The 144,179-nt window shown below is 44.5% G+C and overlaps 2 protein-coding genes and 1 pseudogene across 2 annotated transcripts in view; 1 reads left to right on the top strand and 2 right to left on the bottom strand.

Annotated features, from left to right (window-relative positions):
* PPT2 (palmitoyl-protein thioesterase 2) overlaps nucleotides 1-14,944 on the bottom strand; it is a 44,630-nt gene extending 29,686 nt beyond the window's left edge. Inside the window, exons 1-3 of the mRNA XM_073598419.1 lie at nucleotides 14,806-14,944; nucleotides 7,301-7,474; nucleotides 4,652-4,808 (exon numbers count right to left, since the gene is read on the bottom strand). Of these exons, the coding sequence (XP_073454520.1) occupies nucleotides 4,652-4,808; nucleotides 7,301-7,474; nucleotides 14,806-14,820 (346 nt within the window). The 5' untranslated portion in view covers nucleotides 14,821-14,944. The remainder of the gene's footprint in view (nucleotides 1-4,651; nucleotides 4,809-7,300; nucleotides 7,475-14,805) is intronic.
* Nucleotides 14,945-18,575: 3,631 nt separating this feature from the next.
* On the bottom strand, nucleotides 18,576-18,747 carry LOC141109082 (U2 spliceosomal RNA; annotated as a pseudogene).
* Nucleotides 18,748-66,547: 47,800 nt separating this feature from the next.
* LOC141107576 (carnitine O-acetyltransferase-like) lies at nucleotides 66,548-143,227 on the top strand. Its single transcript, XM_073598418.1, has 14 exons — nucleotides 66,548-66,724; nucleotides 77,517-77,747; nucleotides 84,944-85,062; nucleotides 87,730-87,783; nucleotides 96,337-96,502; nucleotides 97,821-97,995; nucleotides 100,887-101,065; nucleotides 106,380-106,480; nucleotides 109,018-109,146; nucleotides 113,391-113,513; nucleotides 113,602-113,737; nucleotides 117,897-117,959; nucleotides 140,689-140,826; nucleotides 142,911-143,227. The coding sequence occupies exons 1-14, from the start codon at nucleotides 66,680-66,682 to the stop codon at nucleotides 143,124-143,126; spliced, it is 1,875 nt and encodes a 624-aa protein (XP_073454519.1). The 5' UTR covers nucleotides 66,548-66,679; the 3' UTR covers nucleotides 143,127-143,227.
* The last annotated feature ends 952 nt before the right edge of the window (nucleotides 143,228-144,179 follow it).

Here is a 144,179-nt window from a genome sequence, read left to right as displayed (position 1 = left end):
AAAATCCCAATAAAATACATTTACGTTTTTGGTTGTAACATGACAAAATGTGGAAAATTTTAAGGGGTGTGAATACTTTTTCAAGGCTCTGTATAAGAACTGATGTGTTATAAAAGTGCAGCTGTCCTTCAAGAGCAGCTGTCATTGCTCAGCCCACACATCCTGTTCAAATATTATTTGGCAGAGATTTTACAGCCAGGCTAACGCTGACCCAGCATTAAAATTCAAAACTTATGAATAAATGATAGTGATTTCATGAACGGACGTGTATGACATCTGTATAAAGGAAGAAGAGATTGTAATGTGTCACTGTGTATGTCTACACGTGCTGAAGGCCAATCTATGTGCCGAGTCATGTGACTCATACCCAGGAATGAGAAGCATGCCGCGGGATTAGATGTCACGGATATCGTTGCCAAGATGGAAAATAGCTGGCATGTGACGGTCACAGAAGAAAAAGGCTGCCTCATTCATATATAGGAAGATGGGCATTAGGGCGGGTAGTAGGTTGCTTGTGAGCAGATGAGACAGAGACTACAGTATGCCTGGGGGTCAGTCTGTCACAGTGCCACACAGTCATTAGCAGCGCATCATGCGGAATTAATGCGCTGTGACTGCAATCATTCATTGAACAACAACACGGGACTCCAGCAGCTGCACTGCTGTCCTTTCTTGGAGCAGATTCTCTGAGCGTTAAAGGGAACCTGTCACCATCTCATGAGCACACAGCTTCTAATATCAGCTAAATGCAGCAAATCTGATCTCTAGTCTAGCCTCAGCATGCATATATTCAGCTCAATCAGAGAACTGTGATCCCCAATAAAGATCGGATGCAAAATTCACAAAGAAAGAGATATGCTATGGTCCTAATAACAGGCACTAGATGGTTTCTTCATATATCTGTATACAGTGCACCTGGAAAGTATTCACAGCGCTTCACCTTTTCCACATTTTGTTATGTTACAGCCTTCTTCCAAAATGGATTCATTATTTTCTCAAAACTCTACAAACAATACCCCATAATGACAACATGAAAGAAGTGTGTTTGGAATCTTTGCAAATTTATTAAAAATAAAACACAAAAAAAAAATCACATGTACATAAGTATTCACAGCCTTTGCCAAGACACTCATAATTAAGCTCAGGTGCATCTTGTTTCCACTGATCATCCTTGAGATGTTTCTACAACTTGATTGGAGTCCACCTGTGATAAATTCAGGCACACATCTGTCTATATAAGGTCCCACAGTTAACAGTGCATGTCAGAGCACAAACCAAGCCATGAAATCCAAGAATTGTCTGTAGACCTCCGAGACAGGATTGTATGGAGGCACAGATCTGGGGAAGGGTACAGAAACATTTCTGCAGCATTGAAGGTCCCAATGAGCACAGTGTCCTCCATCATCTGTAAATAGAAGTTTGGAACCACCAAGACTCTTCCTAGTGCGGGCCGCCCGGCCTAACTGAGCAATCGGGGGAGAAGGGCCTTAATCAGGGAGGTGACCAAGAACCCGATGGTCACTTTGACAGACTTCCAGCATTTCTCTTTGGAGAGAGGAAAACCTTCCAGAAGAACAACCATCTCTTCAGCACTCCACCAATCAGGCCTGTATGGTAGTGTGGCCAGACGGAAGCCACTCCTCAGTAAAAGGCACATGACAGCCCACCTGGAGTTTGCCAAAAGGCATCTGAAGGACTCTCAGACTATGAGAAACAAAATTCTCTGGTCTGGTGAAACAAAGATTGAACTCTTTGGCCAGAATAGCAAGCGTCATGTCTGGAGGAAACCAGGCACCGCTTATCACCTGGCCAATACCATCCCTACACTGAAGCATGGTGGTGGAAGCATCATGCTGTGGGGATGTTTTTCAGTGGCAGGAACTGGGAGACTAGTCAGGATCAAGGGAAATATGAATGCAACAATGTACAGAGACATCCTTGATGAAAACCTGCTCTAGAGTGCTCTGGACCTCAGACGGGGGCGAAGGTTCATCTTCCAAACAGGACAACGACCCTAAGTACACAGCCAAGATAACAAAGGAGTGGCTAAGGGACAACTCTGTGAATGTCTTTGAGTGGCCCAGCCAGAGCCCAGACTTGAACCTGATTGAACATCTCTGGAGAGATCTAAAAATGGCTGTGCACCAACGCTCCCCATCCAACCTGATGGAGCTTGAGAGGTCCTGCAAAGAAGAATGGGAGAAACTTCCCAAAAATAGGTGTGAAAGCTTGTAGCATCATACTCAAAAAGAGTTGAGGCTGTAATTGGTGCCAAAAGTGCTTCAACAAAGTATTGAGCAAAGGCTGTGAATACTTATGTACATGGGATTGTTTTAGTTTTTTATTTTTAATAAATTTGCAAAGATTTCAAAACAATCTTCTTTCATGTTGTAATTATGGAGTATTGTTTATAGAATTTTGAGTAAAAAAATAAATTTAATCCATTTTAGAATAAGGCTGTAGGATAATAAAATGTGGAAAAAGTGAATACTTTCCGGATGCACTGTACACGTCAATGCCATGTCTGGATACTCATACCCAGCTGCAAGCTATATCCTGAAGTCAGAGCTCTTTCAGCCCCCCCAACAATCCCACAATGCAGTGCTAACTCTATTCTAGTCATTGCAGAGGCACATGAGTTGCATTGGTTGTACAAGTATCAGGTGGTCCCAGGGCATGTGAGCCCTTGAAAAGTAATATGGCAATGTCCTGATCTCTTGTGCTACTTTCTATGAGTGCTCATTGCTTTCATTCTGTCATGGTCATAGATCCCAGACCTGGGACAAAACAAGGGCAAACTACTGCAGAAACTACTGCAGGTATGAGATGACTGCAACAGCTCACCCAACCAATTTGTATTAGCCAAATGCAGGGCAAACTTCAACACTTCTGACTGTCAGAGCTTTCTTGCCCCCACTAGGGTTGCCACCTTTTCTTCAAGCCAAACCCAAACACTTTAGTGGCACACAGCATTTTATTTTTCTGTAGTATAGACTATATGATTTTAAAAGACCCCAAGGAGAGTAGTAAAGCAGCGCACACAGAGTGCCGCGGAGAACAGTGGGAGTAGCCACCAGTTTTGTGCCCCCCCTCTACCTCAGAATGGTACATACCCAGCTCTGTACCTCTTTCTCCCCCAGAATAACACACACCCAATCTGTGCCCTCCTCCACCCATACTAGTACATACCCAGTTTTGCGCCTCCTCCTCCCCCAGAATGGTAACTACCCAGCTCTGCAAACCTAAATTTTTCAGCTTGTGTGCGCCTCCCCAAAAATTTTGAGTACCAGTCGCCACTGGATGGGATCATCATTGTGCCACTTCTCCTTGTTGAATGACAGGCTGAGGGCCCCACCCTCCATACTCCTCCATAGTGGTAAATACCTAACTCTGTGCCTCCATTTTCTCCATTTACATACCCAGTCCTGGTCCCCCTCCATAATGGTACATAGCCAGCACTGTGCCTCCCATCCCCTACATGGTATTATGTACCTAGCTGTGTGCTCCCTCCTTCCCTGGAATGGTACATGCATAGCTCTGTGCCCTCCTCCTCCATAATGGTATATATACCCAGCTTTGTGCCCGTCCTCCTCACCCAGAATGGTATAGATCAAATTCTGTACCCTGGTTCCTGCAGGACATGATCCAGATAGAAATAAGCACACAGACAGCTGCCCCTACTCCAGCCAATTAAAGACGCTAAGGCTCATGTTATCGACTGCTTCCAATCCTCTCCAAGCACTGGTGATTGCCAGAAACTGGGAGTGAGGGAGACCGGGAAAGGAAAAATCAACCTTCCATCCCATCACCATCGGCAATGAGCACCCCAACACTGCCCATCCCCCAACCATAGTCCAGTTTGAATAATGTGTCCAGATTTTAGGTGGACTGAAACCCGGACACATGATTCAAAACACTGACTGTTTGGGTGAATCATGGACAGGTGGCAACCCTAGCCCCCACACATTCTTATCAGCCCACCACTGCCATTAGGAATGTGCAGGAAGTAGAAAGGGACAACCAAGCAGTGCTGAAGTACAGCCACAAATACTAGCATGATGCAGTTTGTCTTCCTCACGCTCACTGACTGAATATCTTTAGAGCTGAACCCAAAGGCACATAGCTAAATACACATATAGAAACCTCAACACAGGTTTTGTAGAAACCTCAACACAGTGGTCATTCTTCCACCAATGATCAACAAAGATGGCCACACATTCTGATTTAGAATGACTTCACAGTAAGCTGGCTTGTCCAGGACCTCACTGCACTGGAAATGTCAGACCAATCAAACTGTACATACATGTTCAAGTTGAGATGTGTTGCATTCACTCGACTGAGGCTGTGTGCTCATCTGCTGGTGACAGGTTCCCTTTAAGGCTGTCACACACTCTGCTCCCAGAATGGACAGCAGTGCAGTAGCTGGGGCCCTTAGTAACAATGCTATGGGCCCCCACATTGCTTGCTATCAACACAGTAGGGTACAGGGTTTCTGATTGGCCTACAGCATTATTAAAGGCCTGGGATGTTCATCAAGCTGTGAGATCCAAGATGATCGCCTCAGCTTCATGTGAACAGGCAGAGCAGGAACCCTTCACAGCAAGTGGATACCAGATATTTCTAGGCTGTGATCAGCCTGGAAGTCACTCACCTTGAGAATAGCAGAGCAGATGCACTCCTTCACTGCCAGCATTCTGCATGATAGGATAGATGGCCTCCCGGAAGCCCATCACCTGCTTCCAGAGGGGCTGTAAACTGGCTTTGTGGTCAAACAGGTCTATAACTGAAATATTAGTACCGGGATGAGACTGCAGGAACAAAAAGATGAGAATTATATCACTAATACATTAAAGTATAGAAGTTTAGGTCAATTCATAATGTTTATTCAAACAGATCGGACACCATCTGACATCCTCACCAGTTCAATACAGTACACACGCGGTATAAACTTCATGCTGGCTTAGAAGACAAGACACAATCGGGCGATTTATTTGAGTGTGCAAAATCTTGGGGAAGCTCTGCACAGAAACCAATCAGCTTTCAGGTTTTGTCAAAGCTAAGCTGAACAAGCTGAAGTTAGAAGCCAATTGGCTACCATGCACAGCTGCACCTAAACCTGAGTGCTCCAGTTTTAGTAAATCTCCTCCTATGTGACCCATGGAGACTCACTCACTAATCTAGCAAAAGTGACACCACCCCTACACTAACAAACACTGCCCAGGCAACCTTAGCAGTAGCATTAACTATTGGTTACTGTTTGGTTGGTAGCTGCGCCAGTCCATAAACAGGCATACAAGGTTCTGCATACGCTATAGAGTATGGCCAAAAGGTATGTGACCACCTATCACATTATTGAGTACATGTGTATCCATGTGAAAGGTTCTTTTAATACTACAACATATAAAAACATTTTAGACAATTTTCCGCTTCAAACCTTGTGGTAACAGACAGGGGAAGGCCCTGTTCCATGCTTTTCCCCTCTGCACAAAGCCGGCTCCATAAAGACATGGTTTGATGAGTTTGGTGTAGAGGAACTCCAGTGGCCTGCACAGAGCTCTGACCTCAACCATACTAAACACCCTTGGGATGAATTATAAAGTCGACTGTGAGCCAGGTCTTCTCCAGTATCAGTACCTCACCTTGTAAATGGATGAATGGGAACAAATTCCCACAGACACACTCTAAAATCTTGTGGAAAGCCTTTCTAGAGAAGTGGAAGCTGTTATAGACACAAATGCATCTTAATGACCATGGTTTTGGAATGGGACATCCGAAAGCTCATATAGATGCAATAGTCAGGTGCTAACAAAACTTTGACAGTATAATGCAGCCTTTCTCAACCTTTAAACCCCAGGGGAACCCTTGAAATAATTTTCAGGTCCCAGGGAACATCTGGTAAGATTAGTCTATCAGGGGTCATTGGGAAAATACCTCTTACATTTGCAGTTGAAATTGTGAAGAATACCCCACATTACAGTGGTGGCCAGAATGACTCCCTCGCAGTCATGTCACTGGCTCTGCCAAGTGGCTTTGGACCTGGAACTATGCAGGCACCATCAGATGGGAGGTCAGTTAGCCACAGCTCAAGGAATCCCTAGCCAACCCTGAAGGAACCCTAGTTGACAATGGCTGGAATATTGTATTATGACACATTGGTTTTTGGCTCTTTAAAACGAATCTTGATGTTTAAAAGGCAGTTAACATTTTCAGCACAAACATATATTGTATGTGTAATAGATGCCCAAAAATGACTTTATCACATGAAAAAGTAATGATCACTTACTGACTTTTGAGCCTAACATTACTCTGACTCTTTACCCCTAGACATCCCTTAATCCCATCCCTTAACACCATTGAGGCCAAACACCTTTTATTTTCCCACAATTCTTCGATTAGTAGTAGGGAAGGCTTAGAACTTCTTATAGATGTGCATTGCCATATATATCCTCACTGGGGAGATCTAACCCCTCTATTTGCCATGGGTACTACTGTCCCCAGGAGAAAAGTGAAAGGGTGCTCAAAATTTCATGGTTGCCGAGTAGAGGAGACATGTCCCCATGTTGAGACAACTGCCTGTGGTGGAATTTCATCTTATTTTGGAACAATTTTCACTTACGTACAAAAGATATCCCTGTAGGGGACGCGGAATGAAACAAAAACAAAACACACAAAAAACAAAACAAAAAAAAAAAAAAAAAAACAACACTTTTGGCTGGACTTACACTTGACCCACAAAATGTGTTGCTTCAATAAATACTATATTGTTACCAGCAATCACTTAAAAGATTTCTTGTGATAAAATTGGTAGGATGTGTTTGCAATCTGTTATGGGTTATATAGTTTAAATATTCTGCTCTTACCAAGGTAGTGATGTAAACGTGATTATAACAACAAAAGAAATAGATGAAAAAAAAAAAAAATATATATATATATATATATATATATATATATATATATATATATATATATATATATATATATATATATATATATATATATATAAAAAAAATAATATATATTATATGAAAAAAATATGTGTAGGTGCTGCTACTCCCAAGAATTAAATACTCATATATTATGTATATATATATATATATATATATATATATATATATATATACATATACATACATACACACACACACACATACACTAATATATATATATATATTTTGCACAATTCCCTCCTATATATAAATCTGTTATTGGTACCACAGAAAGAAAAAGTCTGCCACTATCCAACCTTGTCCACATAAATGCTAAGGACTACTTTCACAACCTGTGTCCACATATCACCCACCTCGTTGATGAACTCCACCAGTTGCTTGAAGCTCGCAGAACTGTCAAAAAGTCCATGGACCATGATAACTGGTTTATACCCCAATGTAGGATCTACCAGCCACAGCAGAAGCGGCACAAAGAAGAGGAGCGTCGGCAGTGCCGAGGGGCACCCAACGGCCATGTTTGATGTCACCTACAGACAAACAAAAAGATGGTGTGATTGATCAGGTTCCATCCAACTTTGGAACAGTGCTATGTGAAGGCAGCTATACAAGTGTCAGTGACACAATCCTTACTAAACACAAACATCCAGGTGATCCAGATTCATAAAAACCTGACATGTGACCTTCCTGCCCCTCCCAACCTATAATCATCTCTCCATTCCTCTATCTTCCTCCTCTGTCCTCACTTACCTTCCCTATCCTGTCATAACCTCTGATGGAAATTCTCTGATCCCAGCCAGGGCACTGTTCCTGTACAGTCCGCTCTCTATTCCTCTTTCCATTCTTTTGCTCCACCACTTCCAGTTACTTCTCTGTAGCCTCCGGCAAAAGGCAGATCTAATTTTATCAGGACTGTTAACTCCACAGAAGCCACAGAGGGAGGTCACAGCCTCTGCCTGCAGATCTCACATGGACTGGTTCATTATAACAGGAAGGCAGAATCATTTTGGCTGGGTTGGAAAATGACAGTTGAAATCTGATTATTCGATTAGGGATCGCCCTCTGTATTATTCTTACTCATCTACTGACATTTATTAAACTTGCCTTGTGATCCATCAACCAATTGCGTGTCTGCGATAAAAGGTGCGTTCAGCTTCATTCTCTTCAAGTCCGGCCAACACTTTCTGTTCTTAGTTTTGGATTAAGTGGGGAAGGGTTAGAACCGCTATTAGATTTTTTTTTTTCCTCCAATTTCACAATATGTGTCCACTTGGGGTGATTTCCCCTTACTGCTTATTTTGAGATTTGAACAGGAAGTGCAAGAAGGTCATTTCTTTTAACCACTTGCTGACCAGCCAAAAGTCATTTTACTGCTGGCCGGTGGCTCCTCTGGCCACAACGACGTACACATATGTCGCGCCGAACTTCCTGGTCTACAGGCGCGCACGCCCCCTGCCTCTCGTACTGTGCTTGGACACAGCAAGAGTTCGTCAGCAGGCTTGCAGCCAATGATTTTGGCTGTGAACTTGCTGATTGCTGTTGCCAATCACAGCACAGATTTGTGTGTGTTAGTATCACATCTCCTGTATTAGAGCACCCCCAACTCTGGTTGAAGGAGCACGGCGGCACCTTTGGTCGGCAGCATTGTCAGTCTGAGGGAAATGGAGAGAATGATATATGTACTAGCAGATTTAGATACACTAATAAATTGAAGACAAACTCCAGCTCATGCTGCAGCAACAATTTTTTGGGGATAAAAGTTTTACGTGACTAAATAAAAGATGATCACTGTAAGCACCTGTCGATAGTAAATGGTTTGTCTCAACTGATACATCTGCAGGACAGCTTATGTTAAAAAATGACAGGCTTACTGACAAGATCGACATGTAAACATAAAAGAAAGAAAGCCTAAAAAAAATTAAAACAAATGCAGCCGTCACACCTAAGAATTGGTAAGCTGCAATATAATACATTCTTGCTTTAGGGTATAACTACTTAGCGACCGCCCCACGTACATATACTGCGGCAGGGCGGCCGCTCTGTGCCAGATCACGTACCTAGTACGTGATGTGACACTTCTGAGTCTGGGGGGCCGCCGGCAACCCGCTTCAGCTGTGATTATACACAGCGGGAGCAAGTACCATGGACTCGATGTCCGTTGGCGCCCGCCGATTAGACAGTACAGGGGCAGAATGACAAAACAAGGCAGGTTGTCATTATGTCAGAGGGGAAGGTACTGATCCAAGTGTTTCTGCTAAGCAGAAAAACAGATCTTTGCCTTCCCCCAGTCAAAGCACCTCCCCCACACTTAGACCCCTTTCACACTGGGGTGGTTTGCAGGCGCTATTGCGCTACAAACCGACCCGAAACAGCCACTGCTGTCTCTCCAGTGTGAAAGCCCGGAGGGCTTTCACACTGGAGCGGTGCGCTAGCAGGACGGGAAAAAAAGTCCCGCTAGCAGCATCTTCGGAGCGGTGAAGGAGCGGTGTATGCACCGCTCCTGCCCATTGAAATCAATGGGGCAGCGCGACTATACCGCCGGCAAAGCGTCTCTGTAGAGGCGCTTTGCGGTGGTTTTTAACCTCTTTCTCGGCCGCTAGTGGGGGATAAAACCGCCCCGCTAGTGGCCGAATACGACGGTAAAGCGCTGCTAATAATAGCGGCGCTTTACCGCCGACGCACCTCCCACCCCAGTGTGAAAGGGGCCTTAGTAAGCATAACTTAAGGACACATTTAACCCTGTGATCACCCCTGTTAACCGCTTCCCAGCCAGTGTCATTAGTACAGCCATATTTTTTAGCACTGATCACTGTATTAGTGTCACTGGTCCCCAAAAAGTGGCAAAAGCGCGTTAGTTCAGTGTCCGATTTGCCCGCTGCAGTATCGCAGTCCTGCAATAAGTCGCTGATCGCCGCCACTACTAGTAAAATAAACAAAAAAAAAATATCCCAGGATTTTTTTAGACACTATAACTTTTCTGCAAACCAATCAATAAACCCTAAGAGCCCTTGCACACTGGGGCGGTTTGCAGGCGCTATTGCGCTAATAATAGCGCCTGCAAACCGCCCCGAAAGTGCCGCTACTTTCATTCCAGTGTGCAAGCCCCGAGGGCTTGCACACTGGAGCGATGCGCTGGCAGGACTGTAAAAAAAGTCCTGCTAGCAGCATCTTCGGAGCGGTGAAGGAGCGGTGTGTATACTGCTCCTTTACCGCTCCTGCCCATTGAAATCAATGGGACGGCGCGGCTATACCGCCGGCAAAGCGCCTCTGCAGAGGCGCTTTGCGGTGGTATTTAACCCTTTCTCGGCCGCTAGCGGGGGGTAAAACCGCCCCGCTAGCGGCCGCATACCGATGGTAAAACGCCGCTAATAATAGCGGCGTTTTACCGCCGACGCCGCCCCCCGCCTCAGTGTGCAAGGGCTCTTATTGGGATTTTTTTCCTCAAAAAATATGTAGCAGAATACATATTGGCCTAAATTGATGAAAAAATTAGATTTACTACATTTTTTTTTTATTGGATATGTTTTATAGCAAAAAGTAAAAAAATATTGTTTTTTTTTAAATTGTCGGTCTTTTTTTGTTTATAGCGCAAAAAATAAAAACCGCAGAGATGATCAAATACCACCAAAAGAAAGCTCTATTTGGGGGGGGGGGGGACAAAAATTGTATTTGGGTACAAGTCGCCCAAAATTAAAAATAACGCAGTTCCATATCGCAAAAAATGGCCTGGCCAGGAGGGGGGGGTAAATCTTACGGAGCTGAAGTGGTTAATGCTGCTTTAAGTTTAAATAGGGTATGATGTCAACATTTCTGGACAATATAAGGCAGAAGGATAGGCTATGTGTTAACCTGCTAATTATATGTTGCAGCCCCCACTGCTCTGCATACAGTTTCTAATCATTATAAAAAGTAAATACCTTAAACTCGCCGGAGCTTTGAAAAAAGTTTAGGAAAACGGATTTATATTGAGATTTGTTAAAAATTGTGCTAGAAATATAAGAGCAGCGCGGAGGCAACATATAAAAAGGTGGGTTAATGTATAGCTAAAACAAGGGTGACCATAACCAGGCAAGTGGGTGGTGCCAGATATGCGATCCCTGGACAGGCCACAATCTTCTATTCCGATCTGTTTAGTCAATGGGTGTCAAGCACAATGAAAACACTGGAGAGGGGGAGGGGAATTCAATAGGGCTGCTTTCACACTGCTCTGCTGAAAAAATAAATAAATAAATAAAGCATATGCGTTTTCTATGCCTTTCTAATGTGTTTCTGGTGCACTTTCTGAGAGCCTATTACCCAGCATACACCTGTGAAATCTGGACATGTGACTCAAAAAATGCAAACAATGCAATGCAAATGTGTTTCTGGTTCATTTTTGGTGCATTTACTATTCGTTTCCTGTGTTTTTATAAACCGCACCAAAGATGCTGCATAACACCTTTCTGGCAACTTTAAAAAAAATAAAAGGAGTAAATCTAAATTTTTTTTTGTTTTCCTTTCTTTGAAACCTGTAAGGCCCAGTTATAATGTGCACACTATGTGAAACGTACCACTTTAAGACCAGGCCTTTTCTGGAACTTTTTGCTTACAAGTTTAATTAGTATTTTTTTGCTAGAAAATTACTTAGCGCCCCCAAATATTATATATTTTTTTTTTGCAGCAGAGACCCTAGAGAATAAAATGGCGATTGTTGCAATATTTTATGTCACACTATATTTGCGCAGTGGTCTTTTGGGAACAAATACACTTTTTTTAATAAACAAAAAAAAAAAAACAGTAAGGTTAGCCCAATTTTTTGTATAATGTGAAAGATGATGTTATGCAGCTTAAATAGATACGTAACATGTCACGCTTTAAAATTGCGCACAGTTGCGGAATGGAGACAATCTACAGTACCTAAAAATCTCTATAGGCGGCGCTTTAAACATTTTTGCAGGTTACCAGTTTAGTGTTACAGAAGAGGTCTAGTGCTAGAATTATTGCTCTCGCTCTAACAGTCGTGGTGATACCTCACGTGTGGTCTGAACACCGTTTATATATGTGGGCGCGACCTATCTATGCATTCGCTTCTGCGCACGAGCTCGGAGGGACACATCGCTTTAAAAAAAAAAAAAATGTCCTATTTATTTTAACACTGTCCCTTTAAGAATTTTTTTTTTTTTATCACTTTTATTCCTATTACAAGGAATGTAAACCTTGTAATAGAAATAAGCTCCTTATTGAGAGATCTGGGGTCAAAAAGACCTCAGATCTCACATTTATATTTACAAGTAATTTTGCCTTTAGGCCGGGTTCACACTAGTGCGAATTGGATGCGGGTTTCTTCGCATAGCAGGAGATTGTGGCCAACTCTCTATGGAGCCGGTTCACAAACCTCCGAAGCGGCTCCGATGCGATTAGCACAGGAGCCCTGTGCATCCTCTAGTCGGTTTCAGGTCCAAATACAGCCCAAGATTCCGGCTGAAACTGGATCTGAAACGATGCATGGAGACACACCGGTGTAGCGTCACATATGGCGACCCATCACATTTCACTACCCACTGGAGTGCGCATGTGCGCCGCCGCCATATGCGGTCCAACTCTTTTACGACAAAACTCCACACCCCTCACGGGCTCAATTCGCTCGCTAGGCTTCGGGCACGGCCTCGCTTCGCTCGCTAGGCTTCGGGCACGGCCTCGCTCGCTAGGCTTCGGGCACGGCCTCGCTCGCTAGGCTTCGGGCACGGCCTCGCTCGCTAGGCTTCGGGCACGGCCTCGCTCGCTAGGCTTCGGGGACGACCTCGCTTCGCTCTCTAGGCTTCGGGCACGGCCTCGCTTATAATCTAACTCTATGTCCACTTGGATGGTGGGGCTTGAACCTGGACTTAGGGGTGGAGTTTTGACGTAAAAGTGTTGGAACGCATATGGCGGCATCGCGCATGCGCACTCCAGCGGGTAGCGAAATGTGATGGGTCGCCATATGTGACGCTGCACCAGACTCATGTGAGCCACTGAAATCTCCAGTGTGAACCCAGCCTAAAGAGGAGAAAAAAAAAAATCATCCCTTTAAGGCCAGAAGGCAGAAGTGACGTTGGATGTCGCTCCGGTCCTCCAAGGGCATAGAGCTGAGTGGGGGCTATCTTGCCCTCACTCGGCTTCCTGCATCATCGGATTGGCTCCGGGCTAACCGTCAGGCCCGGTAAGCCCGGAGAAAGACCGGGAAGCGGAAGAGGCCTATAAAAGTGATCTCGTCGCGACTCCACCGCCGGGACCACTTTTATTAGATGCAGAATCGCCCGCAGTACAAAGAAATACCCTGGATATGGCAGCTAGCTGCTACTATAGCAATGATATTTAAGGTCAAAGTAAAGACGTAAATGTACTGTGGGCAGTCTTGAAGTGGTTACAACAAGCCTTCCTGGGGTGTGCTGTCACCGCTAACAGGGCTTCCATCTTCACCCGATCTTCCTTCCGGGTTAGCGGACTCCAGTCATTAGATTGGACGAGCTGTGATGACATCACTCTCACGCATAGGAACCGTTGTCCATGGCACAGGGCTCTGAAGGAATGGCACCGTATGCTGTTCCTTCAGAGAGCATGCGCTGGGGATGTCACCGGCGGCATCACAAGTAAATATCTCCTAAACAGTGCACCTATGGTAAAATTCGTCCATTCATCCATGGGAGTTTACTTTCACTTTAACATGGCCTGCACCTAATTCATGAAAGCTGTGTGCCAGTTTCGATACCAATACCAACACATGTGCCAGATTCAGGTAGATCTTACTGCTGCCACTTATGGAACCTGTCGTATAAATGTGAAAGATTCTAAAAGAATTACGCCCAGTTCACAGATAAACAACATGGCAATAATAAGATCAACTGTGAGTTGGCATAGAGAGATGCCAGTTCTCAGTTGCTAGGAAGCTGAGCAACCTACAAGCCTAGTCAGTTGCTAGGAAGCCGACAGCCACTTGCATCCTAGCTACTACGTATCCTAGCAACCTGGTATGGAAAGCTATCACGTTAATGATCGCTTCCCGACACACGTGTGAAACTCGGACATGTGTGTTGGGAAGCAGTCATTGTAAAAGCTTCCCATACCAGGCTTGTGGTTGCTAGGATGCAAGTGGCTGTCAGCTTCCTAGCAGCCGACTCAAACACAGCCCCATTCAGCTGTTGGCCTGGAGATTCCCCAACCCAAAGGTGAAAGTAAACAAAGAATGGGCATTCCTTAACTTATGCAACAGTGAGTAAGCACCTAAGCAAGGAAAACGCGGACTGCTGTCCAGTGGGGCCCCATAAGTACCAAAAGGCTGCATGCTGGGCAATGGGGATCTAAGCGCTCCTCATCACATGGCACTTTGGCCCAACTATGACAGGTGATGCTCAAAAAGATTGCTTGTTTTTATAAGGGCATCTATGCCAACACTGGGTATGATGTGCCATCTCAATCAGCCATGTGATACCAGCTATAAATAAAATAAAGTAAAAAATAAAGCATAACGGATACCGTATAATGCTTAGATTGGGTAACAAACTGGTGTGAATGCATGCATTGGGATTGGAAGTGCGGTAACCCACGGCAACTAGATCTATGCTTTAATAAATCTGTCATAGTGACAACAATCTAAAATAATCTTCGGTCTCCGTGGGTTATACTCTTTTGTGGAAAAAAAAAAAAAAAAAAGAGAGTGATGGGAACAGATGGCGGACAAATGGGATATAAACAGAACGAAGAAAGACGACAGAGGAGCAGAAGAGATCCGTCTACGTAAACAATATATCAAGGATTCAAATTGTTCTGAAAAGAAGAATATCTAGAAATAAAAAAAATACAAAATAAAGAAAACAAACAACACAACAGGCAGATCAGCTCTTACTCTGTGCGCTCTCATTCTTCTCCCGGGACACCAGAGCTCTCCTATTATATTCTTTCCAGTCCTCTCATCCTCCGACTTCGCTCTTCAATACCAGCAATTCATGGCTGCCCCCAGTCACATGCAACCCACTTCTAGGATCTCTTATCTAACTGCAACACGGGCTGACTGTCTCTACCACTCAACGACTCTCTGTGCGGTCACTCTACACAGAAGTTCAGTTCAGATCTTGGTTCAGATGGTGGCACCCTCTGACGTTTAGGAGGTGATATAATAGCAGGGAATTGCCCGGACTCTCTCCCTATTTTACTTTTTGTTTTGTTCTTAAATGAATGGTGTCTCTGTGCTTTTTCTTACTAACTGATGTCTCTGATCTCTTTCTCTGATGTCTCTGCGCTCTGTCTCTCTGCGCTCTCTCTATCTGATGTCTCTGAGCTCTCTCTGATGTCTCTGAGCTCTCTGTCCAACTTCTCTGCACTCTCTCCGATATCTCTGCGCTCTCTCTATCTGATGTCTCTGCGCTCTCTCTACCTGATGTCTCTGCGCTCTCTCTACCTGATGTCTCTGCGCTCTCTCTACCTGATGTCTCTGCGCTCTCTCTACCTGATGTCTCTGAGCTCTCTCTATCTGATGTCTCTGAGCTCTCTGTCCAACTTCTCTGCACTCTCTCCACCTGATGCCTCTGCGCTCTCTCTATCTGATGTCTCTGCGCTCTCTCTATCTGATGTCTCTGCACTCTCTCCGATATCTCTGTGCTCTCTCTCTCTGGCTGACTTCTCTGCGCTCTTGCTGAGGTCTCTGTGCTCTCTCTCTCTGAGGTCTCTGTGCTCTCTCTCTCTCTGAGGTCTCTGTGCTCTCTCTCTCTGAGGTCTCTGTGCTCTCTCTCTCTCTGAGGTCTCTGTGCTCTCTCTCTCTGAGGTCTCTGTGCTCTCTCTCTCTCTGAGGTCTCTGTGCTCTCTCTCTCTGAGGTCTCTGTGCTCTCTCTCTCTCTGAGGTCTCTGTGCTCTCTCTCTCTGAGGTCTCTGTGCTCTCTCTCTCTCTCTGAGGTCTCTGTGCTCTCTCTAAGGTCTCTGTGCTCTCTCTCTCTGACTGAGGTCTCTGTGCTCTCTCTCTCTGACTGAGGTCTCTGTGCTCTCTCTCTCTCTGACTGAGGTCTCTGTGCTCTCTCTCTCTCTCTGACTGAGGTCTCTGTGCTCTCTCTCTCTGACTGAGGTCTCTGTGCTCTCTCTCTCTGACTGAGGTCTCTGTGCTCTCTCTCTCTCTGACTGAGGTCTCTGTGCTCTCTCTCTCTCTCTGACTGAGGTCTCTGTGCTCTCTCTCTCTGACTGAGGTCTCTGTGCTCTCTCTCTCTCTGACTGAGGTCTCTGTGCTCTCTCTCTCTCTGACTGAGGTCTCTGTGCTCTCTCTCTCTCTCTGACTGAGGTCTCTGTGCTCTCTCTCTCTGACTGAGGTCTCTGTGCTCTCTCTCTCTCTGACTGAGGTCTCTGTGCTCTCTCTCTCTCTCTGACTGAGGTCTCTGTGCTCTCTCTCTCTGACTGAGGTCTCTGTGCTCTCTCTCTCTCTGACTGAGGTCTCTGTGCTCTCTCTCTCTCTCTGACTGAGGTCTCTGTGCTCTCTCTCTCTCTGACTGAGGTCTCTGTGCTCTCTCTCTCTCTGACTGAGGTCTCTGTGCTCTCTCTCTCTCTGACTGAGGTCTCTGTGCTCTCTCTCTCTCTGACTGAGGTCTCTGTGCTCTCTCTCTCTCTGACTGAGGTCTCTGTGCTCTCTCTCTCTCTGACTGAGGTCTCTGTGCTCTCTCTCTCTCTGACTGAGGTCTCTGTGCTCTCTCCCTCTCTGACTGAGGTCTCTGTGCTCTCTCTCTCTCTGACTGAGGTCTCTGTGCTCTCTCTCTCTCTGACTGAGGTCTCTGTGCTCTCTCTCTTTCTGACTGAGGTCTCTGTGCTCTCTCTCTCTCTGACTGAGGTCTCTGTGCTCTCTCTCTCTCTCTCTGACTGAGGTCTCTGTGCTCTCTCTCTCTCTCTCTGACTGAGGTCTCTGTGCTCTCTCTCTCTCTGACTGAGGTCTCTGTGCTCTCTTTCTTTCTGACTGAGGTCTCTGTGCTCTCTCTCTCTCTGACTGAGGTCTCTGTGCTCTCTCTCTTTCTGACTGAGGTCTCTGTGCTCTCTCTCTGACTGAGGTCTCTGTGCTCTCTCTCTCTGACTGAGGTCTCTGTGCTCTCTCTAAGGTCTCTGTGCTCTCTCTCTCTCTGACTGAGGTCTCTGTGCTCTCTCCCTAACTGATATCTCTGTTGTCTCTGCACACTCTCTCTGGCTGTCTTCCCTGCTCTCTCGCTGTGGTCTCTTTGTGCTCTCACTGACTGATGTCTCTTTCAGGTTCTGCTCAGCTGTATCTGTCACTGACTGCAGTCTGTCTCTCCTTGACTGAGGTCTCTGGTTATCTCTCACTTCCTCTGCTGTCTCTCAGCACTCTTCCTTTCATTGGTCTCTCTCTGCTGGCTCTCAGTAATCAGCCAGCTGGCATCCTATGAGCCCTCTGAAATCTCCCTGTAAATATGAGTGTATACCCTCCTGTGTGCTGCCAGCAGTGCAGTCTGTCTAGTGTGCTCTCTCTCCTCTGCCTCTGGATGTCTCTCCCCTCCCCTGAGTTGTTTCTTCCCCTTTCCTTGTTTACATTGCCTGCAGATGGCCCGCACAAGCCCCGCCCCTTGACTCGTCACTTCCGCCACCGGTTTCCCTGGCAACCGAGATAGGGGGAGTGATTGACAGGCCGCCTGTAGCCTGTAAACCTCCATTGTCATCAGTTAAAGAGAACCTGTCACCAATGCTTTATCTGTATAAGGCAATGGTGGATCCAATGATGTTGGCAATATAAATAAAAAGAATCACACACTGATTAGTGTATTGGATCAATCTTCTTGTTTCTTGTGGCTGAAGATTTGCATGAAGGCTTATAATATCCAGGGGCTCATCCACACCAGCAATGCATCCTAACACAGAATGAAAGCAAAGTGCCTGCTGTCCTATGCTGGGTTCAGTTCAGTTGGATAGTTCATGTTTGCGCATAGCATTTTTTTTGTTTTGTTTTGGTGCATCGGTCCTAGAGCTCTTCCTCCGTCTCCCTGTTCTAAAAATCTATTTATTATATATGATCCCCAGATAGGAGAAGTATCAGATATTAACCACTTGCCTACTGGGCACTTTTACCCACTTCCTGCCCAGAACCAATTTTCAGCTTTCAGCGCTGTTGCACTTTGAATGACAATTGCGCGGTCATGCAACACTGTACCCAAAGGACATTTTTATCATTTTTTTTCACAAAATAGAGCTTTCTTTTAGTGATATTTAATCACCACTGTTATTTTTTTTTTTTTGCTAAATAAACGAAAAACAGAGTAAAAACAGGTAATTTTTTTCCTTCACTGATGGGCACTGATGAGGCAGCACTGATGAGGTGGCACTGGTAGGCGACACTGATGGGCACTGATAGGTGGCACTGATGGGCACTGGTAGGCAGCACTGATAGGTGACACTTATGAGGAGTCACTGATGGGCACTGATTGGCAGCACTGATGGGCACTGTTGGGGCTGCACTGATAATTAGTCCCTTTCACACAAGCCGATTACCGGCTCTCCTCTCAGAAAGGAATGCTGATAACCGGCTGGTGTTTACATCGTGATCAGCTGTGATTGGACACATTACATGGTAAAGGGCTGCTGTGATTGGCCCTTTACCCCAATCTGTGATCAGGTGTGTCCTAAGGACACAGCGATCACAGAGCAAGATGCCCGCACACCCTGGTGCGATCACGGGGACATCATATAACACCCTCCCAGAACTGGCTGACCACGCTGTAGTCGTCATTCGGCTATAGCGAGGTTGGCTAGTGGTTAAACTGATAAGAACAGACACTACACTTGATCTTAGCCAAAAGGCAGAGACTGTGCATCGTGTTCTGATGTGCTGTGATGGAATGCCAATGCAATTATATACAAGTTTAAAATAAAGATGAAAAAATGAGGACTGAAATGTTTATTAACACCACAATGCCATGTGCATTCACACTGCACCTCTGCACACAATAACACATGCTGGACAGGTCCTTTAGACCCCATAAACACTATTAGATTTTCTGCAGATTTTTGTCTTCAGATTTACCAAAACCATATAATACGAGGTCAAACCTTAATGCCCTGTACACACGACCGGTTTTCCCGTCGAAATAAACTCTGAAGGTTTTTTCGACGGAATTCCGACGGAATTCCGCTCAAGCTGTCTTGCATAAACACGGTCACACAAAATTCCAACCGTCCAGAACGCGGTTACGTACAACACGTAGGACAGGACTAGAAAACGGAAGTTCAGTAGCCAGTAGCCAATAGCTTCCGTCTTGTACTTGCTTCAGAGCATGCGTTGTTTTTGGTACGTTGGAACAGCATACAGACGAGCGGTTTTCCCAATAGGAATTGGTTCCATCGGAAAAATTTAGAACATGTTCTCTTTCTAGGTCCGTCAGAATTTTCGACGTAAAGAGTCCGATGGGGCATACACATGATCGGAATATACGATGAAAAGCTCCCGCCGGACTTTTTCTGTCGGACATTACGCTCGTGTGTACACGGCTTAAGAGTTTCAATTTGTATGCAATCAGGCAGGATATTGCACTACGTGGTTTTGGTAAATCTGAAGACAAAAATGTGCAAAAAATTGAATAGTGTGTATGGGGTCTTAGGGATGGCAGCCCTTTCCACACATGTATACTTATTGAGATCCAATGCTCACAGCCTCCTCCATAGATGTATACTTATTGAGATCCAATGCTCACAGCCTCCTCCATAGATGTATACTTATTGAGATCCAATGCTCACAGCCTCCTCCATAGATGTATACTTAGGCCCCTTTCACATGGTAGGGGGCATCGGCGGTAAAACAGCGCTATTTTTAGCGCTGTTTTACCGTGGTATTCGGCCGCTAGCGGTGCGGTTTTAACCCCCCGCTGGCGGCTGAAAAAGGGTTAAATCCACTCGTATAGCGCGGCTATAGCCGCGGCATTGCCGCGGTATAGCCGCGCTGTCCCATTGATTTCAATGGGCAGGAGCGGTTTAGGAGCGGTGAATACACCGCTCCTTCACCGCTCCAAAGATGCGGCTGACAGGAGATTTTTTTCTTCTCCTGCCAGCGCACCGCTTCAGTGTGAAAGCCCTCGGGGTTTCACACTGAACAAGCAGCGGAGGCTGTTTTGGGGCGGTTTGCAGGCGGTATTTTTAGCGCAATAACGCCTGCAAACCGCCCCAGTGTGAAAGGGGCCTTACTGAGGACCAGATCCAGTGCCTTTGCAAAGGGCAACCACCATGGGAGAAGGTCTGCTGGAGGACCTGTCACCTTACCACATGCCCATTGACTGGTTGTATGTAGCTTGTTCCTTTACTTGGTTACCCGGAGCAACTATACTTCTCTTTCTTGTATTGCTGAGTTAACCTTTTGTAGTAGTGTTACTTTATACCCTGTATATGCTTCTTTACAGACTCTGGTTCTTTTGCATATGCCAGAACCAACATGCACCCCTTTAAATAACTTCAGACCAGGCTTAGAGCGGCCAACATAAATTTACTGTTGAAATGCAGCATGATAATACAACACAAACAATGTCCTTTCCCTAATCCTAACCAACATGATGTTGTGGCCCAGGCATACCTCTGTTAGGTGAGAGTCCATATACAGTACAGTAGGTGTAGCACTACCCCCCCCCCCCCCCCCCCCCCCCCGTGGGGGTTGCAGATGACAGGGTTCCCCAATGTTGCACAGCCAGGCACACAACAACCTCAGCTTTGTCCCAGAGAAACAGAGATAGTGAACATCCCTGAGTTTGTTTTTATATTTTATTAGTAGGTAATAACTTGGCTGGAGATAGGAATAATGGGATGTCCAACTTGATACTAGAAAAAACAGGGACAACTTTCTCCCTATTTACAAGAATAGTTGTGGACTTCCTTCTGGAGTACCTCCAGCTCTCCTTGTAGACACTGATCCCAGCTCCACCACAGCAGGAAATGCTAGCCCACCTGGGTGCCTCTTCACCAGCCCACCTGGCTGCTTCTCTTCACCAGTCTAAACCCGACTAATGCTGGCCATACACTAAATGAAAAAATGGTCCGAAATTCGGTCATTTAGACAGTTCATTCGTTTTTCGGCCAGTTAATGGGCACAAAATCGATAATCGGGACGTTTTTGAGCCGAAAAAAACGAAGGACAAGTTTGGAAATTTTCTGCCGAATGAACGATAAATTGAAAGGTTAATGTGTTTCCTGTCTGAACTGTTTGCACTAGGTATATGTAAAAAAATGCAATCATTTATGTCCACTGAACGATTTATCGGTCATTACATGATGGCACTATCGTTTGCGCTCACGGCCGAATGTTTGTTTTTCTAAAATGGGTTCAGCCGATTTTTCGTATAGTGTATGGCCAGCATAACTCTCTTCACCAATCTAATCCCGACTGACTCTCTTCTCCAGTCTGATCTCAACTGACTCTCTTCATCAGTCTAATCCCAACTGACTCTCTTCACCAGTCTAATCTCAACTGACTCTCTTCATCAGTCAAATCCCGACTGACTCTCTTCACCAATCTAATTCCAACTGACTCTCTTCACCAGTCTAATCCTGACTGACTCTCTTCATCAGTCTAATCCCAACTGACTCTCTGGAGATTTCCCAGTTCAAGGAGGGAAGATTTAGGACCGGTTCACACGGGGGCGACTTGTCAGGCGACCTAGCCGCCTGACAAGTCGCCTCCCGTTCTGTACAATGGAACCGTTCTAATCGGAGCGACGCAAGTTGCTCCGACTTAGAAAAAAGGTTCCTGTACTACTTTGGGGGCGACATGCATAGACTTCTATACAGAAGTCGTTTTGCAAGTCGCCGTGGCAGTCGTGTGCAGGTCGCCTCGGTGAGGCAACCTGCAAGTCGTGCCGCTTCTAGTGTGAACCGGCTCTTAAGCACACTGCTATCTTCCAGAGAGACCTGCTACCCCTGGCAGCCTCTCCCTGTGTAAGTCCCTTGTCCTGTGCTGCAGTACTCACACTGTCTCTCCTGGCTCCCACTGCCTCTCAGGAAAGCCTCCTCCAACTTCTCCCGGTCTCCCGGGGTAGGATCCGTCCAGGCCAGGCCAGGCCAGCCACCTGAGCCCTGGCTCAAGGTAGAGCCCCCCAGCAGGGGTCCCTCAAGGGCCACCAACAGCCTCCTCAGCACTCCATCTCCCACTGACTCCCCCGCCAGCATGACACATCTATATTTAAAGGTTGGCTTAGACCCCTGTCAGGTCCACCATCTGGGGATTGGCCAAGCTCCCTTAAACATGCACGACAGCCCTCCTACCCTTCACCCTCCAGCTTCCAGAATGTTCTCCAACTTTCTAGAATCAGGGGTAAGCACCAGAGAGCTGCCTGTATGAGTCACCCAGCCCTGAACTTTAGTAACCCTTACCCAGATTCCATGGCTCAGGCTTAGCCCTAAGCCAAACTATATTTTACCTACACTACCACTAGTAGCACGCTAGAGAGTGCTGTCCTGGTATCTTCACATCTTCTCACTGATGGAGCTCTACAGCAGTCCCTGATGGGCAATTACCACTGCAATTACCACTGCTACTGTTCTCCCGATCTTAGTGTTCCTCTTTATAAAACACAGGTGGGCCCGCCAAATTTAAAAAGCCCAGGAATTAGGCCTGGTTCAAACCTATGCATTTTTAGTGCAGGTATGCACTACAGTCCATTTAACATGGTTTCTTATGGAACACGTTCTGTAGTGCAAATCTGCAAAATGCAAAAAGCATTAAAAATGCATAGGTGTGAACCAGGCCTTGGACCAAAAGTGCTAAACCCTTTCCCCAGCCTGAGTTGGCTGCTGGAAACCAATAAAAAACATTTCAACTTGCCTACACATAGCGAGGCAGCAACGCATGTTTCGTGCAATATTGCCATAACACATCCACAACACGGAAGTTAAATTGTCAGTGTTGTATAGGTAAGGAGTATATTTTGGGCACATCAAAAGCTATCTCATGGGTCTTTTATTTTTTTTTATTTTTATAATTCATTATTTTATCTTCACCTATGCTCTCCTAAATAGATACCTGACAGAAAGTACCAATTATTGCTGATCAGAGGTCAGCTGTATTTTTAGGAGGAAGAAACCTCTGTGATAATATTTCCCTGAATTTTACATAAAATACTGCAAAATCAATAACATGATGTGCAAACTGTACATTCAGCTGATCTGTCAGATGGAATCTTTAAGGCAATGTTGATCTAAAAAAAAAAAAAAGGCACGATAATAAGAATACTGCATCATTGTGTTTTAATGAATTGTCCTTCAAGCCAGATGCATTTTATATCAAATTCTTGCCCGAAGTGAATAATCAAAGTAGTTGGAAACCCTCTATGAATAGAATTTAGTTTGCTCAATCTCCATGTCTCAACATTTCCTTTTTTTAGCCTTTGTTGCTGATCTAATGCAGCCTCTTTGCAGCCACGTTCTGTACTGCTATTCATAGAGTGTTTCCAGCCACGTCATCAATTAATGCATAACATTTCTTAGGACGGCTTTCTGATAGTGATAAAAGTGGACCGTGCCTATGTAATGTGTATGAAACAGCAGCATAACTGGGAGACAGAGGCAGAGTGTTGTCACCCTTTAAAGGAACAAGGACTTTCATGGCAGGCAAACTGCAGATTTAAACATATTTAAAATCACTTTAACATGTTAAAACTTGTTTGAATGACACTTTGAATGACAATTGCGCAGTCATGCAACACTGTACACAAACTAATTTTTTATCTTTGTTTTTAAAACAGATAGAGCTTTCTTTTGGTGGTATTTAATCACCACTGTGTTAGTTTTCACTAAACAAAAGACCGAAAGTTAAAAAAAAATGAATAAATAAATGTTTTTCTTAGTTTCTGTTATAAAATTATGTAAATAGGTAATTTTTCTTCTTCACTGATGTGGGCTGATGAGGTTGCACTAATAGGCTGCACTGATGAGGAGGCACTAATATGCAGCACTGATGATGCTCTGATGGGCAATGATAGGCCGCATTAATGGGCACTGATAGACTGCATTAATGGGCACTGATAGACGGCAATGGTGGGTACTGATAGGTGCCACTGATGGGCACTGATAGGCAGCACTGATGGGCACTAAAAGGCTGCACTGATGGGCACTGACAGGCATCACTGATAGGCACTGAAAGGCTGAACTGATGGGGCTGCACTGATAATCAGGGCACTGATTAACAGTGCAGGTCTCCCCACTGAGGAATGCCGCTTATCGGCTCTCCTCACGCGCTGTCAAAGTGAGGAGAGGAATGGCGATAACCAGCATTTCCTAATTACACTGTGAGCAGCTGTGATAGGACACAGCTGATCACAGCTTACATCATAGGCTCTTTACCATGATCAGTGATGCACTGTGTCCCAGGGATTGCCTCACTGCACGCCACCGGACACCCGTCCTGAAGGGCTTCATATGATGTCCAGTCAGAACGGTAAAGCCACCGCCTGGCCATCAATCCACTATAGGCCAGGCAGGAAGGTGTTGATATGGTACCATACCTCACAACTTTTTAGGAGGTACATGGACGAGCAAGAGTGAGGTGGAGAACCTTGACTGGCCTGCACAGAGTCCTGACCTCAACCCGATAGGACAACTTTGGGATCAATTAGAGTGGAGACTGTGAGGCAGGCCTTCCCTTCCAACATCAGTGCCTGGACTCACAAATGTGCTTCTGGAAGAATGGTCAAACATTCCCATAGATACACTCTTAAACCTTGTGGACAGTCTTCCCAGAAGAGATGAAGCTGTTATAGCTGCAAAGGGTGGGCCAACTCAATGTTGAACCCTGCGGACTAAGACTGGGATGCCATTAAAGTTCATGTGCGTGTAAAGGTAGGTGTCCCAATACTTTTGGTAATATAGCGTATGTTGTGATAGTTCGTTTATACACTGACCATATATTAAGGATGCTAGCAGTTTCTTTTTCTCTAAAGCTTAGATTCATCACATATTTTATGCACTTAAACGCATGAATCCCTACATGCTTTGTTATTGATATCTGAATCATTATTGTGTTGCGCGACACTTTTTCTATCTGACATTTAATATTTTTTAAAGAACCATAATTAAATTTACAAAGAACCATAATTACAATAACCCCTTGCAATTGTAGGGGCCCCTAAGTAAGTTCAGAAAACCTGCTTCTTGGGTACAGGTGTTTCAGCCTGCTATTTTTTTGCCTGTAAACTCCCCTCTATGTTAGCCCATGTGTTGTGTCCATGCTCACTATAACCGTCTTTTAGTAGTTTGGTGGTAGGAAAGTTTAGAGGCGAAAAAAAACGTAATTTGTGCATTCAGGAAAGGAGCTTTTGAGCATTAAAAAATGCTCAAAAGCTCCTTAACGTGCATTAGCGCTTTAACACTGGGCACAATTACGCGTTCATGCATTCTAATGGCCAGAATTCTGGCCAATAGAATGTATCAACACCAGACGTGGGAACATGCATTACCGCGCATTAATGCACATGCAAAACGTGGCGTTTTACTGCGTTTTTGCTGTTGATAAACTCCTGTAGGAGAAAAAGGCATCAATAGCCTACAGTGTGCATGAAGCCTGAGCTGGAGTGTCTCTATTGCAAATTTAGTGGGCAGCTAAGCTGTAGTCAGCCTGAGCTCTGATTGTTATTGTTTCTACATTTGTTGGGTTTCCCTAAAGCCTGGTACTCACTATTAGTTTTTTCCATTCAACCCGGCTCATCCGACAGAAGCCAGCCAAATGGCCGGCTTCTGTCAGACAGACCAACACACACATAGCATTTTTTTTAATTGAACCGGCAAATGTCTTCCGACATTTGGTCCATGTGTACCTGGCTTAAAACCAGGGTATTGTTTACTTCTGCCAGCTCCTGGGGAGTGTTCTCCACTAGATAAAGCAAGGAGATAGTTAATTAATATTTATTTCACTTTGGACAATTACCAGGAAGTTTATTGTCTTTGATGTTAGTTGGGGAAGGAGATAAATGTTCAGGAGCCCTTCTTGAAGGATCCTTCCCTTTCAGAATTTGTTTGTAGAGGATTCCAGTGTTAATGATGCAGCTACAGCCTTCAAGACCTCCTGCTGGTCTTGGCTTAAAGGCACAACACTGAAGATTGCTGATCTTGGATTAAAGGCATACCAATGAAGATTGCTGGTCTTGAATGAAAGGCACACCAAAGAAGATTGCCTGTCTCACTACACTGTACTACACTGTAGAGTGCTGGTCTTAGCATAAAGGCATGTAAGCAGGGTGGAAAGTACCAGTTGACTCTTTCCCTCCGTGCTGGGCAAAAGCTAACTAATTTCCCAGGATTTTACTTTGGCTGGTTTCTGTTGGGCTCTGCCCTCCTCCCTGTGCATATAAAACCAGGAGAGAGCTTTGCCCAGGTGAGTCCAGACACATGGGAGAAGACAGGCTGTCAGCTGCTATGTAACCTAATCCTTCAACAACCACCTGAGGGCTCTGTCCCTCTCTGCCTTCATACACCTTCTTCTGTTGACAGTGGGGATCCCCTGCAGAGAGGAACTGGCCAACATGCCACACAGCCTGCTGCATGAAAAAGAAAGTCACAGCCAGCCAGCAAGGTGTGGGAGAGAGCTTCTGTCCTGATTCCAGCAAAGCTGCTACAATCCTGTGTCCTGGAGCCTTCCACGTGTAGGGGACAGATGTGGACATAAGTTCAGCATATCCCTCCTAAATGGAAGCTACAGTAAGAGGTGTACATTGACATGGGGACCCGAGAGTTAACTGGAGAAACAAGTATAGTGCAAGTGTACACAGTGTAAGTCCATCGCTGAGAGTGGAGGCCCATCTTGAGGTTGAGTATTCCCTTACGAGGGCCTCAGCCTTGTCCTAGGGCATTAATGGAAATGGCACAGAGTAAATGTACAAGTGATCATGGTGATGCTTAATACATTGAGAGAGTTTAGTAGGGTTTGTTAATGTTTGTCATCTTCCGGGTTGTGAACGTGGCTCAAGTAAAGGCACCCCATGTGCAAGGAGAGTGATCCTGATACAGGTGCCTAGCATACCCCAAAAGAACCCACCCTTTGAGTAGTCCTCTTATGTGACCCAGAACTTGGTGTCCAATGAGTTAATATGGGCCATCGTCTGGCACATTACTGAAGATTGCTGGTCTTTACTTAAAGGGCAGTCTACTAAAGATTCTTAGTTTTGGTTTAAAGGCACACCATTAAAGATTGCTGGACTTGACCTAAAGACACTCCAATAAAGATAGCAGATCTGGGCTTAACTTAAATGCACACAAATAAAGATTGCCAGTCTTGGCTTAAAGGCCTACCACTAAAGACTGCTGGTCTTGGCTTAAAGACACACCAATGAAGATTGCTGGACTTGACTTAAAGGCACTCCACTAAAGATTGCTGGTCTTTGCTTGAAGGCATACCAGTGAAGATTGCTGGTCTTGGATTAAAGGCACTCCACTAAAGATTGGTTTGCTGGTCTTGGCTTAAACGCACACCAATGAAGATTGCTGGTTTTGGTTTAAAGGCACACAACTGAAGATTGCTGGACTTGGCTTAAAGGCTCAACAATGAAGATTGCCAGTCTCAGCTTAAAGGCACACCGCTGAAGATTGCTGGTTTTGGCTTAAAGGCACACCACTGAAGATTGCTGGACTTAGCTTAAAGGCACACCACTGAAGATTGCTGGGCTTGACTTGAAGGCACTCCACTAAAGATAACAGATCTGGGTGTAAATTCACACCAATAAAGATTGCCAGTCTTGGCTTAAAGACACACCACTGAAGATTGCTGAACTTGGCTTAAAGGCCCAGCAATGAAGATTGCCAGTCTCAACTTAAAGACACACCATTGAAGATTGCCAGTCTGAGTTTGAAGGCCCACCACGGAAGATTGCTGGACTTGACTGAAAGGCACTCCACTGAAGATTGTTGGTCTTGGTTTAAAGGCACAATGATGAAGATTACTGGTCTCGCCCCAAAGGTACACTACTAACCTGTGGGAAGGGCTCAAGTGATTACTTGAGTGGAAGTAATATTTTGTTGCTATTTTAGGTATGCTGTAATCCCTAACCCACTGAGCCTGTAAAAACTGCAAACAAAGATTAACAGAGGGGATGTTGGACTTTCGGTAACTACTGGTGGGTCACTGAGTGTTTTGGGGCAGCTGAAGGGCCAATACATTCACTTAGAGGGCCCATAAAACCCAGCAGCTCCTTCAGGAGGGTAAGTGCTACACAAGTAATTCCAGTTCAGCAGCTTCCAGTGCACATGCCAATAAAAGCTGATTGGCTGCCAGGGGCTACTACACAACATCGCTCTGTATTCTTATTAGCTAACCCCAGAAGTGTTAATGTCTGAGATAAGCTCCCTATGTTGTAATTGATTCAGGCACAGAAGTAAAGAATCATTCATTCATCTTGGTAGTCATGGCAACATTCTTCACTTTGCTTGAACTGCTTCAGGATCAGATGCGGCATCTCCCAGTTGTGCCCTTTGCAGCAGGAATTCATTGTATTTTCTGCAATCTAACAGCAGCAAAGTTCTTGGATCTCCAGATCTCTAAACACACAAAATAAGTGAGGCGGGCTATAAACAGACAGATAATTGCAAGCAATATTCTCGACCTTGAACTTCAAATGAGGCCATTTCTGATCTCCTCGGGGGGTGACAACAAGTGTCTCTGATGGCTGGAGTCACTTGTTATTACACAGATAGATTTTACAGATAATGTGACAATATCCCCGAGCATGTGTTAAACTCAGTGCAGCAGAGTAGAGTATTTAACATACAGCATAGTGTGGAGCATGTGATGTACAGCACAATGTATGTAGTACAGCTATCTGGAATATATATAACATACAGCATAGTGTATACAGTGCAGTAATGTGGAGTAAATGATGTTCAGCACACTGACATCAGTGCAGCAGGCTGGCGTATGTACCATACAGCAAAGTGCATTTAATGCAACAGTATAGAATATGTAATATACAGCTCAGTGTATATAGTAAAGCAGGGTAGATTATGTAGCATACAACATAGTGTATTCAGCATAGAGTATATAACATGCAGCATTTTGTATACAGTGCAGCAATGGGAAGCATATAAGGTAGGTTACAGTGTATAAAGTATATCAATGTGGAGTGTATAGTATACAACACAGTTTATACAGTGGAGCAGCGTGAAATGTATAATTTACAGCACAGTTTATACAGGGCAGTAGTGTGGACTATATAAAGTACATCACAGTGTATACACAGTAACAGTGAGAAAAATATAACACCCAGAAAAGTGTATATAAATGCAAAGAAGTATATATAAATACAGAGTGGAGTTTATTATGTACAGCACAGTGTACAATGTAGAGCAGTTTTAAGTGTATATTTGTACAGCACAGTGTGCACAGCTTGTCATTTTGGAGTATATATAATATATATATATAATTATAATATATCACACAGCACACTGTAGCGGTGTACACATAATATATAAGTGTACACAAGTGAAGCAGTGTAGAGTATATTCGATACAGCACAATGTAAATAGTGGAGTATATATTATACAGCACAATGTAAATAGTGGAGTATATGTTATACAGCACAGTATAAATAGTAGAGTATATGTTATACGGCACAAACAGCACAGTGTAAATATTGAAGTATATGTTATACAGCATAGTATGAATAGTAGAGTATATGTTATACAGCACAGTGTAAATAGTGGAGTATATATATTATACAGCACAGTGTGAAAAGTGGAGTATATGTTATACGGCACAGTGTAAATAGTGGAGTATATACTATATGGCACAGAGTAAATAGTGAAGAAGTGCAGAGTAATACAAAAAGTACAATTATACAGTAGATCAGTGTGGCGCACATAGCATACAACACAGGGCCCTACAAGATGCGTGTTCCCTAAGGCCCCATTTACACCTTTGTGTTTTAGGGCATATATGTTATTACTGAACCACCTTGATTCCGGACTCCCAGATCCCACAATAATCGATTGCTACACATGAAACTTTATAGGCGGTACATTTGTTTATTGTGATGGCAGGCGAGCTTGTCGACTTATGCCGCGTACACATGGCCGGACTTCCCGACAGAAAAAGTCCGATGGGACCTTTTGGTCAGACATTCTGACCGTGTGTATGCCCCATCTGACTTTTTCTGTCGGCATTTCCGACGGACTCAGATATAGAACATGTTCTAAATCTTCCCGTCGGAAATGCCGACGAAGTTTAACCTGTTGGCAAGTCCAGCCGTGTGTACGCAGAATAAGGATACATTCACCCCGGCGATTTGGACCGGTGCAAATTGTAGCAGCAGGAATCTTCTGATTCTAGTGCTGGGGTAAGAATTTTACCAAATAGTTTACTAGGGAACGTTTATTTTATCGTGCTCAGCATGTTCAGCTAAAAAAAAGTTGTGGGTTTAATACGACATTATCTAAGGATTAACTGTTGCGACAAGGAGTCTTGCATACAGGTGTTGGCAATAGGGTATGTTTCAATCTCCCTTGTTGACCCAGTGTAGGTCAGGTATGAGTGTTTATCGCAGTTCTCAGGACCTCTGTTGTGTCACACACTATCTGTATTACAAGAGTCCTTCACCTTGTTTACACATCCTTATCAGCCGCTCTGTCTCCACTCCATGTTGTAGTGTATGTATTTGTCTCAAGTTATTTATTAGCTGGAAGAGCTCACACGCTTGCTTGCGACACAGCAAGCAAAATGTACCTAAACATCATTAATATTATCTGCCATTTACAAAGCATGAACGTATTATGTAGAGTTGTTGTGAGTAGATGCCGGAAATTGAACCACCCAACAGCGCCCAGTATATAGCACCTTATTTTCCAGATCTATCTGCCAGCTGTAACCATTGTGAAGATGACCTACAGATCTACACCAACTTTTCTCAACCTTGTTTCCCTCGAGGAACCCTTGAAATCAGTTTCAGGTCTTGAAGAGCCCCTGCTAAAACCAATCCATTGGTGGTCAGAGGAACAAATGCCCTATACATTGATGGCCAGTGGAAAGAATATCCTCCGCACAGAATGCCACCCTTAAAAACAGATAAAAAGACTATTGGGTTCATGCAGCAGGCTCTGCCAGGTGGCGTTGACCTCAGAACTATGCAGGTACCATCAAATGAGAGGTCGATAAGCCACAACTCAAGGAACCCCTGGAAACCTCTGGAGGAACCCTACGATTCCACGGAATTCTGGTTGAAAATGGCTGATCTACAGTCTCTTATTATATGGATTGAGGAAAAGGGGCCCATTAACATTAAGCACTGAGTTAACTTACATGCCTTAATGAAACAGCTTTTTTGAATTAGGCCTCATGCACACTTGGCGTTTAGCCCCAGTGCAGCAGATGGGAGTTCGTCCCTGGACGCATACTGCCCTAAATGTAAGTAGCAATCCTTGCATCGTCCAGACACAGCAGCTTTCAGCCTCTCACAGAGCTTTATAGAGTGATGGCAGCGGAGCTGTAAGGTGCAGCTTTTCCTTTTGCCCACACCAGAATGTTGGGATCTCATGCACCGGGGCTAGATGTCCAGTATGCATGAGGCCTTAAAGTGGATGTAAACCCTCACATATACCCAGAAAAGTGAACAGCCTCAGATGATACACAGAGATTAAACAAATCCCCCTACATATGTTTTCTTGTATATCTGCTGTCTTCAGCTTTATATATTCTATAGAAAGTTCAGATCCTGTTAGAGATTTTCTCTTCCTGTTCAGCACTGGAAGTGAAGTCTGGGCATACAGCCAAGACAGCTGATTGGAGGAAAGGCACACACCCCCACTCCAGATAGGCAAAGACTCTCAGAGCTGTGCTGTGAATAGTTTAGCTGTCTGCTAATGAGCTAATCTATTGATAGCAACCCCCCCCAACACAAATTTCAGCCTGGTTTTATCTCCTGTGGCAGAGAGCTTGTCAGAAGCAGGAGAAAGCCATGGGACTTAGGGCTTTGAAGAGAGATAAGAAAACACTACAGATATATGTGCCCAGCTCAAGTTTCATGAATCGGGTTTACATCCACTTAAACCACTTGCCAACCAGCCACCGCAGTTATACTGCGTCAGGTTGGCACGGCTGCGTGAATTGTGGTAGCTGTACGTCGGTCGGTTTAAGAGCTCTAGGGGGCATGCATGTGTGCCTGCAGCGTGACACCTGAGCCGATGCGCTTGGCCGGCGGCCGCGATGTCCGCCGGTGACCCGCAATCGTTCCTCAGAGAGCCAGAATGGGGATCTATCAATGTAAACAGACAGATCCCCGTTCTGTCAGGGAAGTAGAGAGAGATCTGCTGTTTCTAGTGATCAGGAACAGTGATTTCTCTCTACTCCCTGTCAGTCCCCTCCCCCCACAGTTAGAAACACCTCCCTAGGGAACACTTAACACCTTGATCGCCCCCTATTGTTAACCGCTTCCCTGCCAGTGACATTTATACAGTAATCAGTGGATATTTTTAGCTCTGATCGCTGTATGAACGTCAATGATCCCATAAAAGTGTCAAAAGTGTCCGATCTGTCCGCCGCAATGTCGCAGTCCCGCTAAAAATCGCTGATAACCGCCATTACTAGTTAAAAGAAAATTATAATAAAAATGCCATAAATCTATCCCCTATTTTGTAGACGCTATAACTTTTGCGCAAACCAATCAATATACGCTTACTGCAAATTTTTTTTTTTTAGGAAGAAATTTGTTTTATTTTTTTGGGGGGATAATTATTATAGAAAAAAGTAATAAATATTGTTTTTTTTTCAAAATTGTCAGTCTTTTTTTGTTTATAGCACAAAAAATAAAAACCGCAGAGGTGATCAAATACTACCAAAAGAAAGCTCTATTTGTGGGAAAAAAAAGGACGTCAATTTTGTTTGGGTACAGCGCCGCACAACCGTGCAATTGTCAGTTAAAGCGACAGTGCCGTATCGCAAAAAATTGCCTGATCATTGAGGGGGCAAATCCTTCGGGTCCACAAGTGGTTAAAGTGGAACTTTACTCTCTCAGTCAACATTATTTTTAATCTTTATGATGCTAGCATTAGTAAACAGATAGAAAGGCACATTATATTTTACTTGTTTTAGCCCGGGTTCACACTTGTGCAAACACAGACATGGCATGTGATTCGCACCCAGACTGTGGGGCTGATCACATGCTATGTCTGTGCAATGCAAGTTCAGCCATACAGTTTGTATGGCTGAACTCGCATTGGATTCACAGGAAAATAGTGCAGGGACTTTTTTTTCCCTGCACTAGAATCGGATCGCATGGGTATTCTTACCCATGTGATCTGATTCCTGTGCGAGTTCTCAGTTCGCACTGCGATCTGTGAACCGATCTGGGGGTGTCATTAAAGCGGAGGTCCACCCTAAAATTAAAAATTACATTAACATACTACAAAAAAAATATTTAAAAAAATTTGAAAAAAAAATTTTTTTTTTTACTTACCAGAAATGCCTGTTGCTAGGCAGTCTTCCTAATCTGCCTCTGCCTATTCCACGGCGCTGCACCTTCACTTCCTCCTCTTTGGTGAGCTGCCCCGTTGTCTTCTGGGACATGTGTGTGTCCCAGAAAACCACAGGGCCATTCACAAAGCACCGCGCGACTAGCGCATGCGCAGTAGGAAACGGGCGGTGAAGCCGCAAGGCTCCACTGCCTGTTTTCCTTAGTTAGGATGGTGGCGCCGACACCCGATCCGATGAATGGATCGGCCTCGGGGGGGGCTCGGTGGACGGGTAAGTGCTCTTATTAAAAGTCAGCAGCTGCAGTGTTTGTAGTTGCTGACTTTTTTTTTAAAACGGCCGGACCTCCTCTTTAACATTGTATTGACACCTGCAGCGGTTCGCAGATGGCAGTGTCAACTGCCTGCGGGAAGAGATGCGATGTGGGAACTGAAGCTGTAATTGCATAATAGTGTAAACCTAACCTTAACGTTTTTTTTTTTTGTTTTTTTTTACATTTCAGTTGTTTCTTGGTTTCTGGCCTAGGACAAAATAATGTCATACATCCCAGGAGTCTTCATGGGCATTTTTTTTCTTTGATCTGGAAGAGGGGATTCTTTATACCACTCACCCTGTCCCCCAGGTTTTGTGTTGCCCAGTGCACCCCCAACACAGGGATAAAGCAATTGACCTTGTTTGCAGTGGGGTCAGTTTACCCCACTATATTGCAGTGGTGTGCGCCGAAAGTAAGAAGTGCTAATAAAAATAAAAATTAAAAAAAGGGAGGAAACAGTGCTGTGCCACAAGATCAGTGTATCTTATAAAGCTGACCTTGCATTTTAGCTGCCAGATCCATTTCGAGGCAACCTATTTATTTTGAGTAGGCTGGCAGTGCATCCTTAAAGGAGTTGTAAACCCTTCTGCTTTTTCACCTTAATGCATCCTATGCATTAAGGTGAAAAAACACTTGGCAGTGGCCGGCACCCCAGCCCCCCGTTTTACTTACCTGAGCCCTGGAGCTTCATCCGGCGGGGACACGCTCTTCCACTGCCCGGGGTTCTCGGCTCTTGATTGGATAGATTGATAGCAGCGCAGCCATTAGCTCCCGCTGCTGTCAATCAAATTCAATGATGCGGACGCTGGGGGGCGGGGCCGGGTCATACATTCGGTGGCTATGGACCCTGAATGATAGACTCGGGAGCGTGCCCGCAAGGTAACCCCCCGGGAGAGCGCTTCTCCTAGGGGGTTATCTGATGTGGGGAGGAGCCGCGAGAGCCGCCGAGGAACCTAGAAGAGGATGTTCGTGGGCACTCTATGCAAAATGAGCTGCACAGTGGAGGTAAGCACGACATGTTTGTTATTTAAAAAAAAAAATAAACGAAGCTTTACAATCACTTTAAGTGAAATAAAAGCCTGTCTATTCTTAAAGCAGTATTAAATCCGAAGGAAACATTCATTTTATTGCAGGTTACCAATTCCTAGATGTGATGATTGTATTAGTTGCCTAAATGTAGCACCCTCTTAGGTAGGTGCTAGAAGAGAGTATAGTTTTTGGTCTTTCTGCTTACCAGGAAGATGGTCAGATAAAACTTAGTATGCTCTCTGCCTACCAGGGAGCGGGATCTATTGGTTAGGTCTGCTCATTGTGCTCAGGTGCAGCTCAGCTTGTCAGACTTACCACACTGGTCCAATAGGGGGGCATATTGGACAGTGGGAGGGGACCTGGCAAGTGAGTGCATAGGCTTTGTTACAGTCCTGGCTATTGGCAGAGGAAAAGTGCTGCATTGCATGCTGGGATACTGTATATAAAGCCAGAGTACATGTGCTCAGAGTTAGTTGAGTTGGGGAGCAGAGTCCAGGAGGGAGAGGGGCTGCTGTCGTGCGGCCCTGGGTGGTACACCCAGGGGCCTAGAGAGAGAGAAAAGCTGAATCCAGAGGTCCTGACTGGAAGGGAGACACCAGCAAGGATCTGATTCTGCCTACTGTGAGTACAGATCTGTGTCTTTGGGGCCTGTCCAGTGAGGGCCACCCCCTTCAGCTAGAAGTGTCAGTGGACGGGTGGCAGCAAAGGGGATGCTAGAGAGTGTCCTGAAGATAATGTAGTGCATCAAGTCTGCTGCTAGTGAGAGCAAGAAGACTTAATTCCTCCATACATGTGGCTGTATGGTTAAAGCAGTGTGACTGCATCCACAAATTATCCGGTGAGGCCAAGTGAGAGTCTTTATCCAATGTGAATAGTTCCAGTTGGAGTATCCCACTAATCCTTTCTCCCATCCAAGTTCCAAATAAAAACACAAAAAACTCAAATATCCTGGACTGGTCATTGAGTAATGAGCAAGTGGGAGTAAGGGTGGGATAAGTGGAAACCCCTAGCAACCAAGTGGAAATCTTTAGCAAGCAGCTGCAGGTAACCAGGAAGAGGCCTATGAAGTCAACACGCGGCAAGCCCTACAGTGACAATGCTTCATATACAACCTCCCTGTCGTATTTTGCCTACTTGATCAGCGCTGGTTGAACGAAAAAAAAAGTCTCATCTATTGGTTGCCTTAGGGCCCTTTCACACGGGCTGTCCGATCAGGTCTGCCTGTTTTTTAGGCGGACCTGGAGCGGCGGATACACTGCCACCATCCAACCCTGCCTGCAAAATCCAGAAGGATAGTCCTATTTTCTATCAGTCTGGCAGATCAGATAGGAGCAGATGAAAACAGACAGGCGGTCCATTTCCACCTGATTTCCTCATAGAGAATGAGACTGGGTCCGTGTCTGCTCTGCACAGTGGAGCGAACAGGACCTGTCATCCGCCTGCTCAGTGGGGATTAGCGGAGCGATCGTCTGGTGAGCAAGTGAAGTCCCTTCCATGGAGGCATCCATGTGAAAGGGGCCTTATGCCGCGTACACATGAGCGGACTTTTCGACCGGACTGGTACGACGGACCAAATCCGGTGGACAATACGACCGTGTGTGGGCTCCATCCAACCTGCAGCGGACTTTTTCGTGTAAAAATCTGACGAACTTTAGATTTGGAACATGTTTCAAATTTGTCTGACGGACTCAAGTCCGGTCTAAAAATCTGCTTGTCTGTATGCTAGTCCGACGGACCAAAACCGACGCTAAGGCAGCTATTGGCTACTGGCTATGAACTTCCTTATTTCAGTCCGGTGTACGTCATCACGTACGAATCCGTCGGACTTTGGTGTGATCGTGTGTAGGCAAGTTCGTTCGTTCGAAAGTCCGTCGGAAGTCCGTCAAAAGTCCGTCAGAAAGACTGTCGGACCTTTGTTGCCGAAAAGTCCGCCCGTGTGTACAGGGCATTAGGCTTTTCTTCTCCTTTTAAGGTGACACTAAACTCTGGTTAAAAAAAAATTCTATTCAGATGAGTTTAGCAGCATTTGGCAGTTTATTTATTTCATTGGCCACAATTTCAATTTATTCTGGCCATTGAAATGATAAAAATCCAAAGTGCTAAACGCGCCTAGCATTAGGAGAGTTTGGCATATTTTATGCCCAAAATTTCTGCCTTTCTGCATCCAGGAGGGGAGGTTGCCTCTAAACTCTACTGCTTCAAACCGCTGGTAAAAGCCTATGTGTGCTTGGACACATGGACTTTTTGGGTTGAGTTCAGAGGCTTTGGCAAAAAAAATCCCAAAGGCCCCTTTCACACGGGCGGACCATTCAGATCCGCCTGTCAATTTTTTCAGGAGGATCTGAACGGTCGCTCCATAGAGCTCTATGGAGCGCCCAATGTCAGTGGTGACATGATCTGATCCGCTACGCAAAATCCAGACGGATGGAAACCCTATTTTCCATCCGTCTGGCGGATCGGATGAAAACGGACAGGTGGTCCGTAATCAACCGAATCCCCCCATAGAGGAGAGTGGTCACTCGGACAGGTCCGTCCCCGCATAGTGTGCAGAGACGGACTTGTCATCCGCCGGCTCAGCGGGGATCAACGGAGTGATCCCCGCTGAGCAAGCGGACGCCTAAATACGGATCCATGCGTCTGAAAGGGGCCTAAAGCTTCTAACTGTGAGTTTAGGAGCAGCAGTGTGCATAAGGCCTGAGGCTACATGTACACTAGCCAATCCTGATCGTGGCCGCGGGGAAAAACGCAAATTGCGATTTTGACGCGCTTTGCATTTTCCCGCAGCTGGCGGTCAAAACGCTTCTATCCTGAACGCAATTCTTCCACGTTCAGGAGAGGGAGGTTTAACCTCACCTAAACACGGCAGCTCATAAACTCTGCTAAAAGCCTACAATATACATGGATACATAGGCTTTTATGGAGTTGAGTTTAGGAGGGAGGCATATTGGACAGTGGGAGGGGACCTGCCAAGTGAGTGTACAGGCGAGTTTTGGCGAAAATAAATGCCAGGAGCTCTTAAACTTAAAGAGTAACTCCACTTTTGTTGAGAAAAACACATCCACCCCAGGGTGATCTATGTACGTTGCAAGGGTTTTGACAAAGATTCCTACCTTTTGTTATTCTGTAGAAATCCCTGTGTGTTTGTCTGTGCTCATGTGCCGAAGTGAGTCTAATGGGAGTGTTAATTGAATTATCAACCAGCTGCTGCACTTGCAGGGCTCTAATGAGGAAAATTGCAGGGTCTGCATCCCTTTAGACATGATTTCCTATTGGGAGTATCTCACCAAAATGACATTTTGGTTGCAGAGGATGCCTGAATTCTGATTTGTATCTGGGAAACTTCTGGGGAAATCAGTGAGCCAATCACACAAGCAGGAAATGATGTATCTGGGGAGCATTCTGTGTACAGAACAACGCCGGGTAGCCATATTGCATTTCACAGAAAATGACGGAGCCACAGATTGAAAAGGAAAGGTAATTTTTAATAACATTCAGTTACAATATGACTTGTGTCGCAATTGTATAAGCTATATTACTATTTTTTTACGTGGAGTTACCCTTTAAGTTTAGGAGCTGCCAGTGTACATAAAGCCTTAAATGGTTTGTCTCAACCCTGTAAACTGATACTGTACATCTGTGAGAGAGCTTGCTCTTTTGAAAAACAACAGACTTGTTAGTTGGATTACCAGATGAAAAGATAGGTTGGTAGAAAGGTCAGGTAAATTTTTCTTCTTTTTTTCGGGCTATTCTAGGTTTCTAGTGAATTCTACAATGTAGTGGGCTGGAAGAGGCAGAACCACAGCCTGCATCCTTGGGGGAGGATGCCCAGTAGGCGGCTGGGGAAGTGCATAAATAGTCTGAGGCCTGGAGCAGCGAAGTTGTCGTCCAGTAGGAGAGGTTCCCAGACTGAAGAGCTTGCTTAAAGTGGGATATTTCCTATGGTGTCTCTATGTCACTCTGTCCCTTGGTGACCTGCTGGAGAGACTGTACTAAGAAGTTCTAAGAAAGTGAGACGTGTCCTTGTATTTTTTACGTTCAACCTATAATAAAACTTTAAAAAGATACCCCTAGACCAGTGGTCTTCAAACTGCAGCCCTTTGCTTGCTTTTATCTGGCCCTTGGGGCGCTCTTACCCTCACTGACACCAATGATGGGACACTATTCCTCCCCCTGACACCAATGATGGGGCACTATTCCTCCCACTGACATCAATGATGGGGCACTATTCCTCCCACTGACACCAATGATGGGGCATTGTTCCTCCCACTGATACCTATGACGGGGCACTATTCCTCCCATTGATACCAATGATAGGGCACTGCTCCTTCTATTGATATCAACAATTGGGCACTATTCCTTCGACTGACACCAATGATGGGGCACCATTCCTCCCCATTGACACAAATGATGGGGCACTATTTCACCCACTAATACCAATTATGGGGCACTATTCCTCCCACTGACACCAATGATGGGACACTATTCCTCCCACTGACACCATTAATGGCGCACTATTCCTGCCACTGACACCAATGATGGGGCACTATTCCTCCCATTGACATCAATGATGGGGCACTATTCCTCCCACTGACACCAATGATGGGGCACTATTTCTCCCACTAACACCAATGATGGGGCGCTATTCCTCCCACGGACACCTATGATGGGGCACTATTCCTCCCATTGATACCAATTATGAGCCACTATTCGTTCCATTGATACCAATGATAGGGCACTGCTCTTTCCATTGATATCAACAATGGGGCACTATTCCTTTCGACTGACACCAATGATGGGGGGCCATTCCTCCCCATTGACGCCAATCATGGGGCACTATTCCACCCACTAATACCAATTATGGGCCACTATTCGTTCCATTGATACCAATGATAGGGCACTGCTCTTTCCATTGATATCAACAATGGGGCATTATTCCTTTCGACTGACACCAATGATGGGGCGCCATTCCTCCCCATTGACACCAGTGATGGGGCATTGTTTACTCCCACTGACACCAGGACATTTTCTACTCCTACTGGTCACAGTCCGGCCCCCTAATGTATGAAGGACAGTAAACTGGCCCTTTATTTAGAAAGATGGGAGACCCCTGGCCTAGACTGTTGATTGAGCCGGAATAGTGACTGAGATGGTATGCGTGGCTATACACTAGCTGGGGGAAAATCCTGGGACTACACAAGTGTGTGTTTTTAACTAAAAAATGTCCCTTCTATTGTCTCAGCCTCTTCCAAATCTCCATATTCCCTTTTATTTTTGTCATCTGACTTCCTGTTAGGCTGCATTTCAGAGGTGTTTAGCCACACTGCGAGTCCTATTGGCAAGAAAGTGCACCCAGCCACGATCACCACAGGTAACTGCTGACTATACGAACAGTCACAAATAGCCGTGGACACTGGCAGCCTGTCATTGCACTGTATGGGCTCAGCAGGCCTCATCTATCCACACACTGCTGTCAATCCCAGCCACAGGAATCAGTGTATTCTTGCTGCTGAGATTTGCAGCGTGGCTAAATGCCCATGCCAACTCGGCCATAAAGAGATCGAAATTCGGCTGGTTCAGCAGGGACTGGCTGAGTTTTGATCCATGCTGGTTGTACAAAAGTTGATCTCTCGATCGACTTCTGTACAACCAGCCTGTTGGAAAATGTTTGCTTGATCAGTGACGCTGGCTGTAGCTAGCAATGCTGATCAGTGTATTTGGATGGCGGGAAAACCTCCCCACTGTCAGAATACAATAGCTCCCCAGGAGGGATACCCCCATCAACATCAAATGTGTGGATGGAGGAATCGATTCATTTTCTTTTGTTCAGCCTGCTGGTTGAATGAAAAAAAACAAACATGTATGGCCCCTTTAAAAGGGTGGCTACGTTTGTTCTCCATGGTCCCACTGTATGTAGGAATGTAGTAGACATGTGCAATTCGTTCCGTTACAAATTAGTTTTTCAACAAATTTCTACAAATTCGTTAATTCGGAATTATCCGAATTAACGAAAAACCGTTTAACGAATTTACTGAATATTCGTAAATTAGAATGTTCAAAGATTCGTAAATTTGCTAATTAATAAATTAGTAAATTCGAAAACCCGAAAATCTGAAATAATAACTAACGAACAATAGCTCAACTATTACTAATTATTAAATTATAGGTATTGGAATTTCCTTTCAAGTTTGGCTGTTAGTGAACGTAACGAGTACGAATTCATCCAAAGTTACAAATTATCCGAAATAACGAATGCCGCATCTAAACGAATAAAACGTAACAAACTAAAAATAATTAATAACAATAATAATAATAAAAACTTTTTATTATCATTATTTATTATTAATTCGTTCCGTTCCATTCGTTTAGAAGCGGCATTCGCTGCTTCGGATAATTCGGAACTTCGTCTGAATTCGTATTTGTTACGTTCACTAACAGCCAAACTTGAAAGGAAATTCCTATACCTATAATTTAATAGTTAGTTATTATTAGTTAGTTATTCTTTTGAATTTTCGGATATTCTTTCTTAGTTTCGGATTCTTGAATTTAAGAATTTTCGAATTGCGATCATAACGAATGACCAGAAAAACGAAAAAAAAAAAAAATACGGATGAAACTAAAACGAAAATGAACGAATTTTTCGGCAGTGCACATGTCTAGAATGTAGCCACCCTCTCTTGCTCGCTCCAGAGATGGACGATGGGATGTGTAGTGTGCATGGAGCAGTGTACATGACTGCACCTAACATGCACTACTCATTCCAAACAAACAGAAGTGAGGGAGAAAGAGAGAGGTTCAGGAGCTCACAGAAGCAGAAAAGCGCAGCAAGAAAACATTGTCATAAAAAATAGATTACAGGGTCAAGTAGTGGATTATTTTTGGAGAATAAGGATATTATTTGGTGTCACTTTATAGCACAAAATTAAATGCACCTGCAGCATTTTTGCCAAAACTGTGCTAAGTGCATGGTGTGCTGTACTACAAGTGTTCCGGCAGCTACTGTAAAAGTTTATTGGGGTGCCACATAGATACATAGACACCTGTTCATCCAGTTTGACCTGAGTGTGTGCGTGCATGCGTGTGTGTATCTACTATTTTCCATAGCCCTGTACATAGTGCTCACTAAGAAACACATCTAAAAAATTTTTGTTTTCTCTACACTCCCTGCTGACACCACCAACAGCGGAAGGGAATTCCACATCCTTACCGCTCTAACAGTAAAGAACCCCTAGCGCAGCTTAAGACTGAACAGCTTCTCATCGAAATTCATTGTGTGACCTCGAGTCTTCTTTGTAGACCTCAGATTAACTCGTTTCCTCCCAATGCTAGCACACTGTATCCTGCTTTAGGGCCGGTTCAAACTAAGAATTGCACAGGAACTTGCTGCATTTACATGCGGTGCACTGCGGTGCAATTTGAGCCTATTCATTTTGAGGGCTGCTTCACACAAGGAATCCCACTGAAATGCGCTGCGTGTTCCTATGCAAAACACATGCGGCGCAATTCGAGCGCATTCATTTTGAATGGGTTCAAATCGCACCGCACCACACCAAAAATAAGGCGTATGCTACTTTTGGAAACGCGCTACAACCAGATCACGTGGTACTTCTGCACCAATGCGATCCCGTTCAGGCAAACACAATGCATTTGTGACTTGCGCTTGGGTGGCGTGGTCAACATAACATTGACACCACCTGCAGAATGCAAATGCAGTGAGCTTCGAGCGTGGTGCGGGAAACGAGCACAGAACGCGGGTGTCCCCGCACCACGTTCCGGAGTGAACGACCACTTGGTATTAAACCCAGGACCTTGTATTCACTATCTGGTCTCCCACAGTACACAGAACATGGAAATGCAATTATTTTAGTAAATATAAACTGCTAAATACCTTTTCTCATCAGTATTTAGTGCAGGCTTGTGACTTTTATCAGTATCTGGCTAAAGCTTGTAGGAGGAGTTTTCATACTGCACTGACTGTACTATTAGGATGCATTTCCCCTGACCCTCTGTCTGGACAGTGCTGATTGGCCCTGTGCTGGTCACATACACCCTCCCCTAGCGCTGTACTATCAGGAAATATTTTGGGGACAGTGGAAGAAGGGTAGAATCAAACAGTCTTTTTACACAATGCAGAGGATTAACCCCTTAGGTTCCACTGTGAGTATAACAAGCATGCTTTACTGCATATACAGTCTGATTCTACTGTTGTTACCTGTTTATTATATTTAACCCTTTCATGACTGAGCCTAGTTTTGACATTTGGTGTTTACAAGTTAAAATCTGTATTTTTTGCTAGAAAATTACTTAGAGCCCCCAAACATTATATATATATATATTTTTTTTAGCAGAGAATCTAGAGAATAAAATGGCGATTCTTGCAATATTTTATGTCACGCGGTATTTGTGCAGCTGTGTTTTAAACTTAACTTTTTGGGAAAAGGGACACTTTCATGAATTTTAAAAAAACGAAACAGTAAAGTTAGCCCAATTTTTTTGTGTAATGTGAAAGATGATGTTACGCCGAGTAAATAGATACCAAACATGTCACGCTTTATAATTGCGCACACTCGTGGAATGGTGACAAACTACGGTACCTAAAAATCTCCATAGGCGACGCTTTAAATTTTTTTTACGGTTACCAGATTAAAGTTACAGAGGAGGTCTAGTGCTAGAATTATTGCTCTCGCTCTGACGATCGTTGCAATAGCTCACATGTGTGATTTGAACACCATTTACATATGCGGATGTGACTTCTGTATGCGTTTTCTTTGCTGTGCGAGCTCGCGGGGACGGGGGCTTTTAAAAAAAAATTTTTTTTTCTTATTTATTTTATTTTTTTTTATATTAATACATTTTGTTTAACCACTTCAGCCCCGGAAGGTTTTACCCCCTTCCTGACCAGAGCACTTTTTACAATTCGGCACTGCGTCGCTTTAACTGCTAATTGCGCGGTCATGCAATGCTGTACCCAAACGAAATTTGCGTCCTTTTCTTCCCACAAATAGAGCTTTCTTTTGATAGTATTTGATCACCTCTGCCGTTTTTATTTTTTGCGCTATACACGGAAAAAGACCGAAAATTTTGAAAAAAAATGATATTTTCTACTTTTTGTTCTAAAAAAAATCCAATAAACTCAATTTTAGTCATACATCTAGGCCAAAATGTATTCGGCCACATGTCTTTGGTAAAAAAAATGTCAATAAGTGTATATTTATTGGTTTGCGCAAAAGTTATAGCGTCTACAAACTAGGGTACATTTTCTGGAATTTACACAGCCTTTAATTTATGACTGCCTATGTCGTTTCTTGAGGTGCTAAAATGGCAGGGCAGTACAAAACCCCCACAAATGACCCCATTTTGGAAAGTAGACACCCCAAGGAATTTGCTGAGAGGCATGTTGAGCCCATTGAATATTCATTTTTTTTGTCCCAAGTGATTGAACAATGACAAAAAAAAAAAAAAAAAAAAAAAATTACAAAAATTTGTCACTAAATGATATATTGCTCACACAGGCCATGGGCATATGTGGAATTGCACCCCAAAATACATTTAGCTGCTTCTCCTGAGTATGGGGATACCACATGTGTGAGACTTTTTGGGAGCCTAGCCGCGTACGGGGCCCCGAAAACCAATCACTGCCTTCAGGATTTCTAAGGGCGTACATTTTTGATTTTACTCCTCACTGCCTATCACAGTTTCGGAGGCCATGGAATGCCCAGGTGGCACAAACCCCCCCCAAATGACCCCATTTTGGAAAGTAGACACCCCAAGCTATTTGCTGAGAGGCATGGTGAGTATTTTGCAGCTCTCATTTGTTTTTGAAAATAAAGAAAGACGAGAAAAAAAATTTTTTTTTTTCTTTTTTCAATTTTCAAAACTTTGTGACAAAAAGTGAGGTCTGCAAAATACTCACTATACCTCTCATCAAATAGCTTGGGGTGTCTACTTTCCAAAATGGGGTCATTTGGGGGTTTTTTTTGCCACCTGGGCATTCCATGGCCTCCGAAACTGTGATAGGCAGTGAAGAGTGAAATCAAAAATTTACGGCCTAAGAAAGCCTGAAGGCGGTGCTTGGTTTTCGGGGTCCCGTACGCGGCTAGGCTCCCAAAAAGTCCCACACATGTGGTATCCCCGTACTCAGGAGAAGCAGCAGAATGTATTTTAGGGTGTAATTTCACATATTCCCATGGCATGTTTGAGCAATATATCATTTAGTGACAACTTTGCGCAAAAAAAAATAAAAAAAATAAAAAATTGTCTCTTTCCCGCAACTTGTGTCACAATATAAATTATTCCATGGACTCAACATGACTCTCAGCAAATAGCTTGGGGTGTCTACTTTCCAAAATGGGGTCATTTGGGGGGGTTTTGAACTGTCCTGGCATTTTATGCACAACATCTAGAAGCTTATGTCACACATCACCCACACTTCTAACCACTTGAAGACAAAGCCCTTTCTGACACTTATTGTTTACATAAAAAAATAATTTTTTTTTGCAAGAAAATTACTTTGAACCCCCAAACATTATATATTTTTTTTAAAGCAAATGCCCTACAGATTAAAATGGTGGGTGTTTCATTTTTTTTTTTCACACAGTATTTGCGCAGCGATTTTTCAAACGCATTTTTTGGGGAAAAAACACACTTTTTTACATTTTAATGCACTAAAACACACTATATTGCCCAAATGTTTGATGAAATAAAAAAGATGATCTTAGGCCGAGTACATGGATACCAAACATGACATGCTTTAAAATTGCGCACAAACGTGCAGTGGCGACAAACTAAATACATTTTTAAAAGCCTTTAAAAGCCTTTACAGGTTACCACTTTAGATTTACAGAGGAGGTCTACTGCTAAACTTACTGCCCTCGATCTGACCTTCGCGGCGATACCTCACATGCATGGTGCAATTGCTGTTTACATTTGACGCCAGACCGACGCTTGCGTTCGCCTTAGCGCGAGAGCAGGGGGGACAGGGGTGCTTTTTTTTTTTTTTTTTTTTTTTCTTTATTATTATTATTTTTTTATCTTATTTTTAAACTGTTCCTTTCATTTTTTTTTTTTTTTAATCATTTTTATTGTTATCTCAGGGAATGTAAATATCCCCTATCATAGCAATAGGTAGTGACAGGTACTCTTTTTTGCAAAAATTGGGGTCTATTAGACCCTAGATTTCTCCTCTGCCCTCAAAGCATCTGACCACACCAAGATCGGTGTGATAAAATGCTTTCCCAATTTCCCAATGGCGCTGTTTACATCCGGCGAAATCTAAGTCATAAAATGCTCGTAGCTTCCGGTTTCTTAGGCCATAGAGATGTTTGGAGCCACTCTGGTCTCTGATCAGCTCTATGGTCAGCTGGCTGAATCACCGGCTGCATTTTCAGGTTCCCTGTTGAGACAGGAGAGCCAGAGAAAAACACGGAAGACGTTGGGGGGGGAGGGGCATTCCCTCCCACTGCTTGTAAAAGCAGTCTAGAGGCTAATTAGCCGCTAGGATTGCTTTTACATGAAAGCCGACCGCTGGCTGAAAAGAATGATACCAAGATGATACCTAAACCTGCAGGCATCATTCTGGTATAACCACTCAAAGTCGTGAATGGCGTACCTGAAGACAAAAAAATGGTTAACAATAAAGCACAGTAAACGGTAAGGTATAAAAAATTGCATACCTGAAAAGCAAACATGATAAAACATAATAACAATAAAACATTGCAGAATAGAATACAGTAAAAAAGAGCAGAACAATAGAGAGAGAATAGAGAGAGAGAGAGAGAGAACAATAAAACGACAACTATTTTTTTTTTATTTTATATTTTTGTATGTGTTTTTTTTTTTTTTTACACTTTTTTTTGTAACTAACTTTTATAACTGTAACCGGTTCCAGGTTCGGGTCTCTCAAAATGCGATGGCATCTTGGGAGACCCTGTGAAAGTGTGCCTAGTCTGTGCAATGCTGTACCCTACGCTAATACTCAACTAGTGCATGGTAGCGTTCAAAATATTCACCAATGCAAAGACCAGGATTGTCAGGACAGGAGGGACAATAATAGCGGGTGTCACGTCTATATCCGCGCTTGCTGCAGACACGACATCTTTTTTGGGGGGGGGTTCGTTGGGTAGGGGTACTCGGGAGGACATAAAGAAAATGCCTCTCATGCAGCCGACTGCATTTGGTTGGGGATGTGAATGGGGGAAGTACGGGCGCCGCAGAAGCGGTGGGTTCCCAATTAGGATTGGCGAATGCAGCAGGAAGGGCATTATGGGCACGACGGGCCTGTGTTCGTCTTCTTGGTGGCAGCGGGACACTACTTGTGCTTGCCACCTCACCAACTTGAACTGCACTTATGGGACTCGCCACGTCACCAAGTGTTACTGCAGTGCTGGTTTGACTACGACCGGGGTGTACTAGGCCGCTGGTGCTTGCCAGTTCACCAAAACGCTACCAAAAAAACTGTTAGCGATCGCAAGGATCAGGCCTGACTCTGCGAACGCTGCAGTTATGCGTTTAGTGTTTTGTAAGTGACAGTGATCGATCGATACTGCACTTGGGTGGGCTGGGCTGGGCCGGGCGGAGGGGCAAAACGCAGGTGCTAGCAGGTATCTGGGCTGATCCCGCTAACACTGCGTTTGTGGGAACCCTAAACTGCTGGGGACGCTAGTATAGATCTGATCAGATCAGATATTGATCCGTTCAGATACTATACCACTAAGGGAGGCGTATGCTGCGTGCGTGGGTGTTAGCGGTACTGGCGCTAACCTGACGCTGCCTGGGGCTGGTGCTTGCCAGTTCACCAAAACGCTACCAGAAAAACTGTTAGCGATCGCAGTGATCAGGCCTGACTCTGCGAACGCTGCAGTTATGTGTTTAGTGTTTTGTAAGTGTCAGTGATCGATCGATACTGCACTTGGGTGGGCTGGGCTGGGCCGGGCGGAGGGGCAAAACGCAGGTGCTAGCAGGTATCTGGGCTGATCCTGCTAACACTGCGTTTGTGGGAACCCTAAACTGCTGGGGACGCTAGTATAGATCTGATCGGACCAGATATTGATCCGATCAGATACTATACCACTAAGGGAGGTGTACGGTGCGTGCGTGGGTGTTAGCGGTACTGGCGCTAATCTGACGCTGCCTGGGGCTGGTGCTTGCCAGTTCACCAAAACGCTACCAAAAAAACTGTTAGCGATCGCAGGGATCAGGCCTGACTATGCGAACGCTGCAGTTATGCGTTTAGTGTTTTGTAAGTGACAGTGATCGATTGATACTGCACTTGGGTGGGCCGGGCAGAGGGGCAAAACGCAGGTGCTAGCGAGTATCTGGGCTGATCCCGCTAACACTGCGTTTTCGGGAACCCTAAACTGCTGGGGACGCTAGTATAGATCTGATTGGATCAGATATTGATCCGTACAGATACTATACCACTAAGGGAGGCGTATGCTGCGTGCGTGGGTGTTAGCGGTACTGGCGCTAATCTGACGCTGCCTGGGGCGACGCATATCACCGCCGGGCGATCAGGGGGCTAAACCTTTATTCGGTAATAAACGGCGGGTGCCCTGACACTATAAAAAATAAACAAACTAACCAGCGTCACTCGTAACAGTTATACGGTGATCAGTGGTGAAAGGGTTAACTAGGGGGCAATCAAGGGGTTAAAACCTTTATTAGATAGTATATGGGGGTCCCTGACGCTATAAAACGCTGACGGCGAACCTAAATATTTACGTCTCTAACTATCGTCACCAGCGACACTAATACAGCGATCAGAAAAATGATCGCTTAGTGACACTGGTGACAGGGGGTGATCAAGGGGTTAAAACTTTATTAGGGGGGGTTAGGGGGGTATCCTAGACCTAAAGGGGGCTACCACTCACTGCCCTAACACTGTAACTGTCACAAACTGACACTATGCAGTAATCAGAAAAAAAAAAAAAAAAATACTGCTAATGTCAGTTTGTGACGGGGGGGGGGCGATCGGGGGGGGATCGGGGGTGTAAGGTATGCCTGGCATGTTCTACTGTGTGTGTTTGTGTGTTGTGCACTTACATGTCTTCTCTCCTCGGCGCTGGACGGAAACTGCCAGACCGAGGAGAGATGACATCACATCCTCTGCCTGTGTGAAACTATACACAGGCAGAGGAGGATTCCCATTGGCTGGGAGCGATCGCGAGGGGGGGGCCACGATCGGATGGTCTCCCCCTCGCCTCCCGACGCTCCCAGTCAGATGCCGACCGCCGATGGCACCGGGGGGGGGTCCGATCGGACCCCCCGCCCGCGGGAGGCAGATCACGTACAGGTACGTGATTCTGCCTGCCCGTGCCATTCTGCCGACGTATATATACGTTAGGCGGTCGGCAAGTGGTTAAAGAAAAAAAAAAAAAAATTTGATCACCTTTATTGCTGTCACAAGGAATGTAAACATCCTTTGTGACAGTAATAGGTGGTGACAGGTACTCTTTATGGACCCTGATCCCTCCTTTGCACTTCAAAGTATTCAGTAATTTAAGGTATTTTTTTGCAGAGTCAGCAAAAAATGCGGCTGTGTCAGTAATTTCCATGATTTTTGGCAGTAAAAAAAAAAAAATAGGTGCTGTTTGTAAATTTTGGCATCCTGCCAGTAAATTTCACTTCAGGGGGTTGGCAACACTGAACTATGCATGGTCATAGCCGGGGTAAATTGTCCAGTCCTGAACAGATCAAAGAAATATTCTAAGCATATCAAACACCCTTTGAAATGGATAAATAGTTGGTTAACAAGTAGGACTGCAAAGCCTTTATCTTAGCTAATGAATTTGGCCCTATCAAGTCTACACTACAGTATTCAACTCAGATGGTATCTCTTCCTTGCATTTAATTCAACACCCCATGTCCACAGATACAATCCACACCCCATGTCCACAGATACAATCATTACTTCCCTCATTCAACCCTGCTACTATTAATGAGGTTCCTAAATTTTTATCTGACACTCATCTAACCACCTGCCCCTCGATCCTGCTCCCTCGCAAATGCTACGCTCACCCTCTGACTCAATTATACACTCTCTAACTCACATTTTCAACCTCTTCCTCTCTAGTGGCATCTTCCCAAACTCTCTAAAACATGCGCTAGTCACCCCCATACTTAAAAAGCCCTCACTGGACCCCACCAATCTTAACAACCTACGTCCCATCTCCTTACTCACTTTCTCCTCCAAACTTCTTGAAAGACTGATCTACAACTGACTAAGCAACCATCTGACCATGAATAAACTTCTTGATCCCCTTCAGTCCAGATTTCGCCCCCAACACTCCACGGAAACTGCTCTCCTTAAACTCTCAAATGACCTAACGGCTAAAACCAGTGGACACTATTCTGTACTACTTCTCCTGGATCTCTCTGCTGCCTTTGACACAGTGGACCACCCCCACCTCTTCAATAAACTCCACTCATTTGGTCTCCGTGACTGTACTCTTCGCTGGTTCTCATCCTACCTATCCCACCGCACCTTCAGTGTAACAACTCTAACTCTACTTCCTCCTCTCCTCTTCCTTTCTCCATTGGGGTCTTCCAAGGTTCTGTTCTTGGACCTCTCCTTTTCTCAATCTACACCTCCTCCCTGGGTCAGTTGATTGCCTCCCACGGCTTTAAATATCATCTCTATGCTGATGACACCCAAATCTATCTCTCCACCCCCCAGCTCTCTCCATCTGTCTCCTCATGCAGTACCAACTTACTAGCAGACATATCAGCCTGGATGTCACATCACTTCCTCAGACTCAACCTATTCAAAACCGAGCTCATAATATTTCCTCCCTCAGGTGCCACTTCCCCTGATTTCTCTGTCAATATCAACGGCTCAACTATCAACCCATCTCTCCACGCCAGGGTCCTAGGCAGGGCCATCTTTAATATTGATTGGACCCTGGGCAAAACTTTTCTTGGGGCCCCCCCCCCCCCATGCAGTTTCGCTCTCCACCTGCTCTGAGACATACAATAAATAGCAGCTAGACTCAAAATCAGTTTACTGAATCAGATCAGGTAGCTATTGTGATTGGTTGCCAGAGGTTACAGTATATCCTTACCGTTCACTGACTGGTTGCTAGAGGTTAGAGCACACATTACGACTCACTGATTAGTTGCTAGAGGTTACAGCACATGATTTCTGCTTGTTGATTGGTTGCTAGAGATTACTGTGGATATGACCTCAGGGGGGGCATGATATACATATCAATGCCGCCGGCCGCCCCTATTTACATATGAATTCCATCACTATTTACATACGAATGCTGGCAATTTACATGTAAACACAGGGTCTGCAGGAGAGTCATCTTTACACAACAATAGGGCAGAGCTGGGCAACATTAGTAGCAGCACTTCACACTTAGATTTTGGGACACAGCACAGGACTAAAACCTCAAGGGAGGAGGGAATTTAAACCAGGATAGTTGGCAAGTATGAGGCTGCTGCTTTGGGCCCCACAACAATGGCAGGGCCCAGGGCAGCTGCCCCTTTTGCCTTGCCTTAAAAACGGCCCTGGTCCTAGGTGGAATCCTGGACTCTGAACTAACCTTTCGGCCCCACATTCTATCACTATCCAAAATTTGCCACCTCAACCTCCGCAACATCTCCAAGATACGCCCCTTCCTAACCAATGTCACCACAAAGCTTCTAATCCACTTCCCTGGTCATCTCTCGCCTCGACTACTGCAACTCCCTCCTCATTGGTTTACCTCTAAATAGGCTATCCCCACTTCAGTCCATCATGAATGCTGCTGCCAGGCTCATCCACCTTACAAACCGCTCAGTGTCTGATATACCCCTCTCTGCCAATCCCTCCATTGGCTGCCACTCAGTCACTGAATTAAATTCAAGATGCTAACTATAACTTACAAAGCCATCCAAAACCTGGCCCCCAGCTACATCTCTAACCTAGTCACAAAATACCAAGCTAATCATTCTCTTCGCTCCTCCCAAGACCTCCTGCTCTCAAACTCCCTTGTCACCTCATCCCATGCTCGCCTTCATAACTTCTCCAGAGCCTCCCCCATCCTCTGGAATGCTCCACCCCAATTTTCTCCTACTTTATCCACTTTCAGACGATCCTTGAAAACTCATCTCTTCAGAGAAGCCTATCTGGCCCCCACCTAACAACTGTACATTTATCTTCTCAATCAGCACATCACCCACAGTTATTACCTCTTGTATCTCTTGACCTTCCCTCTTAGATTGTAAGCTCTAAGGAGCAGGGCCCTCTGATTCCTACTGTATTAAAGTGTATTGTATTTGTACTGTCTACCCTCAAGTTGTAAAGCGTTATGGCGCTATATAAATCCTGTATAATAATAATAATTCACAACAGGTAAATAGCAGAGCGTCTCCCATAACAAATCCGGACCTAACCACCTTGCAAGTCAAAAGGAACTGTTAAATGAATTAGATCTTCTCAGGCAAAGCCTGTCATATATTTACATCTAACTAAGTGAACCCTTTACTAACAACAATATTACATACAAAGAATGAAATTCAATTATTCCGCGCTTAGGAAGAGAAAAAAAACTGCAGCCCCCCCCCCCCCCCGACACAGAATATCACCTAGGTGAAATTCAAACAAACGAGATCCTATAATGGGGGAATTGGCGCTGTTCAAACAAGTGTACAATAAATATTAAATAATATGCAAGGGAAAAAATGAATAAAAATAGATGAATAAAATAATGTGGGAGTATATATAATCTAGGTGAGAATGTACCAAAATATTATACTATACTGTAAAGTGCAGAGTGCTAGAAAATGTGTTATATATCAATGAAAAATAATACACAAAAAATCGTTGATAAATAACGAATTAACTAACGGTGATAAAAACACTAAATGACATGTTGTAAAAAAATCGTCTAAAACCACACTAAACCACTGTGAAGAGGTAACAAAAACACCAAAGTAGTGATACTAAGTGTAAAAAGTGATAATAAAAAAAGTGATAATAAAAAAATTGATAATAAAAATTGATGGTGAAAATTCAGTGTCCTAAAAAATCAATAAAGTCTGAGAAAAACTGTAATGTATCAATCCAGTAAGAAAGTTCTTGATGTAATGATGTAGCAAGTGCTCCCCGTCTTCTGCTGCACCCCCAATCGTGCCCTCACTAACCAGAGCGCCTAACCCCTGCAGGGGTAATAGGCGTGTAGGTTTAGGATCCAGCAATGGTGTTCCTTGGCAATCGATGATCCTCAGCGCGGGTGCCGTTTTTTCCTTTCTCCAATGTGCCAATGATGTCCTCTTAATAATCCCCAACGATGAGCATCCATATATTATAGAAAAAAAGGGAGCCTCATAGTGTAAATCCAAAAAACAATATTTATTGTAAAAAAACAGTTTAAAACGGGAGCTGACAATGCTCCACCGGCTGGCTCAAAGTCGATAGCCGCAGCAACAGCGTGGTAGCGGCGTGCGTTCCACAGCCTGCCTACCAAAAACCGGAAGTCCAGAGGAAAAAACACATAGAAGCGACGTATGCGTACCACGTAACCACGCCTTACGCGTTTCATCACAAGGACGTCCTCTGAGGCGCGGCCATATTGGTACACCATACGTCTATATATAGTACATAGAGGCGCCATGATCTCCAATCAAAAACCTTAGTGTGCAATCACACCCACACAGCGGATGTGAAAAAATCCCTAATACTGGAATGAAGAGGTTTGCACCAAGCGCCATCTAGTGGACTATTAAATTAATGTCATAGTTACATACACACTAATCTTATTTCTTATTCTAAACTATATATGTGTATATATATATATATATATATATATATATATATATATATATATATACACAAATATTCCCAGTTGCTAATGGAGATTACGCATAAACTCCTCATAAGGCAACACTGTTGTGGGATTAGTAACACTTTAACTGCTTCAGATCCGTGCTATAGCTGAATGACGGCTACAGCGCAGACCTACTTTGCCAGGAGTACGTCTATTGACATCCTCCCTTGCCCGAGCGGCCTGCGTGCCCCCTGCAGGGCGTGCGCGGCGCGCTCTGTGATCAGCGAGTCTCGATCCCGACCCCTTACCACGTGATCAGCTGTCAGCCAATGACAGCTGATCATGTGATGTAAATAGAGCCAGTAATCTGCTTTTTTTTCTCCTCGTGCTGACAGCGTGAGGAGAAAAAAAAAAAGCCGATCACCGGCGGCTCTCAGAGGTACATTGGTCCCGATCAAGGAGAGCTCCCGCCAGCTCATCTGTGCCCACCTGTGCCACCTGCCAGTGCCACCTACCAGTGCACAACAGTGCTGCCTTCCAGTGCCCACTAGCGCCCCCTACCAGTGCCCACAGTGCCACCCATCAGTGCCCACAGTGCCACCTATCACTGCTCACAGAGCCACCTATCAGTGCTGCCCATCAGTGTCACCTACCAGTGCCCATCAGTGTCACCTACCAGTGCCCATCAGTGCCACCTATCAGTGCCATCTCTCAGTGGTGACTATCAGTAACACCTATCAGTGCCCATCAGTGCCACCCATCAGGGCCCATCAGTGTCATCTTATCTGTGCCCATCAGTGCCGCCTTATCTGTGCCCATCAGTGCTGCCTTATCTGTGCCTATCAGTGCCCATCAGTGCAGCCTATCAGTGTCCACCAGTCCCGCCTCATCAGCGCATATCAATGAAGGAGAAAAATTACCTGTTTGCAAAATTTTATAACAAACTAAGAAACATGATTTTTTTTTTCAAAATTTTCCATCTTTTTTTGTTTGTTTAGCAAAAAATAAAACCCCCAGCTGTGATTAAATACCACCAAAAGAAAGCTCCATTTGTGTGGAAAAAATTATAAATATTTCATTTAGGTACAATGTTGTATGACCGCGCAATTGTCAATCAAATTGTGACAGCGCTGAAAGCTGGTCTGGGCAGGAGGGGGGTTTAAGTGCCCAGTAAGCAAGTGGTTAATGTGCCATGCAGCAACGTGGTAAAAGTTACTGCAGCAGATCAGAGCGCAGGAACCCCTTCCTAGGGCACACACACATGCTTTTTATAATGAGCTGCGCAAAGGCAGCCAATTCATTTTTAATGGGCTGGGAGCTTCAACCTAACGCATGAAAAACTGAACCTGCGTCATTTCCAGCCATGCATCACAAAATACAACTCTAAAATGCATGCGCATAACATGTGGGTACATGGAAGCGCTCATATATACCGCGTTCCCAGGTGTACAAAGAATGGAATGGTGCCTCAGCCTGGGAGGCAGCCGCTAAGCAAAGAACCTAGACGTCTGTATGTGAAAGTCTATTATGGCAATATGGAATTGCAAGAAAATACATTGTAAAAGACAGGTGAAAAAAATTTCAGGTAAATATTAAACGAGAAGCCCAGAAAGGGTTTTTTTCATGCTTGTGGTGCCCTCTGAAGAGCAATCTGCATCCGGATCGCTTTTCAGAGGGCATTTGACGGGTGAAGAGCAGTCATTATATCGCCTCTTCTCCAACAGTTTGATTCAACCCTGTAAATGCCGCGCTACCGCATCACATACGCATTGCACTGCACTGATCTCGCGTTTGACAGGTGTACCGGTGAGCTGCGCTGCTCAGTGTGCCTTCCCGGGACACTCTGGTTGTGCCAGAATGTCTGACTCCTGTGTGCATGCATGGCATGACATCATTCCCCCATCCATACTGCGCTAAACAATATAAAATGTCTTTACAAAAATAATATGTCTTAAAAGTAACATACACAAACAGGTAAGTAAATGAATGAATAAAGTCCAATAATCCACCACCAAGTGCAAATATATTTGCTAGTCCATCAAACATGACGATGAAAATACAACGGTGTCTCCAAAGAAAAGTGCGTCTCCTTTCACCAGCTGCTAGGTAAGTATCCTACTCACTGGACAGAATCGACACCAATGACAGGTAGTCAAAAACAGCAAACGGCCAAGGATCCAGAGACAGCAGCTCAAGGCAAATATGTTCCCCGAATAGATATGGTATGTCAACCAAAAAAGAAGAAAACAGAAGCTCCTCATAGTGCAGTAACGTTAAAAAGCATGTTTAATAAACTCCAGAATGTACTTACAAAATAGAGAGAAAATCATGCCCATAGAAAATGGCAGGGACGCCGTCCGCTTTCCACCTGCATTCCAACTGGTGGAGGAAGTGACATAACACGTATCACAGGAGCCAACGCGTTTCGTCAGCAGCATCTGACGTCATCAGGGGTCATGTGGGGTCACATGACCCCTGATGCAGGAATATTTGCACTTGGTGGTGGATTATTGGAGTTTTTTCATTCATTTACTTACCTTTTTGTGTATGTTACTTTCGAAATATATTATTTTTGTAAACAAATTTTTTATTGTTTAGCACAGTATGGAATCACAGTTGTTTTCTTTATATATTTGAAGCCTTTGAGCTTTACTACCTGCTGCTTCACTTTTTACATTGTATTGTATTACACTCAGTGGTGTATTTAGGTTTTCTTCTACCCTAGGCCTGACTAAACTCGTGCACCCTCTAATTCAAATATGACCCACCCCTTCCTGTTGCATACCGGAAGTAGTGCGGCTGCGTTATGGGAGCGCTAGACTAATTTGCCTCTCAGCCCAGTCCGCCCCATAAGACTGGCGCTACACTAACAGTGTAATGCAAGCCAGCGGGGACTCTTTCCGTGCTGCCCCCCCTGCAAAGCGCTGCCCTAGGCCTGGGCCTTGTCAGCCTAGGCCAGGATACAGCGTTGATTACACTGTTTAGTAATTTTCCAGGGTGCGCAGGAGGAAGGGGTTTGTAGATCCCTTTATTTTTCTTTTATCATTCACCCATCGGCCAATCAAGAGGCAGAAAACCCAACACCTGGAAGAAGTTGTGGAGAAGATGACAGCAGCCGGAAAAAGAATGTAACCGCCGTATGGCTGGAAGGTGGAGGTGAGTTTTCTTCTGGGTGCCGGTCCTCAGCTGAACTGATTGGCTGTCACGGGATGATGTCACTCTTGCGCATGTGCAGGAGCGCGGTTATCCCAGCAAAGAGGCAGTATGCCGAGATGTAAACTGAACTGCGCATGCACAGCTCAGTGTACATTCTACAAGGGATGTACAAATGAACAGGCAGGTAAGTGTATTTGATGCAGAAGAAGCATTGCATGTCTCTTCTTCAATAAAAAGCCTGTCCACTCGCAATTTTTTATTTTTCAACTTTAGTTCCGCATCTCTGTATTTTCAATTGCGAAAAAGCGTGGTTTTCTGTGCTTTTCGGAAATGCGCTGCAAATATGTAGCTTAACACATATTAATGCAAAAAGGAAACGCGCATTCATGCATGACAACACACCTGCCTAACACTGAATAATAACAAAAAAAAAAAAAAAAAAACATGCACATGCATGCATCTAAATGAGCCTCTAGGCTGATCTGTTTCTTTTGTATACCCAGAAAATAATTTGTAATACAGTTTTTTTCTTTAACCACCTCAATAACGTGTATTCACGTATATATACCGCCTCGTATTGAGGTGGTTATACTGGGATCATGGTTTCGGCTACAACCAATATCCTAGTACTGTTCTTTTCAGCTGCCAAATCTCATCAAAGCAGTAGTAAACCGCAAAAAAGAAAACAAAAAAATAGGGGTGCACCGAATGGGTTTTTTGGTGCCGAAACTGGAAATGGAGCGAGTACAAAGAAGGGCAACAAAGCTAATAAAGGGTCTGGAGGATCTTAGTTATGAGGAAAGGTTGCGAGCACTGAACTTATTCTCTCTGGAGAAGAGACGCTTGAGAGGGGATATGATTTCAATTTACAAATACTGTACTGGTGACCCCACAATAGGGATAAAACTTTTTTGCAGAAGACAGTTTAATACGACTCGTGGCCACTCATTACAATTAGAAGAAAAGAGGTTTAACCTTAAACTACGTAGAGGGTTCTTTACTGTAAGAGTGGCAAGGATGTGGAATTCCCTTCCACAGGCGGTGGTCTCAGCGGGGAGCATTGATAGCTTCAAGAAACTATTAGATAATCACCTGAATGACCGCAACATACAGGGATATATAATGTAATACTGACACATAATCACACACATAGGTTGGACTTGATGGACTTGTGTCTTTTTTCAACCTCACCTACTATGTATGTAACTATATGTAACCAATACCGAAAATGAAAAATACACTAGGCCAAAAACCGAAACTGATACCGAAAATGACCGACACCAAAACCTATTTTTTTAAAAATATTTTTATACAGGAGATGGTCAGAGACTGGGGACATGGTACAGAAGATGGTCAGAGACTGCAGAGATGGTACGGGAGATGATCAGAGACTGGGGACATGGTACAGGAGATGGTCAGAGACTGGGGACATGGTACAGGAGATGGTCAGAGACTGCAGAGATGGTACGGGAGATGATCAGAGACTGGGGACATGGTACAGGAGATGGTCAGAGACTGGGGACATGGTACAGGAGATGGTCAGAGACTGAGGAAATGGTACAGGAGATGGTCAGAGACTAGGGACATGGTACAGGAGATGGTCAGAGACTGGGGACATGGTACAGGAGATGGTCAGAGACTGGGGACATGGTACAGGAGATGGTCAGAGACTGGGGACATGGTACAGGAGATGGTCAGAGACTGGGGACATGGTACAGGAGATGGTCAGACACTGGGGACATGGTACAAGAGATGGTCAGACACTGGGGACATGGTACAAGAGATGGTCAGACACTGGGGACATGGTACAGGAGATGGTCAGAGACTGGGGACATGGTACAGGAGATGGTCAGAGACTGGGGACATGGTACAGGAGATGGTCAGAGACTGGGGACATGGTACAGGAGATGGTCAGACACTGGGGACATGGTACAAGAGATGGTCAGACATTGGGGACATGGTACAGGAGATTGTCAGAGACTGGGGACATGGTACAGGAGATGGTCAGACACTGGGGACATGGTACAAGAGATGGTCAGACACTGGGGACATGGTACAGAAGATGGTCAGAGACTGGGGACATGGTACAGGAGATGGTCAGACACTGGGGACATGGTACAGGAGATGGTCAGAGACTGGGGACATGGTACAGGAGATGGTCAGACACTGGGGACATGGTACAAGAGATGGTCAGACACTGGGGACATGGTACAAGAGATGGTCAGACACTGGGGACATGGTACAGGAGATGGTCAGAGACTGAGGAAATGGTACAGGAGATGGTCAGAGACTGAGGACATGGTACAGGAGATGGTCAGAGACTGGGGACATGGTACAGGAGATGGTCAGAGACTGGGGACATGGTACAGGAGATGGTCAGACACTGGGGACATGGTACAGGAGATGGTCAGAGACTGGGGACATGGTACAGGAGATGGTCAGACACTGGGGACATGGTACAAGAGATGGTCAGACACTGGGGACATGGTACAGGAGATGGTCAGAGACAGGGGACATGGTACAGGAGATGGTCAGACACTGGGGACATGGTACAAGAGATGGTCAGACACTGGGGACATGGTACAGAAGATGGTCAGAGACTGGGGACATGGTACAGGAGATGGTCAGACACTGGGGACATGGTACAGGAGATGGTCAGAGACTGGGGACATGGTACAGGAGATGGTCAGACACTGGGGGTATGGTACAGGAGATGGTCAGAGACTGGGGACATGGTACAGGAGATGGTCAGACACTGGGGACATGGTACAGGAGATGGTCAGACACTGGGGACATGGTACAAGAGATGGTCAGACACTGGGGACATGGTACAGGAGATGGTCAGAGACTGAGGAAATGGTACAGGAGATGGTCAGAGACTGAGGAAATGGTACAGGAGATGGTCAGAGACTGGGGACATGGTACAGGAGATGGTCAGAGACTGGGGACATGGTACAGGAGATGGTCAGAGACTGGGGACATGGTACAGGAGATGGTCAGAGACTGGGGACATGGTACAGGAGATGGTCAGACACTGGGGACATGGTACAAGAGATGGTCAGAGACTGGGGACATGGTACAGTCGATGGTCAGACACTGGGGACATGGTACAGTCGATGGTCAGACACTGGGGACATGGTACAGGAGATGGTCAGAGACTGGGGACATGGTACAGGAGATGGTAAGACACTGGGGACATGGTACAAGAGATGGTCAGACACTGGGGACATGGTACAGAAGATGGTCAGAGACTGGGGACATGGTACAGGAGATGGTCAGACACTGGGGACATGGTACAGGAGATGGTCAGAGACTGGGGACATGGTACAAGAGATGGTCAGACACTGGGAACATGGTACAAGAGATGGTCAGACACTGGGGACATGGTACAGGAGATGGTCAGAGACTGGGGACATGGTACAGGAGATGGTCAGAGACTGCGGACATGGTACAGGAGATAGTCAGAGACTGTAGATATGATACAAGAGATCAATGTAGCCTCACCAGTGCCCATCAGATGCAGCCTGCCTGTGTCCCCAGTGCAGCCGGCCTGTGTCCCCAGTGCAGCCAGCCAGCCTGTTTCCCCAGTGCAGCCAGCCAGCCAGCCTGTGTCCCCAGTGCAGCCAGCCACCCTGTGTTCCCAGGGCAGCCAGCCAGTTAGCCAGCCTGTGTCCCCAGTGCAGCCAGTTAGCCAGCCTGTGTCCCCAGTGCAGCCAGTTAGCCAGTCTGTGTCCCCAGTGCAGCCAGTTAGCCAGCCTGTGTTCCCAGTGCAGCCAGCCTGTGTCCCCAGTGCAGCCAGCTAGCCAGCCTGTGTCCCCAGTGCAGCCAGTTAGCCAGCCTGTGTCCCCAGTGCAGCCAGTTAGCCAGCCTGTGTCCCCAGTGCAGCCAGCCACCCTGTGTTCCCAGTGAAGCCAGCCAGCCTGTGTCCCCAGTGCAGCCAGTTAGCCAGCATGTGTCCTCAGTGCAGCCAGCCTGTGTCCCCAGTGCAGCCAGCTAGCCAGCCTGTGTCCCCAGTGCAGCCAGTTAGCCAGCCTGTGTCCCCAGTGCAGCAAGTTAGCCAGCCTGTGTCCCCAGTGCAGCCAGCCTGCCTGTGTCCCCAGTGCAGCCAGCCAGCCTGCCTGTGTCCCCAGTGCAGCCAGCCAGCCTGTGTCCCCAGTGCAGCCAGTTAGCCAGCCTGTGTCCCCAGTGCAGCAAGTTAGCCAGCCTGTGTCCCCAGTGCAGCCAGCCTGCCTGTGTCCCCAGTGCAGCCAGCCAGCCAGCCTGTGTCCCCAGTGCAGCCAGCCTGACTGTCTGTGTCCCCAGTGCAGCCAGCCAGCCAGCCTGTGTCCCCAGTGCAGCCAGCCAGCCTGTGTCCCCAGTGCAGCCAGCCAGCCAGCCTGTGCCCCCAGTGCAGCCAGCCAGCTAGCCTGTGTCCCCAGTGCAGCCAGTTAGCCAGCCTGTGTCCCCAGTGCAGCCAATTAGCCAGCCTGTGTCCCCAGTGCAGCCAGCCTGTGTCCCCAGTGCAGCCAATTAGCCAGCCTGTGTCCCCAGTGCAGCCAGCCTGTGCAGGGGAAGAGAGTGAAGGGAGAGGAGAGCCGCCGCCGCTGTCTGGTTGCTTAGAGTGCTGGGAACATAACAGCTTTCATTTCAAAAGCTGTGTGTTTCCCGCCACGCGCCCTCACATACAGTCCCTCCTCTTTGTCCGCGCACTTTGATAGACAGATCACCCGTCCAATCCTGGGACGGGTGATCTGTCTATCAAAGTTCCCCGGACAAGGGGGAGGGGCTGTATGTGATGGTGTGCGGCGGGGAACACACAGCTATTGAAATGAAAGCTGTTATGTTCCCGGCACTCTAATCAACCAGGCGGCGGCCGTAGCTCTCCTCTCTCTTCTGCGCTATAGGACACCCTGTAATGGGCGGCACCAGGGGCGGGTGGGCCCCGCCCCATTTTTTGGCTCCATTATCGGCCATTTTTTTCTTTCGGCAAATTGCCGCAAAAGGCCATTTTCGGCCGATATGTTTCGGTGGCTGAAATTTCGGTGCATCCCTACAAAAAAATCTTCCCCCTGCAAGTTAAGAGCATAATGTGCTAGTATGCATCGCATACTAGCACATTATGAAAGGCTTACCTGAAAACAAAGCCCTCCAACGGAGTGCTGTCACGGCTCCTCGGGGGCCTCCATCTTTACCCGGCCTTCCTTCCAGGTTCGCGGGTTCGCGGGCTGTGGCTGTTTGACTGGCCGAGCCACGTTGATGTCACTCCCATGGCGCGGCTCCCTCTATGGATCCTACACCGTTCATTGAAAGCACAGTGCGCATGTGCCAGTGGCATCGTGTTTGTGTTCACTAAAATTCATTTATTTGTTGCAATTTTTTTTTTTTCGGGATTTGCGCAGCGGTTTTTCAAATGCAATTTTTTGGGGAAAAAAAACACTTTCATGAATAAAAAAAAAAAAAAAAACACTCGAGTTAACCGAATTTTTATGTAGATGTGAAATATGATGTTACACCGAGTAAATAGATACCTAACATGTCACGCTTTAAAATTGTGTCTGCCCGTGGAATAGCGGCAAACTACAGTGCCTAAAATTCTCCATAGTCAACGCTTTAAACGCAGGTACAGGTTACCGGTTTAGAGTTGCACAGGAGGTCTGGTGCTAGAATTATTGCTCTCGCTCTGACGTTTGCGACAATACCTCACATGTGCGATGTGATCGCCATTTACATATGTGTGTGGGAGAACGTTTGCATTTGCGCTTAAGCACGGTGGAACGGGGGCGTTTTGAATTTTTATTTTTTTTTATTATTATAATTTATTTTTTACAATTTTTTTTTGGATTAACTTTATTGCTATCACAAGGAATGAGCAACATCCCTTGTGACAGCATGGGCCATGACAGGTCTCTATGGAGAGATCTCTCCTCTAGCCTCCCATGCTGCCGATCAGACTGAGATCGGTCTGATCGGCTGCTTTTCTGGCCGCTGCCGACCAGGTAAACAAAGAGTCGGAACCGGAAGGGACTATCTACTAGAGGTGCACCGAATGGAAATTTTGGTGCCGAAACCGAAAATGCAGGATGCACTTGGTCAAAAACCGAAAATGACAGTTTTTAAAAAACATTTATATTTTTATATATAATTTTATTATATTTGACTATTTAATTAACCACTTCAATACCAGGCATTTTCACCCCCTTCCTGCCCAGACCAATTTTCAGCTTTCAGCGCTGTAACATTTAGAAGGACAATTGTGCGGTCATGCAACACTGTACACATATGATCATTTTTTTCCCCACAAATAGAGCTTTCTTTTGGTGTTATTTGATCACCATCAACTAACATAAGCGTCAATTTTGAAAAAAACACAATATTTTTTGCTATAATAAATATCCCAATTCAAAAAAAAAATAAAAAATTCTCTCAGTTTAGGCTGATATGTATACTTCTACATATTTTGGTAAAAAAAAAAAATTGCAATAAGCGTATATTGATTGGTTTGCGCAAAAGTTATAGCACCTACAAAATAGGAGATAGATTTATGGCATTTTTATTTATTTTATTTTTTTACTAGTAATGGCGGCGATCTGCAATTTTTGTCAGGACTGTGATATTGCAGGGGACAAATTGGACACTTTTGACACTATTTTGGGACCACTGACAATTATACAGCAATCAGTGCTATAAATATGCACTGATTACTGTATAAATGGCACTGGCAGGGAAGAGGTTAACACTAGGGGGCGATCAAGGGGTTAAATGTGTTACCTAGGGAGTATTTCTAACTGTGGGGGGAGGCGACTGACTGGGGGAGGTGACCGATCGGTGTTCCTATATACAAGGAACACATGATAGTCTCCTCTCCCCTGACAGGACATGGATCTGTGTGTTTACACACACAGATCCACATCCCTGCTCTGTGACAAGCAATCGCGGGAGCACAGTGGACATCGCGCCCGCTGGGCACGCGCATCGGCTCCCGAGTGATGCCGTGGGCGCGCGCGCCCCCTAGACGGCCGGTGTTCTGCCGAGAAAGTTCCTCTCGGCGGATAAGGAGCCCCCTCTACTGCGCAGCGCCTGCGCAGTAGGAGCCGGCGGAAATAGCCGAAGCGAAATAGAGAAGAAATCAGCTGTACACGGTGCCTGTAAGAGGGCCCCTCGCGGGCTCGCCACGCTTCGGGCACGGCCTCGCTGCGCTCGGTGCTTTTTTATTCTCCCTCTCGGTCCACTTGGATGGTGGGGCTTGAACCTGGACCTAGGGCGCAGGCGCCGTGTACAGCTGATTGAACTTTTCAGCTTCGGCTATTTTCGGCGGCTCCTAGTCATTCGTACTGCGCAGGCGCAGCGCTTGCGCAGTACAGGGGGGTCCTTATCCGCCGGGGGAACTTTCTCGGCAAGACACCGGGAAGCTGAGGACGTCATATGACGGCCGCCCAGGATGAGAGAGCTACCTTGCAGCTGTCATATTACTATACGCGGGATGGGAAGTGGTTAAAGAGGAACTGCAGTCTGCTCACATAATTTGTAATAAAAACATCTTTGCCATTCTGAAGCTTCCCTCCAACCACTTTGCATATTATTGTATATATACTGTGATTCTGTACTTGCCAAATGTGCTGCAGAAATCTCCCTCCACTGAGTCTGGCTGCATCCATTTTAACTGTGGGCAGCTGAAGCTGCTGCCTGTTCACTTCCTGGATTTACACAGACACATAGAGGCACACCTCCAGCTCTGCAGCTCTCATTGGACCTCTTATGACTCCCCCCTCCCTTCCTGGCAAACTCTCATGAGAGTGAGAGAGAGAGCTGTGCATGATGTTATAAGCCTAGACTTGTTACCAGACAAGAAACAGGAAGTGGGCTGTAGAAGGTATTTTTTTTTACTGGCAGAAAAAAAAAGTTTTACTATCCAAAGTTAAAACAACAAGAGTAGAAGATTTAATAGATGGAAAGATGAAAAAATGACTGAAGTTCCGCTTTTATATCACTTTAAATGAATATGAATCTATTTTCGCCCATTCTATGTATGTCTGCACACTGGTCCATTGGGCTTCCATTGTGGTGTTAAAAACCCAGCTTGGTGCTTTTTTGGTCAGTTAAAAAAAAAAAACACGCACAAAAAACGCACCTCCTAGTTCAAATGCATTGAAAACGCAGCAAGAACGCATCATTAACGCACCCGTGTTAAGTTTTTGGTGCGGTTTTTGAGTCACATGACCTATGAAAAACACACCATTAGCACATGGTAATATCGGAGTAAAATCAGCCACTAATCGCAGTAAAATTGTGGTGCGTTTTCGGTGTCGATATTTCGGTGCTTCTCTACTAACTACTTAGACTTACAGAGAGAGGAATGACGTCAGTTCTTCTCTCTCCGTTCAGGGCAGCCATTGCCGCATCGCTCCCAGCCTCCCAGGCATCATCTTGTTATAACTACTGAAACCCGAGGATGTCCATGGACGTGCTGTGGGCGAGAAGTAGTTAAAGTGTATTTTTTCCAAAAATTTGCGTTTAGAAAAAAAAAAAAACGCTGCGCAAATATCTTATGACATAAAAAATTGCAGCAACAACCATTTTATTCTCCATGGGCTCTGCTTAACCACTTCCGGACCACCGCACGCCGATATACATCCTAACCTTGAAGAGGAATATCGTTGTTATGGCAGCAGCTAGCTGCCATAACCCCAGTATCCTCTTCTTCGGCTGGCGGTTCGGTTTAAGATAATAGTGGTCTCTGTGGCGGATTCGCCGCAAGATCACTTTTATCAGCTGCGAGAGGGGGGCACCCCCTCCCGCCGCGCTCTGGTGCCCTCCGCCGCTTACCAAAGCCCTCAGCAGTGGCGGAGATAATCGGATCCTTGTCCTTCCTGGGTAAGGACGAGGATTCATATCATTGCAGGGCGGAAGCGACGTCAAAACATCACTTCCGCCCATAGCTCTTAAAGGGCCATTTTTTTTTCTTTAAATCACATTTTTTTTTTTATTGCATTTTAGTGTAAATATGAGATCTGAGGACTTTTTGACCCCAAATCTCATATTTAAGAGGTCCTGTCATGCTTTTTTTCTATTACAAAGGGTGTTTACATTCCTTGCAATAGGAATAAAAGTGACACCATTTTTTTAAAAGAACAGTGTAAAAATAAAAGGTAAAATAAATAAGAAAAAAAAAAAAATTTAAACGCGCCCCGTCCTGCCGAGCTCGCGTGCAGAAGCGAACGCATACGTGAGTAGCTCCCCGCATATTAAAACGATGTTCAAACCAAACATGTGAGATATCGCCACGATCGGTAGAGCGAGAGCAATAATTCTAGCCCTTGAGCTCCTCTGTAACTCAAAACATGCAACCTGTAGAATTTTTTAAACATCGCCTATGGAGATTTTTAAGGGTAAAAATTTGTCGCCACTGCACGAGCGGGCTCAATTTTGAAGCCTGACATGTTGGGTATCAATTTACTCGGCATAACATTATCTTTTACAATACATAAAAAAAAATTGGGCTAACTTTACTGTTGTCTTATTTTTTAAGACAAAAAATGTATTTAAAAAAAAAAGTGCACTTATAAGACCATTGCGCAAATACGGTGTGACAGAAAGTATTGCAAGGACCGCCATTTTATTCTCTAGGGTGTAAGAAAAAAAAAAATATATGTTTGGGGGTTTTAAGTAATTTTCTAGCAAAAAAAAAACTGTTTTTAACTTGCAAACAACAAATCTTAAAAAAGCGGCTCGGTCCTTAAGTGGTTAAAAATAGTAAAGTAATTTGCCAGCAAAAAAAAAGAAAAAATGTAGATTTTTACATGTATGAGCGAAATGTCAGAATTGGAAGCAGTATATCGGCAGCCCTGGGACGTATTGTCATGAAGGTCACAGCAGCACAGCGTCCCTGGAAGTTCTACTTGTCAGGGAGGACACAGCCCCCTCCATGTTCCTCCACACGTATACAAACTCTGAACACGTGGGACTCCACCCGGCAGCAGGAAGTGTGGATGTGTCCCTCCCATGACACTCAGGCCCTTCCCTCCCCAGCAACACTTCCAGGCGTACTCTTCTACCCCCAGGGGCAGCTTTGTCTGTGTCCAGGAGGGGAGGGGGGGCAGCTGGCACCATGCTCCGAAATCTGATGTACTACGCAGCCCCCCTCAGGGCCACGGTGAGAATCCTGCAGGGTTTCCTCATTCCTTGTTATTGTTTGTATAAACACCTGCAGAGCATTGCAACTTTTACCCCACCCCCCTCTTCTAGTAATGAAGGGCAGAGCATTGCATACAGCCATCTGCTGCGGTACGTCACTTCAGATTAGTTGGACTCTTTGGCTTTAATGTGCTGCAGAGCATGGGCCTTGCGGGGAGATGTGACGGTCTGCAGCCTAAACAAAGTTTGCACACAGGCACTGTGCTGTGTTAGGGCCCTCGGCGTTTCCGGAAACTCAGAGAACGATTGTTCGTTCCTAGCAACCGATCAGAGCCAAACTTGTCAGCAGACAAAGCTGGGCTCTGGTTGACGTGGCTTACAGCATTCATTGCCTTTACTGCTTTGTCATTTAGTAACCTGGCTCTGGTTGCTATGGGTTACAGCACCCCATTGCCTTTCCACCTTTTGTACTTGGTAACAGGAAAGGGGGTTGGAGTACCTAATACGATTGCTGGCCAACCTACAGCACCCCAGGGGTCTAGTAAGGCATGCTGGTACTTGTAGTTCTACCATATTGGGGCCTGCTTTCTAGAAGAAGCCCTGGGGTTTGTGGCTTCTTAGGGCTTGTTTTGATGTGCAGCAACCTCCTAAAAAGCAACGTGTAGTGGGTTGCTTTTCACTTTTGAATAGATTTTTATTCAAAAACAATACACAAAACCTAGCTTTAGGCTGTGTTCACACTGGTGCGACACAACAGCCGTCCTACTTTGGATCCGACTTTGCCCTGCGACTTGAAGCCGACATACATCCGACTTTCAATGAACAGGGATCCGACTTGGATCCCAGACAATACCAGGCACTGTGTTTGGTATGAATCTTGAGGGGGAACTCCACGCCAAATTTTAAATAAAAAACCGGCATGGGTTCCCCCTCCAAGAGCATACCAGGCCCTTCGGTCTGGTATGGATTTTAAGGGGAGCCCCCCTACGTCGAAAAAACGACGTGGGGGTCCCCCCCCAAAATCCATACCAGACCCAAGGGCTTGGTATGTCCTTGGATGGGGAACCCATGCTGGTTTTTTATTTAAAATTTGGCGTGGAGTTCCCCCTCAAGATCATCAGAGCACAAGTCGCATGCCAAAGTCAGATCATGCAAGACGGCGATCCGACTTCAGTGATAGTCAATGGGCTGAAATAGGATCAAAGTCAGACCAAAGTAGTACAGAGAGCATTTTTAAAGTTGGACCGACTTGTGTCGGACCAGTTAAGACGGTTCCCATAGGGAATCATTGATTTTCACACGTCATGCGACATGAGCTCCCAGTGTCGGAGCGTTTGTCGCACCAGTGTGAACCCGGCCTAAGAAAACTTCTGTAATTACCAAGAAGATGTTACACAGCTGAAACAAAGCTGCTGAGGATGTAAAGACAACCAACAGTATAAATAGCATAATAATAAACAAAACTTGTACCCTGCAAGTTAGAGTAGGTATCAATGAACCAGGTAGGTGGGTTACACAAGCGGTGAGGAATATGTCACCACCTGACCACGTGTTTTAATCCTAAAAATGTCAATCACCACACCGTAGCTGCGTGAATAGCAGCAAACGTGGTGTATGTACAGCCCTGAGCGGCCTGTATCTATGTTTTAGCTAGGTAGACGTGGTGGGGGGAGAATGGTAAAACCGCAGCTCAAACTTCTACTTTACCACCCCCTGGACACACGTCTAAAGGAGCCCCAAAGCTGGCCATACACTAGTCATTTTTCAAACACACGTTCATACAAACATTTGTGTGGAAATGCTCATCAGTACATTTGATGACTTGACGAATGTTGTTCGAAAGTACCTAAAAAAATTTACCTTTTGACCCCTTTCACACTGGAGGCGTTTTTCAGGCGCTTTAGTGCTAGAAATAGCGCCTGAAAAAAGCCTCAGCTGCAAAACCAGGGGCGCTGCGCTGGCAGGGCGTCACAATAAGTCTTGCAAGCAGCTTGCATACACCGCTCCTATAGCGCCCCTGCCCATTGAAGGCGTATGTGGGAGCCGCCGCAGAAATGCGGGAGTCTCCCGCACCTCGTGGGAGACTTGAGATGTCTGGTAATCGGTGGTCAGCTTTGGCTGGTTACAAAGAGAGTGGTCGGCCAGGCCTTTTTACTAGGTGGACCAAGTTTGAAACCTTATCCCTGTCAGGAGCCTTCCACCCTGGGGGTTCAGGGTAAGTCCCTACCCCTTCGAGGGGTGGACAAAAGCACATCCTAAGGACACTTTTTTTGTGTTTTCACCTTTTTTGTTCATTTAATGGTTTTCGCACCACCACGGATGGAATAAAACAATAGAAGGGAGTGAGGTACATGAATGGCCTACATCTTTAGCAAGGGTATTATTCAACTTTAGTCAGAGCTGCACAGTTTGTTTTTATCTACAGACTCCACTTATCTGCATAGGCAGTTTTTGGTAAAGGTCCCACTTCAAGAGCACTTTTGATTATTTTATGGAGTTCAGCTTGAATGGGTTCACACAACGCGTAGATGTGAACCCGTCCTAAAAGTAGATCCAAAATCTAGGCATTAGCTCAGTAATATACTGTAATTTAAAAAAAAATTGTTTCCGTCTTTTAAAATCTGCAGCTTTTGTCAAAATATTTCCTGTTGATCCTGCCATAATAAGCCTTAAAGGGTTGGTTGACCATTACAAAAAAATCTTCCTATGCAAGTAAAGGGTGTCTGTAGATAAAAACAAACTCTGCAGCTCTGACCAAAGTTAACTAATGACCTTGCTATAAGTGTAGGCCATTTACATACCTCCCTGAAGTCAGGACGTTAATAAGTGAGGCCTAGTCGTTACTACTCACCCACACCATCACAGGATTGAACTCTTTCTCTGATTTAAACCCTCTCACATGCTTTTTCTTTACGCTGATGCAGTAGCTCTGAGCTCAGCATTTGAGAGCTCTATCCTGTGATGGTGGAAATGAGTAGTAATGACTAAGCCTCACTTAGCAACATCCTGAGAGTATTCCAGTCAGACATCATGAGGTACATAAATGGCCTACACCTATAGCAACTTAGCAAGGGCATTATTTAACTTTAGTCAGAGCTGTACAGTTTGTTTTATCTGCAGACACCCCTTATCAACAGTCTAGGCATTTTTTGGTAAAGGTGAACTAACCCTATAAAGTGGTTGTAAACCCTTACAGACCACTTGTGCTACAGGTAGGCCTATAATAAGGCTTACCTGTGGCTACCCAAGATATCTCCTAAACCTGCACGGTTTTGGAGATATCCCCTGTATTCGCATGTGCCGACGTCATCAGCACATGCGCACTGACACAAACTGAAACAATGGCACGTATGTTACCGCGCGCATATGCGTATACGTCATTGCGGCCCCGGCCAATCACAGCGCCGGAAGTAACCCCCGGCAGTGATGTCGCCGGCAGGTGTGTACGAGCACCGCAGCGAAGGCTTCCATCTCAGGTGAGTATTACATAATGAGCTAGTATGCTATGCTAGCTTATTATGCCTTTGTCTTGCAGGTGTTGCAGTTTTTTTTTGTTTTTTTTTTTCAAAGTGGGTTTATAACCACTTTAAGGCAATTCCTGTCACGAAGTGACAACTGTCTGCCAATTGTGCTTCACTACATACTGTCACCCTGTTACACACATACTCCTGGTGGTACTCTAAGGGCCCTTTCACACTGGGGCAGTTTGCAGGCGCGTTTGCGCTAATAATAGTGCCTACAAACCGACCCGAAAGTGCCGCTGCTTTGTCTCCAGTGTGAAAGCCCCGAGGGCTTTCACACTGGAGTGGTGCGCTAGCAGGATGGAAAAAAAAGTCCTGCTAGCAGCATCTTCGGAGCGTTGAAGGAGCAGAGTGTATACTGCTCCTTCACTGCTCCTGCCCATTGAAATCAATAGGACAGCGCGGCTATACCGCCGGCAAAGCGCCTCTGCAGAGGAGTGGTTTTTAACCCTTTCCTGGCCGCTAGCGGGGGGTAAAACCGCCCTGCTAGCGGGCGAATACCGACAGTAAAGCGTCGCTTACAATAGCGGCGCTTTACCGCCGCCCCCGCCCCAGTGTGAAAGGGCCCTAAGTGGACGTGCCGGCACATATTCCTTGGCCCACCATTACCACTTTTAGGAAGCCAGCTCAGAGCAATGATATGCAGCCAAAGCTGCTTCAAGTGCATGTAGACAGGAAATGGCTGAGTGAAGCTGTGGGAGATCAGCAGCACTGAGATGCAACAAAGGATGAAGATGTGAAAAGAAAAATTTATAGAAAAATAAATATGGCAGTTTATAATACACTGAGCGCTGGGATTTATAAAAAAAAAAAAAAAAAGAATAACCTTTCAGTTGACCCCCCCCCCCCCCCACCTAGGGTTGCCACCTCATCCCTTTCAAACCGAACACATATTAAGCACTTTTGGACCGCCGCACACCGATGTACGTCCCTACTTTGAGGACGGATATTGTTATGGCTGCCATAACCCCGGTATCCCCGTGTTCGGCTGGCGGTCCGGTACAAGATAAAAGTGGTCTCTGATCTTGCGGATTCGCCGCAAGATCACTTTTATCGGTGGCGGGAGAGGTGCCCCCCCTCCCGCCGTGATCCGGTGCCCTCCGCCGCTTACCGGAGCGGCGGAGGTGATCAGATCCTTCCTGTGGCTGTGCATGGAGACGAGTGAGGGGAAGATGGCCCCCACCCGTCTCCATGACACTGCAGGGCGGAAGCGATGTCAAAACGACACTTCCGCCCATAGCTCTTAAAGGGCCATTTTATTTTTTTCATATTTTTTTTAATGACTATTTTTTTTTTTTTTTTAATTGCATTTTAGTGTAAATATGAGATCTGAGGTCTTTTGGACCCCAGATCTCATATTTAAGAGGTCCTGTCATGCTTTTTTTCTATTATAGGGGATGTTTACATTCCTTGTAATAGGAATAAAAGTGACACAATTTTTTTTTTAAAACAGTGTAAAAATAAAATGTAAAATAAATAAGGAAAAAAAATGTTTTGAAACGCGCCCCGTCCTGCCGAGCTCGCATACATGAGTAGTGCCCGCATATGAAAACAGTGTTCAAACCACACATGTGAGGTATTGCCCCGATCGGTAGAGCGAGAGCAATAATTCTAGCCCTATACCTCCTCTGTAACGCAAAACGTGCAACCGGTAGAATTTTTTTTTAATGTTGCCTATGGAGATTTTTAAGGGTAAAAGTTTGTCGCCATTCCATGAGTGGGCGCAATTTTGAAGCATGACATGTTGGGTATCAATTTACTCGGCGTAACATTATCTTTCACAATATAAAAAAATTGGGCTTACTGTTGTCTTATTTTTTTAATTCAAAAAAGTGTATTTAAAAAAAAAAAAAAGTGCGCTTGTAAGACCGCTGCGCAAATACAGTGTGACAGAAAGAATTGCAACGACTGCCATTTTATTCTGTAGGTTATTAGAAAAAAAATGTATAATGTTTCGGAGTTCTAAGTAATTTTCTAGCAAAAAAAAATGTTTTTAACTTGTAAACACCAAATCTCAAAAAGTGGCCCTGTCTTAAAGTGGTTAATTACACAGGTTCTGTGGCTGATTAAAGTGGTGTTCCGGCCGAAAATTATACTTTTTAAATAAAAATACCCCTATAACACACACGCTTAATGTATTCTAGTAAAGTTAAAGTAAAGCAGTGTAATAGGTTTCAGGTCAGGTTTCCTTAACAACGACAGTGTCAGAGGAAGTTGCCGCCCCTTCCCAGAAGGCATGGCAAACAGGAAATGATGCGATGGGCCACGGTCAGGGAGGAGGAAGTGAAAAATGAATACAGCAGATATACAGTAGATGCTGAGAAAAAAAAATAAAAAAATATCCAATTCGTTTAAAGTTCACAGTTTAGTGAGGGATGCTGAAGAGTTGTAAAAGTGGGTGGAACTCCACTTTAAAAAAAAGTCCTGCCAGCAGCTTCTTTGCAGCGGTGTAGGAGCGGTGAATACTCCGCTCTTCCACCACTCCTCCCCATTGAAAACAATGGGGCAGCGCTGCTATACCGGTGGCAGCGGCATTTTGCGGGCGGATTTAACCCCTTTTCGGCCACTAGCGGGGGTTGAAACTGCCCGGCTAACGGCCGAATAGCGCCACTAAAACGACCTGTAAAGCTGCAAAGTGGCGCTAAAAATAGCGCCGCTTTACTGCTGACGCCCAGGGGGGCTCAGTGTGAAAGGGGTCTTAAACTCATTTGGTGCATTAAATCAGCCTCAGAACCCCGTGTCATTCATATGTGTTCGGGTTTAAAGAGATGAGGCGACAACCCTACCCCCACCACGCAAGTTCTCATTAAGTCTAGAGGTAGAGGAATAGATCCTATTCCTCTAAGCTGTGTGACCGGCCCTTCTACGCTTATTTTCTACAACGCTCTGGCTGGATGTTGCACTCTGACGTCATGACGCACAATGGAAGACCGTCAGTATTGTATGTGAGGATGGTGAGGGCCCACCCCCAACCCAGAATGTTGCGCTGAAGCCTGCCAGGGTGAGGAGTATGTTGAATATTAGAGAGAGAAGAGTCGGGAACTCTACAGTCCTGGATGCAAACATTTATTGGCTACATATGAACATTAAAAAGCAAACCACTGATGCGTTTCGGTGTGAGCCTGAGTCGTTGAATATTACAACATATTCCTCTACCCCTAGATTTAACAAATGTTAACCTCTCACCATCTTTAGGCCATTTATAAGCAGCCTAAGGTTGATGTGGTTATACCAGGATCTTGGTTGAGGCTACAACCATAATTCCAATATCGCTGATTTCAGCCGATTTCCCTACACAGTAAAAGTGATCAAAACATCGATGGAGCATGTGAGGTATCGCCGCGAACGTCAGAGCGAGAGCAATAATTCTAGCGCCAGACCTCCTGTGTAACTCTAAATTGGTGACCTTTTAAAGCGTCACTCAGGGAGATTTTTATGTACCTAGTTTGGTGCAGTTTCATGAGCGTATGCAATTTTAAAGCGTGACATGTTGGGTATCTATTTTTTTTTTCTATTTTACCAAACCATTGCGTATTATATTGTGTTTTTGTGCATTAAAAATTCATTAAAATTTATTTTTTCTCAAAAATAATTTGAAAAACCACTGCCCAAGTATCTTAAAAATAAACATAAAAATATACAACACCCACCATTTTTTTCTCTAGGGCCTTTACATAAAAAATATACAATGTTTGGGGGTTCTCATTAGTTTCCTAGCAAATAAATGCAGATTTTTTTTTTTTTTTTTTTCCGCGTGAGAGAGGAATGTCAGAATCAGCCCAGACTGAAAGCTGTTAAACCTTTGAAAATGATTGGCAGGGAATTTAGAGGGCAGTTGACAGATATGCCACCTCCTAGGAGCCTGTTTAAACTATTAAAGACCCCTGAAAGCATGTACATCAGACGCAGTTTCGCCGAAGTCCTATTCACTTGCGTTTGGCGGCGGTACTGCCCGCTAAACACGACAAAAGTTCTGTAGTCACAAAACAAAGTGCGATGCCTGTGGCATGTGTACCACCACCTAAGGCAGTTGGTCAGGGGGCTGTAAAACCACAGATTAGCCACCTGTTTTTGCCACCCCCCCTTAGCCGTCAGTGTAAATGAGCTTTTAGGATTTAGATCTGCTTTAAAGGATTCCTTTACACAGGCACTGGCCTCAGAGGTCAAACTCAGTATATGTTCAGGTATTGCTGAGTTGGTTCAATTTGTCTTTGTGTTGCCGAAGGAGTTGCTTTTGACCTGCTTCTGAGTTTCTTCCAGCTGCTTTTGCATTCACAATGACTTGTATGGATGAGAGAAACTGTTTTGGACGCAAACAAAAGCCTGTATATTCTGGAATTTGTAGTTCATTAGAGCTGGCGGAGGGGCGGCTACCATTAATGTCCGGTATTATATGTTCCTGAGTAGCTTTGCCGTGACCAAACTCTGTGAGGACCAATCACTTCTCTACATTCTCACGGGAGACTTCTGAGGGACACTGGTGAAGAAAACAGAACATGAACCAGCCGCATTCAGCGTCTGTCCCCGTAATTACATTGTTCAGTACAGTACTCTCCCCCCTGCTGAGCGTTCAGAACACAGCGCACAGCAAAGCTACCTGGGAAAGAACAAAAACGCCCATGTGCCAACATTTACATACCAGCTGCTGCGATTTAGTCTGCTTATAACGTAGCAGTATATTGATAATGCGACGGGTGGGTTATTTTTCTCTTTTCTGCGGTTTGTTGTATATTCATTTGCTGCATTTATAAAAATGCGTCACCAATCATGTGCAGCGATTTGCCCTTTGTGTCCATCTTCTCTGATCTGGTGAATGCTGATATCTCCAGAGGGTATTTGCCTAGATCAGATTATCCACTAAACCCTAGTGATCAACCTACATGAGGCCTAAAGGTGACCACTCGCAGCCTTTTGTTTCCTTTTTGTAACCATTCCTGTAGCATGTGCCCAGTTGCTGACCATCTCCTGTGGCGTGTCCCCAGTCTCTGACCATCTCCTGTGGCGTGTCTCCAGTCTCTGACCATCTCCTGTGGCGTGTCTCCAGTCTCTGACCATCTCCTGTGGCGTGTCTCCAGTCTCTGACCATCTCCTGTGGCGTGTCCCCAGTCTCTGACCATCTCCTGTGGGGTGTCCCCAGTCTCTGACCATCTCCTGTGGGGTGTCCCCAGTCTCTGACCATCTCCTGTGGGGTGTCCCCAGTCTCTGACCATCTCCTGTGGGGTGTCCCCAGTCTCTGACCATCTCCTGTGGGGTGTCCCCAGTCTCTGACCATCTCCTGTGGGGTGTCCCCAGTCTCTGACCATCTCCTGTGGGGTGTCCCCAGTCTCTGACCATCTCCTGTGGCGTGTCTCCAGTCTCTGACCATCTCCTGTGGCGTGTCCCCAGTCTCTGACCATCTCCTGTGGCGTGTCCCCAGTCTCTGACCATCTCCTGTGGCGTGTCCCCAGTCTCTGACCATCTCCTGTGGCGTGTCCCCAGTCTCTGACCATCTCCTGTGGGGTGTCCCCAGTCTCTGACCATCTCCTGTGGGGTGTCCCCAGTCTCTGACCATCTCCTGTGGGGTGTCCCCAGTCTCTGACCATCACCTGTGGGGTGTCCCCAGTCTCTGACCATCTCCTGTGGGGTGTCCCCAGTCTCTGACCATCTCCTGTGGGGTGTCCCCAGTCTCTGACCATCTCCTGTGGGGTGTCCCCAGTCTCTGACCATCTCCTGTGGCGTGTCCCCAGTCTCTGACCATCTCCTGTGGCGTGTCCCCAGTCTCTGACCATCTCCTGTGGCGTGTCCCCAGTCTCTGACCATCTCCTGTGGCGTGTCCCCAGTCTCTGACCATCTCCCTGCCAGCTCTGACGATCCCCTATATTAGCAAGTCAGCAGTGTTACAGTGTGCATTATATAGTGTACACTAAATATTATGTGTGGCCCCTTGATAGTGTCACAGTCGTGGCCCCTATTCCTTGTAAGTTGACAACCACTTTACTAGACATTTTCTGTATATTTGTTGCTTTTCATTGCGTAAAGCATTTTTTAATAAACTTGTCAGTCAAAACGTCTGTAAAGTTTTTATTGCTGTTTGTGTTTGAGGGAAAATGTACCCTCACTTCCTGTCCCATTTATACTAAGACATGAAATAAGAGTGTGCAGGTTAATAAAAACTTGACGGAATTTTGTAAATGTTTCCCCTTCTATAACCCATTTTTGCTTTTGTTGCTGTCTCTGTCCCCATCTGAAATATTTCCCATCGCTTTCTGGAACTTTTTTTACAACTCCTGCCCCCCTGCCACTTGTTTCCACTAGGAAGATTCCCCCCTTGAAATTTCTTCTGGTGACCATTATCACTGAAAGTGAGGGGAAAATCATAAAAATGTTTGAGTTGTCTCAATAACAAGAGTAGAGGGAAAATATTCTATTGGGGATTAAGATTTTCTTACTTCCCGGGTCTACAGGACTTTGGAAATTTTCCCAATTGGACACAAATGACAAAAAAAAGACAAAAAAAACAAAAAAACTGAGAATAGTTTTCACTATTTATACTCTATCAAACCTGGAAGAAATAGGTTTGGCTTTATGTATACTTTACCTCTCCCCAACAGAGACACAGGAAGCAATAAAAACCCGAAAAGAATAAAAAAACAAAGCCAACTTGACATCAAAGTTAACCATTTAGAGCCCTTTCACATTGCCAGCGCCCGGGCGTCAGCGGTAAAGCGTCGTTTTTGCGATGCTTTTCGGGCGCTAGCGGGGCGCTTTTAACCCCCACTAAAGGCCGAATAAAGGGTTAAAAGCGCCCGCAAAGTGCTGTTGCCGAGGTGCTTTGCAGGCCCTTCGGCGGCGCTGCCGATTGCTTTCAATGGGCTAAAGCGCCTCAAAGAAGCTGCTTGCAGGACTTTTTTTGACACCCTGCCAGCACTCGGGCTTTCACACTGGGATTGCAGATGAGGCTTTGTTCAGGCGCTTTACAGGCGCTATTTTTAAAAACGCCTGAAAATTGCCTCCAGTGTGAAAGGGGTCTTACAGAAGTTCTATGTTGGTACGCAAACTTTCGACAATACGTAGTCCCTCTTCATCAAGGTGGCAAGCAGAATCTCTACTCTGTTACCTTGATGAGGATGGTCCATGTACCCTCGAACTGTTGATATTGTGTACTGATATGGGACCTCCGAATTGCCTGAAAAACATTCATCTCAGGTGTGAATAGGGGCTCACTGTAAAGTAGTGCACATCTTTCTAAAAAGATAAGGATATGTTCTCAATAAAATTCTAATTAATTTCATTCTTGCTCTTTCCCACCAGGTTTTCCTCCATTCTCTCCGCAGGTATAGCTCTCCCACTCCACTCCCACGACAGCCAGTCCCCGATCTGCAGAAAACTCTGTCCCGCTACCTACGCTCTCTCCAGCCTCTGGTCAGCGATGAGGAGCTGGAGAGTACCCGGGAGCTTGTAGAAGAGTTCCTACGTCCTGGAGGACAGGGAGAAGAGCTAGAGAGGCAACTGCAGCGAAGGGCCGAGCGCACTGAAAACTGGGTGAGACCACAAGAGCATACAGCTTGGCAGAAGTGTGTTCCAATGAGGCTGTTGTAGCAATAGCTGTTTAAAAAGAGGCACTTTGTGGAACTTTGCTAAGTAATTTTGCTTCCTTGGTTAAAAGGGTTGCATGTAATGGTCCATTCACACTTGTGTAACATGCATGTAGCCACAACGCCAAGCAACGTACCTGCTCTATGTGTGGAGTGGTGCCCATCATTGTAAATGGTTATTTTAAATACATCTAGTATAAAAGCCAGAATTTGCTTTTAAATTTGCTTTCTGTAACCTGTGTACAGCAGTACTTAAGCTTAGTATACAAGGCCCAAATGTCGGGTGGCATCGGCCAGTGTTCTGCCGGAAAAAAAAAAATCTCCAAAATTACCAACCACGTCACTTCCGGTGACTGTCCAGCAGTAATAATTGGAGATTTTCACAGAACACCGGCAGCGTATACACTACGGTGCACGATATAATGAGTGGATGTTGTTAGTCCGCCTGATACTAACCAACATGGCTGCCTACAGTGTTCTGTGAAAACAGCCAACTCGTTGTGTACCATAGTGTATACACTGCCGGCGTTCTGTGAAAACGGGCAACTCATCCAAATCTCTAACTATTGCTGATGGACAGTCACCGTAAGTGACGTGGTTGGAGATTTTGGCGAGTTGGAGTTTTTGGCAGAACACCGGTTCAATAGAAACTGGCCTACATTCGGCCCCTTGTCGGAAAATAATAGAACAGCAGAGAAGATCGCTGTACTAACATCACATAGTTAGTACAGCAGGTCAGACCAAAGCTGACAGTTCTTTTTTTTTTTTCATTCAGTCCTGCTGGGTTGAACGGAAAAAAAAAACTTGTAGTGTGTATGAGGCTTTTGACCAGGAGAGAGAGGGTCATTACTCTGAGCCAGATGCCGACAGACTCTTTCACCACCACCACTAGTTTGTAGCAAATACTGTATACTTAGTATTTTTACTCCAGTCCAGTATATATTTCCTTCAATTTTAAAGCCCTGAAGGGGGAGGGAGGTGGGGGTGGGCTTTAGGCTTAGTCCACCTAAATGTAAAAATGTATACACTCTGCATGCTGTTTTATTGGGGCAGCAACTCTGCTCTCTCCTACGATCACCATGTTCACTTCCCAACATCTGCGTATGCAGCAGAGCCTGATTTGCTAAAGTGAGAACTGAACTTGTGTTTACTTCAAACATCCAGTCATGTACATGGGAAGCTGGATTTTTAAAATTCTCCTGAACATGATTGCATATCAGTTTTTTGTTTTTGTTTTTTTACATGAAAAACAATTACAGTATCTGAGTCTGGCGCCATTGACTCTGAAAGCAGATACGGAGCCAAGCATCTAACAATCTCAGATTACATATGGACGCTAAAATAGTTTATATCAAAAGGGTGACCTTTAAGGAAGCTTTGAAAGGCATATCTCTGTGAACTTGATTAGAGTGGAAAAGAGACAAAAGATAGATGAGTAAATAGAACAACTTTTTTTCAGCCTTTTTACTCCGGAGGAACCCTTGAAATAATTTTCAGGTCTCAGGGAACCTTGCTATAATTACCGTATTTATCGGCGTATAACACGCACCCCAAGATTAGGAGGGCATTTTAAGGAAAAAAAACTTTTAGGAGGGAAGTTTAAGGAAAAAAACTTACATTTAAATGCCCATCAATGCAGCCTCATCAGTGTTCATCTGCAGCCTTGTCCATCATTGCAGAATGAACAGTGTCCATTTGCAGCCTTGCCCAGACAGTGGGGATCGGCGTATAACACGCACCCACGATTTTCCCCTGATTTTAAGGGGGGAAAAAAGTGCATGTTATATGCCGATAAATATGGTATATCTACAGCTCATGTTCATTAGTGTGATCAGTAAGTTGTAGATAAAATAAATAGGTAAAAGAATAAAGATAAATGCGATTATATCTATATTTGGTGGGAGGAAAAATGTATCTTGCATTGGAGGTCAGTATAATTAATGTTAATTAATGGGATTTTAGTGGTAAGAATGCCCTTTACATTGGTGGCCAGTGAGAAGAATGCCCTTTTTCGTGGAGGTCAGTGGGAAGAATGTACCATTTATTGGTCAGTGGAAAGAGTGACCCTTATGGTGGTGGTGGTCGGTGGAAAAATGACCCTCATGTTGGTGGTGCACGGTAGAAAAATGACTCTTATGATGGTGGTGGTCCCTGGAAAGAATGACCCTTATAGTGGTAGTGGTTGGTGAGAAGAATAGCCCTTAACGGTGGTGGTTGGTGGGAAGAATAGCCCTTAACGGTGGTGGTTGGTGGGAAGAATAGCCCTTAACGGTGGTGGTCGATGGGAATTTACCGGTTAATTGGATTAGTGTGAAGAAAGCCATCCTTCAAGACAACAACAATTGCTGCTGGATCTGCGTTGGCCCTAGGACTATGCAGGTATCATCAGATGAGAGATGAATCAGCCACTACTGAAGGAAACTCTAATAACCTCTGGAGGAACCCTGGTTGAGAATGCCTGAAGTAGAAGAAGAAAGAAGTGGAAGGAGACTTATGAAATTTGAGAAGGAGATAAGGAAAGGAAGTATTGGAGAGGGGAAGGAAAAGAAACAGGATGTCCTTTGGAGTTACCTATGACCTCCTGCCTTGAGGCGTCAAGATAACTGTTGACTGGAAATTTAGTGTATCTATAGCCAAAGCTTTTTGTTTTTAATAGGGAAGGGTTAGAACATATTTTCCAAATGCTGTCTGCCCCCTTGTTGAGGATATGTTTCTGTCATATTGTAAAGAAAACCTGTCCAAAGTGAAACATGGAGGTTGTTGTTGCTAACCTCTCCTTCTGAAAATGCTATTTGTCTGATTGTCATGTTGAGTATCTGGTTTCAGTACTTCATTGATCAGGTTTTTCTTGCTGTCTGTGCTCTCGCTAGGGATATTCACCCTCTGCATATGTCTTGGTGACTGACCCATTTGTTGCGACTGGGGAAAAAAGTGATGGTAAATCCAAAATTTGACAGTTTTTACAGGAGCAGACGTAGAAGAGAATTCTTTCAATGGGGACACCTGCTCCAGTGGTGGTTCTTTAAGACTGGATTTCTTCTCGATTTGGACAGATTTTCTATCACTTTTTGTTTGAAGAATCTATCCCCGGTGCAACAAGGACAGCAAAAAAGAGGTTCTTCCCATTCCGTATCCTTGTGAAAAAACTTTGGTTACAGATACATTTTAAGGGCTCTAGACCTACTCGAATCACTATTTACGGTTGGATGTTTGAAGTGAAGTATGGATCGCATTGCTTCTCGCTTTAGCAAATTACCCCCAGACTATACCCTTAAAATGGGTAAACTTTTCCAGCCTAAGCAAAACCTCAGTTCCACTTTAAATAGCATTTTAGTGCCTAGTCTGTAGTGTTTAGAATAATTTTATGATGAAATAGTAAATTCACAGATATTTTTGGGTAATTATCCTCCAGTCTAGATCTCCCAACTCTTTTTTGCTAAAGAATCTGGGATGAAAAGCAAACATTACAGAACTGCTGATCCTCTTAAGTAATAGCACTTTTAAAGGATACCTCTGCTAGGTAGAATAATTGCATTGCTGACTTCCTTAAAAAAATTGTCAGTTACCTGGCTGTCTCTAGCGTCTATACTTTTGCCATTGACCCGGAACAAGCATGCAAATTTTTAAATTTAAAGTGCAGCCACAACTCCTGATCTGCATTTATTCCTGGTCAGTTAGTGATACTGGAGCCACTGGATTACCATATCACTCGGGCAACAAACATTTTCATAAGGAGAGGTCAGCGATTGCACCCTTCATACATCCTCAGTCTGGGTTTCCTATAGGGCTCATTTGCATTCTTGCTTTGTGATAAAGCATATGTTACCACAACGCACGCTACATTTGTTGACGTGACATTCATTTTGAATGGCAACCCAAAGCACTAAGCCAACTCACCTGTTGTAGTGTTACCTTGTAGAATATTTTAGTGCGTTGGCAGCCCATTCATTTTGAATGGGCTGCCTGAAGGCAAAACACATTGTTGTGTGACATAATGCTTAGCAAAAATGTAAAGGGGTCCTTAATATTAAAAGCTAAAGTGGTTTCTGCATTTTTTATTTAATATTCACCACCATTGAGGTCTTGTTTTATGACAAAGTCATTTTCAGTTCCTGAAATGATCATCTTCACAAACTTCATGCCCAGTTGAATTCATGGAAATAGATAGTCAGTCATACAAACTTCATAATAACAAACTCCATTTTCATAGTTTTACATTACTTTCTTGTAACAGCAGTTGACCGTGTCTAAGAACAACTAAGCAGTCCAGTAGATGCCAGAGTAGGACCACACTGCCCTGTGCACTCCATACTTTAATAGACCTGGGCAGACACTCTTTTCCTCTGCACTACAAGCCCATTTACACCGTGTGCTGGGGTAACCAACGTGTTATACCCTGTACACACGGTCGGATTTTCCGATGGAAAATGTCCGATCGGAGCGTGTTGTCGGAAATTCCGACCGTGTGTGGGCTCCATCGGACATTTTCCATCGGATTTTCCGACACACAAAGTTTAAGAGCAGGCTATAAAATTTTCCGACAACAAAATCCGTTGTCGGAAATTCCGATCGTGTGTGACAAAGTGCCACGCATGCTCAGAATAAATAAAGAGATGAAAGCTATTGGCTGCCCCGTTTATAGTCCCGACGTACGTGTTTTACATCACCGCGTTCAGAATGATCGGATTTTCCGACAACTTTGTGTGACCGTGTGTATGCAAGACAAGTTTGAGCCAACATCCGTCAGAAAAAATCCTAGGATTTTGTTGTTGGAATGTCCGAACAAAGTCCAACCGTGTGTACGGGGCATTATTGTGTGCTTCCAACAGATGTGTAGCAGCACAGCTCAACATGTGATAACTAGTATGTTGCCCCACATTGTGCTATGTTTTTGTGATTTTACCGCCACTTTTTTGCTTGCTGATAAATATAATAAGTGGATACCATCCTTGGTCTATATCAGAACCTAGGCAATGTTAATGCAGCTCTTGCCATAGTGTTAATAACAAATGACTGTGCTTAAAAATTAAAGATCAAATGTATTTAAAAAGAAAAGAAGCTTGCTATTAATCAAATATAACAAAATTATAAAGTATCTGGTATAACTGTTGCCAATGGACAGAGGCAATTACAGAAAGAGAAAGTAACAGATAAAGAAATAATGGAGGTATGTTAAACGGGCAACCTTGTGCCCAGCGTTTTAGAGAGTTCTGTATTCTGATCTTGTATAGCAATCCCTACCACCCCTTCAGGTATAGACACTCCCTTTCACATATCTTAAGACACTTTCAGTCAACAGGCGGTGCTCAAGACACTGGTAAGTTTTAGGTCACCAGCTGTTATAAAAGACAGATATTCCCACAGACATTTCTATTACAATACTTTCCAGGAGGTGTTAGACATGCCAATGAGTTCAGGGCTCACATTCTTCATAATCTCTTTAAGGGGGGGGGGGGGGTTATGAGTACAAAAACAGATGGTAAACTGCCTAGTCAAAGAACTTCAGTTAATGTCCAACTAGTGCTCAATGGGAATACAAAAGTTCATAGATAATGATGGCTTAATATTTATGATGTTCTTGGAAGTAAAAATCATTGTAGGGACCATATTTCCACATCAGCTGCAACACACATCTGTCGCAAGCAGTGTTGGGGTGCCATTTACTATGCGTTGTGGTAAAGGATGCAGTAACGCCCCAGCATTACCACAATTATATGGAGTGGATGGACCCTCAAAGTCTTCACGAAGCATGTGTGCTGAGGCCTTATGCCGCGTACACACGAGCGGACTTTACGGCAGACTTTGCCCGGCGGACGGGATTTTGTCGGACAATTAGATCGTGTGTGTGGGCTCCAGCGGACTTTGTTTTCTCAAAAGTTGGACAGACTTAGATTTGAAACATGTTTTAAATTAATCCGTCGAAATCGAGTCCGGTCGAAAAGTCCGCTCGTCTGTATGCTAGTTCGACGGACAAAAAGCCACGCTAGGGCAGCTATTGGCTACTGGCTGTGAACTTCCTTGTTTTAGTCCGGTCGTACGTCATCACGTACGAATTCGACGGACTTTGGTGGATTGTGTGTAGGCAAGTCCGTTCATTCAGAAAGTCTGTCGTAAAGTCCGCCGAGCAAAGTCTGCCGTAAAGTCCGCTCGTGTGTACGCGGCATTAGAGCACTGAAGTGGGATAGCAAGAAATGCATTTCCACCAAGAAAAAATGGTAATTTAAGCCATTTTTAAGCAGAAATCAGGTAAATGTATGGTTGTACAGTAATATAAAGAGATAAAACATTTTTTTAAGAATTCAACTGGGCTTTTAATTTTAATGATTTATGTATAATGTGTGATCTGTATGAACACTGGTGCAGTAGAAAAAATAGGTTCCACAAACCTCGGCTACCAATTGGAACTTTATTTTTCATAGTGATTTGGCACCAACAGATTATGGAAAACATGAAAAAGAACAAAGAAGAAACTAGTCTTTGCTGACAGAAATATACGATCATGTGTTTACCAGTTCTATACACACACCAAGTCAATTGTCTTGCCAGTCTATTTCTGGCCTGTGGTAGGAAGCCGTAACTCCTGGAAGAACCCTACAAAAACCATGGGAGAATGTACATACTCCATAGAGATATCAATGCTAGGAGGAATTTACCATCCTGTGTTTATTATTCATATAGACGCACACAATTTATGGCCAATCTAGTCAGAAGCCAGTTTATCCTACCAGCATGTTTTTGGCCTGTGGCAGGAGGCTACAGTATATATCCTGGAAGAACCTTACATAAACCAGGGGAGAATGTACAAACTCTTTACAGATATCACTGTTGGAAAAAATGCCAGTCATATAGGCGTAGGTGATCTAATCAGAAGCCACATGTTCTACCAGTATGTTTTTGGACTGTGTCAGAAAGCCATATTTCCTGGAAGAACCTTACATCAAAGGAGAATGTACAAAGTCCACACAGATATCACTAAGCACCATAAGGCCACAAAGCTAGTCACTGGCCCAGCCACCATCTTATAATTTGGTGAAATTTAGCACTGTTACATGGTTATCGTCACCAGTTTTCATAAATGCCTAAGATATGTTCAATTCTGCCCACTTCTCATGTCTGTCTAAACTTGTATCTTCACTTATCTAGCTGTCAGACTGGAGACAAGAATGTATTTACCTAGAGAACCATCTACCACTCCCTGTACATTCAAGCCCGGCTGTCATTCTCCCCCAGAGGGAATACAGAGACTGGAGGGGGCAGCTGAGGTATCATTCTAACCTATTTTCATTGTTCCTTCTTCATATATGTCAACTGACCATCATTTAACTGTATAACTGTCACTCTGAAAGTAGTTATCTTGTTTTGAGGAAACGCACTTCCCCTTTCTATAACGGCCATATCACGCCACATGGCATCACATAGTACATAATGTGTGTTCCTTGCCATATGATCTGCACTGCATTATAACGCAATGTTGTGCTCTCTTTTGTTTCCTCATTCTTCAAGGGTAAGAATACATTTTCAAGAAAAAGTGAAGTAACTCCGAAAATCCTGGTCACCCCTCCAGACCCCGCTGCACATTGTGACTGTGATGCCCAGTGCTGCCGTTGTGGTGGTCCGTACACCGCAATGCACAACCCTGAAGTGGGTATCCAATATAATGCTTGGAAAGGCAAGCGCTCTCAGAGAAGAGCTTCTTTCTTCTGAGACATCTTATTGGAAGAAGCCCCAGATGCGCTTCTCATAGTCATGTTGCTGTGCTGACCAATCAGCACTTGCCATGGCAAGCATTATGGTGGATATTGCCTCCGAGGCTATATACTGCAGTGTATGGTGTACAGATCGCTACACCAGCAGCACAAGGTATTATGGCCACTATGTGCGGCAGGTTCTAGAGGGGTGGCCAAGATATTTGGAGCTATTTCAAATTTTTTATTTATTTTTTAATGTGAAAAGGTGAACTTACCCTTTAACTTCAATGTTTATTCTAGGTGCTGCAATGCATTGTTTAATGCTGTGTTAAAATGATGCCTGCATTAATTTATTGCCATGCACACCAACACAGGACATTATTGTGAACATGCCCTGTACTAAGCAAGACTTTTTGTTTTGTCTTTAAAGTGGTTGTAAACTCTGTTACACCACTTGTACCTACAGGTAAGCCTGTAATAAGCCCTACCTGTAGGTACTGTAAATATCTCCTAAACTTGCAAAAGTTTTGGAGATATTCACTATATACGCTGCTGCTGATGTCATCGGCACATGCGTACTGAAGAAACGGTCTTTTCAGGGACCGTACCGTGACTGACGGCTCCCACGCGCGGGAGTGACGTCATCCACAAACCCGGAAGTAACTCTGGTGAAAGATGTCGGCTGTGTACTCGGCGTACCAGCGCCGATTCAGGGCATCGTTCTAAGGTAAGTATTTCATAATGAGCTAGTATGCTATGCATACTAGCTCATTATGCCTTTGTCATGCTTGTTTTTTGTTTGTTTTTCAGAGGTTTACAACCTCTTTAAGTTGAAACTGCCCTGGGCAGCACTGCTCAACACAGCCCAACACAGTGCTGGTGGGAACCACCCCTAAAACCTAGAGACTGCCACTAATGTGTATAGGTGGTGACAGGTACCCTTGAATTCAATTGCATACAGTGCATCCAGAAAGTATTCACAGCGCTTCACTTTTTCCACGTTTTTGTAATGTTACAGCCTTATTCCAAAATGTATTCAATTTGTTATTTTCCTCAAAATTCTACAAACCATACCCCATAATGACAACGTGAAAGAAGTTTGTTTGGACGTATACTGCCTGTATCGTTAGGTGCCCGTCCAGCCCCAGCAGCTGTCAGTCTTTCATAGAGCTTGGCAGACTGCCAACAGCCTGAATGGGACACTGGTGCCCTCCACCGGCAGTTAAATGCCAGTCTCATGCCCCATGGCTAAACTGCTAGTGTGCATGGGGCTCTAGGCATAAACATAAGCCATTGGGTTGCTCAAACCTTAATGGAGCAATAAAGGCCAATGTGACCTGTGACACTTTTTCCTATCAGGTCAGCAGTGTTGGCATAAGGTGGCTATAGAGGGAGGATCTTCTGCCTACCTGTGCATCATTTGTCAAGATCTGTGTACCACTGTTACCATCTTTACCAGCTTGTTTTAATATTGCACAGTGAAAGGATTTTTCCTTTTTATGAAAAATGGATTAAGTAGAGGAAACCTGCACAGATAAAATTTGCAGGCTTTCATTGCATACCTCCTCCTTATGAAAACCCCATTTGCCTGGCTGTGAAGGTGACACAATGGCGTCAGTATTTTATAAGCCCCTGACCCAGAACAAGTATGGAGAAAGTGAGCTTGACGTGAGATCTGAACACCTGATCTGCATTCCAGTTCCATGTCTCAGCATCGAAGGATCAACATGACAGTCGGGCAGCTAGCTTTTTCAGCAGGGGTCCTCATTGGCAGCTCATTATTACTTATTTTTTGTAACAACTAGCCTCAAGAGACTTGTCGGAATGCGGTAAAATCACTTTCATTGGCTCAGTGCATGTTATCAATTCTGTCGTATTCTGATCATTGGCAATTGTGGCATAAATTATAAATAAACAATTGCCCCCAGTGGTTTCTTTTTTCTCCTACTTTCTTCTGTCAGCCTAACTTTGAACTTTGTTCTCAAATGAGGATAAGGAAATCACGTGGAATGTGAAGTAGAAACAGCTAATTATAATGGGCATATCATTTTAATTGGGGTTTGTAAGAAAAAAAAGTTAATTTAGTGTAAGGTTTAACAAATGATACAATTAGAAGCCTGGTAGAGGGGAGCTTTAGACTTGCTAATGGTGTTTTGAATTGTTCTTTTTCAGCTATTTTTTAAATTTTTTTATTTATGCTTTGGAGATCCCATATTTATGTCTTCTTTCATATGATTTCAGATTTGCCTCTAAATTAATATGTGGTGTTTTGGATTTCAAAGCCAAAATTGAAAGGTACGCTTTTTTTTTTTTTTTTTTTTTTTTTTTTTTTGTTTTTTTTTTTTCTTTAAGGGTAACTTTATTGTTTGTAAAGTAAAAGGTGCAAACGAGCAAACAATGCTCACTATTTCTGGTGTATGCGCACAGATCAGATCTGTTTTTAAAGGAATTTTTTTTTCTATAGTTTTACATTATTATTTATTATTATTTAGCCTTTTAATTTTAGGACTAAAAATATTTTTTTACAATAAAAACAATTGCTTATAAATAAATTGCATATTTGTTTTCATTTGAAGAGAGAGCTGGAGTCCAATAACAATCCTTCCCAATACTTTATTTTGTAAATAGGTGATCTGAGACATCCAAAAATTCCCAGCAGAATGCTAACACTTTTTAGCTGAAGCCTTAAAGGGGTTGTAAAGGTAAAAATTTTTTCACCTTAATGCATTCTATGCATTAAGGTGAAAAAACTTTTGACAGTACCGCCGCCCCCAGCCCCCCCGTTTTACTTACCTGACGCCTCGAATCTTCGCTGCTCGTCCTCGTCATCTTTATTGCAGCTCAGCCTGGTCGCTGATTGGCTGCAGTGGATGGATTGAAAGCAGCGCAGCCATTGGCTCGCGCTGCTGTCAATCACATCCGATGACGCGGCGCGCCGGGGGGCGGGGCCGAGTGATACAGCGAGCGGCTATAGCCGCCGGCTGTATCACGGGAGCGCGCCCGCAAGCACTCATCACCATGCGAGGGAGCCCGCATTAAGGTGGTAAATGCTTGCGGGGAGGAGCTGAAACAGCCGCCGAGGGACCCCAGAAGACCAGGTTCGGGGCCACTCTGTGCAGAACGAGCTGCACAGTGAAGGTAAGTATAACATGTTTGTTATTTAAAAAAAAAAAAAAAAAAAATACCTTTACGACCCCTTTAAGCTGGCCATAGATGTATAGAATTTTGAAAGGAAAAGGTTTTGCTTGCTTTTTGATTTTGGAATGAATGGACTTTACCAAACAAAAACCACATACACTGTTAGAAATTAGTTTGAGAAAAATTTTCCATCCTGCTCCTTCAAACTTTCTCATTGCAGTCAAAAACAAATTTCGATTTGACCTACTAGTGATTAGAAAAATGAACAGACTTTCTTAGACCCCTTTCACACTGAGGCAGTTTTCAGGCGTTTTAGCACTAGAAATAGCCTCTAAATAGCGCCTGAAATGCCCTGCCCATTGAAATGAAAGGGCCGCCCTTCCAAAGTGCCTGAAAAGCACTTCGGAAGTGCCACAACATAGGCGTTTTTAACCTCTTCTTTGGGGTTAAAAGCACCCCGCTAGCAGCCAAAAAGCACTGCTAAAACAAGCGGCGCTTTAGCGCTAACATGCCTGCGGCCCCAGTGTGAAAGGGGACTTAGAATATTTTCCAAATCATTTTTGTTTGAAATTCCACCTATTTTGTTGGGTAGATGATTCCCTTTTTTTTAACACATTCCCCTATCCACACAATTAAAGTGGATGAAGGAATCCTCCCTAGTGTACTATTGTATTCTTACAGCTGGGACTCCACTGTTCGAATTCACTGATCAGCGCCGCAGCCGGAGAATAAATTAAAATTTTCCAACTTCCCCTTTCAATAAAAGTTGTTTGCTAGGTTAACGTCTGCTGAGTTGGAATGGCTGTATAAGGATCAGAATTCGGCTGCTCCCTGTTGAACTTGCTCAATTTCGATTCATCTACATGTTTTCTTCTGGCTCTATTTATCTGTTTTAAAAAAAAAAAACGTAACCGATGTCAGTAGCTCAAGCTATTCTAGTACCCTCCGTGTGCAGAGTAGGTGAATTTAGTTTGGCTCCTCTGTAGGCAGAGGAACTTGGGGTTATTAGTTTGTGTTTACTGTGCAGAGCTCCAAGAGCTGGGCCTCCTGTTTCCACCCCCTGGCTTCTAGAACTTGCTGGATAGTTCCTGAACTTAGAGGGAGGAGGAACAGAGGCTAAAGGGCCGGGGGGGGGGGGGGGGGTAGAGGGGGTAAATGTTCAGGAGCCTGGCAGTGAGGGAGCAGAGTGTGGGATCCAGTCGCCTGGAGGTGACTCCTGTGCTGGACAAGGGAGAGAGAGGGAGCAGCTGGAGGTCTCAGCTCTTTGCCAGCCTCAGCTAGACCAAGGGACTGCATAATGCTAGTTAATAGCCATCAAAGCCATCCTACACCTCTAGCTTGGGTTCAGAGCAGCCAGGTGTGATAGTATTTCTCTAAGTAGCAGCCCCTGCATACTTCATTCGGAACTTTTTGTTGTCAGTTTGGCAGGGCCATCAATCCTACGGGAGGACAGCATTTTTTACATTAATACCTAGCAGCCAGAGAGATTAGCAAGTCCTCAAAGATTTAATTCAAGTTCTACAGTTCCAGGCATTCCCAGTCTCCCTCCAAGTTTAACCCATAAATCAAAAAACAAAAATCCCTTGGACCCATTCTTGAGTCTGTGAGAAAGCAGCAAAATTCCTGTTGCCTGGTTGTGTGGGAAGGCCTGGAAATCTGGCAGCCCTTAGTAGTGCTACACTCAGGACCATTGATAAGCCAGTACAGCCAGCCCTCCTAAACCGGGCCTGGACCCCATCAGTTCAAAAGGGGGGCCCAGGCACCTGCCGAGCAGGAGGGCCTCCTGTACTGCATTATTGCTGACACCTCTTGCAGCGATACCGGATTCTCCTCCTCTCCCTCTACGGCTGCACAGCAGGGGGATTGGTTCTAGTATCTTTATCCCCCCCCCTTTCCACCGCTCAGATCATCCCCATCCCTCTGCTATCTGGGGCCCCCCTGTTTGCCCTTTCCCTCACAGCACTTCCGGCTTCCTCCCGCTGGCAGCTGCTGATGGCACACACGGGGGTCATTTCAGGATGGAGACCTCATTCACACACCCACCTTTATTAACGCAATACAGTTCTATCTGTTAGATTTATCAGGGATTTTGTTGTTTGTGTCCACTAATAATGCTTTTAGAAGTGTGTTTTTTTTTTTTTTTTTCCTGCGAAAATTTCATTTGATATTTTCTTTGGGGGGGGAGGGGGCCTGTCGGGTAGGCTGTACGGGGCCCTGTGATCCTTAACAGCAGCCGTGGCTACACTATTTTGTTTCTATTTTTGAATCAAACTTTTGATTTTTGTCCAGTGGCCAGCAAAGCAGCTAAAAAAAGACTCAGAATGTTAGAGCAATTCCAGACTGCAAGCAAATTGGTGAGCTAAAGATGCATTCCTGTAAGCGCTGCAGCCGTGTTAAAGTCCATTTTTCTTTTACTATAATCTGAGTTTTTCATAATTAGATTGCCTGCTCCTTGAGGGCAGAGACTGATGGGAATGTACAGTATGTAAAGTGCTGTGTACGGTGCTATATAAATGCCTGTAATAAATTCATAAATAATGCAAACAGCAATAATCTAGACATTTTAGTGGAAGTGGGGACCCATCATAACTGCTCTCTGCTCTGTGTTGGCCATACATAGACCTATTTTTGTACAGTAACAATTCAGGCAAAGCAAACAACATTGCAGTGTTCTAGATGCTGAATAAATGACAGACATTAGTTGTAGTTATTTTTCAATTTCATTGGTAATGGACAATGACCGATCAGCCGAAAATCATATATGCCACATAAAACAAATGCAAGATATGCGTCTGATTTCAGTAAAGAAACAGTCTTCATTAACCACTTCAGCTCCCGGAAGGTTTTACCCCCTTAATCACTAGGCCATTTTTTGCGATACGGCGCTGCGTTACTTTAACTGACAATTGTGACGTTGTACACAAATAAAATCGATGTCCCTTTTTTCACCACAAATAGAGCTTTCTTTTGGTGGTATTTGATCACCTCTGCGGTTTTTATTTTTAGCGCTAAAAACAAAAAAGAGCGACAAGTTTGAAAAAAAAACAATATTTTACAATTTCTGCTATAAAACATATGCAATAAAAAAGATGTAAAAAATCAAATTTCTTCATCAATTTAGGGCAGTGGTTCTCAACCCCTGTCCTCAGGACTCACTAAACAGGCCAGGTTTGCAAGATAGCTGAAATACATCACAGGTGATATCATTTGCTGCTCAGAGCCGTATTCTAGTCTGCATCTCCCCAAGGTAATACTTAAAATCTGTCCCGTTAGTGGGTCCTGAGGACAGGAGTTGAGAACCACTGATTTAGGCCAATATATATTCTGCTACATATTTTTGGTTAAAAAATCTCAATAAGCGTATATTGTGGTTTGCGCAAAAGATATAGCGTCTACAAACTATGGGATAGATTTAGGGACTTTTTATTTATTTTTATATTTTTTACTAGTAATGGCGGCGATCAGCAATTTTTTTTTTTAACGGGACTGCGATCCTGCAGCAGACAAATCTCACACTAAGTGACGCTTTTTGGGGACCAGTGACACCAATACGGTAATCGGTGTTAAAAAAAAAAAAAGGCACTCTCACTGTATAAATGACACTGGCAGGGATGGGGTTAACATTAGGGGCAATCAAAGGGTAGGAAGTGATTTCTAATGCCCCGTACACACGGTCGGACATTGATCGGACATTCCGACAACAAAATCCTAGGATTTTTTCCGACGGATGTTGGCTCAAACTTGTCTTGCATACACACGGTCACACAAAGTTGTCGGAAAATCCGATCGTTCTGAACGCGGTGACGTAAAACACGTACGTCGGGACTATAAACGGGGCAGTGGCCAATAGCTTTCATCTCTTTATTTATTCTGAGCATGCGTGGCACTTTGTCCGTCGGATTTGTGTACACACGATCGGAAATTCCGACAACGGATTTTGTTGTCGGAAAATTTTATCTCCTGCTCTCCAACTTTGTGTGTCGGAAAATCCGATGGAAAATGTCCGATGGAGCCCACACACGGTCGGAATTTCCGACAACACGCTCCGATCGGACATTTTCCATCGGAAAATCCGACCGTGTGTACGGAGCATAACTGTGTAGCGGGTGGCTTTAGTGGAGGAAGAGAGAGATCTGTGTTCCTGATTAGCAGGAACAGAAGATCTCTCTCTTCCTCTCTGACAGAACGGCCGTCTGCTTTGTTTACATAGGCAGACCGCCTTTCTGCCTCGAACGATCGGATTGCTGTGTCCAATCACAGAAATCGGATGTGGTTTTGCGCTTAAGGGCCGCCCTGCTGCAGTACATGTACACGGGGCGGTCCTTAAGCGGTTAAAAGCTTCTCAAACAACCCAAAATTGGTGTACACCGATTTTGACCTGGATGATCAAATCTAGAATAAAATTGGAGCAGTGTCCTATAGGGACTCCTTGCTTCAATGTTAAAGCGGACCTTCATCCTAAAGGTCATGTCATAATGCCCTGGCTCCCCCCCCCCCCCCCCCTCACAATTGGACATTTTTTTTTTCTTTTCTTTTTTAATCTAACGTTTTATTTGTACCTAGACGAGAATTACTTTTCCTTCTCCCTTTCCCCTGCGCGGAAAGACTGCTATCGGGAAAGCTCAAAACCTTCCCTGTCTTTGCACAACATGCAGGGAAAATCACTTGCACATGGGCTGATGCACCAAAGGGCTCTGCTAGAACCTGAAGGCTAGGGAGAGACCATTGGTGCATCTGCACATGCAAAACAATGGCAGTGCCAGAGTGGGGGCGCAGCCTGTAAAGAGCAGGGTTAAAGTTCCTTTTTAAAGCAGTAGGTTTTCTTTTTTCTCTTTCTATTTTTCTCTGGTGATCCAGTCAGTAAGCCTGTTTGTCAAACAAACAAGCTCTCCAGCAAATGTATCTGTTACAGAGATAAGAAAAATGGGTGCTTACAATGATCAGTTTTTTTTTTTATTTATGAAAAACATTTATCCCAAAAGGAAAAAAATCTGTGTGCTGTAACTGCATATAAAGTATTAGTTGTAGTTTGGCTTTAATTTGTTAGTATATTTAAATCTGCTAGTACATCTAACACCCCCCCCCCCCCCCATTTGACTGACAACGTTACTGTCCAAATGTGCTCCCTGTGCTCTTTCATCCAGAGTGAGGGCACTCTAATACAGGAGGTGTGTTACAGGCCAGAACACAAAACAAAGGGTAAAAAGCCTTTAAAAAAAACCTGAATGCAGCCATCACATTGAATGATTGGCAGGCTGCAATATATTACATTTTTGGCTTTGGGTTTAATATTGCTTTAAAGTAGACGTCCAGTCAAATGCTAACAAAGCTTAAAGGAGAAGTCCAATCTGAGCTTGTTTGGCTGGGCTTCTCCTCTGGGTCACAGGAGTGCAATGTTTTGCACTCTTGTGACCCGTTTTCAGCAGAGAGCGGTCTGGAGTCCGCTCTCTGCGACGTCACAGAAATCAGGTGCCTGGACTGATGGCCATCTCAGCCTCTCAGCGAGCCGCTGAGCCAGCCTCTCCCCGCCCCTCTACAGCTCGGCGCTCCAATGAGCTTGGAGGAGCAGAGCAGGAGAGCTGCTGACTGACAGGCAGCAGCTCTCTGCTTGGGGAGCTGAGAGAACTGAGCCATCGGCGATGTTCGATCGCTCGGTTCCCAGTGTAGAGGCGGCAGGGGACAGCTGCAGCATCCACCTAGGTAAGTATGATTATGGGAAAAAACTGGATTCCCATACTTCTCTTTTTAAACCTGCTCCCACCCCCATTTTAAATCCTATACTCTCTACCCTGTAATGGAAAGATGTCTATACTTGCCTATTTTGAGGGCACTCCATTCCGATCACATGATCTCCCTGTGGCCAGCTTCAGTGAAGAGAAGAGATCACCGACAACAGCTGCAGGGCCTGGGCGATGACATCACCCATAGACTTAAAGGAGAAGTACAGCCAAATCTCGTTTGACTGTACTTCTCCTGTGCAGAACAAACTGCACTCCTGTGACCCGTTTTCAGCAGACAATGGCCTGAAGCCTGCTGTCGGCTAATGTCACAGAGCTGGTCCAGGCTGGGGCGAGATTGCAACAATATGGTCGGGATCCACCCACAACCCTAAACCGGCACCTGGCTCCGCCTTTCAGCGACTGACAGTCTGCAGCTCTCTGCTCGGGGAGCTGTGAGAACCGAGCGATCAGCAGTGTTAGAGGTGGTGCATCCACCTAGGTAAGTATAATTCTTGTAAAAAAAAAAAAAATCCAGAACTCCTCTTAGTATGAACTTCTCTTAGCACTTCTCTCAGTTCGCCTAGTACACACGATCAGAAAATCATATGAAAAATACCGCTTTTAAAGCGATCGTATGATAATCAGTTCATCCAAAATTATTCCAAGGGACAAACACGAAAATTTTTCTTGTACGATTTTAGTTTAATCCGTACAGTTTTTGTCCGACAAATACAATACAATACATCGCTTCCAAATTTTTATTTTGTCGTACGAGAATTTTCGTAACTTTAGTAAACTCTTCATTTTCGATATGGAGACTAGCATGCAAAAAAAAAAACCAGATGATTAGTCGTCTGATAATCTCATCGTGTGTACCAGGCTTTTGGGCCATCTGTTGTTGGCTGTCCTTACACTGAAGCTGCCGCTTATGAGCCAATCGTGTGACCAGACCGGAGTGCCCTCAGAATAGGCAAGTATAAGCATCTTCCTTCTACAGGGTAGACAGAATAGCCTTAGAACAGGTTTGGGCGCAGAGCAGAGAGCTGTTGACCGACAGTCAGCAACTCTCTGCTCAGGGAGCCCTGAGAACCCAGCGATTAGTGTTTTTTGATTACCCAGTTCTCTCTTAGAGGCGTCAACTCGCTGTGTTTGGAGGAGGAATGCTGCCGATGACCCTAAGAACATCATCCCCACCATCAAACATGGAGGTGGAAACATTATGCTTTGGGGGTGTTTTCTGCTAAGGGGACAGGACAACTTCACCGCATCAAAGGGACGATGGACTGAGTCATATACTGTCAAATTTTGAGTGAGAATCTCCTTCCCTCAGCCAGGGCATTGAAAAGGGGTTGTGGATGGGTATTCCAGCATGACAATGACCCAAAACACACGGCCAAGGCAACAAAGCAGTGGCTCAAGAGGAAGCACATTAAGGTCCTGGAATGGCCTAGCCAGTCTCCAGACCCATAGAAAATATGTGGAGGGAGCTGAAGGTTCAAGTTACCAAACGTCAGCCCCGAAACCTTAATGACTTGGAGAGGATCTGCAAATAGGAGTGGGACAAAATGCCTCCTGAGATGTGTGCAAACCTGGTGGCCAACTACAAGAAACGTCTGATTGCCAACAAAGGTTTCCCCACAAAGTACTAAGTCATGTTTTGTGAAGGGGTCAAATACTTATTTCACTCATTAAAATGCAAATCTATTTATAACTTTTTTGAAATGCGTTTTTCTGGATATTTTTGTTGTTATTCTGTCTTTCACTGTTAAAATAAACCTACCATTAAAATTATAGACTGACCATTTCTTTGTCAGTGGGCAAAGGTTCAAAATCAGCAGGGGATCAAATACTCTTTTCCCTCACTGTGTGTGTGTGTGTGTGTGTGTGTGTTTCATCCATGTATTTAGCAATTTACCTGAAATTCAGCTTTAATAGATACAAGATGATGCAAATTGTAAGGCTTCAAAATCTTTCTTTTCTCTTGAACCAGCCCCGGTAGTCTGGAGGAGCTGTGGCGAGGTCAACCCTTGTGTCCCGACCAGTACAACAAATTCTTTGGCTCCTGTAGAGAGCCTGGTTACAAAAGAGATCGAGTCCTTCTGCAGCCACCGAACAAAGCCCCACCTCATCGTGTGACCGTCTGTAAGAACTACCAGGTGACTCTCTCTTGATAATAGTAAAGTCAATGTCTGGCTGCTTAAAAGTTAAGATGGTAGAATTAAAAAAAAAACAATATACACTATGGCTCGGTTCACACAGGGACGACTTGTCAGGCGACCTAGTCGCCTGATAAGTCGCCTCCCGTTCTGTGCTATGGAACCGTTCTAAGGGGAGCGACGCAAGTCGCTCCGACTTAGAAAAAGGTTCCTGTACGACTTCGGGGGCAACTTGGGGCGACTTGCATAGACTTCTATACAGAAGTCGTTTTGCAAGTCGCCCGGGCAGTCGTGTGCAGGTCGCCTCGGTGATGCGACCTGCAAGTCGTGCCGCCTCTGGTGTGAACCGAGGCTGAGTTCAACTGTATGATATAAAGTAACATTAAAGCTTCCAGAAACAAAAAAGTCAAAGTCTTGCTATGCCCCCTGTGTTCAAGGCTGTTTGTAGAGATCATGATTTCCTAGGTACACCTGCATGATTGTACAAGCTCCGCCCCTTGCAACTTTTTTTCCCCATAAAAACTAATGCTAGAATGCGCTAGTAAAAGCAAGTTCTTATTTGCTTTAAATGCTAGCTACAGTTCTACCTTGCTTTATCTTTCCTGAACCATAAGGAGTCTTGCGACTCCTCTTAATGACCCCTTTTACCCTGTATAGTCCTTTTGATGAAGTTAGTCACAAATCTGTAGGAATGGACAGAAGGAGTGGCATTCCCCTAGCTCTGCTGCTCTAGGCAATGACCCACAAGTGCTTTAAGTAAAATGCAGCCCTGCCTGTACCCCGTAATGCAAAGCAGCCTATGGAGAGTAGCCCATGGAATATAATGGATGTGGCTTATCTTCGACTTTTAAAGCTGAAATTGGAGCTTGGCATACAACGCTGAAATGTGTGTTAGGAAAGCCTGACCACTATACATTATTTGCACACACATGGGGATCTATTTCTAAAACATTTTTTGACCAGATGTCACAAGCATTTGTCCAACCTGCACACTTTTTTTTCCTGTATTTTCTCTAATAGGATTATTTCATTTGATCGTCGTTTCCATCTAGTGGCCAAAATCCAGTATTTTTTTTTCTGATTATTGAGTTTCATAAAAATGATGGCGTTTTGGCCACTAGATGGCGCTGACAATCCTAGGAAATATTCAGATGAGAATACGTACAAGGGGAATTTGTGCAGGCTGAACAAACGCTTGTGACATTCATCCAACGAATGTTTTATAAATAGACCCTACTTGAGGTTATTGACCCTATAATATGTATTCTCATTTTTACCATCTTTTCTGTCGTCCCTCTCGTATCCGGCTCTACGTCAGTTTTTTGAGCTTGATGTCTACAACAGCGACGGTTCTCCACTGACAGAAGACCAGATTCACCAGCAGATGCTCTTCCTGCGAGCGCACTCCAAAAAAACTGACAAGGAGCCGGTGGGTGTGCTCACCACGGACCACAGGAACAGCTGGGGCCGAGCGTACAATACACTAATCCGTGGTAAGTGTGTTCTGAGTAAATACAGCTGAAGCTTATGAAGGGAACGGCAGATGACAACAGCTCTTTCAATAAGGCCTCGTTCACAAAGGTGTACTACAGCGTACACCCATGAGAGGGCTGTGTTTACCCACACGGGGATGCACAGGTGTTCTGTGCCGGCAGTCCCATTCATGTCAATTGGGATGCATTAGCTGCACGGACACAGCCACTGCTCCCATTTTGACATCCATGCAGGTGCAGGTACACTGAACCAAATGCAGACAGTGTATGTTCAGGGCCGCATACCCACACCAATGCCAATCTGGGAGCATTGTGATTTAATGAGAATTGAAATTGAAGCACAATTGGTTCAGATACAACTTTATTCCATTAAAAGACAGGGGTACAATCCAAAAAAGTAGTCAACGTATTTGGGGTGGGGGGGGGGCGTGGGGGTTATCCCTAGTACCTTGGCATGCAGGGACGGACTGATAGTTGTGCCATTGATCTTGAGCGAGAAGTCAGGGGAAGAGGCACGTGTGGGAGGAAATATTATGAGCTCTGTTTTGGATAGATTGAGTTTGAGGAAGTGGTGTGACATCCAGGCTGATATGTCTGTAAGTAAATCAGTGATGCATAAGGAAACTGATGGGGTGAGCTGAGGGATAGAGAGATGGATTTGGGTATCATCAGCATAGAAATGGTGTTGGAAGCCATGGGGGGCTATCAGCTGACGCAGGGAGGAGGTGTAGATCGAGAATAGGAGAGGTCCAAGGAAAGAACCTTGGGGGACCCCAACAGAGAGAGGAGGAAGTAGAGTTGTAAGTGATACTGAAGATACAGTGAGAGAGGTAAAATTTGAACCAATGGAGAGTACAGTAACGGAGACCAAGGAAATTTGAGTTTTTTGAGGAGGTGGGAGGTGGTCAACTGTATCATAGGCAGCGGAGAGGTCCAAGAGCAAGAGTATGGAATAGTGAACGTTGGTTTTAGCTGTTAGTAAGACGTTTGTGAGTTTTAGGAGAGCAGTTTCTGTGGAGTGTTTGGGGGCGAAATCTAAACTGAAGGTGATTGAGAAGTTTATTCTCGATGAGGTGGTAGCTCAGCTGGTTGTAGACTAGACTTTCAAGGAGTTTTGAGGCAAAAGGGAGTAGGGAGATGGGTCTTAGGTTGTTAAGATTGGTGGGGTCCAGTGAGTCCTTTTTAGGTATAGGGGTGACTAGTGTATGTTTTAGAGGGTTGGGGAAGAGATTGTGGGTATGAGTTAAAGAGTGTAGGATAGAGCCAGAGGGTGACCATAGTATTTGCGAGGGAACAGGGGGCAGGTGATTAGGTGGGCATTAGAAAAAGGTTTACTGACTTCCTCTATAGTAGCTGCGTTAAATGGGGGAAGTATTGATTGTGCAGGTGGACAAGAAGGGTAAGGTGAGGGAGATATCTGTAAAGTGGAGATCTGGTCACAATTTGTATCTATCTTATTTTTGAAGTGATTAGCAATCTCCTGGGGAGTGAGTAAGTTAGTGAGTGGAGGTAATGAAGGATTAAGTAGAGGGTCACAGGTAGAAAAGAGTTGATGGGGACTGCATGTTAATGGGAGTGATAAAGTTGTAGTGTTTGGAAGTGTGGAGGCAAGCATTGTATTTTTGAAGGGCAGATTTATATTGGTTGACGTCTTGTGGGGACTTATTCCGCCACAGGCGCTTAAGAGCGCGGCTACATTTTTTTAGGCTTCTGGTATTGTCTGCTTGGCAGGTTTCTAGCGGTCAGGCCTGATTCTGTGTGTAGTGAGGTGGTTAAGGTTTCCAGGATGTATGACCCTGAACTGTTGTTTACAGAAGTGGCCAGGTTGAGGCAGGACAAGGCTGACATTTTGTCATAGAGACGATCTGTTGCAGAAAAAACAAGAGAAGGGTTAAGATGGTGAAGGTTTCTATGGGTAATGGTTAGGTAGTTGGAAGGCGAGGTGAAGGAAGACAAGGAGACAGTGAAGCTAATAAGGTAGTGATCAGAGAGAGGAAAGGATTGTTGGAGAGATTGTACAGGGTGCATAGGTAGGAGAATACAAGGTCAAGGCAGTTGCCATCAGAGTGAGTAGAAGCGTATGTCCATTGTTTTAGGTCAAAAGAGGAAGTTAGGCTCAGAAGTGTTAAGATTAACAGGGATGTTGAAGTCACCGAGAATGCTTGTGGGAATTTCAGAAGAGAGAAAGTAGAGTAGCCAGGCTGAGAAGCCATCAAGGAAGCTTGATACTGGTCCAGGAGGCCAATAGATCACAGCAATTATCAAATAAACTGGAGAGAATAGATGAATACAGTGAGCTTCTAATTAGGAGAGGGAGATGGATGAAGGATCTGAAAGTGCTTTGAGGGGATAGGAGGATTCCAACTCTACCTCCTTTCCATCCACCAGGCCTGGGAGAGTGAATCCAGAGGACGCCACCATGGGAGAGGGCAGCAGGAGGGGGAAAGTCAGATTTGTGAAGCCAGATTTCAGTGATTGCAAGTAGGTTAAAGGATTTTGTGATTAAAAAGGTGTGTGTTAAAGGTTATTGTAGTAAGAATACTGCACAGCATTGACATATTGTAATCATTTTAGAAGTAATTAATGAATATGTCAGCAAAAAATTTTGTTGCAGGGGATGCCTAAAATCTGACTTGTATCTTAGTTAAGACTTCTGGGAAAATAAGTAAGCCAATCATACAAGAAGGAAATTACATTTTTGTTCTATACAAGATGTGTACAGAATGCCTTCAGGTTGCCATATTGCAGTGGGTTTTTCAGAAAATTACAGAGCTGCAGATTGAAAAGGAAAGTTTTTATTTACTTGCTATATTTTATCCCCCCCCCCCCCCATGAAGGTGGAGTTACCCTTTAAATCCATCCACAGTTTTTATTTGTGTCTTTATCTCCAGACCGTCTGAACAGGGAGTCTGTCCGGAGCATCCAGCGCAGTCTGTTTACGGTGTGTCTGGACGCCACCGCACTGAAGTACTCTGAAGATCTGTACAGCAGCCGTACGGCCGCTCAGATGCTGCATGGAGGAGGGAGCCACGCCAACAGCGGGAATCGCTGGTTTGATAAAACCCTGCAGGTGTGTTCAGCACTGCACCCTCACTGTGTCCTCCTGTGTTCTTCCCTCTGTAGTGATAGACTACATTCTGTGTTTCTCTGTGCTATGGCACTGATGCAGCATGTCTGAGAAAATGTGCTGGACCTATTAAAAAAAAAAAAAAGAAAAAGGCATTCGCACTGAGCAAGTAGCTCCAGTTAAACTAATTTCAGTGGTACTATACTGTACTCTGCCATTCATCATTGCCCAATAGTGTTACACAGAAAGGCCCTGAACAGCGCCCGAGCTGGGCTATGTGTGTCCATAGACACAGACAATGCGGCTTGGCCCTGCTCCCTCCTCATTAGATTTAATTGACAGCAGCAGGAGCCAATGGCTCCAGCTGCTGCTTCTGTGTCTGTGAGGCGAGAGAGAGCAGTCTAGGGTACAGCGCTGGATCAAAATAGGAACCAAGTAAGTATTTAGAAGGTGGGTCGTGGGTAGCTGATACTAGAAGGTTTTTTTACCTTAATTCAGAGAATGCATTAATGTAAAAACAGTCTGCATTTCGAAGCCCTTTGTCTTGCACAGTTGCACAAACTCCTCTCCTGTACTGAAATTGCTCACTCCGCTTTCTCTGCACACTGTTAGCAAGCCAAATACAGCCCACCTAATTCCTGGCTGGGAAATATCCAGCATTATCTAGCCTTTTCCTCCTCAGCCTGACTGTCTCTTGCACTTCTTTCAGGCTCCGTTCACATCTAGGCGCCCCGGACTGCGGGCGAAATCGCTGCAATTCTGCCCGCAATCCCGAGTCACAGCGAATTGCATGATGCCCTTGTGATCCCCGTCTCTTCCAATGGCACCCCAATCGCGCTGCAATTTTGCCACGATTGTCCTCCGACGAATTGCGGTAAAATCGCGCAAACAAAATTCCAGAACTTCTTTTGGGCAACAGGTGTACCTGGATTCATCAGGTGATAATTGCGGCAAAATCGCACCGAGATTGGGGTGCCATTGGAAGTAACAGTGATTGGAAGGCGGGTCCCGCGAGTTGTTGTGATTCGGGATCGCGGGTAGAATCGCAGCAATTCCGCCCACGATCCAGGACACCTGGATGTGAACCAAGCCTTAATCATGGAGGCTCAGTATCCTATATGGGTGTTACCTAGGGCAGTCTGCATGCAAATGCAGTTTGTCTGGGTATACCCACTACTCCAGTTTGCCATCCATCAAGGCATTATGAAATTTGCAGAACTCCTCCCAAGAGCCAGCCCACTGCTTGGATCAGGGCTGAGGACTATTGAGGGGAGTACTGAGGCAGGGTGCTGTGAGGTGTGTTTTTTTTTTTTTTTTTTTTTTTTTTTTTCTGGAAGCCGTGTACAGATTCAAAGAGTATAAAATAAGGCATGTATTGAAAATGGGTTTTATTTAATATCATATCCAGTCCCCACACTCCTAACCCTGTGTAAACTCTGTTGGATGGAGTCAGAGCTTATACAGGGTTGATGATGTCGCCCCTCCATGGTGTTTGGCTGCTCAGGCAAAGCATTGCTTAATGGGAGAAGGTCACCTATTCGCCCATACCCAGAAACTTTAAAGTGGTTGTAAATGATTTTTTTTTTTTAATAACAAACATTTCTATATTTACCTGCTCTGTGCATTAGAATTACAGAGAGTGGCCCCAATCCTCCTCTTCTCAAGTCCCCTGCTGGCACTCCTGACTCCTCTCTTGCTGGTGCCCCCAATAGGAAACCAGTTCCCATGGGGACACTTGTGCAGGCTCTCTCCCTAGACCCGCTGCTGTGTCCATTGACACAGACAGCGGGACTCTCCCCCGATCCCGTGTCACTAGAGTTGATTGGCTGGAGCGGGAGCCAATGATTCCCGCTGCTATCAATCTGCCGAATGAGGAGGGAGACAGTGGCGAGAACTGCTGTTCTCGTGCACGTCGCTGGATTGGATTGGATCGGGCTCAGGTAAGAATAAGATGGAGCTGGGGGAGATCCTGCAGCAGAGAAGGTTTTTTTACCTTAATACGTAGAATGCATAAAGGTAAAAAACCTTGAGGAAAGAACCACTTTAAAGCAGAACTATTGACACAACTTTTTTTTTTTTTTTTTCATTTTGAATAGAGCAAGGAAAGTGTTATAACCCCTGCCCGATTTTTTTTTTTTTTTTTTTTCACCATCTCTGTCCTATTGTGCAGATTTTCCTTCACTTCCTGTCCCATAGCCAAGCATAAAATGAGAGAAAATCCCAAAAATTAAGGGAATTCCCCAAGTCACCAGAACTAGTGTACCCATTGGAAGATTTCCCCTCTTTTACTTTTCTGGGGACAACCCAAAATTTGGGATTTTCTCTTACTTTCAATGATGATGATAAACAGAACAAATAGAGAGGGTGAATCTCGCTAATGGGAGCACAAAAAGCAATAAAAACCTGACAGGTGTTCTAATTCCCCTCCACTCTATCTAGAACTAAAAGAGGTTTTTCCTTTTAGTTATACTTTGTGGAGCAAAAGCACTGCAGGAGAGCATGGGGTAAGCATGTCACTTTTTCCTGAATGGGCAAAATAGTGTCCAATATCATTAAACAAAAATGTATATACAGTATCAGTTTTGGGTGGACTGGTACTTTGTTTAGCATCCTTATTTAATAAGGTAGTAATCGGAGCAATGTCTATGTGCACAGTATATTAACGAAGCAATGTCTATGTGCACAATATATTATGTAGTATTGTAATGAATAAGCTTATACTTTCCTGTTGTCGCATGGAGAACAAAATTTTATTGGTTAAGGTGGCCATACACCTATTGATATGATCGTTTGATGTGACTAAAATGAATAAGCATTGTAAACCAGAGTGTCTCCATTCGATCAATTTGGTAATCGTTGGATCAGTTTTAAGAGTGACAAATTAATTAGCTGGGGTAAAGTTTTAATGATCGTTTCTGATTGAAATATCTGTTTGTCAGACAGCTGATCCTAATACAGATCAAATAAATAATCATTGAAGGACACAGTAGTATCTTCAGATCCTTACCAATGGGTTTTATTACACCACTTGCAGAAGTAGAATGCTAGGTAAACCAAGAATGAAAGAAACAAACACCCTAGAGGTGGCCCCTTCTGATGACCAAACCCCACCATCTGCTCCTCAGCTCAGTTTTTTTTTGCCTCCTGCTTAGGACCTAGAAATATTTCTGCAAAACCACAAATTGGTAAACAAAAAGTGCTACTCCATGCAATTCTACTTTACAGGTACAACATGAGGTAGGCATAAAAGATGTGCAGTTTATTCTATTCAATTGAAATAGAATGGTGAACACTAAAAACCCCAATATATATTTGTCCGTCAATGAACAGAAGAAAAAATTTGAATTTTTGTACTCGCTGAAAAATCTTTTATTTTGAGTTACCCACTTGGCCTCCAGAAGGTTTTACCCCCTTTGTGACCCGGGTATTTTTTGCTATCTGGCACTGTGCTACCTTAACTGACAATACAATACGCAAATTAAATAAATATTTTTTTTCTTCCAGGAAAAATAGAGCTTTCTTTTGGTGTTATTTGATCACCACTGGGTTTTTTAATTTTTTTCCTATTATAAATAAAAAAAGACTGAAATTTTTGAAAAACAAAAATCCCAATATTTTCTACTTTTATGTTCTAAAATATATCCAATAAAAAAAAATCAATTTTCTTTATAAATCGAGGCCAAAATGTATTCTGCTACATGCCTTTGGTAAAAAAAAGAAAGAAAGAAAGAATCCCAATAAGTGTATATTTACTGGTTTGTGCAAAAGTAAAAGCGTTTACAAACTATATGGTGTATATATACTGGAATTTACGCAGCTACAGTATAAGGCCCCTTTCACACTGTCGGACTGTTCAGGTCCGCCTGTCAGTTTTGACAGCGGACCTGAACGGGTGCTCCATGCTAGTCTATGGAGCGACGGATGTCTGCGGTGACATGTCCGCTGACATCCGACCCGGTCCGATCCGCTAAAATCAGACGGATGCCTCTACGTTCACATCCGTCCCTGGCGGATCGGATCGGGTGAGATCTGATGAAAATGGACATGGTGTCCGTTTTCATCCGATCTCTCCATAGGTAGCAGCGGCGCTCGACAGGCCCCTCCTTGCTCAGTGAGCAGAGAGGGCCCTGTCATCCGCCAACTCAGCGGGGATCAACAGAGAGATCTCCCGCTGAGCCGGCGGACAGAGGTGGATTCCTAGGCAACAGATCCACCTTGTGAGAATGATGCCTAAACGCTATACTGTAATAGCGGTGATCAGCAAACTATAGTGGGACTGTGATAGTGTCACCAGCAATGTCAGTGACAAATACAGCGGTCAGGGATAATACTGTACACTGACACTGTACTCATGACACTGGCTGGGAAGGGGTTAACATCTAGGGGCAATCAATGGGTTAAATATGTGCCTTACAATGTGTAATGTTTGCTGCTTTTACTTTTGTATCTGGCTGTATTTTCTCCCTGCTTTGCAGGGAACAGAAATGGTCAGATCGCTGATCAGTGTACAGAGCCCTGTGTGTTTGTAAACACACAGGGCTCTGTGCCGTGATTGAACACAGCCAATCAGCAGGTTTCAGCCATGAATCATTGGACGGGACCTGCTGACAAAATCGCGCTGTGTCCAACCTCAGAGTGGTGAGCAGCGGATGCTCGTGTGCGCCTGCAAACCCAGAAGTCTTTGCTAACGTACATGTACATGGTCCTGGCGGGGCTGTGCCGCTCGCCTGTAGTATAACTACTGTGGGCAGGTGGAAAGCAGTTATTTGAAGGACACAGCACCCACTCTGTCTTGTTTTCTGTTTCAGTTGCTGTTTCTGAATACTGCTGGCTACTAATTGAACTGTGAGGTGCTGATAGGGGGTTTGGCCACCAACAGGGACTGCACCTAGGGTGTTTCTTTTTTTACATCCCACTCCTGCAGGTGGCGTAATCAAACCCATTCATCAGGATCTGAAGATCCGGCTGTGTCCTCCAAGGAACGCCGAGAAAAAGATAATACGTTGAGTACAAAAATCCCATTTGGATGGTATTCTCAATCAATACCATATGTGCTACATAATTTTGATATTTTAATTGATGACGATTTGCTTGTTTATGATCGCCCGTACATAGATTGATTACAAATTTGATATATATGGCCCCCTTTACTGCCATTGTCGGAGTGGTCTGCACCAGCTTAATAAATAAGGCCATACACCTCGCTTCCCTCTACCTTACTAATATCTCACAACATCGCGCCCAACAACTAACTCCTTGCAGCACCCTTTACCTTCCTAAGCACCGCGCACAGTGACACTGAGTATGACTCCTGCAGTTCGTGGTGGGAGAAGACGGAACATGCGGTCTCATATATGATCAAGCAACAGCTGACGCCTCTGCGGTCCTGAGGATGCTGAGACATGTTTTAGACTACTGGTATGTGAGTAGTATGTTTCCCTAAATAGATTACCAATTGCATATGGGAGTGTTTGTATTTCTATCCATCCAGTTGAGAGATTTACACATCACGGGCTGGAGACCTGTCTTTTCTCTACTACAGTTATATTGATACAGCTAGGTCACTGCCCCACCCCCAGCCTGTAACTGGACAGCGAGGGACCAGCAGCAGTTCCACCCTCAGCTCACACTGCTCTCTCCTCCTATTAACATGTTCCTTGTTAGTACATGTGCGTGTGGCATATATGATTGGCTCCTAGTTAGGGTTGCCACCTCATCCCTTTAAAACCGAACACATATTAATTACACAGGTTCTGTGGCTGATTAAGGTGGTAATTAAACTCGGTGCCTTATCTGCATTTAATTAGCCTCAGAACCTGTGTAATTCAAAGGTGTTTGGGTTTAAAGGGATGAGGCGGCAACTCTACTCCTAGTGCTGCCCCTCTCTCTCCCAGTCTGTGTGCTGCTGTACAAGGAATTACAAGAGCATTGCAGCAGGTCCAATTCAGGCAATTACAATAACTGCATTAAAATATAGATTTCAATATTTTTTTAATAAATGCTTAACTATATTAACCACTTCAGCCCCGGAAAGGATTTGCCCCCTTAATGACCAGGCCATTTTTTGCGATACAGCACTGCGTCGCTTTAACTGACAATTGCATGGTCGTGCGACGTTGTACCCAAACAAAATTTACATCTTTTTTTTCCCACAAATAGAGCTTTCTTTTGGTGGTATTTGATCACCTCTGTGGTTTTTATTTTTTGCGCTATAAACAAAAAGAGAGCAACCATTTTTATTTTTTTTACTTTCTGCTATAATACATATCCAAAAAAACAAATATAAAAAAACAAATGTATTCATCAGTTTAGGCCGATATATATTCGACATATTTTTGGTAAAAAAAAAATCGCAATAGGCGTATATTGGTTTGCACAAACGTTATCGCGTCTACAAATTATGGGATAGATTTAGGGACTTTTTTTTTTATTGTCTTTACTGGTGATGGCGGCGATCTGCGATTTTTAGCGGGACTGCGGACACATCTGACCCCAAATGACACTTTGGGGACCAGTGACATTATTACATTGATCAGTGCTATAAAAATGCTCTGGTCAATGTAAAAATTACACTGGCAGGGAAGGGGTTATCACTAGGGGGCAATCAAGGGGTTAAGTGTGTTCCCTGGGTGTGTTCTAACTGTAGGGGGTGATGGGCTACCAGGGACAAGACAGAGATCACTGTTTCCAATCACTGGGAACAGAAGATCTCTGACATGTCATATGGCCTTGTTACAAAGGCAGTTCCCCGTTCTGCCTCTGTGCACTGTGATCGCGGGTCACCGACGGACAGGCTCGCGCACCCGCTATCTCCTATGCAAAGACCGACGTACACCTACGGCGGTTTGCGCAGGAGAGCGCACCTGCCGCAGTATAATGACGGCGGCTGGTCGGCCAGCGGTTAACCACTTACCCCCCCCCCATGACCAGGCCATTTTTTGCGATCCGGCACTGCGCTATAAACAAAAAAAGACCAATTTTGAGAAAAACATATTTTTTACCTTCTGCGATAAAACATATCCAATAAAACAATTAAAAAAAAATTCTTCATAAATGTAGGCCAATGTGTATTCTGCTACATATTTTTGGTAAAAAAAAAATCCCAATAAGCGTAAATTGATTGGTTTACGCGAACGCTATAGTGTCTACAAATTATGGGATATATTTATGGAGTTTTTATTTATTTATTTTTATACTAGTAATGGCGGCGATCAGCGACTTATAGCGGGACATTGTGGCGGACAATCGGACACTGACACTTTGGGAACCAGTGACACGAATACAGTGATCAGTGCTAAAAATATGCACTGTCACTGTACTAATGACACTGGCTGGGAAGGGGTTAAACATCTAGGGTGATCAAAGGGTTAAATGTGTGCCTAGCCTGTGCTTGTGCACTGTGAGGTGTTTTTTACTAAGGGAAGTAATGCATTTTGTTCCCTACAAAATCCCTTCCTTCCCTCGGTCAGAACTGAAATCTGCCTTGTTTACATAGGCAGATCTCAGTGTATATATATGTATATGTATATATATATATATATATATATATATATGTGAGGTGTTTTTTACTAAGGGAAGTAATGCATTTTGTTCCCTACAAAATCCCTTCCTTCCCTCGGTCAGAACTGAAATCTGCCTTGTTTACATAGGCAGATCTCAGTGTATATATATGTATATGTATATGTATATATATATATATATATATATATATATATATATATAATCAGTAAAACTTATATGGGGCGGACATTAAGTGTTTTATAGGTTTGTGTTTTTTTTTTTTTTTTATATCAGCCCAGAGTACACCTTTTCAAGAAAAACCTAATTCTGCTCTAGGAAGGTCCCAGTCTGTCTTTGTGTATACTACAATGTAATGCGTTTTATTTTTTTTTATATCTTCACATTTTTAGTTATAACTCAGGATTATGTTGGGACTAATTTTATTCCTCCTCCAGTTCCAGGGGTCCCAGTTTGCTGCCTCCTCGAACACCCATCACCAGAGTCCCTCCCCCGAGGAAGCTGTATTTCAATTTTCCCCCAGAGACTAAGCAGCACGTCGAGCAGGCCAAGCAGAACCTGGACATGTGAGTGGGTGATGTAAAATGTAATAAGTCACTGGGGATGTTTATAGTAAATCATTTTGCATTTATTTATTTATTTATTTATTTATTTATTTTAGTTTTATTTTAAGCTGGTGATTCTGCCAGTAATATAATCTTGTCCTAGAGTGACTGTGCTCACTGACATTACTGTATCTACGGAGAAGCAGCATTGTCACCCTAGGACAGGATTACAGAATACCTCTCTCCTTATCGCCATAACATTGGGTGGAGGTGTGAACTGTAAGCAATGTAACTGATAACAGACAGCAGAAGTATAGAGCACCGGACATTATACGCCCACAGGATTTCTGCCAGGACCAATAGGTATTTTTGCACTTATTGAATGGATATAACAAAACACTTCTGATGGTATATTTAACAGATCAAAAGGGAACAAGTGGAGTGCAATGACCTGAGTCCTCCTCTGGCTTCTTATATCTCCTTGGAATTCTACGGGCACATTTTATCTGCCTTAGTTCTTGTAGTTCTTGTGTAGTGGAGTGCCCATTTACTCACCATGCTCAATTGCAGGCAAAAGCTCCTGGAGCCCCATTTCCTTCAACATCCTGGCTTCCTGTACATGCACAGGGAAGATAAGTTTGTCTGCTCCCCACCCTCAGCAGTTAAGAGAGGCCACACTTGATGAGGCAGCGATGGCTGGGCAAGTGATCTGCAGCCATGCAGAGGGGCTCTCTTTTGTCAGAACGGGTGTCCATTTGTGCAAGAAGCAAGGCAACATTCTAATAGCATGCAGCTTCTATGGGGACTGCTTCCTCAGTTGCTACCAGTGTACTCCAGTTCCGATGGGGTGTCCTCTCTGTGTCCCTGGTTCTGGGATCTTTCCAGCTGTTCAATTGTGTTACCAGAGCTACCCTGGATTCCTCTAGGAGGGACACCTGAGGATAATCACCACTAGCTGTTTGTGTTTTGAACTGTTTTTAGCCATACCTTCCAATGTTTTGAGATGGGAATGAGGGACACCTACTAGCAAATGTATTGTAGGCATAGGATACGCCCTCTGCCACACCCCCTTAAAGGAGAATTAACCAAAAAAAAAAAAAAAGGTTAATTACATCCACTTTTTTACCACTACTATTCCTTTATATTGGCTTTTGAAATGTACAAATGCAGCAATTTAGAAATTGGATGGAAACAATTTTTGAAAGAAAAAAAGTTAATTTTATGTACAATGAGGAACAAATGAGGGGGGAAGAGGGACAGAGGGACATTGCTCCAAATCAGGGACGGTCCCTCGAAATCGGGGACAGTTGGGGGCTATGTTTTTAGCTGAAGTAGTGATTCTCAGCTAGACTCTCTGTGCATTAAAGTCTTAGAGAGGCAATGCTATGCAATCACACGTTCCTCTAAGCCACTGAGATGTTGCTGGGAGGACTCCATGTTTGTGCAGCTTTCATATGGCTGTGCAGCTTTTAATATTCTGCAATGTATGCATGTTATTTGCTCTTCTGACCCTGTTTTGCATTATTGATTCTAACTTTGCACCTATATAACCTGTATAGTAAACTGCAAGTTACAGTTACTCCCTGTCTGATTATTCAGCCTCTTACCTGTGCTGTTAAAGTTGGCTCAGCTTCTGTCTGTCTTGGAGTTTTGGATGCTTCCCCTCTGATTGTTGATTTTTTTCCCCCTGACTGTGACAGCTGGGCAGCCATAAAACTTAAAGGATAAGTTGACCTTTGGAAACATGTTAATGTTCCATCTGTTTTTAGGGTGGGACATGTAACAGCAACTGCTGCAGCCACTGCTTGATTCCCCCCCCCCCCCCCCCCCCGTGACAGCATGACAGCAGTACAGGAGAAGTTCCCACACGAGCTCTGTGTATGAATGAACTACAAGTCCCGACCTCCTTCGCGGCTGTCGGTTTGCAGTTCTCAATGAAATACCACGGCGCTATGGAGTGCCACGGTAGTTTATTGATTCTTCCTGTCAGTGTATCTGCTTGCCTGTGCGGGATGTATGGGCACACAGATACACTGACAGGTCTGCAGGAGACCTGCATGACACCAGTGATCTGCTGATCATTGGTGCAATGCTTTACAGGCTCCAAAAATAAACCTGAAAAAAAAGTGCATTTATTATTTTTACAAAAAAAAGTGGACTTCTCCTTTAGCCCAGGTTCACATTGATGCAGTGCAGGACACCGCATGTAATTCGCACAGGAATCGCAACACATTTCTGTGCAAATTACATGGGGTGCCTCTAGGGCCTGATTTGAGCCATGGATTTGTATGGCTCAAATCACTCCGCATTCGCACCAAACTCAAGCAGGACTTTTTTTTGTTTGCACCAGAATCAGATTGCAGGGGTGCTCACACCCCTGCAATCCAATTCTGCAAATCGCACTGTGTTTTGCAAACAAAATTTGGGGTGTGGTTAATTTAACACTCCACTCCACAACCCGGTTCGCATGAACGGGTTGTGACTTTTAATGCGGTGCAGAATCCGCAGCGAATTTGCACCGCATCTTGTGTGAACTGAGTCTCAAGCACAGATATTTCATCAACAAAGTCCTCAAGAGGTTGGAAGCTCTTGCTAGTTTAACTCTCAATGATCTGCAGAAAAACGGAAAAATCAGTTTTGGTGGGCTCATCAGCCAACTAGTAAATTTTTGCATAGAGGGAGGTGACTGTAACACCAGAATAAAACCCAGGTAAGCACGGGGAGACTATAAAAACTCTATGAAGATGGTGTTCCTGGAGGGAACTGAGCCCAGGACCCAAACACTACACATCCATGGGGCTAACCACTTATCCTCAATGAGAGAGAATGTGGTTCAAGGCACCATAAGTAATTGGCCTCCATCCCAAATTTGAACAAAAAGAGAGAAAGTTTGGTCTCGCTCTTGTTCAAAGTCCCCAAAAAACTCCTCCCTTTTTGTTGGAACCCATAAAAGCAATACTGTATTTTATATCCCACATGCTTACTCTATATAGTGATTGGCCTCATTCAAAGTCCCGCCGACCAAACTTTCTCTCTTTTCACCTATCCTCAATAGTGCACTCCCACAGCCCAGCAATTTAGAGATCTCTGTGTCACAAATAGACTGTGGGAATTTCTATCTGGAGACACCCAACAATGCTGACCAGCTTTACAGCTTAAACGCAATAGAACTTTTATACAGTATATATTGCACCCAGTCAAGGCGAGTTTTGGTACGGCGACATTGATGGGGAAAATTTACTAAAACTGCTGTACACGGAATCTGGTGTTGCTGTGCATAGTAACCAATCAGCTTCTAGGTTTTATTGTCAAAGCTTAATTGAACAAGCTGACCTTAGACGCTAATTGGTTACTATGCACAGCTGCACAGGATTCTGTGTGCTCCGGTTTTACTAAATCTCCCCCTTTGGTCCACTGGTGTGAAAGGGTCCTAATCGGGTCCGTCTGCCTGTTTTTCGGGCAGACCCAATTGGACAATCCATTATTCTATATGGGGCCGCGGATGTCAGTGGAGGTGTCCGCTGTCACCCGCCGGCATCCTATCCGTTCCCGTCCACTAAAAATCTGCTGGGATGGATTCCACCCTGCGTGAAAGGGGCCTTTTGTCCATACAAAGTAAAGGTTTTTTTTTTCTTTGTGTGTTGTTTGATAATATGGTATAAATTATAGAAACGCCATGTCCTGATATCTGAATACAGCTTGCTAATGTAAAGGGAATGTTTTCCATGTTTTTTTTTTTTTTTGATGAGAGGTTTGTTTCTTTAGATATCACCAATATGTGTGTTTTAAAGCTGAACCAATAATTTTTTTTCACTGTCATTACGGATGGTTTTCTGACCACCACTGTAAAGGGTATTCTTCCTACTGACCAATAATTTAAGAGGCATTTATCACGTTTTTCCTCTGGCGTGAAAAGTTTGAGAGATGTCCCAAATGATCTGGTAATTGAATGTCCCCACTGCTATTACAAACACACATGGGCCTCTTAGGTCAGAAACCAATTAACCTATCAATAGGTTTTTCTTTTGTGGGAGGAAACTGAAGGGAAATAAAAAAACCCCATACAAATTTGAGTATTATGAACATACTCCATTGAGATCATGCCTGATGGCAATCGATCTCATGAACCCAGTTCCACAAGATGGCACCATTAATGTGGCACTACATGTAGAAATAACAGACAGTCTGTTAATACTAGCCACATTTGAAAACAAGCTCCTGATTGTACAAAGTCCCTAAATCTCTATTTTTCTCGTCCTATACAGACTGGTGAGCGATTTGGACATCTGCTGTTTCACCTTTGCTGATTTTGGGAAGAAGTTCCCGCAGAAACACAATCTCAGTCCTGGAGCTTTCCTACAGATCTCCCTTCAGCTAGCCTATTACAGGTAAGGAAAAGAAGGAGATGATTTGATTGGTTGGAGCATGGGGCCACTTGCTAGTTTGACCTGATATTTCTCCCAAACCTATCCGCAGGTTGCACAGCTCCTTATGTGCCACATGTGAAGTGGTTTCACTGCGAGTATTTCATCAGGGAAGATCGGATGTTGTGCGTTGTTCCTCCCCCGAGGCCCTGGAATTTGTACAAGCTGCTGATGATCCAAGCAAATCGGTATCTCATGGGTTGGGGCAGTCACATGGCATTGCCATGGATCCTCAGGGGAGGAGTTATTTGATAGCAGGATACCTATCCCGATACCTAGATAAGCTTGTGTTCAGTTCCATAAACTACAAAAGTGCACAAAACAGAGGCATTCACTAAGTGCAGGCAGGCAATCCACTAATTCATAACCTTGAGTAATACCCTGCTGATGTATTTTGCAATTTATAGGCCACGTGTTTATGAATGTTAACTAAGCTTACAGAATGGAAGATTCTTCTTTAACCACTTGCCAACCGCCCCATAGCCAAATGACGGCTGCAGGGCGGTTGGATAACTCTGGGATCACGTCATATGACGTGATTCCAGAAAGCTGCTCCCGCGTGCCCCTTGGGGCGCGCACACGGGAACATCCGTGACCGCCGGGTCTGCGGCGGTCCACGGATCACGGTAAACGGCCGCTGATCACGGCCGTTTACCATGTGATCGCTCCGTCAAATGATGGAGCGATCACATGTAAACAGACATGACGCCGGTTCCTCCCTCCCCTCTCTGTACCGATCAGTACAGAGGGGGAGGGATTGGATGGGAGCCACGCTGGGGGCTGGATGTGTAGTGCCCACAGCGCTGTTCAGTGACATGTACAGTCACATCCATCCATTCCTCCATGCTCAGCCATCCCCCCCATGCTCTGCAATTCCCTGGGCAATACTCTGCAATTCCCTGTGCAATACTCTGCAATACCCTGTGCAATACTCTGCAACACCCCACAATACTCTGCAACACCCCACAATACTCTGCAATACCCTGTGCAATACTCTGCAATACCCTGTGCAATACTCTGCAATACCCTGTGCAATACTCTGCAATGCCCCGCAATACTCTGCAATGCCCCGCAATACTCTGCAATGCCCCGCAATACTCTGCAATGCCCCGCAATACTCTGCAATGCCCCGCAATACTCTGCAATACCCTGTGCAATAGTCTGCAATGCTCCGCAATAGTCTGCAATGCTCCGCAATAGTCTGCAATGCCCCGCAATAGTCTGCAATGCCCCGCAATAGTCTGCAATGCCCCGTGCAATACTCTGCAATACCCCGCAATACTCTACAATGACCCGCAATACTCTACAATGCTCTGCAATGCCCCGCAATACTCTGCAATGCCCTGCAATACCCCGCAATACCCCGCCATACTCTGCAATACTCGGTGATACCCAGACATACTTTGCCATGCTCAGCCATACTTTGCCATGCTCAGCCGTACTCTGCCGTACTCTGCCGTACTCGGCCTCTGTATGCGGCCAGGCTGTGGAAGTCTCACACATGTGGTATCGCTGTACTCAGGAGAAGTAGGAGAATCGATTTTGGGGTGTCATTTTTGGTATGTACATGTTATGTGTTAGAAATATTGTATAAATGGACAATTTTGTGTTAAAAAAATGTGTTTTAACTACTTCCCGCCCACCGGCCGTCATACGACGTCCTTGACTTTGTGCGGGGATATCTGAATGATGGGTGCAGCTACAGGCATCATTCAGATATCAGCTTTTTCAGCCGGCGATTCCCTACACCATAAGAATGACCATAGCGGCTGTTCCACTGCTTGATCGTTCTTACGGGAGGCGAGAGGGGACGTTCCCCCCCCCCCCCTCCTCTCACCGCCCTCGGGTGCTTCTATCGACTCACCGCTACGATCGAAGCCAGGATCATTTTCTTTTTTTTTTTAATTTTAGGCACAGCCTAGAGGTGAGATGTGGGGTCTTATTGACCCCATATCTCACTGTAAAGAGGACCTGTCATGCCATATTCCTATTACAGGGGATGTTTACATTCCTTGTAATAGAAATAAAAGTGATGCAAAAATTTATTTTTTGGAAAAAAGCCTCAAACTAAAATAAATAAAGTAAAATGAACAATAAAAAAAAAAATGTTTTCCCCGTGTGCTCGCATGCAGAAGCGAACGCATACGTAAGTTGCGCCCACATATGAAAATGGTGTTCAAATCACACATGTGAGGTATCGCTGCGATCGGTAGAGCAAGAGCAATAATTTTAGACCTCCTCTGTAACTCACAACATGTAACCAGTAAAAAATGTTAAAGCGTCTCCTATGGGGATTTTTAAGTAGCGAAGTTTGGCGCCATTCCATGAGCGTGTGCAATATTGAAGGGTGACATGTTAGGTATCTATTTACTCTGCATAACTTCATCTTTCACATTATGCAAAAATATTGGGCTAACTTTACTATTTTCAAAAACTGTTTTTTTTTTTAAAAAAAGCGTTTGAAAAATTGCTGCGCAAATACCGTGCGAGATAAAAAGTTGCAACGACCGCCATTGTATTCTCTAGGGTCTTTGCTAAAAAAATATATATAATGTTTTGGGGTTCTATGTAATTTTCTAGCAAATAAATTATGATTTTTACATGTAGGAGAGAAATGTCAGAATTGCCTTGGGTGCTCCTAGAATGCCTGATGGTGCTTCTTGCATGTTGGGCCTCTGTATGTGGCCACGCTGTGTAAAAGACTCACACATGTGGTATCACCATACTCGGGAGTAATAGCAGAATGTGTTTTGGGGTGTAAGTTGTGGTATGCATATGCTGTGTGTGAGAAATAACCTGCTAATATTGACCTTGACTCTGACCTCTCCTTCAGCCCCCATATCCAATCACTGGCTAAATCCTGCCGCCTTAACCTCCGCAACATCTTCAGAATTCGACCCTTCCTGACTAATGACACCACAAAGCAACTTATTCACTCCTTGATTATTTCTCACCTTGACTACTGCAACTCTCTCCTTAATGGCCTACCCTTAAGCAGGCTATCCCCCCTTCAGTCTATTATGAATGCTGCTGCTAGACTAATACACCTCACTAATCGATACGTGACTGCTGCTCCTCTCTGCCAATCCCTTCACTGGCTTCCCCTAGCCCACCGTGTAAAATTCAAAATGCTAACCATAACATACAAGGCCATTCACAACATCGCCCCAATCTACATCACCAACCTCATCTGCAGATATCGCCCAAATCGTCCCCTCCGCTCCTCCCAGGACCTCCTGCTCTCTAGCTCCCTTGTTACCTCCTCCCATGCTCGCCTTCAGGACTTCTCCAGAGCCTCTCCCATCCTCTGGAATTCCCTGCCCCAGTATGTCCGATCAGCCCCTACCCTGTCCACTTTTAGGAGATCCCTGAAAACTCATTTATTCAGGGAAGCCTATCCCACACCCACATAACTGTCCCTGAGCCACCCCCATCAAATCATTCTTTGCAGCTATTACCTTTTGTACCACCACCCCCTCCCTTTAGAATGTAAACTCTACGAACAGGGCCCTCCTGTACCTTTTGTATTGAACTGTACTGTAATTGTGTTGCCCCCCTTATACATTGTAAAGTGCTGCGTAAATTGTTGGCGCTATATAAATCTCGTATAATAATAATATAATAATAATAATATGACAATTTTGTGAAAAAAAAGAAAAAAAAATCTTGATTTTGCAAAGAATTGTGGGGAAAAAATGACAACTTCAAAAAACTCAACATGCATCTTTCTAAATACCTTGGAATGTCTTCTTTCCAAAAAGGGGTAATTTGGGGGGTATTTGTACTTTCCTGGCTTGTTCGGGTCTCAAGAAATTAGATAGGCCGCCAGTAATTCAGGTGTGATCAATTTTCAGAGATTGGCACCATAGCTTGTGGACTCTATAACTTTCACAAAGACCAAATAATATCCACCGATTTGGGTTATTTTTACCAAAGATATGTAGCGGTATAAATTTTGGCCAAAATAAATATATGAAGAAAAAATTACTAATTTGCAAAATTTTATAACAGAAACGGAGAAAAATGCATTTTTTACAGAATTTTCGGTCTTTTTTCTTTTATAGCGCAAAAAAAAAGAACCCAGCGGTGATTAAATACCACCAAAAGAAAGCTCTATTTGTGTGAAAAAAAGGACAAACATTTCATATAGGTACAGTGTTGCATGACTGAGTAATTGTCATTCAAAATGTGAGAGCACCGAAAGCTGAAAATTGGTCTGGTTAGGAAGGGGGTTTAAGTGCCCAGTGGTCAAGTGGTAGTGTGACAGGGACACTTTATGCAGTTTTGTGTGTGTTTGTTTTTTTTTTTTTTCTGGTGTAATTTTGTACTCTGCTTTTGGTGTACTAGGTGGAAGAGAAGCTGGCTTTAATGCTGAGAGCGATACAGAGTCACCAAACGGCTAGAGAGCAGGTAGGAAGTGTAATTTTAATTTATTTTTATGCATGAAATTTATAATCAAAATGCTTGAGATCGATTGATTTCTAGATGAGGGCTCTTTCTGTTTCTTTGGAACCTCATTTTGATTTTATTTATTTGTCTTCCTTATCCCATTCTTACCAGTCCTATACTAAAGCGTAACTTCACCCTAAAGGGGTGTGCTGCCTATTGCAGCTTAAGGGGGGTGGTTGACGGGTGGCAAATATGTGGCTCAACTACACATTTTTACAGCCCCCCCCCCCCCCCCCCAAATCTCACGTCTAAACAAAGCCTATCTGCCTGACCAGAGAGTGTTGTTGGAGCATATGAATGCTAATACAGCTTCTACCCTCCTATGCCAACCTTCAGGGAAATCTCTGTCCCCGGGTAGGAAGGAAAGATCAGCACAGAAAGTTAAGCCATACACTGGGTGAACTTTGCTTCAAGGGTGGCCCTGTAGGCACACTCCCACCCAAGATCTTTCAATAGACAAATCAAAGGAGCTGGGGTGGAAAATTGTCAGCAAATCAGTGACTGCATCCAATTGGATGCAGCTGCTGTTTGGGTATTCAGATAGCCGTTGACTGTCAGAATACAATATCTGGCACTGCAAATTCGTCTACACACTTTATAGTGTGAATGAAGTATTCTTCCCAATATTTTTTAAAGCCAGCCTCCAGGCTGATCGAAAGAAGTCTAGTTTTAGTGTATGGTGGTAGTTTAGTGGTCAGGTGACCGCATATACACCGCAAAAAAAAAAAAAAGGTATTTATTGCAATAAAACAGAAATCTGAGAGTGCAAATGGAATCTTATAGGTACTATTTCGACTGTTTCCATCCACTTTGAAATTTCATTGCAGAATGCATTACTATAACAGAACTAACCCTGGCTGTGGTGGGAAAGCGGTTTTCATAATTTGGCTCCAGATACGTGAGTGTTCTACTCCAGTGCTGACTGGGCCTTCTGTTCATGTACAATGGAGTCCTCTTGGCACCTGCTCCATACCCAACATGTTATGGTACCTGGGATTTGCCAAGTATGAACACGGAATTGCACATGTACAACATGCAGTGTACTAACACAAAGAATGCTAGAAGAAAGGTTAAGAACTTTTTTGGTAACAGGGACCTAGAGGTCCTTCCCATGTCTGATTCAGGGTTCAGCATTTGGACAGTGTGGCTGTAAAGAGCGATCTGTAATCTAGCCTGTGCTAGTGCTCAGTTGTTCGGGTTCATCCTTAGATAGCAAGTTGGGTTGTTCTAAAAGAGGAACTGCGGTCTGCTCACATAATTTGTAACAAAAACATCTTTGCCATTCTGAAGCTTCCCTCCAACCACTTTGCATATTATATATATACTGTGATTCTGTACTTGCCAAATATGCTGCAGAAATCTCCCTCCATTGAGTCTGCCTGTAGACATTTTAACTGTGGGCAGCTGAAGCTGCAGCCTGTTCACTTCCTGGATTTACACAGAAGCACACCCCCAGCTCTCATTGACCCTCTTATGACTCATCCCCCTTACCTTCCTGGCAAACTCTCTCTCTCCAGAGAGAGCGCTGTGCATGATGTCATAACCCTAGGCTAATGACCAGACAAAAAACATGAAGTGGACTGTATAAGGTATTTACTGGCAGAAAAAAAAATGTTTTACTGTCCAAAGTTAAAACAACAAGGGCAAAAGATTTAATAGATGGAAAGATGAAAAAAATTACTGAGGTCCGCTTTAACAGCAGCTTCCGTACTGCCCTGGTGCTGACCACCCTAAACTATTGCACTACTTGCTTACAGCTGTCTTGTTGAAAAAGTTCCCCTGGCGGATAAGGACCCCCCTGTACTGCGCATGCTCAGCGCTTGCACAGTACGAAGTTTGCCGAAAATAGCCGAACATACACAGCTGAGAGTCAGCTGTACACCGCGCCTGCGCAATGAACACCACGCGCCTGCACAATGAACACCACATTCAACACCACATTCTAACAGACGCTCCCGATGTTACCAGACAATTCCGCACGCTCCCGATGCTCATGCTACTCTGCCAGGTGCGTGTTTAAACACGTTAAGGGCGGGTTTTGCAATCTTCAGGGGCAATTTCAATACTTCTCACAATAATTGCCACAGTATATTGTTGTTATGCTTATGTAATACACCCGCCCCTTGCAGAGTAACACGAGCATCAGGAGTGTGCGGCAGCGTCGGGCACAATGTCCTGCTCATTGCGCAGGCGCCGTGTACAGCTCACTCACAGCTGTTCTGCTTTGGAGATTTTCCCTCCCTTCCTGGAGGAAGCATAAAGCGAGGATGACGTTTTGGTTTCTTTTTTGTAGAGCTCCAACTCTGGTGGAGTCTCCTAGTGGAAGTCGCACTCTGGTGGAGTCTCCTTGTGGAAGTCGCACTCTGGTGGAGTCTCCTTGTGGAAGTCGCACTCTGGTGGAGTCTCCTTGTGGAAGTCGCACTCTGGTGGAGTCTCCTTGTGGAAGTCGCACTCTGGTGGAGTCTCCTTGTGGAAGTCGCACTCTGGTGGAGTCTCCTTGTGGAAGTCGCACTCTGGTGGAGTCTCCTTGTGGAAGTCGCACTCTGGTGGAGTCTCCTTGTGGAAGTCGCACTCTGGTGGAGTCTCCTTGTGGAAGTCGCACTCTGGTGGAGTCTCCTTGTGGAAGTCGCACTCTGGTGGAGTCTCCTTGTGGAAGTCGCACTCTGGTGGAGTCTCCTTGTGGAAGTCGCACTCTGGTGGAGTCTCCTTGTGGAAGTCGCACTCTGGTGGAGTCTCCGTGTCTGGGTCGTACTCTGGTGGAGTGGCCGTGTCTGGGTCGCACTCTGGTGGAGTGGCCGTGTCTGGGTCGCACTCTGGTGGAGTGGCCGTGTCTGGGTCGCACTCTGGTGGAGTGGCCGTGTCTGGGTCGCACTCTGGTGGAGTGGCCGTGTCTAGGTCGCACTCTGGTGGAGTGGCCATGTGGAAGTCACACTCTAGTGGAGTCTCTAAGTCATCCTTACTACTTTACTTCTTTTAGGACGCCCAACGAGTTTGCGAAGTTTTCGTGAAATGTTATATTTAACATCACTTATTGGTGCAATCTGAAAGCGAGCGCAACATTTTCATGGAGTCTCAGTGTCATTGTCACTTTCTTGAGGAAGTGTAAAGCGAACACGCCGTTTTGGTTTCTCGTTGTGGAAGTCGCACTCTGGTGGAGTGGCCGTGTCTAGGTCGCACTCTGGTGGAGTGGCCGTGTCTAGGTCGCACTCTGGTGGAGTGGCCGTGTCTAGGTCGCACTCTGGTGGAGTGGCCGTGTCTAGGTCGCACTCTGGTGGAGTGACCATGAGGAAGTCACACTCTAGTGGAGTCTCTAAGTCATACTTACTTCTTTTAGGACGCACGAGTTTTCGTGAAATGTTATATTTAACATCACTTATTGGTGGAATCTGAAAGCGAACGCAACGTTTTGCTCAGTGTCATTCTCTGGGGGAGTGGCCATGTCAAGGTCGCACTCTGGTGGTGTGGCCATGTCAAGGTCGCACTCTGGTGGTGTGGCCATGTCAAGGTCGCACTCTGGTGGTGTGGCCATGTCAAGGTCGCACTCTGGTGGTGTGGCCATGTCAAGGTCGCACTCTGGTGGTGTGGCCATGTCAAGGTCGATGGATCAATCAACTTGGGTACAATCAGCCTGCCCGTACATGGTTAGAATCTCAGCTGGTCCCTGCTGAACCAGCCGAGATTCTTACTGTCTTTTACTGGCTTTAGGAGCACAGACACTTTTATTTACAGCACTAAGGGATAGTGCATATTAAAATGCTCACGGATAATGAATTAGTTTTGTCTGTCTGTATGGCCTTGTTTACAAGGGTGATGAGGCCCATATAGCATGAACGGGCCATTTTGCAGCATCTGTAATTTCCAGGTGCTGCATGCAGGCAGTCTATTGAAAATGATTAGAACGCACAGCTGCACGGACGCAGCTACCTCTCCTAATATGATGTGCACTGTCTGCATTCAGGGCCATTCACCCCCACACCCAGGGATACTGTTAGAAATCATGGGGCCCCGTACAGCTTATATGACTGGGCCCCCTCCACCTAAGAGCCAGGGCCTGAGCCTGCCCCCCCAGCTCACATTTACCAGCAGAGAAAAAAGAAGTGATGTGCTCTGTGAATAAATTAGGGTGCGACAACATTTTGCTAACAGTGTAAGGGGTTTAACACCTGTACAGCACACAGGGATCAAATATGTGTATATAACGTTGTCGTGTTTAAACAGGTGGTGAGGAGGCAAAATAACACCTCCTTACCACCTGTCAAATGCCCTTTGAAGAGCGATCTGAATGTGGGTTGCTGTTCAGAGGGCACCACGTGTTTAAATGAGCCCTAAGGCGGTTCAGACAATCCATTAATTTTTGTCAATTTATCAGGGAACAGGGGGGACTATTTCATGTTTTCTTTGGGGCACTGCTAAGTAATCTCCTGGTTTTCAGCAAGTACAAAATACTTCCGCAGACCCCCCTTTTCTCAGCTGGGGAAGGAATCAGACTATTAATTTTTTTTTTTTTTTTTGGGCTCAGGCGGCAAAATCCTTTTAAAGTATTAATTTTGATTAAATTTTAATTTTAAATTATTAAGTTAAATATAATTGAATAATTTAAATTAATATGATTAAATCTATTAAATTATTTTTATCATATACGTCATGTTTCTGGCAGCTGGTTGGCGCCACCATCTTGTTGGTTGGCACCGAGGTCATCAGCCCAGACTATAATAAGGAGCATGCAAAGTTTGTTCAAAAAAAGTCATGAGCAGGTAACAGGTGGGGGTGAGCGGAGAGGACTGAGACTTGGCTCAAATATAGAAGGAATATTTATATCTGGTTTTCCTATCATTGTTCTATAGACATTCATACTGTCCCTTTAATTGTTCCATATTAGTGTATGTTTGTTTTTCTATTTGTATGTTGCACGCTTCTGGCGGCTGGTTGGCACTGCCATCTTGTTGGTTGGCACTGAGGTCATCAGCCCAGCCTGTAATAAGGGGAAGGCAGAGCTTGTTGAAAAAAAAAAAGTTGGTTGGCAGCTGCAGAGAGAGAGATCCAAATGAAAATGGATCTGTGAGAGATCAGACTGCAGGGTTGTGTTTTGTAAGATTTCCTATTTGCGCCCCCCCCCCCCCCCCGCCAGTCATGTATGGCCATCCCTATACATATGTACCTGATAATTATCCATTAATATCGCGATTGGAAGCCAGAAGTTTGGTACGTGATCAAAGTTTTTCTACTGGTAAATTATATGATAAAACATGGCAGAAAATAAAAACTTACTGGGGTGGATGGTTATACTGTACCGTGTTTCCCTGAAAATAAGACCTACCCCGAAAATAAGACCTAGCGTTATTTTCAAGGAAGGCTGCAATATAAGCCCTACCCCGAAAATAAGTTAAAATGCTTGTAAAATCCTATAATCCACTCTATTACAGTAGTATATAATGTACAATGTGTGTGTTTCTGTACTATAATTGCGGGAAAGAGCGCTCCGGCCGGTCAGAGCGGCGCTATTACAGAAACACACACATTGTACATTATATACTACTGTAATAGAGTGGATTATAGGATTTTACGAGCATTTTAACTTGGTTCACACTGGGGATTCCTTTCAGGCAAGGAAAGAGAGGGGGAGAGAAGACAGCACATTACATGGTAAGACCTACCCTAAAAATAAGCCCTACTGTGTCTTTTGTTGCCAAAATTAATATAAGACCCGGGCTTATTTTCGGGGAAACACGGTATGTTATTTACTCCGGTATGAAATAACTCCAGTTATATAGAACTAAAGGAACTTGATGGGTTTGACCTTTGGAAGACTAAAGGGTTGTGGAGTATATCTCGAAGATAAAACCCCACAATTGTATGGATCCTGGGAGTGTTGTGAAAAAGGTACCTGTACCCTAATAAATGAGGGGAGGTGCTTCCAAAATATACATGCCAAAAACCACCAAAGGAAAAACGCACCTACAAAGGCAATCGATTTCAATACAAAATTGTATTTATTGGAGATCCATGTAAAAAGCAACCATGGCAAAAATGGGAAACCCATTACCCACATATACCCCTCCCCCCTGGCCCTCCACACCACTCTGATCTCCCCAGATCCTGGCCCCCAAAATCGGTGTCACCCCTCTGTCTCCCACTCCAGTGAATGTCCTCCCCCTTCTGATGGTAACCAGGCTGGTTGTATCAGTTATCTGTGTGAAGTGATCTGTAGACTGGATGACTAAATGTCTGTAATGAATGTAAGTCTGCCTGCTTATTCGCCTGGTTCCACCATCTGGAAGTGAACCCGTGTCCAACCCACTCAAACCAATGTCAATGTGAACCACCGACAAATGGGAGTTGTAAATGGACTACAAGGGGCTGCAGCGGCATATACCAATGGCGGTATTGGCAGGACTATAGACTTGGTGATTGGGGAGTATAGACTATAGACTTTTTCGTGGAGTCTCGGTGTCAACGTCGTTTTCTGGAAGAAGCATAGAGCAATCACGCTGTTTTGATGGATTGTCCTGTTGAAGGTATTTCAATCGCACTCTGGTGGAGTCTCCTTGTGGAAGTCGCACTCTGGTGGAGTCTCCTTGTCTAGGTCGCGCTCTGGTGGAGTGGCCGTGTCTAGGTCGCACTCTGGTGGAGTCTCCTTGTGGAAGTCGCACTCTGGTGGAGTCTCCTTGTGGAAGTCGCACTCTGGTGGAGTCTCCTTGTGGAAGTCGCACTCTGGTGGAGTCTCCTTGTGGAAGTCGCACTCTGGTGGAGTCTCCTTGTGGAAGTCGCACTCTGGTGGAGTCTCCTTGTGGAAGTCGCACTCTGGTGGAGTCTCCTTGTGGAAGTCGCACTCTGGTGGAGTCTCCTTGTGGAAGTCGCACTCTGGTGGAGTCTCCTTGTGGAAGTCGCACTCTGGTGGAGTCTCCTTGTGGAAGTCGCACTCTGGTGGAGTCTCCTTGTCTAGGTCGCGCTCTGGTGGAGTGGCCGTGTCTAGGTCGCACTCTAGTGGAGTCTCTAAGTCATCCTTACTTCTTCTACTTCTTTTAGGACGCCCAACGAGTTTGCGAAGTTTTCGTGAAATGTTATATTTAACATCACTTATTGGTGGAATCTGAAAGCGAACGCAAAGTTTTCGTGGAGTCTCAGTGTCATTGTCACTTTCTTGAGGAAGCGTAAAGCGAACACGCCGTTTTGGTTTCTCGTTGTGGAAGTCGCACTCTGGGGGAGTGGCCATGTCTAGGTCTCACTCTGGTGGAGTGGCCATGTGGAAGTCACACTCTAGTGGAGTCTCTAAGTCATCCTTACTTCTTTTAGGACGCACGAGTTTGCAAAGTTTTCGTGAAATATTATCTTTAACATCACTTATTGGTGGAATTTGAAAGCGAAGTTTTCATGGAGTCTCAGTGTCATTGTCACTTTCTTGAGGAAGCATAAAGCGAACACGCCGTTTTGGTTTCTCGTTGTGGAAGTCGCACTCTGGTGGAGTCTCCTTGTGGAAGTCGCACTCTGGTGGAGTGGCCGTGTCTAGGTCGCACTCTGGTGGAGTGGCCGTGTCTAGGTCGCACTCTGGTGGAGTGGCCGTGTCTAGGTCGCACTCTGGTGGAGTGGCCGTGTCTAGGTCGCACTCTGGTGGAGTGGCCGTGTCTAGGTCGCACTCTGGTGGAGTGGCCGTGTCTAGGTCGCACTCTGGTGGAGTGGCCGTGTCTAGGTCGCACTCTGGTGGAGTGGCCGTGTCTAGGTCGCACTCTGGTGGAGTGGCTGTGTCTAGGTCGCACTCTAGTGGAGTCTCTAAGTCATCCTTACTTCTTCTACTTCTTTTAGGACGCACAACGAGTTTGCGAAGCTTTCGTGAAATGTTATATTTAACATCACCTATTGGTGGAATCTGAAAGTGAACACGCCGTTTTGGTTTCTCGTTGATGAAGTCGCACTCTGGTGGAGTGGCCATGTGGAAGTCGCACTCTAGTGGAGTCTCTAAGTCATCCTTACTACTTCTACTTCTTTTAGGAAGCACAACGAGTTTGCGAAGTTTTCGTGAAATGTTATATTTAACATCACCTATTGGTGGAATCTGAAAGTGAACACACCGTTTTGGTTTCTCGTTGATGAAGTCGCACTCTGGTGGAGTGGCCATGTGGAAGTCGCACTCTAGTGGAGTCTCTAAGTCATCCTTACTACTTCTACTTCTTTTAGGAAGCACAACGAGTTTGCGAAGTTTTCGTGAAATGTTATATTTAACATCACCTATTGGTGGAATCTGAAGGTGAACACGCCGTTTTGGTTTCTCATTGTGGAAGTCGCACTCTGGTGGAGTGGCCATGTATAGGTCGCACTCTGGTGGAGTGGCCATGTGGAAGTCGCACTCTAGTGGAGTCTCTAAGTCATCCTTACTTCTTCTACTTCTTTTAGGACGCACGAGTTTGCGAAGTTCTCGTGAAATGTTATATTTAACATCATTTATTGGTGGAATCTGAAAGTGAACGCGACGTTTTGGTGGAGGCTCAGTGTCGTTGTCACTTTCTTGAGGAAGCATAAAGTGAACACGAAATTTTGGTTTCTCGTTGTGGAGGTCGCACTCTGGTGGAGTGGCCATGTCAAGGTCGCACTCTGGTGGAGTGGCCATGTCAAGGTCGCACTCTGGTGGAGTGGCCATGTCAAGGTCGCACTCTGGTGGAGTGGCCATGTCAAGGTCGCACTCTGGTGGAGTGGCCATGTCAAGGTCCCACTCTGGTGGAGTGGCCATGTCAAGGTCGCACTCTGGTGGCGCGGCCATGTCTAGGTCGCACTCTGGTGGCGCGGCCATGTCTAGGTCGCACTCTGGTGGCGCGGCCATGTCTAGGTCGCACTCTGGTGGCGCGGCCATGTCTAGGTCGCACTCTGGTGGCGCGGCCATGTCTAGGTCGCACTCTGGTGGCGCGGCCATGTCTAGGTCGCACTCTGGTGGCGCGGCCATGTCTAGGTCGCACTCTGGTGGCGCGGCCATGTCTAGGTCCCACTCTGGTGGAGTGGCCATGTCAAGGTCCCACTCTGGTGGAGTGGCCATATCAAGGTCCCACTCTGGTGGAGTGGCCATGTCAAGGTCGCACTCTGGTGGCGCGGCCATGTCTAGGTCGCACTCTGGTGGCACGGCCATGTCTAGGTCGCACTCTGGTGGCGCGGCCATGTCTAGGTCGCACTCTGGTGGCGCGGCCATGTCTAGGTCGCACTCTGGTGGCGCGGCCATGTCTAGGTCGCACTCTGGTGGCGCGGCCATGTCTAGGTCGCACTCTGGTGGCGCGGCCATGTCTAGGTCGCACTCTGGTGGCGCGGCCATGTCTAGGTCGCACTCTGGTGGCGCGGCCATGTCTAGGTCGCACTCTGGTGGCGCGGCCATGTCTAGGTCGCACTCTGGTGGCGCGGCCATGTCTAGGTCGCACTCTGGTGGCGCGGCCATGTCTAGGTCGCACTCTGGTGGCGCGGCCATGTCTAGGTCGCACTCTGGTGGAGCGGCCATGTCTAGGTCGCACTCTGGTGGAGCGGCCATGTCTAGGTCGCACTCTGGTGGCGCGGCCATGTCTAGGTCGCACTCTGGTGGAGCGGCCATGTCTAGGTCGCACTCTAGTGGCGCGGCCATGTCTAGGTCGCACTCTGGTGGAGCGGCCATGTCTAGGTCGCACATTGGCGGCGTCTCAATGTGATGGTCGACAGGCCAGCCATATGAGCCTTGTCTGCAGTAAATACTGTATACATCTGCAATAAAAAAAAGAGAGGAATTAGATTTAGCACCTTCACTTACATTTCATATATTTTTCTTTGTACAACATTCAATCATAGAGAAAAAAGTTCAAAACTCTTGTGCCAGGGTCAATGAATAAACTCAACATGACAGGGACACAAGAATGGCTATTGTTGGCCTTCGTATAAAAATACTGGTTGCCTGCCACTCACCCTGACCCACTTGTTGTCAAAAATCGCATGAAAAGTCAGACAGGCTGGTTGCACCCAAGTTGATGGATCAATCAACTTGGGTACAATCAGCCTGCCCGTACATGGTTAGAATCTCAGCTGGTCCATGCTGAACCAACCGAGATTCTTACTGTCTTTAGGAGCACAGACACTTTTATTTACAGCACTAAGGGATAGTGCATATTAAAATGCTCACGGATAATGAATTAGTTTTGTCTGTCTGTATGGCCTTGTTTACAAGGGTGATGAGGCCCATATAGCATGAACGGGCCATTTTGCTGCATCTGTAACTTCCAGGTGCTGCATGCAGGCAGTCTATTGAAAATGATTAGAACGCACAGCTGCACGGACGCAGCCACCTCTCCTAATATGATGTGCACTGTCTGCATTCAGGGCCATTCACCCCCACACCCAGGGATACTGTTAGAAATCATGGGGCCCCGTACAGCTTATATGACTGGGCCCCCTCCACCTAAGAGCCAGGGCCTGAGCCTGCCCCCCAGCTCACATTTACCAGCAGAGAAAAAGGAAGTGGTGTGCTCTGTGAATAAATTAGGGTGCAACAACATTTTGCTAACAGTGTAAGGGGTTTAACACCTGTACAGCACACAGGGATCAAATATGTGTATATAACGTTGTCGTGTTTAAACAGGTGGTGAGGAGGCAAAATAACACCTCCTTACCACCTGTCAAATGCCCTCTGAAGAGCGATCTGAATGTGGGTTGCTGTTCAGAGGGCACCACGTGTTTAAATGAGCCCTAAGGCGGTTCAGACAATCCATTAATTTTTGTCAATTTATCAGGGAACAGGGGGGACTATTTTATGTTTTCTTTGGGGCGCTGCTAAGTAATCTCCTGGTTTTCAGCAAGTACAAAATACTTCCGCAGACCCCCCTTTTCTCAGCTGGGGAAGGAATCAGACTATTAATTTTTTTTTTTTTTTTTTGGGCTCAGGCGGCAAAATCCTTTTAAAGTATTAATTTTGATTAAATTTTAATTTTAAATTATTAAGTTAAATATAATTGAATAATTTAAATTAATATGATTAAATCTATTAAATTATTTTTATCATATACGTCATGTTTCTGGCAGCTGGTTGGCGCCACCATCTTGTTGGTTGGCACCGAGGTCATCAGCCCAGACTATAATAAGGAGCATGCAAAGTTTGTTCAAAAAAAGTCATGAGCAGGTAACAGGTGGGGGTGAGCGGAGAGGACTGAGACTTGGCTCCACTATAGAAGGAATATTTATATCTGGTTTTCCTATCATTGTTCTATAGACATTCATACTGTCCCTTTAATTGTTCAATATTAGTGTATGTTTGTTTTTCTATTTGTATGTTGCACGCTTCTGACGGCTGGTTGGCACTGCCATCTTGTTGGTTGGCACTGAGGTCATCAGCCCAGCCTGTAATAAGGGGAAGGCAGAGCTTGTTGAAAAAAAAAAAGTTGGTTGACAGCTGCAGAGAGAGAGATCCAAATGAAAATGGATCTGTGAGAGATCAGACTGCAGGGTTGTGTTTTGTAAGATTTCCTATTTGCGCCTCCCCCCCTGCCAGTCATGTATGGCCATCCCTATACATATGTACCTGATAATTATCCATTAATATCGCGATTGGAAGCCAGAAGTTTGGTACGTGATCAAAGTTTTTCTACTGGTAAATTATTTGATAAAACATGGCAGAAAATAAAAACTTACTGGGGTGGATGGTTATACTGTACCATGTTTCCCTGAAAATAAGACCTACCCCGAAAATAAGACCTAGCGTTATTTTCAAGGAAGGCTGCAATATAAGCCCTACCCCGAAAATAAGTTAAAATGCTTGTAAAATCCTATAATCCACTCTATTACAGTAGTATATAATGTACATCGTGTGTGTTTCTGTAATATAATTGCGGGTCACAGAAGTGCAGAGCGGCGCTATTACAGAAACACACACATTGTACATTATATACTACTGTAATAGAGTGGATTATAGGATTTTACGAGCATTTTAACTTGGTTCACACTGGGGATTCCTTTCAGGCAAGGAGAGAGAGGGGGAGAGAAGACAGCACATTACATGGTAAGACCTACCCTAAAAATAAGCCCTACTGTGTCTTTTGTTGCCAAAATTAATATAAGACCCGGGCTTATTTTCGGGGAAACACGGTATGTTATTTACTCCGGTATGAAATAACTCCAGTTATATAGAACTAAAGGAACTTGATGGGTTTGACCTTTTGGAAGACTAAAGGGTTGTGGAGTATATCTCGAAGATAAAACCCCACAATTGTATGGATCCTGGGAGTGTTGTGAAAAAGGTGCCTATACCCTAATAAATGAGGGGAGGTGCTTCCAAAATATACATGCCAAAAACCACCAAAGGAAAAACGCACCTACAAAGGCAATCGATTTCAATACAAAATTGTATTTATTGGAGATCCATGTAAAAAGCAACCATGGCAAAAATGGGAAACCCAATACCCACATATACCCCTCCCCCCTGGCCCCCCATACCACTCTGATCTCCCCAGATCCTGGCCCCCAAAATCGGTGCCACCCCTCTGTCTCCCACTCCAGTGAATGTCCTCCCCCTTCTGATGGTAACCAGGCCGGTTGTATCAGTTATCTGTGTGAAGTGATCTGTAGACTGGATGACTAAATGTCTGTAATGAATGTAAGTCTGCCTGCTTATTCGCCTGGTTCCACCATCTGGAAGTGAACCCATGTCCAACCCACTCAAACCAATGTCAATGTGAACCACCGACAAATGGGAGTTGTAAATGGACTACAAGGGGCTGCAGCGGCATATACCAATGGCGGTATTGACAGGACTATAGACTTGGTGATTGGGGTGATGAGCGTGTATCGCAATAAACAATAGTATTAAATTGTCATCCAAAGTGTACATACATGGGTTGGTGTCCTCCTCATAGTATGGAGATCTGTCATACCATGATGATTGGTAAGCAGCCCATAAATATATATTTCTCATACACTCTTCCATTGACTCCCTTTTGGTCCAACCTGCTGAACACTGATGTCAGATAAAACTCGGCAGCTGATTGGCCTTCATAGGGAGATGGTGCTAATGAGAGATCTGTAACCAAACATCTGCATGTGTATGGACTTCCCAGTAGTGTGCACACGTGGAGTGTTGGAAATGAAAACAAAAGTTTGACATGGATGACTACAGCTTTGCAATCAAAATGATCAGCATACCATGCTTGCCCGTGATTCCAAAAAAAAAAACAAAAAAAAACTTGTATCTCTCAATGTGCTCCCTCCTGTTTGGACCAGCCTGTTATGCAGTATCTGCTTGTGCTGTGTGAGCCCCGGACAGCTGATTGACCTCAATCCGGGGGGTTGTGCTCAGGAAAGATGGAGGTTGGATGGCTATCTGGATGTGTATGTCTCCCTAGTAAATGCACTGCATATAAAATGAGCCCAGATTGAAATGGTTAGAGTATTGGCTGAGCCCAGAAATTCTATGGTATGGGAGATATTTCCAGTCTGTAATTGACAGTGAAAGTCCAAAAATAAATGTGTGTTTATTATAATTAGACAATAAGTATGTGGGTTGTGTGTATGTCTTGTGTTGATTTGTAACTAAAAAAACTTAAAAAAAAAAAAAAAAATTTTTTTTTAAATCAAAACCTATGTCCCTATGGGAATGTGACCCGTCATTAATGGGAAAAGGGATCCAATGAAATTGTTTACTTACCATACAGGTATTCTTCTGTTTTCTGCTGGTGTCCATTGACTTTACAGCAGGCACCAAAACATCCAACAATGGCTCTAAAACAACCGCTCAGAAAAGCCCGGGGAATCCTCTTCATTCTTCTGGGCTTTTTGGGTGGGATATCTGCAGGGGGGACGCTGATATCTCCTTCCATAGGTGGTCTTCCAATGGTGGGTTTCTCTCTGGTGTTATTTTGAGAAACAACCTTTTTCAGGTTAAATCCTTTCATTATGAAGAATAATGAAACGCGCTTGAAATGGTCGAGATTTGCAATCAAATCGGATAAAATCGGATCAGATTACAAGAAAAAACTCGCCAGACAAAGAAGCTCGTGTTAACCGTTCAGAGTCAACAAAGCAACTGGCAGGACTGTGCTGAGTGTTCTGTAATATAGCAGCAGCCGATGACATCACAGTGCAGCAGTGTTGGTGGTCTAACTGACAATTTTTCTTAAAGGAGCCTCCTCCTGGTTTTGAAATTCAGCCAGTAGGCTTAGTATAGCAATCTAATAAATAAGGACGTGGCTCCTTTAAAAAAAATGCTTACATTCTTACAGTCCTATGGCTTAAAGCAAAGCTCCTCCCACATTTTGTACTCCCCATCCAGCACTAAACTGTACACTTGTAATGAATTGGCATAAATGGCTCAGAGCCATTTTTAAAAAGGGTGACCAGGCTTTTGTTGCAATGGTTACCAGATCTTCTTATACACAGTGATTGGCGGTAGGGGAGGAGGCACACCATCTACTAATGATTTATAATAGAGGAATATGATGGGGCAATATTGATTAGGGTAATGTAATGGGGTAATTTTGATTGGGGCAGTTTTGATAGGGGGGGGGAATATTATTAGTATGTGTGTTGAGTGCGCTACTCTATTTTCAATACACCACTCAGTTTAACATTGTGTATCCCCAAACATTTCTAAACCCATAACTTATACCTTAATTAATTAATAATATTACCATAGATCTCAGTATATCGAACAACGTGCCACACATTTCACAATGCTCCAGCATATGGAAAAAAAAAACCCACATTCATGTGTGTATACATTTAAACGTGATTTTCACAAAAAAATATATAAAATATAAAAATATTGGAAAACACCACAAAGGATTATCACAAAAAATTGTATAGTGTCCAAAAGTCCATGTGTAAAGTGCAATGTGCAATAAATTCAAAGGTTACTGTGCAGCCTTCCTTCAAGTTCACAACATTTGTTAGGTGATAACCAGGTGGAGTGGTTATCCATATTAATGAACCGAAGGCACATTGTTCATTAAGCATCTGGTGAGTGGCCAATCCTTATGGTGGTGGTTTGTCATGGAAGTGGTGTATATATCACGATGTATCACGGATCACAAATGTGAACTTGAAGGAAGGCTGCACAGTAACCTTTGAATTTATTGCACATTGCACTTTACACATGGACTTTTGGACACTATACAATTTTTTGTGATAATCCTTTGTGGTGTTTTCCAATATTTTTATATTTTATATATTTTTTTGTGAAAATCACATGTTTAAATTTATACACACATGAATGTGGGGTTTTTTTTTCCATATGCTGGAGCATTGTGAAATGTGTGGCACGTTGTTCTATATACTGATATCTATGGTAATATTATTAATTAAGGTATAGGTTATGGGTTTAGAAATGTTTGGGGATACACAATGTTAAACTGAGTGGTGTATTGAAAATAGAGTAGCGCACTCAACACACATACTAATAATTTTTTCACCGAATGGTCTTTTTTGAATGCAGCAACTCAAAATTTAAGGGAATTACTATTGTTTGGTATACAAAAAAAAAATTTTTTTTTTGCGTCAGTGACACATATACGTTTATGGGGCAATTTTGATGGGGCAATATTGATGGAGGCAATATTGATGGGGGCAATATTGATGGGGCAATTTTGATGGGTTCGATATGATGGGGCAAATTTAGATGGGGCAAATTTGATGGGGCAATTTTGATGGTGTCAATATGATGGGGGCAATTTTGATGGGGGCAGTTTTGATAGGGGCAATATGATGGGGGTAATTTTGCTAGGGGCAATATGATGGGGTCAGTTTTGATAGGGGCAATATGATGGGGCAATTTTGTTGGTGGCAATATGATGGGGGTATTTTTGATAGGGGCAATTTTTATGGGGGCAATTTTGATGGTGGCAATATGATGGGGCAATTTTGATGGGGGTAATTAATATTAATAAGGGTAATTTTGATGGGGGCAACTTTTATGGTGGCAATATGATGGGGCAATTTTGATAGGGGCAATATGATGGGGCAATTTTTATGGTGGCAATATGATGGGGGCAATTTTGATAGGGGCAATATGATGGGGCAATTTTTATGGTGGCAATATGATGGGGGGAATTTTGATGGTGTCAATATGATGGGGCAGTTTTGATGGGGGCAATATAATGGGGGCAATTTTTATGGTGGCAATATGATGGGGCAATTTTGATAGGGGCTATATGATGGGGCAATTTTTATGGTGGCAATATGATGGGGGCAATTTTGATAGGGGCAATATGATGGGGGCAGTTTTGATAGGGGCAATATGATGAGGCAATTTTTATGGGGGCAATTTTGATGGTGGCAATATGATGGGGCAATTTTGATGGTGGCAATCTGATGGGGCAATTTTGATAGGGGTAATTAATATTGATAAGGGTAATTTTGATGGCGGCAATTTTGATGGGGGCAATTTTGATGGTATCAATATGATTGGGGCAGTTTTGAAAGGGGCAAAATGATGGGGCAATTTTTATGGTGGCAATATGATGGAGGCAATTTTGATGGGGTAATATGATGGGGCAATTTTGATGGGGTAATTAATATTGATAAGGGCAATTTTGATAGTAGCAATTTATGGGGCAAATTTTATGGGGCAACATGATGGAGGAAATTTTGATGGGGTCAATATAATGGAGCAATATGATGGGGGCAATTTTTTTTATTTTTATTTTAACATAAGGAATGTTCATTGAAGCAATAGTGGAGTACACTTGTGAATAAAGCACATGTATGATACACACAAACTCAATTTAGCAGGATTTACAATTCAGGTTGGTGTAAACATGTAAAGCAGGAAAAAACAGTAAAACAACATAACTAGGTAACTACTAGGGTTTGCCATGATAAGAGTATTCAATTTATCATAGAGCCGACAGCAGACTTCATATAGACCAGTAGAACCTGTGTACAGGTGAGGCTGCCATCAAACTCCTCCAGGATTCCTCTGCCAAGGTAAAGGTGGGGGGGGGGGGAGGAAGGTAGGGGGGGGGCAACGGCCAGACAGGAGAGCAGCTGGGGAACAGTCTCAGGAGCACAAGGGGAAGAAGGGAGGGCAGGGGGGAAGCGTCAGACGGGGGAGAGTCGGGGCCTGCAATTATCAAGGAGCAGCTGATACCCTAAGAGATCTGCAGGTCCGAGGGAGAGGGGCAAAGTCAGAACTGGCTGTCACAGATCCACATGGCCACAGAGGAAGGATGCAATAGCTGTTCAGATCGTAAGATGTCTTGCTTCCACCCATACTGCCCAGATTTTGTCAAACTTCTGTGGGCAGTTTCGGTCCATATAGCTGATTTTATACAGCGGTAGTACCGCGTTTATTTGGGCTCGCCAGGCCAAAAGTGTAGGAGGGTCTGAGAGTTTCCATTTGAGTAAGACCATCTTCCTGACGTGGAATGCCGCATAAAACAAACAGCTTAGCATGTTTAATGGTTGCCAGGTTGTCAGTAATACCCAGGAGGACGACAAGCGGATCAATGTCTAGGTGCAGGCCAGCCACCCTGTTAATACCAGCCACCACTGCTCGCCAATAGATCTGAAGAATAGGGCATGACCAAACCATCTGAAGAAAAGTCCCCACCGACTGCCTGCATTTAGGGCACGTATCCTCCACCCCTGGGTAGATAATGGACAGTCTATTTGGAGTATAATATACTCTGTGCAGAAACTTCAATTGCACAAAGCGGTCTTTAGCTGAAATCGTAAGTGGGATGCATAGTTGTAGCCCTTCAGTCCAGTCCTCCTCCGTTAAGGCCAGAATATCCTGTTACCACACATTAAATAGTTTGAGCACTTTGGAGGTGTCTCTGCACGTAAGTCGAAAGTAAATAGAGGACAAAGTCTGGTCAATGTTAGTAGCCGTAAGTAGGGATTCGACCGAGTGGGCGGCAAGATCCACCCCATCAGGGAATTGCGCCCGAGCAGCATGCCTTAGCTGCAAGTACCTGAAGAACATCTGGGGGGGGGGAGCTGGCATCTATGTTTCATTTCTACAAGTGGGTCCAGGACAGATTGGAAATGCGGCAGGAAGGGGTTACCCCACAGCGGGGCATAGGAGGAAGCCGTGCCTTGATTGTTAAGATGTAGGGAGACCTGTTTCCATACTGCCACCGTTGCTTTCATGGGTTTAGTAACTTGGGGGCTATTCCTTGGGCCCCTGTAAACCAAATTGCTGAGCTCCGAGTAGGAGCCTAAGATCGCCGCTTCTAGATTAACCGCCAGGTTAGTGATTTCTTGGGCGAACCACCACCGCACAGTGACCAGCACTGCTGCCCAGTAGTACTTTTTAAAGTTACATACAATTCCTTGCAGTGCGATTTGATCCCATTCATTTTGTATGGCTCAAATCGTACTGCAAACCGCACTGCACCCACGGGTGCAAATTTTTTTTTTTTTTTCCCACACTGGAATCGGATTGCATGGGTGCTTACACCCATGCAATCCGATTCAGCTGCATTTTTGGGGTGTCGTTAACATGGATACCTGATGCGGTTTGCATGAACGCGGTGCGATTGTGATGTGGTACAGGAATCGCTGCGAATCCCACACCGCATCTGGGGACTAATGGTACCTTCTCAAAGCGCTTTACAAAAGAAACAAAAACAAATAGGCTCTTTATACGAATGTACAGATCTGTATGCCTGTGTGAGTGAGGCCTAAGCAGGAGGACAGCAGATACGCACGCACGCACTTTTTTTGCAATTGGGTATTGTCTGCCTTTGCTAATAATGTCCCAGTATACAGTAATCTATTATAGTAGCAATCTCTCTCGCTCTCTCTCGCTCTCTCTCTCTCGCTCTCTCTCGCTCTCTCTCGCTCTCTCGCTCTCGCTCTCTCTCGCTCTCGCTCTCTCTCTCTCTCTCGCTCTCTCTCTCGCTCTCATTCTCGCTCTCTCTCTCATTCTCTCTCTCTCTCTCATTCTCGCTCTCTCTCGCTCTCTCTCATTCTCGCTCTCTCTCTCTCTCTCTCTCTCTCTCTCTCTTTCTCTCTCTCTCTCTCTCTCTCTCTCTCTCTCTCTCTCTCTCTCTCTCTCTCTCTCTCTCTCTTTCTCTCTCTCTCATTCTCGCTCTCTCTCTCATTCTCGCTCTCTCTCTCGCTCTCTCTCTCGCTCTCTCTCTCGCTCTCTCTCTCTCTCTCTTTCTCGCTCGCTCTCTTTCTCGCTCTCATTCTCGCTCTCATTCTCGCTCTCATTCTCGCTCTCTCTCTCATTCTCGCTCTCTCTCTCATTCTCGCTCTCATTCTCTCTCTCTCTCATTCTCTTTCTCTCTCTCATTCTCTTTCTCTCTCATTCTCTTTCTCTCTCATTCTCTCTCTCTCTCATTCTCTCTCTCTCTCTCTCTCTCTCTCTCTCTCTCTCTCTCTCTCTCTCTCTCTCTCTCTCTCTCTCTCTCTCTCTCTCTCTCTCTCTCTCATTAGATGATGGTATTTTTAACTTGAATATTTGGTTGCTCGCTAAATCCTTGCTCTCATTATCCCACGTATTCCCAGCAGGTGGAGCTGGTAATTTTCTATAGTCTAGCACTCGTTCTCTTTTTCAAGCGTTAAGCAGGCGGCATGCACGGCCTCAAACTTTAAAGGGCCATTATCTTGAAAATTATTTAATTCTGATAACGGTATACTATCAATACATGTAATGGTAGTATTCATTATTTGAATTCCTTTTTTATCCCACGTACCTTTTTTTATATATTTATTTCACCACATTTACATTCATGCCAAACTGTCCAGTAGAATTAACAATGACAGTGGATGGAACAAACTAGAACACGTTCTAAAGTGCTTGCAATGTTTTGTTTTCTTTATTACCGTGGATTAAAAAAAACAAAAAAATGTAATGCAGTAGTTCACGTTTTCCTGGCAGTGTTATTACATTACAAAAAAAGTGCAAAAATGCAATGCTCAGGGAAAGATTTACTAAAACCGGAGGGCACAAAATCTGATGCAGCTCTGCATAGAAACCAATCGGCTTCCAGATTTTATTGTCAGCTTAATTGAACAAGCTGAAGTTAGAAGATGACTGGCTACTATGCACCAGATTCTGAGTGCTCCAGTTTTAGTAACTCGCCCCCATAGTATACACTACACAAGTGTGAAAACAGGCTTGAAGCTGAACACAGCTCTGTATTTATTAATTACAGGTATTTATATAGGGCAGGCAGTGTACACTATGCTTTACATACTGTACTTTTACATCAGTCCCTGCCCTCAAGAAGTTTATAATCCCAGATCCCTATCTCACATACACAGACTAGGGTCAATTTATCTACCAGTGTGACAATCTACATTATTCCCCTTTGCTCCTTCTCTAGATGCTACATAAAAGTTTATATAGAGAGGTGAAGGTAAGGGCAGAGGAGCTGGACCAACACAGAGTACCTGGACACTCCCAGGAATTTTCTTAACAAGTTAAAAGGCACATTGCAATTAAATACAATATTATTTATGGAAGGGAAAACCATGCAAGTAAGCAGTTAAAATACTTAATCTTTCTGTGCTTTTATCTGCAATATTTTTAGTTGGTTATATGGTCTTTTTTAGGTAGGTAGAGAATACAGGCATTTAAAAGCAGATGGTTAGAGACTGCAGGTGTACTACAGTAGATGGTCAGGGACTACTAATATGTGAAAGTAGATGGTAAGAGATTATAGGCATGCTACAGTGGATGGTAAGGGATTACAGGAATATTATAGTAGATGGTCGGAGACTACAGGCACACTACAGTAGATTATCAGGGACTACAGCAATATTTTATAATAGATGGTCAGAGACTACATGCATGGTACAATAGATGATCAGACACTACAGACCTGCTACAGTAGATGGCCAGAGACTACAGACCTGCTTCAATAGATGGCCAGAGACTACAGACCTGCTACAGTAGATGGCCAGAGACTACAGACCTGCTACAGTAGATGGCCAGAGACTACAGACCTGCTACAGTAGATGGCCAGAGACTACAGACCTGCTTCAATAGATAGCCAGAGACTACAGACCTGCTTCAATAGATAGCCAGAGACTACAGACCTGCTTCAATAGATGGCCAGAGACTACAGACCTGCTACAGTAGATGGCCAGAGACTACAGACCTGCTTCAATAGATAGCCAGAGACTACAGACCTGCTACAGTAGATGGCCAGAGACTACAGACCTGCTACAGTAGATGGCCAGAGACTACAGACCTGCTATAGTAGATGGCCAGAAACTACAGACCTGCTAAAGTAGATGGCCAGAGACAAAAGAGGTAAAAAAGAAGGGAAGGTTTATAACTGTTTGAATTATATTGCCTTGTTAATGCCAAATGCACTAACTATGGTATGTTCTGATATGTACTTTCCGTATTTCCTATGAATCTTTTTAAAATAAAAAAAAAATTTTATGTGGAAAAAAAAAAGAGACGGGAAATAGAAGAAAAAACATGAACAATATTCACTGTGGTGCTGTACATCTTTTCACCCTAGGCAGGGTACCCAACAAGGCCAGATTTAGATCTTGGGGAGCCCGGGGCACTTCAGGTTCAGTGGGCATTTCATACACAGAAATTAAAGTGATTGTAAACATTCACCTTGTAAAACAACCCTTTTAGTTTAAAACAGAAATGAAAGGCAAAACTATTTGTGTATAGATCTAAAAAACATTATAAATACCTTTTTTTTCCCCATTTTTTAAGTGATCACATTCCCTGTGTTCCCTCTGTTCTCAGCGGCATACAAGCAGGGGGAGGAGAAGCAACAGTACATTGATATTCCCAGTGAAAGGCTGTGCAGGGGGTGTGTCAGGACAAGTCTGATCATTGGAGGAGAGCACATGGAGTTCCCAGCATAGCTAGAGAACTGACCACATGTGTTCTCCTGCTTAGTGTGGTCAGTTTTTGATAGGAAAGCAGAGGGACTGGCAGGATCACCAGGGATTTCACACAAAGGAAGCAATACAAAAAGAACAGGATACTTTTCATATAAGTACATGGTACAGCAGGCACATATCAGGAATTTAAAATGTTGGGGTAACGAACACTTTAAAATACATGACAACCTATATATCAACATCCACTCTCCACATAAATATATAAAACAGACACTGACCGTGCAACCTAGACCTACCTCTACACAGTTTCCTTGGTAATCAATTTTTCCCACTAATTAACTAATCAACCTCAATGACCGTTACACATTTTTAAAATCATGACACAGCGCCATTATGAGGTTGTGCAAGCAAACACGCATTTGTAGGCTACCTTCCTTAAGGGTGTAAGCACTCTATAAATGGTGGTTGGAATGGCCTTGGAAGGACTTGTGCATTCTGCAGACTGACAATTGGTCTCCTAACATTCTACACTACTTTTGGTCAAGTGAAGGTGTTCTATAATAACAGAAATGAATGTCTCTTGTAATTACTATAAGTGTTACTTGTCATACTAGTGCATTAAATGTAAAATGAAATCAATATTTTGGGGAGGTCCTACATGGCAACTGTCTAAAGAGCCTGCATTACCCCAAAGACACTAGGTTTTGGCACAATTAACAATGTAAGACCTCCACTGTCATGCTAACCTCTTTTTCTAATCTTTACTTTTACTCTGGACTCTTCAATTCTAAATAAACTTTCAAAACCATTCATTGTGAAAAGAGGTTGTTGGTTTTCCTTATTAATGGTGAACCTGAAAAAATGACTGTATTTAAAGCATAAGTGAATGGTTATGTATATACCACTGGGATCAATTTCAACAATGTATTTGTTTTTCCAGGTGTTACAGGGGCAGTCAATAGATGGCACTATCTTGGCTCTGAAGATGCTTTGTATCACTACTGGGTTGGCCCTCCCCACTCTCCTTATGGATACATCATATGCCGTGTCTTCCCACTGGAAGCTCTTCACAGGACAGGTTTGTACAATCACAGGGACACATACTGTAGCGTTGTTTGAGAGGCTGCTTCAGAGCAAGTCTCATGTTTGTATAAAAATATCCTTAAAGCAGGGACATGTAGTCGGGGGAGGCAGGTGAGGCAGAGCCTCACCTACCATGAACATAAAAAAACCAAAAAAAAAACGATTGCGCTTCAAGTGTCATGGCTCGATGAAGTCCTACCCCACCACTGGTCAAAATTTGGGGCACCTCGGACTTATGGTTCGGGAGATACGGGGCTTCTTGTGCAGCCTGCCAGAAGCTACATACAGAGCGGCCAGTTTTAAATACAAGCTGGCACACTCTGTTTGCAGCAGACTGAGAGGATGAGCTCACAGTGCCTCTCCTCACTTCTTGTCAGAGGCACTGAGCTCAATGGGCAGCTTGGAGTCTTGGACCAATGGTAAAGTACCATTGGCCCAAACTGTCCAATAAAAATGCTGCAGTGGAGGCACGCCTCTCACTGCAGTGTCATAGAAGGGGGCATGTGTCTCTAAAAGACAAATGCTCCCTCCCAGCCCTCTTAAAGTGAAGTTCCACCCAAAAAAAAAAAAAAATGCCATTAATGTGCATGAAATAAATTAAAAAAAAAAAACATTTGGAGAAAAATTTTTTTTCTTACTTACCTTTTTATGCCTGTTGCTATGTGGTCCCTCGAAATCTGCCTCCTTCAGCGCCTGGGCTCCTGACGTCACTTCCCTCGGTGCAGGAAGGGAGATCACCTCTCCCCTCTTGCTCTAGGAAATCATCTGGGACATGTCACAGGTCCCAGATGATTACGAGGCCAGTCACCGCATGCGCACTGGATGCTCGGCTGTGAAGCCACAGCCGGGCGCCCACAGTTACATTGTCGCCGCTGCCGAGCAGAGGGGGAGACTAGCGGGGCTTCGATCCCCCGCATCGCTGGAACCTAGGACAGGTAAGTGTGCGATTATTAAAAGTCAGCAGCTGCAGTATTTGTAGATGCTGACTTTTTTCATTTTTTTTTTTTAAGCGGAACTTCGCTTTAACTACAAGGAAAAACATGGGTTTATGGGTATAGGATTTACCTATAATCACATGTTTTTCTCAAACAGTTAAGAGGGAGAATGAGAATCTGCTGCTTTTGAAAAGGTACTGTTATAATCAACCTAAATCCATATATTTATATGCTATATGTTAGAACATAATTTAACATAATTTATCATTTATCTATTTACTGTGAAATTACTGGTTGGAAGTTATAACTTCAAACTTCCGTAATTTGTCTGTTAAGCCACCTGCTTGAGTACAGTTTTTGACAATATAGTAAATTACCTTAAAAACAATATATAATACTTGTATATTACTTATGGTAATTAACCACTTGCCACCCGGGCCAATTCTGACACTTCTCATTATATATATATATATATATATATATATATATATATAATTATAAATATAATTATAATATAAAATTGCTTTAGCAGACACCCTAGGGAATAAAATGGTGGTCGTTGAACATTTTTATGCCACACGTTATTTGCGCAGCAATTTTTCAAACGCATTTTTTTTTTTTGGGTAAGAAACTGTTTCATGAATAAAAAAAAAAGTAAAGATAGCCTGATTTTTTTTTTTTGTATAACTTGAAAGATGTTATGCCGAGTAAATACCTAACATGTCACGCTTTAAAATTGAGCACACTTGTGGAATAGTGCCAAAACGTCAGTACTTTAAAAATCTCCATAGGCAACGCTGTAAAAATGTTTACAGGTTACATGTTTAGAGTTGCAGAGGAGGTCTAGTGCTAGAATTATTGCTCTTCATCTCTAACGATCGCTGACTTTTTCGTACAGTTGAACATTCAGTAATATATCCTTCTGGTCTCTGTGGCACCCATGCTATGTCTTATATATCAAGTTATTCCGAATGTCAGCTTTTGGATTTTTATCATCAAACCCCCTTTTAGCTTGTTGCTACCCAGCCACATAATTACACAACCTTAGAACACTTGGACGAGGCTCGTAGTGTGATGGGTGGTTGGGTACACATGTAATACCCATAATTGCATAATTCTAGCGTTCTCTCTATCTCTCCTCTAGGTTGCCTCTCCCATGGCCTGTGTGATATGCTATGGACCGCTCGTCCCTGATGGTTACAGCGTCTGTTTCGCTCCCTCTCAGGAGAGCATCACCGTGTGTGTCTCGGCCTTTGACTGCTGTCAGGAGACGGATGCTGAGAGACTGTCGGACAGCCTCCATGTCGCACTGCGGGACATGCACTCCTTCATTGTACAGTGCCGACCTGGAGAGGAATAAGCCTGGGTCATTTCTTTCCATTCCAGAGATGCAGATATAATCCTGGGTACCCATATCTTTAATTTATAAACATGTTCCTCAATAAAACCGTAACAAGAAAAGCTTCAGATATTCCATTTATTATAAAGGTCAGAGCAATGGCAGCAGATTCTACTGTTGGGCAATGCCAGAAGCGATGATAATATGCAGAGAGATGTGATTCAAGGCCACCAATCAGATTTCAGATCACTGCTGAATTCTGATTGGTTGTTAGGGATCAAATAAGCATGCATGGTATTCAGTCATCAGACCCTAGTATGTGTATGTGAGTTGGGGACCTTAGACTGTAAGCTCTTTAAGTTTAGGGACTGATGTGAATGTACCAGCGGCGGCCAGTCCATAGGGGCGCAGGGCGCCAACCCCTAATCTCCATGCATCGACCTCTAATCTCCATGCGGGGTTCCGAACACATGGATTTCTATGAGCTTTTTTTTTTTTTTTTGGAAGCACAGGATTAGAGCCTGAGGCTCTAATTGGCTTAAAAAATTTTGTTCTCAGGGCCCACCCACTTGTGACATTAGCGAATCAACATTTGCTATGGTCTTCCTGCTTCTCCTGCTGGCCAATCGGGAAGCAGGTCTTAAAACTGGATTGGCCGGGAGGAAAAGCCGCCTATGACCTGGATGGGGTAAGTGCGGTGCTGGTGGGCGAGTGAGCAGGCAGGGATTTTGTTTGACGCCCCCCCCAGCCACCACTGAAATGTACTGTATGTAGAGAGCTGCATAAATTGAAGGTGCTGGGTGTATATATACCTGTAATAAATAAATCTGTCACTAGGATTGGCTGGGACTTCTAGTTGCTCTGTATCTAGACAGCACCAGGGTTACCTTTTTGTTTATGCTGCATAGGGCCTCCATCATACCATACAGAATAAAGAAAAGTAAATGTGGTGTTCACAGCAACAAGTATAAACACCAGATTAGATTCTATGAGCAAGAGAAACGCTTACTTTTTCTACAACATTTATTTATATGCCCTATGTTAAGCCATCCATAGGTTGGTTGGCAGAGTCAG

The sequence above is a fragment of the Aquarana catesbeiana genome, linkage group LG09 (assembly GCF_042186555.1).
Source record: "Aquarana catesbeiana isolate 2022-GZ linkage group LG09, ASM4218655v1, whole genome shotgun sequence".
Classification (NCBI taxonomy): Eukaryota; Metazoa; Chordata; class Amphibia; order Anura; family Ranidae; genus Aquarana; species Aquarana catesbeiana.
Note: the sequence above shows the minus strand (reverse complement) of the source record. Positions and strands in the feature narration are given on the sequence as shown.

What these genes read in the sequence shown, in the direction of transcription:
- LOC141107576 (XM_073598418.1), top strand. Translation starts at nt 66,680, where the DNA reads ATGCTCCGAAATCTGATGTACTACGCAGCCCCCCTCAGGGCCACG. An exon ending in GGTTTGATAAAACCCTGCAG is followed by an intron (nt 101,066 to 106,379) that starts GTGTGTTCAGCA and finishes TGACTCCTGCAG; the next exon opens with TTCGTGGTGGGAGAAGACGG. An exon ending in GGAAGCTCTTCACAGGACAG is followed by an intron (nt 140,827 to 142,910) that starts GTTTGTACAATC and finishes TCTCTCCTCTAG; the next exon opens with GTTGCCTCTCCCATGGCCTG.